Source organism: Solenopsis invicta, chromosome 11, assembly GCF_016802725.1.
Source record: "Solenopsis invicta isolate M01_SB chromosome 11, UNIL_Sinv_3.0, whole genome shotgun sequence".
In the NCBI taxonomy this organism is placed as follows: domain Eukaryota; kingdom Metazoa; phylum Arthropoda; class Insecta; order Hymenoptera; family Formicidae; genus Solenopsis; species Solenopsis invicta.
The window spans coordinates 1,055,728-1,198,870 of NC_052674.1; the positions used below are offsets into that span (position 1 = coordinate 1,055,728).

At 33.2% G+C, this 143,143-nt stretch overlaps 15 protein-coding genes and 1 non-coding gene across 38 annotated transcripts in view; 7 read left to right on the forward strand and 9 right to left on the reverse strand.

Annotated features, from left to right (window-relative positions):
• The first annotated feature begins 3,587 nt into the window (after positions 1-3,587).
• LOC105197784 lies at positions 3,588-13,648 on the forward strand. Of its 3 annotated transcripts, none has more exons than XM_011164342.3 (3): positions 3,588-4,382; positions 7,054-7,208; positions 7,665-8,866. In XM_011164342.3, exons 1-3 carry the CDS (start codon positions 4,257-4,259, stop codon positions 7,795-7,797), a joined length of 414 nt encoding a protein of 137 aa, XP_011162644.1. In that variant the 5' UTR covers positions 3,588-4,256; the 3' UTR covers positions 7,798-8,866. The 3 variants fall into 3 exon arrangements, with proteins under 3 accessions (XP_011162644.1, XP_025992071.1, XP_039311131.1); XM_026136286.2 differs by lacking the exon at positions 7,665-8,866 and adding an exon at positions 12,152-13,648 and having other exon boundaries at positions 3,589-4,382; positions 7,042-7,208; XM_039455197.1 differs by having other exon boundaries at positions 3,590-4,382; positions 7,042-7,208.
• A 942-nt stretch (positions 13,649-14,590) lies between these two features.
• On the reverse strand, positions 14,591-33,030 carry LOC105197766 (paired amphipathic helix protein Sin3b). Of its 6 annotated transcripts, none has more exons than XM_039455181.1 (18): positions 32,636-33,030; positions 29,963-30,243; positions 29,707-29,886; positions 29,422-29,574; positions 28,908-29,239; positions 28,566-28,800; positions 28,203-28,454; positions 27,272-27,685; positions 26,710-27,161; positions 26,112-26,586; positions 25,755-26,001; positions 25,301-25,660; positions 25,025-25,194; positions 24,749-24,943; positions 24,032-24,310; positions 15,767-15,924; positions 15,503-15,638; positions 14,591-15,286 (listed from the first exon to the last, which is right to left on the reverse strand). In XM_039455181.1, exons 2-18 carry the CDS (start codon positions 30,221-30,223, stop codon positions 15,032-15,034), a joined length of 4,554 nt encoding a protein of 1,517 aa, XP_039311115.1. In that variant the 5' UTR covers positions 30,224-30,243; positions 32,636-33,030; the 3' UTR covers positions 14,591-15,031. The 6 variants fall into 6 exon arrangements, with proteins under 6 accessions (XP_039311115.1, XP_039311118.1, XP_039311116.1 ...); XM_039455184.1 differs by lacking the exon at positions 32,636-33,030 and adding an exon at positions 31,694-32,315 and having other exon boundaries at positions 27,272-27,670; positions 29,707-29,883; XM_039455182.1 differs by lacking the exon at positions 32,636-33,030 and adding an exon at positions 31,694-32,315 and having other exon boundaries at positions 29,707-29,883.
• Positions 33,031-35,157: 2,127 nt separating this feature from the next.
• On the forward strand, positions 35,158-37,575 carry LOC105197746 (mitochondrial tRNA-specific 2-thiouridylase 1). 3 transcript variants are annotated; one of them, XM_039455194.1, is made up of 8 exons: positions 35,158-35,294; positions 35,396-35,685; positions 35,800-35,965; positions 36,046-36,230; positions 36,305-36,531; positions 36,626-36,793; positions 36,873-37,096; positions 37,457-37,575. In XM_039455194.1, the coding sequence occupies exons 2-7, from the start codon at positions 35,610-35,612 to the stop codon at positions 36,909-36,911; spliced, it is 861 nt and encodes a 286-aa protein (XP_039311128.1). In that variant the 5' UTR covers positions 35,158-35,294; positions 35,396-35,609; the 3' UTR covers positions 36,912-37,096; positions 37,457-37,575. The 3 variants fall into 3 exon arrangements, with proteins under 3 accessions (XP_039311128.1, XP_039311129.1, XP_039311130.1); XM_039455195.1 differs by lacking the exon at positions 35,158-35,294 and having other exon boundaries at positions 36,626-36,868; positions 37,003-37,096; positions 37,457-37,573; XM_039455196.1 differs by lacking the exons at positions 35,158-35,294; positions 37,457-37,575 and having other exon boundaries at positions 36,626-37,011.
• Positions 37,457-46,782, forward strand: LOC105197798 (neprilysin-4). Of its 6 annotated transcripts, none has more exons than XM_039455187.1 (19): positions 37,457-37,602; positions 38,287-38,551; positions 39,216-39,266; positions 39,924-40,035; positions 40,111-40,316; positions 40,808-40,965; positions 41,250-41,441; positions 42,008-42,134; positions 42,316-42,513; positions 42,809-43,075; positions 43,216-43,418; positions 43,543-43,722; positions 43,787-43,998; positions 44,227-44,449; positions 44,572-44,772; positions 44,878-45,040; positions 45,200-45,409; positions 45,548-45,654; positions 45,727-46,782. In XM_039455187.1, exons 2-19 carry the CDS (start codon positions 38,446-38,448, stop codon positions 46,000-46,002), a joined length of 3,192 nt encoding a protein of 1,063 aa, XP_039311121.1. In that variant the 5' UTR covers positions 37,457-37,602; positions 38,287-38,445; the 3' UTR covers positions 46,003-46,782. The 6 variants fall into 6 exon arrangements, with proteins under 6 accessions (XP_039311121.1, XP_039311122.1, XP_039311123.1 ...); XM_039455188.1 differs by having other exon boundaries at positions 44,596-44,772; XM_039455189.1 differs by lacking the exon at positions 41,250-41,441.
• Positions 46,783-46,866: 84 nt separating this feature from the next.
• LOC105197726 (segment polarity protein dishevelled homolog DVL-3) lies at positions 46,867-56,526 on the reverse strand. 3 transcript variants are annotated; one of them, XM_039455190.1, is made up of 11 exons: positions 56,012-56,525; positions 54,785-54,854; positions 54,307-54,559; positions 53,889-54,071; positions 53,548-53,758; positions 52,927-53,055; positions 52,623-52,837; positions 51,801-52,292; positions 51,460-51,708; positions 48,168-48,236; positions 46,867-47,758 (listed from the first exon to the last, which is right to left on the reverse strand). In XM_039455190.1, the coding sequence occupies exons 1-11, from the start codon at positions 56,170-56,172 to the stop codon at positions 47,718-47,720; spliced, it is 2,073 nt and encodes a 690-aa protein (XP_039311124.1). In that variant the 5' UTR covers positions 56,173-56,525; the 3' UTR covers positions 46,867-47,717. The 3 variants fall into 3 exon arrangements, with proteins under 3 accessions (XP_039311124.1, XP_039311125.1, XP_039311127.1); XM_039455191.1 differs by lacking the exon at positions 48,168-48,236 and having other exon boundaries at positions 56,012-56,526; XM_039455193.1 differs by lacking the exon at positions 46,867-47,758 and having other exon boundaries at positions 48,055-50,032; positions 56,012-56,526.
• An 853-nt stretch (positions 56,527-57,379) lies between these two features.
• On the reverse strand, positions 57,380-62,005 carry LOC105197711. Its single transcript, XR_005575910.1, has 5 exons — positions 61,740-62,005; positions 58,302-58,396; positions 57,822-57,982; positions 57,673-57,780; positions 57,380-57,581 (listed from the first exon to the last, which is right to left on the reverse strand). It is a non-coding gene; the product is annotated as a dolichyl-phosphate beta-glucosyltransferase ALG5E (transcript).
• A 4,971-nt stretch (positions 62,006-66,976) lies between these two features.
• Positions 66,977-69,666, forward strand: LOC105199676. Its single transcript, XM_039454973.1, has 3 exons — positions 66,977-67,170; positions 67,540-67,628; positions 68,285-69,666. The coding sequence occupies exons 2-3, from the start codon at positions 67,583-67,585 to the stop codon at positions 68,851-68,853; spliced, it is 615 nt and encodes a 204-aa protein (XP_039310907.1). The 5' UTR covers positions 66,977-67,170; positions 67,540-67,582; the 3' UTR covers positions 68,854-69,666.
• Positions 69,496-72,467, reverse strand: LOC120356769 (putative nuclease HARBI1). 4 transcript variants are annotated; one of them, XM_039454969.1, is made up of 4 exons: positions 72,130-72,467; positions 71,666-71,821; positions 71,436-71,592; positions 69,496-70,670 (listed from the first exon to the last, which is right to left on the reverse strand). In XM_039454969.1, the coding sequence occupies exons 1-4, from the start codon at positions 72,230-72,232 to the stop codon at positions 69,905-69,907; spliced, it is 1,182 nt and encodes a 393-aa protein (XP_039310903.1). In that variant the 5' UTR covers positions 72,233-72,467; the 3' UTR covers positions 69,496-69,904. The 4 variants fall into 4 exon arrangements, with proteins under 4 accessions (XP_039310903.1, XP_039310904.1, XP_039310905.1 ...); XM_039454970.1 differs by having other exon boundaries at positions 72,217-72,465; XM_039454971.1 differs by having other exon boundaries at positions 72,065-72,239.
• A 155-nt stretch (positions 72,468-72,622) lies between these two features.
• LOC113005515 lies at positions 72,623-76,949 on the reverse strand. 2 transcript variants are annotated; one of them, XM_039454974.1, is made up of 5 exons: positions 76,597-76,949; positions 76,307-76,515; positions 76,095-76,181; positions 75,728-75,999; positions 72,623-73,492 (listed from the first exon to the last, which is right to left on the reverse strand). In XM_039454974.1, exons 1-5 carry the CDS (start codon positions 76,749-76,751, stop codon positions 73,406-73,408), a joined length of 810 nt encoding a protein of 269 aa, XP_039310908.1. In that variant the 5' UTR covers positions 76,752-76,949; the 3' UTR covers positions 72,623-73,405. The 2 variants fall into 2 exon arrangements, with proteins under 2 accessions (XP_039310908.1, XP_039310909.1); XM_039454975.1 differs by having other exon boundaries at positions 75,700-75,999.
• An 18,277-nt stretch (positions 76,950-95,226) lies between these two features.
• Positions 95,227-99,114, reverse strand: LOC120359021. 2 transcript variants are annotated; one of them, XM_039455227.1, is made up of 2 exons: positions 99,066-99,114; positions 95,227-97,630 (listed from the first exon to the last, which is right to left on the reverse strand). In XM_039455227.1, the coding sequence occupies exon 2, from the start codon at positions 97,304-97,306 to the stop codon at positions 96,629-96,631; it is 678 nt and encodes a 225-aa protein (XP_039311161.1). In that variant the 5' UTR covers positions 97,307-97,630; positions 99,066-99,114; the 3' UTR covers positions 95,227-96,628. The 2 variants fall into 2 exon arrangements, with proteins under 2 accessions (XP_039311161.1, XP_039311162.1); XM_039455228.1 differs by having other exon boundaries at positions 97,393-97,630; positions 99,066-99,108.
• A 2,512-nt stretch (positions 99,115-101,626) lies between these two features.
• Positions 101,627-104,362, forward strand: LOC105196959 (uncharacterized protein CG1161). The gene is made up of 5 exons (XM_011163124.3): positions 101,627-102,087; positions 102,160-102,278; positions 102,919-103,033; positions 103,169-103,309; positions 103,942-104,362. The coding sequence occupies exons 1-5, from the start codon at positions 102,025-102,027 to the stop codon at positions 104,089-104,091; spliced, it is 588 nt and encodes a 195-aa protein (XP_011161426.1). The 5' UTR covers positions 101,627-102,024; the 3' UTR covers positions 104,092-104,362.
• On the reverse strand, positions 104,306-108,262 carry LOC105196958 (ADP,ATP carrier protein-like). The gene is made up of 4 exons (XM_011163123.3): positions 107,279-108,262; positions 105,637-105,895; positions 105,235-105,466; positions 104,306-105,020 (listed from the first exon to the last, which is right to left on the reverse strand). Exons 1-4 carry the CDS (start codon positions 107,430-107,432, stop codon positions 104,748-104,750), a joined length of 918 nt encoding a protein of 305 aa, XP_011161425.1. The 5' UTR covers positions 107,433-108,262; the 3' UTR covers positions 104,306-104,747.
• A 146-nt stretch (positions 108,263-108,408) lies between these two features.
• Positions 108,409-113,571, reverse strand: LOC105196961 (flotillin-1). 2 transcript variants are annotated; one of them, XM_011163125.3, is made up of 11 exons: positions 113,344-113,571; positions 112,791-112,866; positions 112,630-112,720; positions 111,566-111,709; positions 111,364-111,483; positions 111,031-111,039; positions 110,307-110,522; positions 110,052-110,239; positions 109,770-109,980; positions 109,534-109,698; positions 108,409-109,451 (listed from the first exon to the last, which is right to left on the reverse strand). In XM_011163125.3, exons 1-11 carry the CDS (start codon positions 113,393-113,395, stop codon positions 109,434-109,436), a joined length of 1,290 nt encoding a protein of 429 aa, XP_011161427.1. In that variant the 5' UTR covers positions 113,396-113,571; the 3' UTR covers positions 108,409-109,433. The 2 variants fall into 2 exon arrangements, with proteins under 2 accessions (XP_011161427.1, XP_011161428.1); XM_011163126.3 differs by lacking the exon at positions 111,031-111,039.
• Positions 113,572-113,995: 424 nt separating this feature from the next.
• LOC105196962 (telomere length and silencing protein 1 homolog) lies at positions 113,996-117,505 on the reverse strand. Its single transcript, XM_011163127.3, has 6 exons — positions 117,255-117,505; positions 117,067-117,175; positions 116,453-116,598; positions 116,091-116,309; positions 115,746-115,879; positions 113,996-114,834 (listed from the first exon to the last, which is right to left on the reverse strand). The coding sequence occupies exons 1-6, from the start codon at positions 117,377-117,379 to the stop codon at positions 114,671-114,673; spliced, it is 897 nt and encodes a 298-aa protein (XP_011161429.1). The 5' UTR covers positions 117,380-117,505; the 3' UTR covers positions 113,996-114,670.
• Positions 117,506-118,961: 1,456 nt separating this feature from the next.
• LOC105197001 (plasmolipin) overlaps positions 118,962-143,143 on the forward strand; it is a 31,225-nt gene continuing 7,043 nt past the window's right edge. Inside the window, exon 1 of the mRNA XM_026130773.2 lies at positions 118,962-119,374. Within this exon, the coding sequence (XP_025986558.1) occupies positions 119,201-119,374 (174 nt within the window). The 5' untranslated portion in view covers positions 118,962-119,200. The remainder of the gene's footprint in view (positions 119,375-143,143) is intronic.
• Positions 136,412-143,143, forward strand: part of LOC113003040 (dynein intermediate chain 3, axonemal-like) — a 9,625-nt gene continuing 2,893 nt past the window's right edge. Inside the window, 1 exon segment of the mRNA XM_039454780.1 lies at positions 136,412-143,143. This exon segment is cut by the window's right edge and continues 2,893 nt beyond it. Within this exon segment, the coding sequence (XP_039310714.1) occupies positions 142,177-143,143 (967 nt within the window). The 5' untranslated portion in view covers positions 136,412-142,176.

The following is a 143,143-nucleotide window of genomic DNA, read 5'->3' on the forward strand; positions in this document are numbered from 1 at the left end:
TATGTATATTTGTAAAAGTGGTGAAAAATAACATCACTTCTCACACAAACACAAACGATTCATCATGTGTAGTAAAGAATCAAAAAATAATAGATGTACAACACTAACGGGTAAAATTCAATTATAGTAATAGTATCTTTCAGTTAATTTTATAATTTATAGATTGTTAGCCTTAAATCCTTTCAATCAATTTTCCAAGTCATATCTGCAGCTTTAAAAATTCAGAAAATTCTTTTCTGTTATTGCAAAAACAAATGAAATGAAAAAAAGGACACACACACACACACACACACACACACCATAATATTTATATTGGGCGAATATTTTAATTCATGCGCAACTGTAACTTTGTGTTCTCTGTAAAAGCTGCATTTGCGCATAATGCGATTGATCAATCAATGAATTAAAAAAACTCTTATTATCGCGTGGTGTTGTGCCGTTTTATAAAACGCTTCGTAAGATTTCTTTATCTTTCGCGGCGAGTGTAACGCTCCATTATATAGATGTTTGCTTATCTCGAACATACATCAGCCGTAAAAGCGAATTCTATAAAAAAGAAAAAGAAGGAAGGGAAGGAGGAGGCTAGCTGGTTTGATAAACTGCGTAGTTTCTTTCCGGTAGTGAAGTGACGCAATTCGGATCTCAGGGCGGTCATAGGCCACGAACGCCTCGTTTCACACCCTCCTCGCTGATTCCTTCTTCGCTCCAACCGAACGCAGGAATGTCATGCGACAAAGAAACGATTCGTCGCTACTTCTCCTTCCTGCAAGAGGCGAGAGTTTCACTTGGGGTACATGTCGAGAAGCTTATGACGCGAAAGTTGTACCGTCGTACCGTTGTACCGGTTGTACATCGAGCAACAAACCTTCGCGGATACATCTTTCTACTAATTGTTAGTCTTCAGAGAGTATCAACAATTTTAGCGCTAAATTAGCCTGAACTAGTCGTAACCACAGCGGTTGCAAACTATATTTTGTGAATATATGCAATGAAATAGGCCAGGCATTGCTCGATGGCGAAAAGACGAGAAATATAGAGGAAAGCCTAATAATTAATCGTTTAGACACCCAATTGGCACGCATCTCATTGGCATCTTTCTTCTCTCTTTTTTTCCTCCTCTTTTTGAAGTATACTATTATTTCAAACCTATATTATTATTTGTATTATTATACGTACTATCGCATTCTTATATATTCGTTACGCAGATAACATACAATACATTATGGTCGCATGCACGCACGAAATTGAATCGTTTATCGCACGATTTACCGCTTTACATAATGAGAAAAAATTTTTTGAAAAATTTAAATGTAATACATAGTCTGATACGTAACTAAATAACGAGTTGGTTTAATTAATTCTTAATTGTCTAAAAAAGTTTCGATTGACACGAATAAATTATATTTTCTTTTTTTGTTAAACAACTAAATAATTGTTCAATTCAATGTTTGATTGATCGTATCGGCTTACATACTTGAGTTTTTCAACAAATTTTTTTTCAGTGCATATAGCCATGGTGGTAGACGCGTCGCGTCGCATCGCTTGTAAGGTGATGCCTGACGTAAATGATAAGTTGTCTTGCTATTGGTTAAGAGGTCGACAAGCCTCCGTCGAGCCTCTACATTCTCTGACTCACGTGTAAATACATGTGTGTATGAAGTTATCAATTTGACAGAGAGAGAGAGAGAGAGAGAGGGGGGGGGAGAAAGAGGAGAAAGATAGAAAGATAAAAACATGGACGAGCGCAAAGTTCTCGCGGGCCTTTCTCAAACGATAATAATCGTTGCAACGCTTCATCGATGCAACACGACCCAGGATCGCGTCAATGCCTCGATCCTAGATCCCAACTCGAACGGCACGTCCGAGAGCGTGACCTATGACGAACACGCATTCTACGTCGATTGGTTAAATTAAAAGAATAGGGAAAATTGTCAACGATGAAGAAATTTGTTTGTGCTTTACAAAGCTGAAGTTGCTTGAGTTTATTACTACTGAAAAATATCTTAATAGTAGCAGAATAAGACGAGACGATTGTTTCAATGTCAAAGTGGAAACGTTCAAGTTTTTCAAGACCCGTTGGAACCTTTTAATAAAACCAGATAAGCTTCTTTGGAAGCTTTTTGAGAAGAAAATCCTATTTGGTTTAAGAAACATTCACTTCAGGCAAATTTTCATTTGACACATAGGTGCATTGCGATGAAAAGTAAGATCAAATTGAAAAACAAGATATTTATTACGAGAGATCATGTACCACGCGCATCTTGCCTTGCGACAAATTTTTGTTAAAATATGCTTTGCTAAAAAGAATGTCAAGATATTTTTTAAGAAACAAATTATTTTATCTATATATCTTCATATCGAATCTTTTCTATCAGAAATTTCGCGCGCACGCGCACTAACATGAAACTTTAACTGTTTATATGTAAACGGAGCGGCCCGCTTATTTGAATTTCGTTTATCTAAGCAGTAACATGTGTATTTCATCACACACGTTAAAAATTTCGTTATGTCATTTATTTTAGATCCCCACGTTTTTCATTCACAAGTTTTACTCTTGTGTCGTTTACCAGTTTTCCAAGTGATATTACATCAGACATAATGAATAAAAACACGCATTTTAGAAACGCAATTCTGCCTCTCTAATTAATGACGTAGAGATGTTTTAATCTCTTTCTCTCTCTCTCTCTCTCTCTCTCTCTCTGTGTGTGTGTGTGTGTGTGTGTGTGTGTGTGTGTGTGTGTGTGTGTGTGTGTGTGTGTGTGCGTGCGTGCGTGCGTGCGTGCGTGCGTGCGTGCGTGCGTGCGTGCGTGCGTGCGCGCGCGTGTGTGTGTCGATCAATGTATCGCTGAAATATTTCATGTTTTCTTGTACGAAATGATATATGTTAATACAATGATGCATGTGTTTTCCAAGATAACGAATTAAGGATGAAAAAGAAATAACACGAAACGCGATAGAATCTATTGAAATACAATTTACTAATTTCTAGTTTGAAAAACGATCGATACGTTTTATAGGAGAAGCACTCTTCATTGTACATTTTCAGATAGTAATGCGTAGTGACTCTTTCTCTTTTTTTTCAAAAAGTATGCGGAACAAAGATAAAGCAGGAATAAAGGATCTCTCGTTTCGGATGAAGAAACGAATGCAAAGAGGTTAGCAAAAACGATCGACACGCGCACGCGCCAAAAGAAAACACACTATTTTTCCCCGCTATTGAAGCACACGTGCTCCACGCGCGTGCACCCACGAGATCTATCGATCTTGTTAATCATGAGGACGAAACGAATCGAAGCTAGTTAAATGAAAAATCGCGTAGTTGTCTTATTACACGCATTTGTTGTCGTCGTTATTATTATTATTATCATCATCACTATTGTTATTGTAACGTCTAAGAGTAGTTTCCCTCTCTTCTTTTCTCTCGTCATATTGGTGTCGTTCTCGCTTCTCGCGCGCGGCGGCTTCCCTCTCCGTACGTTTCTCTCGCTCTTTTTCTCTCTCTTCTTGTTTCTCTGCCTAAATCTTTCTCCCCCTCTTTCCACAAGCTTGGCAGCAGCTAGTCCAGCCTATATAAACCTCTGATGACTCAAAAGCGTCTTCATTCTATAGAAGAAGACAGTCTAGGTGTTAAGTCTTCCGAAGACATCCGGCGTATAACTCATTCACTGACGACAGAGAGAGAGCGTGCAGCGATCTCCTGGTATATTTTAAGTGAAAAAAGAGCATCTCCTCCAAGAGAAAAAGAGAGAAAGAGGGAGGGAGAGAGAGAGAGAGAGAGAGAGAGAGAGAAAGAGAGAGAGAGAGACGCATTTCGTTTCTATATTTTGACGTTTCTGACATTTTTGAATTCAACGAATAAAACAAACTTCGTCGCGTTTACGTTCCCGCGAATATTCCTGCAAACAGCCTGCTGTGGAGCTCTGCTGCGCGAGAACTTGTCAGCAGAGTCTCAGCGGAAGAAACCGAACATTCGCGTTTCGCGTCATTTGAATCCCGTACGCCGTCGCTTCACGCCGCTTCACGCTGCCTCACGCCGTTTACACTGTTTACAGTATAGTGTTTAAGCGTTATTTCGCCAACGTGCACGTGAAGAGGATTCGTCACATCGAGGACTCGTCGCATCGCGATAAGGGCAAACGCGTCCACGCAAAAGTACACCCCCACAGATCCTGTAGCATCCAATACACGTATTGCAAGCGGCAAGGCGCAACAAATTTGGTATCATCTCCGAGAATTTTGTGTGTGTCTACGTATAAATGGAAATGTCGAGTCCGAAAGTAAAAACGAGTTACCGCAACGTGCGAATATTCTTCATCGTCATCCTCGTCGTTACGCTGTGCTATCCGGCTGTTATCGATACGGCGGCGGTGGTTCGTTCCGAGGTAAGATTCGACTACGAGTTGACGTTCCAAAAATGATGGTGAATGATTAATGTAACATAAAAGAAAAATCTGATGAACTGCTGAATACAATTTGCTATGTACGAATTAAGATAGAAGTAAAGGAGTTGACATTGGCGACAAAGTGAGAAAGAGGAGGAGGAGGAGGAGGAGGAGGAGGAAAAGAAAAGAGATGATCCGTAATAGTCAACGGAAGTAATGTGTAGTCACCACGATTCGCGTGCGCGTTGCTATAGAATGAATAGATAGAGAGAGAAAGAGAGAGAAAGAGAGGGGGGGGAGCAACATGAGAACATTGTCTTTTTTTGAGAAATTATGTAGTTTTTTTTACCGGTTTTGTTTAAACACGTTTAATGTAAATATCCATATGACAGACGATAAAAGAACGATTACGTTCTTTTCACGTTTCACGTTTTCCTCGAGACACTTCATGTCATGTAATTGATGTTGGAATACATTTCATAAATATAAAAATTCATGCGTAATCTAGTTACACGAGATTGATTTCAATGCACTTATAAAATCGGTCGGATGGTGTTGGGAGAAATGGAATCAGTCTCACCATTATATATAGTTTGATTCTCTACATGAAGATGTGCAACTTTGCTCCGTTTAAATTTAACGATTAGAATGATTTTCAATCGCGAAAGCGATTAAATTTCTCCATACTGATATACTGTGTAATATGTATACGTATGGTACGTGTGAAGAGAGTAGAATGTCAATTTTTAGTAGGCTTATTTGTGCTTTTGAGCAACGCGTTCAAGAATATTTAGGTACATCATATGCATACTATATTGAATACTATCGGCACGCTGACGCATTCGCAGTCTGAGTAGTTTCATTCATGAATCGAATTTATCGAGTCGCCCCGTCTTCCTTCGCTCATTGCTCGTCGCTCGCTATTTGATAAAGAACAAATCATAAATTGAATCGAATCACATGAGCTATGATTCTACGGCAATTTTACACTATGCGCGTTTCTTATGGATCTCGTTGCAGCTGTGAGAGAGTATACCAGCTGCCACGAGATCACGCATGATTAATCTCTGAAAAGATACAAAGTTTACATCAATTTAATTGTAGGAGACTACATATAGGATTATAGATTATAGGAGAGAGTGCAGCCCGCTCTTATGACTTTAATCATAAACGTAAAAAAATTTCAATGTACATCCATTCAGAGTTCACTACTCGTCAAGTTACAATCGCATTGTTACACTTATAGCCACGCGATTGAATTATCGTGTCGACGATGCCGCGATGATAAGAGACTATAAGTTATAGGTACATAAGACGCGACGCGGCGCGGCGACGCTAGCCTTCTCCTTTCAAGTAAAATACCAAGTGCACGTCGATCGAACATTCGTTTCCAGATTGTATATACAATATAATAATATATCTGTAGAAAAATCTTTCCTACGTCGTATTTCCTAGGTCGGATCGAAATAACGAAGATAGCTTTTAGGAGAAGGCGACAGAGCGATATCACGCGAGACAATATCGCGCTTGACATGAGAGGCTATCGAGTCTGCGGATTTGTAAATTGCGCTATTGGATTGCTACTCTTCATTCAAGAAATAACGTTAACGTCATTAACGTATAACGTGCGTCATTGCATCTCTCTCTCTCTCTCTCTCTCTCTTATTTTCGTTGCTGATTTGCTTTACCAGACGGAAACACATACGATATTTCGCAATATCTAAACCCTCTTAACTTAAAATTGTCACAAAGTCATCATTGAGAGTTGACCCTAGCTCCCCATATATTTTTGGTTACTTTCCTCCTCACCTATGGGTTTATGGGAGCCTGTAATTTTGATATGCTATATCTCTGAACAGAAAGCATATTTTTTAGCTTATAATATATGAAATCGATATCTGAGAGTCTGACCCGAATCAAAAATATTTTATTCTCAAAAAATTACAATTAAAAAAAAATTGTGTTGCTCAAAATTGCAAAAAAATGAGTACTCGCATAAAGTTCGTCAGACCCATTTGTACGGAGCTAGGGTTACATTTTGTATATTTTATCGTAATTGCAATTGTTTTTTAAATTAATTAATTAGCTTGTTACGTAGAAATTTATGTAAGATCGCTGAATGTTTGCAATCATTAGTAAATGTGACTTTTGTGTGATTTTTTTTGACAAGTTTGTAATTTTGCAGGAAACAATAAGCATGCAATAATTTTTAAGACACGATCTGTGTACGATCGTGCACGATTCTTCCTCAAATAGAAGCTCCCCCCTTCCCCCTCCCCCTCTTTGATGGTATAAGTTATAAGTAGTTCTCGATGATATCCACAAGAACCGAATCGTCAAATAAATTATCGAATAATTTGTTAAGCTGCAGATAGAGAGTGCTTATGATACGTTTCTCGTCCAAATATAGGTATGATATATCAGAGATAACTAGGAGAGACGGTGATTAATCGCGAGATGCTAGCAACTTTTTAGTTTGTATGATTTATTCATATGAAAAGTAAGCGGTATATTTTGACCGACGGTATTAAAGTTAAATATTGGCATTTAATTGAAAATGAAGTGCCCCTTCCCCATACACATATGCGCGCGCGCGCGCTATCGCCGCTACACACATTTCTGTTTCTAACTACAACAAATTCGGTATGTTTAATTACAGAAACTGTTGCAGCGAATACTGTTGCGAGACTCTAACGCAAGGATTCCACGAGCCACGGAAAACAATGACGAAGACGATGCGTCAAAACGAATTTGTCATAACGCACCCTGCGGATGGTCGGTCTACAGTCCATATACGCGTAACGTCGATTATTTTATGAAAAACACGTAAGTTAATTGTAACTATTATTACTACTATTACCTTGTCATTTATTATAATAATGTCAAAGGCAATTCGATACGCGTGTCTGGGAGGCAAAAGGATCGACTTATAGCCAAGAATCGATAAGACGATAACTTGGGATAAATTAAAAAAAGAATTGCTTGTTAATTATAAATTGAATTTATGTCGTACGTAAAAGTAAGAATTTTAACAAATTTGAAAAATTGTCAATTGTTAAAAGAAAAGGAAAAAAAAGAAAAGAAAAATCGTTGAGATAGAAGACGGGGAAGAGTCACAAGGCACAAACGCGAGGTGTGTATGATGAAATAACGATGTAGAGAAGAGAAGTATAGCGTACGGGTCGCGCGCGAGTTGAGAGATTTTTGTCAACGACTACGTGACTTTCCTATTCGATTGCCCCCGTTCGTTCCTGATTAGATTTCTCCGCTTGATTTGCGCAGTTGCGTGTGCCTGAATGAAAGCTACAAGTGTGTGCGCGTTGGGGACGATCTGTCCGCGAGCGCGTACGTGTACCGCTGTCGCCAAAACACGACGGCGGATGACATCGAGGCTCCCAAAATGACAACGATCTGAGACGAGGTCGGCGGCAGATAGGAGGTCTCGTGTCTCGTCATCGGAATCTACTCGCCACGCCAACTCGGTTACCACACACACGCACACGTACGCACGCACACGCACGCACGCACGCACGCACGCACGCACGCACGCACGCACACACACACACACACACACACACACACACACACACACACACACACACACACACACACGAACGCCATCGTCGTTCGCCTTCGCGATCTGTCAGCTGGGCCAACTTTTGAACTCTTCGACCCTTGGATTCTTCGATTCGACATCTTCACCGTACGTCTCGACAGTGATTTTCTCCTTGATTACACCGAATCCTCGTTATTATCAAAGTTGAAATTATCACGAGTGTACAAATGGCGCACGCGCGCAACGAATTTGACTATCATCCCCCACCAGAAAGAGGAAATTTCTTCTCGGATCAATTTTATAGCCAGGAATAAACTTTTCACCCGTTATACGAGGTGAAAAGTTTTATATATATATATATATATATATATGTATGTTTTTCATACACAGACTTTCTTTTCTTCGAATAAACTCGCTCGCAAACGATGCTTGGATCACATTCGCGCATTAATAGTTTCCCACAATGAGAGAATGCAAAGCGGCGATTAACGATATAACTATCAATTAATCGTATCTCCATACTTTCATGTATCTCGAAAGTCACATATATGTACATATATTTGATCCTTGTATCTTTTCTACTTTTATTTGCGCTATCACGATGTACTTTAACTTTCAAACTCATTTATCGATTACATTCGTATTCGAGGATCGATTTGCGTATCAGCATGTACACTAAACGTTCAACTAACTATTTTGAAATTTACGTTTACTTTCGAAATACATCTTATAAAATTGTTTAATATTACTATATTTAACGCACGCTAAATTTGCAGCGCAATTAAGAACTTGTCTCAATCGTCGATCGACCGCATACCGTTATCTATAGAATTGTAGATAGGGGGAACCGGGGCATAATGGGCACACAGTAAGGTTTAAACATATTTAGAAAAAACCAATTACTTGGTTTTATACTAAAATATTGTTTGGAATGTCTATTATGAGAAAAACTTGTATTACAAGCAACAAAGGACGAAATTATTGTTTTATTGGAAGCGTGTATTAACTTTACTATTCTGTTTATGCGAGGCACCGCATTATGGGATACCGCACAAAACTTGTTTATTTTCCAAAAATTAATTCAAAATTTCTTTTAAGTGACTTGGAACACGCAATATAAATAAAAGTACATTATTGCACGTCTTTAATTAACTAATTAAGAATATTTTTTTATTAATTTTATACACATACACACACACACACACACACACACATACATCCCTTAAATACCGGTTCCGTAAAATACGTAAACACATTTTCGGGTCTGGGAGACTTTTTCAACTTTGAGAAGCTATAACTTTGGTTCCAATCGATATTTTTTAATCATCTTTTTTTTCAGATGAAAGTTTAGAATCTCAGAAATATGGCTGCATAATCGGCATTGTCGAAAAATAGTTTATTATGAAGTTATAAAAAAAAATCATTAAGCAAAAATGAGAAATTGTCCAAAAATCCACTTTTCCTTTGAAAAATCATATTTCTGCACCAAAAAACTTAAGGACTTTAAGATACGGCGTTTCAAAGCTAAAGAGTCATACTTTCAAAAAAACAAAATAAAAAAAAATAAAATTATGTCACTGCCATTTCTATTAAAAAATATACTTACGTAACAAGGCGAATATGAGGTATTTTTGATTAACTCAAGATGTCTAAAATTGAAAATTAATGTGTTTGATAATTTATTTCGGACCCTACGCAGAAGTCCTCTTTTTTCACGGCACTATAGTATTTTAACTTTAGACAGAGTAACATACGCGTATGGATCTGTTTGAACGTGTTTTGTCCAGTTTTTTTACACAAGATTACTCACAAAAAAGTTTCACTCACACACTATATGGGTCTCATTGACCCTAACAAAACTTTACTGCCGTGCCGTCTGAATTCTAGTTGACTAAAAAAGTTGATCAACCATATCAATCGAAAGAGGAGATTTCAAACTTTTTTTACGTTCTGGTCCGAACCTTCTATCTCATTCCGTCTTCACACAGCAAGCGTTCGAAACTTCATACGGGATCTCTCAGACCTACTTATATGTTTAAGGGATATACTATATGAAAATTAAAATATCTGTGTGTTATAATATTTAATTAAGACATATGATATAAGACGTTGCAAAACAACGTATATATTTTTAGTATAGAGAGAAAAAATAAAACATTTACGGACATCTTGTGCACTATTATGTCCCGTGGAGGCGTATAGATATTATATACGTCTCCAAGTATATAATTTACTTTAGTTAATATAAAACATAATAGGATAATCAATATATATAGTTGTATAAATATTTTACTTTTTAAAGTGACGAGGAAAGATCATTTAATAATATGTAATTGTACTTACGGTAATAACAAACAGAACTTTATTATCGCTTACGTACCTTAACATGCAAATGTAACTGTCGAAGAAATTGCAGTACTGTTCATTGTCAGTCACGATCGAGGAACACAGCGAACACATTAAACAATTTTTAGCAGTTTTCAGTTAAAAAATAATATGTAACAACCGATAACAGCATAGTGATAAGATTTACCTAACAGTAATTATTGCGTAACATTTTATTACGGTAGCATTTCTGTAAAAGGTTATCGACTATATATATATATATATATATATATATATATATATGTATGTATGTATGTATGTATGTATGTATATCCGTATTATATGTTTAACCCTTATAGGGAATAACTTCATTATTCCCTAGGTTTCCTTATGGTTCTCGTACTCGATTTGGAGGAAACCGTAAAATTAAATGCGTTTGTTTGATATGTTAAATATGCGTTAAATGGGCGTATAAAGCTGAGCGATACATTTATAGCAAACGAACAGCAGCAAGCATTGCACACGTATAAGCGTTCATATCGATCGTGCATGAATTTTCTTTCACGTATCGCCTCATAAAGGAATCAACCCAAACACGAATCGAATCGACGGACGTTCTGTCTCTGCAGTATTCTTTGAGATTCTTTCTACACTTGCTGAATATGAACAACGAACGTTCGCGTTCGCTGTTTGTTCGCTAATTGTAAGTGTGTACTCAGCTGTGTACTAAGATAATATATATACGAATGAATACGATGAATGGGGTCTTTGACAATACCCAAGAAAATATAATTTTTCTTACATATTTTCTTACCTTCCTTTGTACTTAACGAAGCATTCAAAAAATAATTCTCTCGATTCCTTTTCGTATAACAATAATAACAATAATAATAATTATATTAATATTATTAATATAATAACGATAATAATAATAATAATAATGACAATAATGATAATAATGGAGTATTTAAAGCGAGAGAAATTACGGTCCGCGCTTTTATCCGCTACTTGACAATCGTGCGAATGTCGATATAAATACGAATATGATTGCAAGTTATTTTATCCGTGACCTTTTGCTTTAATCGCACGGGCAAAGTTGTCGAGCTACAAAACCGCGAACAAAGCAGATTGTGCCGAATGCAAGCACATTTATCGTAATCCTTCAAGTAAGGAGTGAAAATGAACGCGAATCAAATCAAAATTGTACGTGTACGTTCGGCGAAAATTTTACATGTACTACGTCGACGTTTTCATCCATACGGCACACAGAAAGATTGTCACAGCAACATTGCCAGCAAAAAGATATAAATATTTCATCGCAAGAAAGTTGCGAAATGTTATTACATCATCGCAATCAATATTACAATATATTTTTATGTGTTTCATAACATTTCAGATGCTATTATATTACATTTTGACACGGATATGTAACTTCCAGGAGTATGTCTCCGAATTAATTTTTACACAGAAGAACTAAAACTGTTGCTATCAAAATACATCTCACTTTCGTTTTCAAACTCGATTTTGGAGATTCTTACCTTCAAGAAATCATTTCATTAGAATGTATGTGAAAAATCTCATAATGCTGCGCGCCTTTTATATTCTAACTTGTGGTTTTTTATTTAAGAAAAATAGAACTTTGCCGTATTTATCTGCATAGTAGCATATAACGCTCGTGGACAAGCAAAATATAAGATAACATTATTTTTCACAGTGTCGTTCAAATTGTATTGCTAATTTCGTAAAAAAATCTTTGCAATGTTTTTGCAATATTGCATTGCAATACGCAATGTTGTTGCAAATTTCTGTGCTGTATGGCAGTTGACTCATTTGGAAGTAAATTTTTTTAAAACTATCAATTTACATAATATCTCTCTCTATTTTACAGATACTTAATGACTGACGCTATGCAAAAACTCATTGTGTTTAGATCTTGATCTTGACGTTTAGATCTTGATCTCGACATGCAGCTGAGACCATATTTTTTAATACAAGTATCAACGTCCCAATAAACGTGTTTAAGAATTAAGAAATAGGATAAGTATTTCAGTTTGTTTCACTCACATCACGCGATATTTCATTTATGTGAAATACAGGAAATGTAAGTTATTTTTATAACAATTAAATATCAATAAATCAACGATTGATCATTATTGTACAATTATACATACTGTCTAATTTTATCACTTTTAATACAATAAAACAAAATTGCAAGATCTTTGTGACTTTTCGAGTTACGTACCTATTTTTACTCTCCTCGAGTATCATATCGTGTATTCTTGCAAAATATATGTATATAGGTTGGAATCAAAGTGCTTTGAAAAGTGTTATTATGAGCATAAAATAGAAACTTTTTTACAACTTCATACACACATACGCGCGCGCGCGCACGCACGCACGCACGCGCACACAGACACACACGCACGTATAAGCTATAGAAAAAATTGTAGAAAGAGAATAGCTTTTTAATATTTATAGTTTATTAATAATTTGTGTGCAAAATATATCAACATTAAATTATTATCTCGAGTAGTAAAATTGCTTGTACATTTATTTTTCATATACATGCTTAAAAAAAATTAGCAACTTTTTTTGTAAAATACGGTAATATATAAGTCAGAAGTAATCAAACATCGGGAAGACTTTTCATTTCATTCTCTACTTTCTTTCTCATTTGGTATTGACAAATTAATTTTAATCGGCTAAAGAAATGATATAGAAAGGAAAAAATAAACAGAGATGTTTATTTGGTTCAAGTTAAGCGATAATTTCGGAATACGCAATAGACGAATGCGCTACGGCATCCGTAATATTTTAATTTCTACTAATTTTAATAATTGAAGTAACTTAACTTATTAAACTTATTAGATCATCATATCGTAAATCATCTTCAAGTAAATAGTCAATTTAGATTGAATATTTCATCATCCATCTTTCCACACACACACACACACACGCGCGCGCGCGCGCGCATACACATTTTCTGCTTTTTTATTTTTTCCTTTCTCCTTATTTATCTTCCCTTCTCTTTCTCTTTTTTCTTCTCCATTTATTTCGTTCACGAGGAAATATTTCAATAAATATACAACCATAGTATCATATTACGAAAATTACGCGATTTGCATAATATACGACTTTCCATTATGTTATAATTAAATATTTATTTTATATTCTTTTTTGACTATCTTATCTTTTACGATTTCTATCGACGGCATAATATATATTTACTGTACAGATGCGCGTTCCGAGAGTTGACAAAAACATGATAAATGAACGGGACAGATGTCGCATCTTCTATTGTTTATCACGGCATTTGTATAAGGGACATGATCATTTAATTCCCAAATATAAACTATGAACTGTTCTAGAATTTTATTAAAAAAAAGAAAAACCATATGGCTATGAACGTGATTACGCGCATAAGTTGATTAACGTTCATCTTTCTACACTTTCTACAATAATGCACCATTTCATTGACTGTTATATCTCATAGGTATTTGTAGATCATATCCTAGAATGTGCTGTAAAATATGTGCTACTGAGAAATCGCATTTTATTACATTCATATTATACGCTACAGACATAACAACCAGGCATGTCATATAATCGTGCGTGGTATGAGTGCACGCGCGCGCGCATATGTCTGTCGGTCAATGACTTTCCAGTTAATTTTCACGCCGCATCAACTTCCAATACGTTCGGCTCTATCGCACTGTCCAGGAACATTACCGTTTTTATACCTTTGTTTATTAATTATTTTATGTTATAGAACTTGGAAGGTAAATAAAACATAAACTCGAAAGTTATTTGCACATGTTTATACATGTATGTATGTATATATATATATGTGTGTGTGTGTGTGTGTGTACATATGTGTGTGTTGTGTGCGTATGTGTGTGTGTATGCAGATGAATATATGTACATGCTTAAGAATGTGTATGTCTAATTACAAATAAATAAATAAATAAATATATATATATATATATATATATATATATATATATATATATATATATATATAGATGTAAACAAGGATTTCATTAAAGACAAAATTAAAAACATCAACTAAAATAATTTCTAATTCTCTTAAAAATTTGTTATTGACAGTTGACCTGATTCCTGATTAAGTCTCGAATGAAAAAAGCATCTGTATTTATATGTTAAAATATCGAAAGTAACCGAGATGTAAGGTATATTTAAATATACAGATGCAAAATGTAATAAAATTTCAGTCACGCGTAATACATTAGTATCGATATTGTAAAATAAACGTAACGTATCGCAAGTGAATATTACGATCTGGTGAGAATGTAGAACACGATGTAAGTAGTGGGAGACATTTGTAAAAATTGTTTAATATTATTATTAATACAAGAAATTCAGTGCGATAGTATCAAATTACATAACACGGTTCGTTATTATATATCGTTATATACCAATACAATTTGCGTACTTCTATACAGTCAAGAATAAAACTCTGCAAAAATATATAATACGATATAATGAGGCATGGATGGCCACTGATTATTTATTCTCTTCAATGTTTTTGGAATCAAATTGCAATCAGTTCAAATTTTCTTTGAATATCGAGCACTGTCTGTACAATATAATATTCATCATTGTGCACAAAAACGTAATTTATATTTCAAGTATTTCTGCGTTGAACCTAAACTGGCAAAGAAAAACTTTTGATACTGATACATGACTAATTGTAGCGAGCGTAGCGACATTGGGAAATTTTAAATGACAAGAAATTGGCCAAATTGGATTAGACACACGTTTCTGTCAACAAATCAGATTGCGAACGTTCTACTCGGAAACGATTGTATTGTCGATAGGGGGACCGTGTCTGATCATTGTCCGTTAACACTCGTATCCTGTGGGGAATCAAGTTCTCGTAGTTCTCTCCCATCAACCAATCTTGACACAACCGACGTTGCATATCTGTGCCATTCTTGGATATCCACGATGTATGCCAATGATGGAACTTGGAATCCTTACGCTTCGTTATAGCTGGATGACACTGTTAAATTGAAAAATTTCACATATATTTCTTCTTCATCTTTTCTTTCCTTCTTCTTTTTTTTTAATACTAAAATTAAGCTATATCAAAATACAGCAACTCACAGAAATAAATAAAGGAAGAGGCACTGAGAGGAGAGACTATGTAACTATGCGATATTTGATGAGGAGTTGTGAAAGTATTCAAATAAATAATTGTAAATTATAATTGACGTACCCGTCTAGCACGATTCATGGAGTTTTGTTTGTAAAGAAATCTGTCCTTATGAACGATGAAGAGCATAGTGTAACTGTTGGGATTAAATCTACATTGAGTTTCGTCGGAATTGATCATGTCTGGAGTATCACTTGACCTGTAATAAATTTATATTGTTATTTGATGTACAAATTTGATGTGTAACAGAGTCTCTGATTTTATTGTACTTAAACTTATGTGCCAAGATGTGTGTATGTTGTATATATATGTATTGAACATACTTACTCTGCGACTTTGTCCGAATGATTAGTATTGAACGAACATGTTTTCCCTCTCATTAATCTTGCAGCATGCTGTCGGTACGATCTAATATTACGATCGAGAAAAATAGGTTTGCGACCTGCTGAAGCTCTGCTTGAGGAACTCCAAGTATTTCCGTCAATCTACAACAATTGTAATATACCATTATTTGTAAGATAGTATTTTAAATGCTATACGATAACAATTGAATATACATAAAATAAAATTATAACTTTTTAAAGACATTATTTTCAAATTATTTATAAAAGAATTATTTATAAAGTGATAAGATAATGAAATTCCATGTGTATAATACGCGCAAGTTCGCGGATAAAATACGCTATTATAATCGATAAATGCGTGAAAGCAGTTTATTAGTAAGGTAGAAAATTTTTGTGTATGTGCATGCACTAAAATATATGTATATTGTCTCTCTCTTTCCATGTTTTGATACATTGTATTTACAGTCAGAATCATACATACATATAAAAATTAAGTAAATAAAAAAAATTGATGGCAAATATTTTGTAAAAAACACAAAATGGGAAATTAAATAAAAATAATCTTTAAAAGATTCAAACTAAAAGTAGATTTCGGAAAACGCAACAAATGCGAATAGAATTAGAAAATAAATTATACTATAATTTTTATGTATATTATCATTGCGGCTATATGCGTGAAAAATTAGTATCAGAAACTAAATTGCTTTTTTGATTTGATTATTACAAAGTTAATTGCACTGAAATATATTTATACGAAAAGACAATTATGTTTGCCGTGCTATAAAAGAAAGGAGGGAAAACAATTATACATGTAATAATTGGGAGCATTTTGATTATCGTTCCCGTATTTTTATACAGCGAGAATATACTGCACACCATCTTTATAAATAAATCAATTAAGAGACTCTAGTTTAATAAATATTAATTGTATCTAAAACATTTCGAAATTTTCATTATTAAATGAAATGTTATGGTCCGATAACTTGATCTTTAATTTATTTACCATTAGTAATGATAATTTAATTGATCATTAGTACTTAATCTTTATAAACTATATATATATATATATATATATATATATATATATATATATATATATAATATTACAGTATAGATTTATTTTGTCATATATTCAGAAAAAGAGAAGAGAGGAAGACTCAGTCAAAGGGCAAAAAAGAAAGGTGCATTCAAGGTACATGCGTGTAAATAAAATATAAAATTTATAAAAAAATATTGTTTTAAAATTAGTAATCCTGATCGATGGTTTTATTAAAGCTAAATTAAAAATGAAACAAGTTCCAACATGTTTCGTCTTTCGAAAAAAGAAAACGTAAGAAGACCAACATAATTTTCATAAAAAATGCATATCTTTCATTAATATCAATATTACTTAAATGGTATGAATATGATAGAAAAGAGATATATTACTTTCAACAATAATCGGTATTTATTATGTGACAAAATACGAACTTGAGAAAAAAAACAAATAGAAGAATAGGCTAAATAAACTTTTAGCTTAATTCATAATATTAATTTATAACGAGTTAAAAAAAAGTAATAATTAAAGAGAAAATCTTTGTATAAAGATTACTTTTGAATTTTTCAACTATTATGTGTTTATATGTTTTAGAGATAAAGTTTGTACTAGATAGATAAATTTGATATAAAGAAATAAATATTTTGAATATCAGTAATATATATATATATATATATATATATATATATATATATATAAAATTTTAGTGGTATAAAAAAATGATGTCAGACGATAATATTTAAAATCGTACGTGTATTTCAATATCTCTCTTCTATACAATGTTGCCTATTATTATTATTATTATTATTATTATTATTATTTGCATATTCCTTTTATATACAGAATACAATTACATACATACAAACATATATGACATTGCCCTCTCATCAAATATGTATGTAATATGAAAAAAAAAGATCTACTCCGTGATAAAATACATGTGGGTGTGTCCGTGCGCACGTGTTGTGTGAGTATATAAGGGAATGTACGTATATATGTATGTGTATACATATGCATGTGTATGTGTTAAAATGTAAACAAATGAAACGTTTCCGATCTTTTCGTTTATTCGTCCTTATCATAATAGGCCAATGTTTAATCGAAGAGTCAGATATATATAGATATCGATAATAAATATCGAACGCATCGTCCGCAAGGAGCAGTCAAGTGCGCGCGCGCGCGCTCGCGCACTAAGGTAATGTAGCGGGTACGGGCGAGTCAAAATTGCTGTTCATACGCCATTGGAGCAAGTGGTGTACATACATCGGCGCAGCAACAACAGCAGCAGCAGCAGCAGCAGCAGCAACAGCAGCAACAACAACAGCAGCAGCAGCAACAACAATAGTAGTCGTAGTAGTAGTAGTAGTAGTAGTAGTAGTAATAGTAGTAGTAGTAGCAGCAGCAGCAAGTTGCTGGAAACGATTGTCGCAAAGAATGGCGCCGCGAATTGCCTTTCTTTCTTATTCTCACATTAGATTCGGACACGATTACCATTTGGAACGGCAAGTAGTTTATTTGAATCACGGATGTTTTTCGCAATTAGTATCGATGATTAAATTTTGATTCTTTTTATAAATGTACGCACGGAATTTTACGAATGCTAATGAAACGGGCAATTATTTATCGATAAATGCTGTGAAGAAACACAATGAGAACGATAGCGAGAGAAAAAAAGCGACGAGATACGTATGAGAAATAAATATATATATGAAAAAACAAGAAGTGTAACTTGAAGATCGTCAGTCCAATTGTCCAGATTCATCACTCGCGTTTGCACATCGTCACTTTTTTCTTCATATGTAAGTACTTATGATATTGTTTATCGTTAAGAGTACCATCACTTAAAAAACAGCTATGAATTTTAGTCGTTCGTCTAGTTGAATCGATTGAAGCTCAGTCTTTGTAAAACGCAGGAGATAATTAGTATCTCATAGTAAAAATGTGAGCGCGAGGTGACGTATATAACTTCTTATTAATTACAGTGCGATAAAAATGAGTGAAAAGGGTATAAAACGATAAGTACGAGTACTCGTGTCAAAAGTAAAAGCTTTATCGAAAAAAGAAGGAATCGTTTACAAATTCTATTATACAAGTATCATGTATACGGATGTCAAACCTTTGGTTAATCTTTTCTCTTATTTCTCTCTCTCTCTGTGTGTGTGTGTGTGTGTGTGTGTGCGCGTGTGTGAAATTATGCGTGATATTTATCATGTTACACTCTCTCTGTGATAAAAGTCTTTTTCTTCCCAATATTATCAATAAAGACAACAAACAATCACGGTTGATACTAGAAGTCAAATTTAATTTGATAAATCAAATGCAATGTATGTCATTTTTATCCACTTAATTCGTTAATTCGTTAAATCGTTCTGTTATATATTTTATAAGTAAAAATGTTTTATATCAAAATATGATTGTTTTATATTTTATTTTTGTATGAAAAATTTTATATTAAATAAATAATTGATTAGTTTAGATGTACATAAATATATACACAACTTAAAATTTGCGATATTAAATTTTGATTAATCAACAATATCTGTAAACAGATGAATGTCACTTAAAGAGTGTAAGTAAGGCAATGTGTGTGCGTGTGTGTGTATAGTGCAACGCGTGCGCGAGAAAGGAAAGAAATGGAGCCGTATATGTATGTGTTTCTGTATACGTGTGTGTGTGCGCGCGCGCGCACACACACACACACAAAAGATCGAGTTTTCAATCTATTCTAAAAAACAAAGATGACTTAATAATCATGTTTATACATGTTGAATGTAATAAATGTAATAATCTTAATGACACTTATGTATGCATGTATAAAAATACGTACGTTTCATTGCACTTGTTGAATATCAAGATGTATATTTATAAAAAGAATATATGAAATCATGTGCTATCGAAACTGCGATGCTTCGTGGAAAATGTATGCTTGTTATATATACAAAAGTCTTTATTAGAAGAAAAAAAACAAAGTTAGAGATCACGGTGTTATATCACGACGTAACCCAATATCACACAAATTTTTGCAAGAAAAAAAAAATATGGAATAAAAATAATTAATAATAAAATGGGAATAAAATGAATCTAATTAATCTAAAATTGATATTAAAAAGCGCGAGCATCAAATTATTCCGAGTTTAGAACAAGTTTAGAACCAAAAATTTAAGAATGTGAAACCTTTGGTAAAATGACAAATACTGCAAGATGTTAATACTTCATACTGTCGCGTTTATCAAACATTATTACAGAATTGATGCAAAATTACAACTGACTTTCTATATACATCACATAATAATACAATGTGTAGTATTCCTGCTTTACTATCTATATATCATTTATATGTACACGTAGCAAAGTATATTACGTATATACATGTGTTTGATGAAGGACGCAACAGTTAAGCTAAAAACACACTCAGCTCCACGCCACGGAATACAGTCCTGTCATACCTCGTTGACTCGTTAGCTAACCAATGCATACTTGATTCATACAAAGGCATAGTGCATCGTACTACAGCTGATTCTGTAACACACTTCGGGGTCTTGAAACGTAGCATGACACGCTGTGCCATCGTATGGAGCAAATGCGCATAGACCCTTCTAGTATGTTAGCGATGTGACGTACCCTATAAGATCAATCCGAACACTTTTCGATTATTCGATTAACAGGTAGCTAAACAAGTATACAAGCCATACAAGTTTCGATGTTTCTTCGACATACTCATATTTTTGTCTAAAATATTACATAGGAATTTTTTTTATTACCGCATCGCTCGTTATTTATTATTCCCGTGCAATCATTTAATCGCCCATCTTCTAAAATTTCTTTAAGAACCAGTTAGAATCTCCACATTTGTTCTTGGAAAAAAATATCAATAAAATGATACAAAATTTGTAGCCACGTTAGCTGTTATGTTTAATAATGGCGTGGAAATAATGTGTCGCGATAAATCAATGAATGATGTGCGTGCGTGTGCGTGTGTATGTTCATGTCTCCTTTCCAAAGGCTTCACTACTGCATTTCTGAATACAATAGCAAGAGTTAGTCAAATTTAATCAACTATTTTACTATTGGCTAGTTCAAGTTGTGTACGTATCAAAATGTATATATACAATTTTTTGTGTTAAATTACGTATTTACATTCTTCAAAATTTAATTTTATCTTTTTACAGTGAAACTAATATATTTTTTATCTAGTATATTATATGAATAAAATAACAAGGAATTTTAAGAATTGACTAATGTCAAATGTTACGATATAAAGTAATATTTTATTTCTATGTACGAAAGATTATTTTCACTTATTAAATAGATAGATGCCTTTCTTTCAGATAACATGTACATATTTTATATCTAAACATTATAGTTATATACCTAAGAGAAAAAAAAGCTTCTTTGATTTTATGTGTATTTGTGTGTACACGTTGAAAAACATACATGCGCGCGCATATATAATTTTGATAAAAAAAAATATGTACAAGCTCCAAAATATTGTTAAGAAAAGCAATATGTGTATTAAATAATACTAATAGAAATTCATTTAATGATTGTTACTAATGTTTCCTAATATATATAGCGAGAGTTGCTTGATAAAAAGTTATGTGCACATTTCAAGTAAAACATGATAGAAAAAGTTATAAAAGTTATAGAGACGATTACGAAATATTATGCATATTTTGTAATATTATATACTTAAATACATTGGCCAAGATTCATAAAAATATTTGTATATTAATTATATTAATTATTGAAAAATAATGTTGCTTTCAATAAATCTTTTTTTCAATTTATTTTTTAAATTGTTACACACTTTTGTAATCGGTCTTTTACGATATGATATATTGTGTTAACAAAAATTAAATTCATACTTTTATTATTTAAATTAATTCAAAATCTATTTCTTCACATTAAAGAAATGTAAGTATAATTTGATATATTTTATTGAAAATTTTATAATTACCTATCGCAATAACTTGAAAGAATTATGCATTTGAAGTGTATCTTATATTTTTTGTCAAGTTAGAACATATTATGAAACATATTATTTAAAAAAAGATCAACATTTTACATTAAATGGTAATTATTTTTACTCAAGTTTTTATTAATACTTCACGTAGAAATGCATACTATTTCATTACAAAATATTACTAGCAATAAATAATTTAATATGAGTGTTTGTTTTAGCTTTGGTTTTAACTTTTCACAAAATATAAAAAATATATATTTGATAAATGTGCCCTTAAAGAAAAAAGAGAATATTTACTGATAAAGTGTGAATCAATAAACTGATTACTGATAGTTACGATTTAATTAATTAATGAAATATCATCAGTCACTGATATAACAATTGGTTTATTGAAACACTCATCAGTTCTTTTTTTCAAGGGTGATACGTGTGTGCGCACGCATATAATTTTAATACTAAATATACATTCAATTTTTTCATGAAATATTACAAATGTAACAAATTCGAAGAAGGTACACATTCAATCTAAAAAAAGGCATCTAAATTATTCATTTATTAATTTACATTCATTATGGCACTGTTAAGATGACTTTGTAAAATTTATGCCAATTCTTCCTTTACAATTTTCTGTTTTATACAACTTTCATCATTATTTTACAATTGGTCATCATGTTACCGTACAACTATTGATTTTTCACAATACCCGCCATTAAATAAATGCAGTTTAAATGAAATTTTCTATATTCATTCCAGCAAGTCAATTAGCATCACTATTGTATAACAGACATGAAGGATTTTGTGTTTTAATTAAAAGTGAAAGAAAAGTCCATTTTTTTAACATGATAAAGTAATAAATTAAAGAATTACTGTGATTTACACGGAACATTTCCCCCTCTTTATTTCAGAAAAATTCACAGCATATTTCTAAATATTATAAAATAATACAGAATGTACAAAATTATTTACTTTAAATATCAAAGATAAATATAGTACAATTTCAACGTTACAGGTTAAAATCAATTTTCATTTTTCCTGGATTGTACATAGGGAAAAAGATATAATATAAACTAAAAATAAAATTAAGCCAAAAAGAAACTGTAGCAAAAATTGAAAATAAGATTTGTTTATAAAATTTAAATATTTCACAACATTTAATTAAGAAAGAAACTATCATTTAACTTTGTTTCTTTCATTTCTTTAATAAATTTGTATCTGTAATGTCAATTTCCACCAATGTAAATTAACTATAATCTCAGTTTAATCTACTCTTTATTTTTTCCCAATTTTTAAAACTAAAGAAAGATAAAGAGTAAGTTAAACTAAGATCAAGGTTAATCTGCGTTAGTGGAAACACTTTTAGGCATAATATTTTTGTTTATAATATAAAATTAAATAAAAACATATCGTATATGAAAGACCAAATGATACATTAATACTATCGACGAAAAATATGTTAATAATATTAATATTATTTACAATACTTTACATGAATAATTTAAACTATTTGAATTAAAGACATTTACATTCGTAGAAAAGAGATGCGCTGTAATGACGCGCCAGAAAATTTCATGTAATTTGCAATACCATACAGATAATTACAAAGAAAGTTTTGCAAGTCTCTTATAAATTTCCAATTATTATAAAATGTAATAAGTATGTGAACATTTTTGTTTGTGTATGAAAAATATTACTTGCACCATTGGATAAATGCCCAGAAATTTGATGACCCATATTTGATGATGAGATATGAGACTCACACAGACATTATAGTGATGCGCATAAAGCGTAAATAATCTAGCAAAGTATATGCATCCAATTAACCTGCTTCATAGATTAACACGATTATCTCATAGAGAAAGTGGTATATATGTAGGTATACGCGTATGCGTGCGTGCGTGCGTGTGCGTGCGCGCGCGCGTGGGTGTGTGTGTTGTGTGTGTGTGTGTGTGCGCGGGCGCGCGTGCACGGACGCATTTTTATTTTAACGAAATTTTTCACAAAAATTATTTTCGCCCTCCCTTTCATAAAAGCATCTAATTTATTTATTCACAAGTAAATTCTACGTCTGATAGATGAAAGTTTTATGAAAATCTTTACTCTTTGGGATATTCATCGTTGCATGTCAAATAAAAACGATGAAGTACAAGTGTATAACGTTTTAATCACAGATGTCAAGATGTCAATTACGCGAATGAATGTTAAGTTGAATATGTTGGCAATGATTATGAAAAGGTTTTTGGATCCTATACCTTCTTGCTAATGTCAGTGTTCTTGCGTTTTCTGCCCCTTCCCCCCCTTGCTGCCTGGTCGCTACTCACAGGATGATTGGTCGACTGCTCATTCTCTGTTAAGGCAGGAGTGTCTTTTGGGCTAGTTTGACCAGCTGGTGCAGAAAATCTCTCAACGTACGTCGACCATTTTTCAGAAACCGTAACGCCTTCCCTTTCTCTCTCTCTACAGCCGTTATCCACCGTTTCATCGCCCTCTGTGTCTAACAACTCCATCGTCATTTTACAATCCTTTTTATACTGAAATAAAAAAAAGCAAAAGTTAAAATCTTACGACTAGATTTAATCTAAGTGTATATAGTGTAATGATTAATGAAGAAAGTTATTTTCGTTCATCAATTCTAAGGATTTAGTTTCTCTTATATGACATCATGATTTATGGTGTATTATATAATTATGATATACACGATGTCGTTAAAATGTTTGTCAAACTTAAAATTTTTTTTTCTATTATTTACTTCACGTCAAGTTCACGTAAAGAGAAAAGTTGATAAAGACTGGTTAAATATTTTAGAAACACTATATATTCTTTATAGATGATAGTAAAAGTGCACTTAAGTAAATAATGTAAAATTGCCAATAATAATAATTGTTATTACCTCGGTAATTAATAAAGTATTTAAAAAAATATATTTTAACAATAAATAAAATATTTTAATATTTTAAAAAGTTACTCACTATGTATATCTTGAAACAGTTTTCATCTGCCATTGCTTTTTCCGCCTTACGTTGATATGACAATTCAGCGCTTAATCTCATGTACGCTGTGGCACATAACCCACCGGCTCCGCTATTTTCTTTAGGTTGCCGTTGTTCCCTTTGAAATAGATCCATGCATTGTTGACAAACGGAATCTGAGACTAGGTGCTGCAACTGCCAAAATATAATTTCGTATATCCGTTCTTTTCTCTGTGCCATTAAAAGAGAGAAAGAAAAAAATGAAGATTTACTTACTTGCCTAACGGCATAATTCACGACCTTGTCGAGAGTAAAGGCAATGTAGGCATGTATACCAAACATTTCTCGCAACGTGTCTTCGTACGCTGTGCTTTCCATATTTCCATCGAGGACATTTTTAACCATATCCAAAAAGGCAGGATAATAATCTTCAATTTCAATTTCACCTGAGTCAAATATGATATGATGAGTATGATGTGATTAATACACGACACGATACGCAATGACCAATTGCCAATGTAATTATACCTATATGGCAAGTAAATTACTTACTTTTTGGTTTTAATCTTAAAGCGACCGCTGTGCTTTCCTTGCGTTGCTGTTTATACTTGGACTCTTCTTCGGCAAGAGCAACCGCTCGGTCATACATTTTCGTTAATCTCTCACAAAGTATGTGGTGTAATCTTAGGAAGAGATACCAATTATTACTACCCATAAAAAGCGTATACGCTTCCTCAGGATCACTCGAAAGAGCATGTATGGGTACTTTAACATCAGGTTCACTTTTGATGGTAACGGAAGTATTTGGTGATGCAGGAGCCTTACTTCTATTAGCTTGCAAACCACTTAACGAAGTAGTCGTCACGGATTGAGAATTATTACACGTTGCCACATTTACATCGTCTTTCTCATCTGTAGTGAAACAAAAGCCAGAGAATATATTTGAAGATACATTTGCCTTTACAACATTACAATTATGAAACAGAAAGAAATAAAATAAATGTACCATCTTCGTCTCTTTCGTCATCGCTGAGCTCTTGTCGGGGATGAAAGAAAAGATCAGGTATAAAATGTTTCAATAAAAGTTTTATCCGTTGTTTGTCTTCTTTATGAACAGCGGTTTGCCGTTTAACATGATGGATCAAGAGATTAGCAGCGTCATCCAAGACAGACTTGTCTTTGTAAGGTAGAACAAGGTGTGGACCATTGTTTCCCTGACCATCGCCATTACCATCGTCACCCTGTTCGTGCCTCTGTACAAACATATCAACACAACAGTTACAAAAAAGAAAGAAAGAAAGGAAAAAAAGAAAATCAGAGGAAAAGAGTGAAGCAAGGATTAAAATTAAAAGCCTGCACCAACCTCGTCATACAATGTTTCAATTTCATTGAATAGACTTTTAGACCTCAATGCTTTTACATCATTCTGCTTGAAATTAATTCCTTGATGATCTAAAGATTTCAAGTAGTATTTCTCGTTTTGTTCTCTCCATATTTTATTAAATCCCTTTTGCGCTTCCCGCCATTCCTCTTCCTTAGCCTTTAACCGGCGAAGTACCACAGGCACGGCTACTGCAGGATTTCTTTTGAGGCCCTCTATGATATCGGGAGCTTTATCGCCATATATCCTCTTTATCGCTCGTTGGTGAATCGTAGGGGAACAACCACCCATACACTCATCAAGCTTGTATTTCTGTATCTCCTCTTGAGTCATTCTGTTCATTTTCTTATGAACACCTTCAAGCACTCTAATCGTCGACGCATTAGTTTCTATAACGACGTCCAATTCAAAACGTTCATCTTCGCACCGATATATAGATTCTTCGTATTGCGTTTTCCTAGACAAACCAAACAATACACGTATCTCGTAAGTGATAATAATTTTCAATTATTTACTTTTTCTTTTTTTATAAAAGAAAGAGCATTCAAGATGCAGAAATTAAATAAAAATGATAAATTACCTTGAGGTTACAAATGTGCTATCTTCCGACCAAGTTGGAAACGAAACCCAAGTATCGTTAAGAACTTCCTTACACAATTGCGTTCTGCCACTACATTTTGGCTGAATGTATGATTTTGGCAATGCGCAATATGACGCCCCCAATCGTTTGCACGCTGTATAATCAATTTCTATCGCCAAGTCACCTTGCGGTCGTTCCTGATGGCTGCGTACAATGCTATTTGGGAAAGTCTCCACTCCTATGGCGTTTCCTGCATTTGTCACTGTAGTGCTGGACGAGTCGGATAAGTAACCAAGAAAATCTTTGAACCAACGTAGTAACTCGGGAAAACGGCCGAGAAACGGTGACACCAGCTGAATGAGCTCCGACTTGGACACTATTTCTTGATTGAAAAGTACTAGACATCGAAGGAAGTTTTCATAGACATCTTGTGATCTAAGTGCTTTTCGAACCTAAGAAAAGGAAATGCACACACTTTTATTTAAGAAAACTCAATTGCAATTAAGTAAAATGTAAAAATTATAATAATCAGAATGTAGAAATTATACCGCTTGACGCTCACCTTATCGAAGAAAGCATAGTCGTTCAGGGTACCGTATTTACCAGCTTCCGCAATGGAAATATCGCGCATCGCTACTTTATGTTTTTTCGATGGCGGCGGCCCATGTTGTAGATGATGAGAATTTCCCGCAGAAGTTGCCGAAGTTGAGAATGACGGACTCCTTTTTAACTGTCCTGTACTGTGCCCGCATTTCTGGCCACTACTGATATCTCTTATGTTTGGTCTATCTCGCTCCCGTTCTCGTTCCCTATGATCTCGATTGTCGCGTTCCAATCCAGCCGTACCGCTAGCTTCTCGCAGATCTCTTGATATAGCACCAGAATTGTTATAAGGTGTTTTAACTCCAATTGGTTTCTTGACAATCGCCGTATGATCGTTAACCGATGTCGTCTTATTAGTCTGAAACATGGCAGACTAATAGGAATCAAAACTGACTATTTCACCTGATGAAGAAACAGTTTTTTCAACTTTGACAGTAAAAAGTGTAAGCAAAAAGAAAAAAAGTTATGACGATACCGTTTTCTTTCGCTCGTGTATAAATACGAAAATTCAAGAGAACATGATAGCGGACGCGAGTTCAAAAATATGATATTATAATAAATTTATAATAGGGAAGAGATACGCTTTCTATAATCTAACATTATCTTCCCATTTGCGCTTTCTTCTTCTCGCATGTATACGTTCTGCTACTAAATAAAAAAAAATAAAAAAAAATAAAAACCAGAGAGAAAGAGAATGAGTGGGAGTGTGTGCGCGTGTACTCTATATATATTTATTACAAATATATTCGCGTGTGCGTATTTAAAATTTCGAATACAAAATTATATAACTTTGGGATTACGATTTTTTAGATTGTAATTCTGTGCAAAATGTAAAGCTCTATTTCATCGAAATCATCGTTTTGTCCTGTCATAAATTAGTGTCGACTCACCAACGAACTTTGCTGATTAGTAGCATCCGGCAAAAACTGTCCAAACTCGGCAAGCAAATCTTCTTGATTTTCAAATAATTTCGCAACTTGGCTATAAACTTCCGCTTCTGTCAAGTGTTTCGTTCCACCCGTCGCACCGGAACTTGTACCTCCCATATGACCAGATTCCTTTAAATTTCGCTGTTCTTTTTGATAGGTATGTAATATTTCCAAGAAACGTTTGTATTTATCTGGTTGGCCTTGAAACCGATTCTAAAAATAAGATAATTTTATACATATTTTTTTTCACACGTTACATCGTCTCAATTGTTTCACATTAATGTTTGTCTTGTATAATCCTTTTCTCGCTAATAATAATCTTACTTTTATTTTATTGACATAGTTTATCGCATGATTAAATTCAACCGGCTGGCTTTGTTGCGTTTGTCCACCAGTTGACACACCATCCGCTTGACTTAAAGCCTGACTGACAGCTTGCGCCTGTGCAGTGCTGACATGTGAATTATTATACACTGATACTGGCGGTGGTGAAGGCGCGTGAACAGTTAAGCTGTTAGTCGTAATACTGTTTGCCAAAGTATGATGTATATTGCCTGACCTAAAAACGATTGAGGCAGCTACAGATATTACATCTTTTTCTTTTCGTTTTCAACAATTTGTAACAATAGGTATTATATAAATTTTTATACAGCGAAATATGCTTACCCTTGCATTATTTGTAAAACGGGAGGTGCTTTTGCAGGTTGCATGGGCGGACTAGCTACAGGAGGTGAACCAACATTCACTGTACAATGATGCTGTGATAACGTGGCGGTATGCGTTGCCGTCGGACTGGGCATACTGACGGATACTTGGAAAGCATATCCTTGTTCGTTTGCTTGTACTTCTATCTTATAGCCTGGTGGGAGAAATGTATTGAAACCAACGATGAGTTCAGGATGTCCTTTGAAGAGGTGACTCACTCGGGTTATAACGCCCGGAGTATCTATACTTTGAGATTTGAATTCTTTCATAATATCTAAAAAGTCATTATACACCTACAAATGAAAAGATTTGTATTAATTCAATGAAAAAATACTAAGCATTTCTTCTTTATTCATCCATCGCGACATTTCAATTACAATTTCAATTAATAAAATTGACACACACACACACACACACACACACACACACACACACACACGTATAATTTTACATGTTTATTCTTTCTTGTTCTTACCTGTGGTTGATCGCTAAATTTATATTTTACTTGATCGAGATAAGATAATGCGTCTTCCACTTTTAATCTCTGAAATTGTTGAGATCCACTTCCTCCTCCCAGATTAGAGCCAGGTGGAGTGGAAGCCAACGGTGTTACATTACCAGAATGTACCTACAGCGACAGTTACTCTTATTTACAAATTTTACAAACTTACGACTGCTTAGAAGCACACAATAAGCGCATAGTATATTTAGTTAATATTTTCGCGCGCGCAAAATTAAGGAAAAAGTAGATAACTCAAACCTTATGCCTTATTGTCGATTGCTGTTGCGAATGGACTTGATTTTGTGATCCTGATGTAGGCTGTTGGGAAGCCATTGTGTGACTATTGCCACCACCTATCCCACTATGTAAACTACTACTAGTGCTTATATTGCTACTGCTACATGTGGAGCTGAGTCCTCCCGCAGAGCCACTCGCCTGCTATATATAAAACCTTTGTATTATGATATTCTATTATATCTTATATTTATTACTGTCGTGACACTTGGCAATTTACCTTAATAGGAGATGGTGCTGCGGTTGGTACAACAATCGCTCCAGTATATTGTTGTTGAGGTTGGGCAGTACCAAATTGTATACTTCCTGGCATTTCCTTTGAAGTAACAGATCGAACTGCTTGACCAGGTACAACAACACCTATTCCACTGCTGGGGTGATAATCCAAACTACCCCCTCCACTCCCCAAGCCACTTGCCGCATTCACCGAGTGCTTTGCCGACGGTGATGCTACGTCGTCCAGACCGCGAACACGTTTCATCGCAAATCACATTGGAGGTGCTGGAATAAAAATAATTCCATAAGAGGTCCTTATTCCTTCTTTCTTTCGTTCTCTTTCTCTCTTTCTTTATTTTACATGATTTAACTTGGAAATTACTAATCGAGAGCATTACATTTTCAGTCAAGATATGTTAGGCACTGCTTATTTGTAATAAGAATTTAACTCGCAAGCATTGTGAGTGCCTTACATAGTAAAGTGTTGATGTTTGATTTTTTCAACTTAGATCACATTTTATGAATACAAAAATGGCCAAGTGTAAAATAACATGTAAATTAACAGAAATGATTCAAGTAAAGTTAAAATATATATCACTAAAAATATATATCACTTAAGAAAACAACCAATATGAATCTTTCTCTTGATAATGATTGACTTTACATGTTCCAATGTTGTTTATACTTGTATATTCTCTTTCGATACATATAATATACATCATTAAACATTGCTTGCGTTTTGTACATATAATAGTCAATAGTCAATATCAATATCATTTATGATATATGTAGAAACTTGTTAATTTTAATAAGCACTTGAAATATTTAATGAATCTTTTAAGAAACATAAAGAGATATCTCTGAAATGTCTGGATACATTTTAATATAGGCAGTATCAATTTTAGTATCAATTTTACATTTACATTTATATAAATAAAAATATAAGCTAGAACATAACACATTAGTAATTTTCAAAGTATATAATCAAACATTGGCGCACACACACACACACACACACACACACACACACACACACACACACACACACACACACACACACACACACACACACACACACAGTATTTAGAATTTAATAATTTTATCAGAGACTTGTGGAAAGATGATTAAAACACGTGTGAAAGTCTATTCAAATTTTTTTAATAGTTTATACATTTCTAAGTAAATACATCTACATGCGAATGTTTAAAGAACATTTTATGAATTTCAAAAGGCACAAGAAAACGTAATGTGTAAAAATTACGTCGAATTAGGTTAGGTTATATGAAAGTTTTCGACATTCTTTAAGATCAAAAGAAACTCTGGGATTTTATTTTTATAGTTGCTTGAAACAAAGGCAAACATGCATGAAAATACATTTTTTATCGTAAGTGTAGAGGTCCTACGACATAAACGGTAATACTTTGCGATGAAACTGGAGCGAGTTTATCGTGTTTCGGAGCGACGCGCGAGCCTCGAGACACAAGTATGTTATAAAAATAAGTTATAAACTCGTGCTGAGAGAGAGAGAGAGAGAGAGAGAGAGAGAGAGACCTGCTCGAGCTGTTACAATAGTTCTCGAGGGGGTATCGCACGTATGTGGAAAAAATAACATGGAACGCGATGAAAATGAGGAACGCGCAGATAAATATCCCGGACGTTGCGGTCGCGGACAAACGGGCGAGTAGGCAGGCCTCTCTCTCTCTTTCTCTCGGACATCCTCTATTTCCATACGTACCAATTTCCATTTGAGAAAATACGTTCCGCGTCCCTATCTCCCACGTAGATTTCGTCGTACACAAATGAAGGGATACAAGCGGTGACGATGACGTCGAGATCGAGATACGTCCCTTGATTATCGCGGTAAGCCGTGCACTGGCGTCGCCGACTCTCTCGACTAGCTCTCCGAAACTTTCGATCGCGTCGAGGACCGCGGGTTGGATTCTTGCTGCGTATGTACGCGCGAAACTCGCACCGGTGCAGCTCAACTCGCTTCACTCTATCGTTTCCGTCGACTGCTTCGACTTGTGTCCAAAACGTCCAGGTTTTCGAACACTTTAGCCGGCCCCTTGTACGTTACGCAATATTCTACGTAAATACATAACGCATTCTCGGAGCAGACTCGGCGACAAGTAACGTACGTCCGCGCCGCGTGCGGTCACTTCCTCCGTGAAGCGCCACCGCCACGGCCGCCACCACTGCCGCCGTCGACGACGCCGCCGCCGCCGCCGCCGCCGCCGCCGCCACCGCCGCCGCCGCCGCCGCTGCCGCCGCTAAAGGAGGTGTACCTTTGGCTCGTACACCCTCGATATGTATCACCACCAGTAGTTTCCTCCCTCGCGGTTGAGTCTCTCGGACGACGTATAATCGACTCTTACACACTACAGATTTCTCACTCACTGCCTTTCCCTCCCTCCCACCCTCTCACTTTTTCGCTCACTCTCTCTCTCTCTCTCTCTCTCTCTCTTTCGTCGTTACCACCTCTCTCTGTTTCTCTTCCGTTCGCGTTCGCGCGCTCGCTCCGTTACATACACGTACGCATCGCGCTCACAGCACCGTGCGCGCGCGCTTCCTCTCCCTCCCATCCGCCTTCTCACCGACACACATATACGCGTACACGCGCGAGCGAGCGAGCGAGCGCGCGCTCTCGCTCTCTCTCTCTTCCCGCTCTCCTTCTTACTTTCTCACTCTGTTTCTCCTCATATACTTGGATCCTCCTTCCTCTCCGCGCAATTTCTGCGTGTTCCACACCTATCTTCCTCTCTTGCTCTCACACTCTTTCGCTTGGTTTGTTGTTTTTTCGCGACCAAAAAATCGACGAAGCCCTAACGGGCCGGTCGGTCCGGTTGCCCGTAGGAATTCACTGTATTCTCGCTTCCACGAATACGCGCGCGCGAGAGATCACTTCTCAGCAACGGCGAAATCTCGTAGTATGGGTAAACAAACGCGGGATAATGTACATGTTTCGCGTAAGCGAGAAGCACGCGCTTCACATCGAACTCGTCGGATTCACTGCACTTTTCTACAAGACGCGTACGTAAAACCGCCGAATCGCGCACACCCTTACTCCTTCAGTGGTACAAGGCAAACTATTGGATTTTGTGATGGCAAACAAGGAACCGACTGGTCGCATAGCGGGACGAAAGGTGATAGTGGAGGGGGGAAGAGGTACTGCGCAGGAGCGTATTGGCGCGACCAGCGGCAGCGGCGTCTCTGTTACCAACCACTCGGGTGCTGCTCCGCTGCTACCGGCTGGCGCCTCCCACGACGACGATGACGACGACAGCGACTGACGGCGACGACGACGACGACGACGGCAGCAGCAACAGCAGCAGCAGCAGCAACCGCCACCGTCGCAGCCGCCACCGCCATAGCCGCAGACGCAGCCATTACATCCGCGCTGCGTGTCTGTCCGCTCCGTTCCGCTTTGCTCCGGGCTGTCCATCTTTACCAGGCGTCTGTGCGCTCGATTCACGTTTGAGCCCACGGCGAATTTTTTATCGGGATTTATAGATATTGAAATTGAAGCACGTGTCCGAGTCGCGAGATATCCAACTCGTGCTCGTGGCCGCTTTCCAGGCATTTCTGCATCCGTGCGCGTAAATCGTTTAATTATCATTGCCAAATGTCCCAAATAATATCGCGCCGCGGAGCAGAATGAGTTAAGAGATGAGAGGCTCGGAATCAATCAATCTCTCTTTCTCTCTCTTTCTCTCTATCTCTTTCTCTCTCGCTTGCTCGTTTGTTCATTAAGGAGTCTCGCATTGAAAATTGAGGAATCGAAACAATCGCGTTTTAACGATGGTACCATGTTCTCATACATACACATGTGTACTATATATATATATATATATATATATATATATATATATATATATATATATATATATGTATATACATATATATAGTATGTAATATGTATGCACCACAGATTTTAATATTATAGTTGCCATTGCATCATTTAACGCATAATCTGTAGATGCATTTTGCATCTTTTTTGTGAATGATTTTCTGCAATCGTCACAAGCCACTTTTTGTCAATTTTTAGGCAAAAATTTGCACGACGAATTGCACAAACGTCGCATTTCGCGACAAAAATAAAAATTAGGCACATGACTCGAAATTGGGATATTTTCTCGTTGTCGCGTGCTCCAAGGGGGCGTGTTAAGAAGTTGAAGGGGTAGGTACCGAGGAGATATACACACGGCCCTGAGACGTTATCATCGTTGCGCCGTCGGGCATGCGCGGTAGACGCGCGCGCGCGCGCGCGGTGAGTAGTCGAGCCGAAGAGCGGAGCGTTTCCCTGCTATACCGCGCCGCGCCGCGCCGCGCGCCGCGACGCGACCGCGACCGCAATCTTGCACAGCACATCGTAGCCCAACGGTTCACCCCGCTCCGCTCATCGTCCAGCTTGCCCAGCTGTTCCAAGAGACGAGCAAACTCCCCATTGTAATCTGGGTCATGGAAACTGCGCAAAATGGCTCGCTGCCGCGCACAGAAATGCGCCGTTTGTCGAAAGAGCCTTGCTGACTTGGCAATTTTCAATACGTGCCGTTGCACGCGAGGCGTTGCGGTTTTTTCTCAGATTTCGTCGCGCCAAGCTGCGATGCGCTATACGAGATACACTACGCGTCGCAATCGTTTGACGTTTATCTTTCAATGAGCTTGACTGGTCCGCTGACCGGAGAGAGCCGCGCGTCGATTGGCCGACGGACTTTGCCCCGCGCTCCCGCGCGCGAGCCTCGAATCGGTCGAATCTCGAATGAGCCACATATGACACTCGCGGCGTGAGGCGCAAGGTGCGAGTCGCGAGTCATGAAAAAACGATCGGAACAACGACAGACGATTCATTCGGTCTGCTACGCGACTGATTTCTGATTTCTCTTAAAAGTGCCGTGTTGCGCGCGAGGTTGCGACATTTTATCGCGGTCTCGACACGAAACTTGGAGGCTGTACTTTCGTTAGATACGAGATGAGATTGTTTGTCTCTTTTCCTTCTCTCCCTCTCTTTACTCATTCATTTTCTCTCTCTCTCTCTCTCTCTCTCTCCCCCTCTCTCTCTCCCTCTCTCTCCCTCTCTCTCTCTCTCTCTCGTTTTTCTTGCGAATCCGGAATCTTGTTGCCACGTGATCATGTGCACGCGGGTCTGGTTCCGATCGCCGCCGGCGTCCAGTGACTCCGGTGAGTCCGGTGTCGTCCAGTCCGACACAGTCCGACATGGTCGGTTTTGAATTTGCTTTGATAAATATACGTTCCATACACGTTTTCATCTTTTCTTGTGATAAGCAAGTAACCATTCGAATTTGTTTAAATCATCGTCGTTCATTGTAATATATAGAGTAATTATAACAAAGTTTCAAAATTTACGTGATATCATTTTGTCCATATTAATTAATATGTAAGAGTGAGAGAGATATGAAATGTTTCATAATTATAATAGGTCAAAAGCAGACACGTCGAGAGATGTTGAGCGCTTTATTTGCATCATAGATTGCGCATAATCACTGTGTAACTATCTTTGATACGGCGCTACGCCACGGTAATTTGACATACGCATTTACGTCATCTGTTCGTCACCTGTAGGATCTTGTTGATGGTAGAGAAAAAGTTTACAGAAAATACTCTAACGTACTCCAATCGATTTTTCGTTGGAGATGATGAGAAATGTTGTTGTGGGGATATCTGGGGGTGTCGATAGCGCTGTGGCAGCTTTCTTACTTAAAATCAAAGGTAAGAATAAAAAAAAAATTTCAATTTTATCTTTTTCATTGATGTACACACATATATGTTCATATGTGTGTGTGTGTGTGTGTGTATGTGTATAATTATTTATCCATTTTTAAGGATTCAATGTCACTGGAGTATTCATGAAAAATTGGGACATTAGAGACGAAACAGGAAAATGTATGGTTGAGAAAGATTACGACGATGCTCGATGGATTTGTGACAAACTAAAAATCCCTTTGATACAGGTCAATTTTGTCAAGGAATATTGGAATGAGGTCTTTAGGTACTTTTATACTTTTGGATGCGTTTGCACAACTTGAGATAATGCCATTTTTATTTATTTGTCTTTCTTTTTTTTTTCAGTGATATAGTGGAAAAATATCAAAATGGATATACTCCAAATCCAGATATTTTGTGCAACAAGAACATCAAGTTTGATAAATTTTTTCATCTTGCACGTAATAGATTTCAAGCAGATGCAATTGCTACAGGTCATTACGCTAAGACTAGCTTTGGAGCTTACCTAGAGAATTATGAAGCAAACAAAAGCAAGTATCTATTAAGTAAAATTAATTTAGAAATAAAATTATTTTTTAACGATAGTGCGACTATTATTTTATAGATGTGCGTTTGCTACAGGCACAAGATAGCAATAAAGATCAAACGTTCTTCTTGAGTCAAGTACCGCAAGAAACGTTGAGACATTGCATGTTTCCTCTTGGAACACACTTGAAAAATCATGTGAAGATGATGGCCACAGAAGCAGGATTGTGCCAAATAGCACGAAAGAAGGAAAGCATGGGTATTTGCTTTGTGGGGAAACGTGAGTTTCAGCATTTTATTTCCGAGGTAAGAGATACGTTTCTTCGATTTAATGCCTATTGCTTTTAATCTGTAAAGATAAAATTGAATGACAATAACAATAATATTATAATGGTTGCAGTACATAGCGGATAAACCTGGTGATTATATAGATCTGGATAGTGGACTACTGATAGGTAAACACGATGGCATTCATAAACGGACAATAGGACAAAGATGTAACATTTCTGGCTGTCTTAAGCCTTATTACGTGTTTAGCAAGGATCAAGAGTCAAATACTGTTATAGTGGTACACGATGGAAAACGAAAATTTTATTGAAAATAAATTGAGATTTGCTGAGATGATAATCTTTTTATAACGTAGGTAGGTGGTACAACTCATCCAGCATTATACAGTGATTTTCTGATAACGCGAGAGATTCACTGGATCAATGAGGAACCGCGCGAATTGAGGCGAAACAATGGTGTGCTAAATTGTAACTTTCGTTTTCAACATAGAAATCCGCTGATTGCATGCAAAGTGTACAAGATGTCCAATGGTCGCTTGTTTATCCGTCTTGATGCACCTTTACGAGCGATTACAAAGGGCCAGGTAATTTATAGGGAATGAAAATGCGCTCTTAAGCACTTAAGATGAAAAATAACTTTATTATAGTGTTTTAAAAACTCTCTTGACACCGTCAGTTATTAGATTCTGAAATAAAAAAATGTGGCGTTCTATATAGGTATATATATATATAAAGAGATATGATCTTGACCTGATCTTGGTGACGCCACGTAAAGTCAAACTGATAGGATCAGTAGATAGATTTTTTTAAACTCTATAACTTTTGTCTGAAACATTTCTTTCGGAAATGCTTAGTTTTCAAAATATTAAAAAATTTTCACATTTTTGGGAGATTTTGTACCTATATGTATTATATGTATATACACAAGCACATATGTATTTTAGTATGCTGTTTTATATTCTGGAGAGGAATGTCTGGGCAGTTCAGCAATATCATATACAGGACCATCTTATTTTGCACTTAATCGGCAAAACTGTATAGACGACGCTTGCCATAATGCGACAACATCTCTTTGAGTTTAAATGTATCAGTATGTATGAATAGAAATATTTTCTAGCTTTAATTATTAAAATTAATGTTTCAATAAAACCATTAAAAAATTTACAATTATTTTTGTACATTGATTTAATTATTAATTTTCTCCACATCACAATGTTTTACAAATTAAAAGACATATTTAATGTGCGTAGCTTTCCCCAATTTGAATATATATATATATATAATAATAATAATAATAATAATAATAATAATAATAATAATAATAATAATAATTATTATTATTATTATTATTATTATTATTATTCACAGGCGCGTGCGACACGCACAACTTACGTAAGCGTGCTGCGCAGCCAGTACAGCTGTACGGATAATTTGAAGCTTCAAACTTTCAATGTAATCGAGATGCGCTCAAATATTCATTTAGACGCTAATTCAAGTCGTACCGTTTTTCGATTGTTTTAAATCATATTTATTGCAGCATCGCACAATTCTTCATATTTTATTGATTTTGCTCATATTTGTTTTATTATATATATGTGTATAAACAATCGTTAAAATTCTTTTAAGTTTAAGCGAATTATTTTCACATAGTTTTAAGAAAAATGTCAATTAGAAATGAAAGATTGGAAAAGAAATACAATATAATTCGTAACATCGAGTGTAATTAAAACATAAAGAATCTCTTATTACATCTCATTGGCACAAATCATTTCAGATTCGATTTCGAGATGATAGAAATTATTATGAATGTGCGCGGTGTTGTTTAACAACATTAATTGGGTGAATGCCATACATCATCAAGATATTGAGAACACAAGACACGTGTCTGTAGTTCTGTCGCGCAGTGTGTCCGACGGACAGGACTTTAATAACGATGAAGGCCATCCCACGGAAGATGAGCATAAACGATTACAATAGATTTCGTTGGAACATCTTACCTAGCTACGATGATTACCCCATTGTACAAGAGAATAATGAAAGTGAGTACAGGCGACAATTCCAATTCCAATCTAAATTGTAAGGAACAATTTTCAATAGAACTTTTTAATAGAACGCAAATATCGTACATTCCGAATTTATAGCATCGTCATCGTGTTTCGTACGTATATTTCTGTATTATTCCGTATTTGTACATATTGTACGGAATGTATAAAAATTGGTTGGAAAATGTCGCAAGTTATACAAGTACGGAGAATATGATTGGTACGATGGACAACGAGATGGACTCAATAACGATAGAGTCACGCATAGAATATGAAATACGGCGTATCGTGTTATTGAACGATAACTGCAAGTTATTAGGGTCGATTGACGAGTAACTGGACGTAAGGAGCGCGTAAAATATCTCTCGACGTGTGCGTGTCGTGTACAAAGCCGTGTGTCTCTCCGACTTGGTTGTTACTCTCGCTCGATTGGCGTTGCGACCTTACGTATGTAAATTATTACCGCGCAAATGCCGCTTGACAGATTCGCTCTCGTAGTACGTAACACACTCGCGCGCACTCGACGAGTTGACACTCGTGCTTCGATCGGGGACGGGCAGGTAATAATCTGTCCATTCGCGACTTTGGACTTTTGTGCATTTAACGTCTCTTGGATTAAGTTTCGCGCGTTTGCCTACGTTAAGAGTATATTGTACTTTAGGATTGTCATCAGGATTACTACTCAGGATAAGCAATTTTAACATTCGCGAGAGTAAGTTGAACAATCAAATACAAACTATGTCGCAAAGAGATTTAGCAGACCGATCTCTTTGCGTTTTCTCCAGAGAGAATTTTCTCTGAAGGTTGAATTTGCACGATATCGACCACGATATGATAAATGGCCAGTATTGAGTGTACGTATCGCTAATGAGCTACTAATTGCATGAAAATGTGTGAGAGACTACTAGTAAATTGCCTATGTATACTAAACATATATGCATTATGTAACAAGCAATCCGAGTTTGCTATAAAATTATAAGAATAGAGAAAAGATGTGTGCGGCGATAGTTTCTTGCTTCTTTTTCATTTTTTTTTCAACACATCATAGTTTACTTTCTCTCGCTGAAATTAATCCTAATCGCATTGATTGCAATTGAGCTTCAACAGCTTTTTCGATTTCTTTTCAACAAATTTCAAGTTTTTCTATTTCTCCTCGTGAAACTGAATTTGTTTTAAATTAAATATAATAATATTAAAAGAAATAACGAATATATACGAGTGTATACACAGCAGATTAGAATTTCTATCGTATTTGCGTGAAATATGTTACACGAGTCTTCTTCTCTCTTTCCGTCTCTTTCTCTTCAGCACGTGATATTATATTAAATTAATCTTTTCCAATGTAGGGGGCATGTATAATTGTTTTCAGAGAAAATGCAAAGTGGCAGTAACTTGAACCGGTTCAGCGACGATGACTTGTTCAGTGATGGACCGTGTCCGTCGTGCAGATTGGCTATCAACAAGGAAACCGGTAGACTCAAGTGTGTGACAAGTTGTTTATTTTTTACACGTATCTTGCATTTTTAACAAGTGAGTGAATCTTTTGCAAAACTCAGATGGTGTACCGGCGGAAATGAAGCGCGGCGTTTTCGAGTCAAACTGATGCTCCTTATACCCGCTGCGTTGCTGCCAATTACTATAGTATTTATCGCTTTGTCGCGATTTCAAGGCACAACCACTAAAGCCTCGGACTCACGCGCTGTTTCCATTTACAAGATGCAGGAACAGAACAAAGAAAAGATCGAGGATGAGATCTTTTGGCGTAAGTTTCACACGTGACACCATTAATGCAGACACCATTGGTGCACATTGTGGCTGAAAAAAATAAATAACGTTATCAATTGAGAATTTCTAATAAATTACGATAGGCAAATACGGCTCTCTATTATACACGATAGACGTAACAATTTCTAATTAACGCTTTCGTTTCAATGATAAGATTAAACTCATTTCGATATACTTGTACAGAATAAATGGCATTCCATTTCCATTTATCTTTTCATATAACGCATCGCAATCATAGATGCGTTACAAAGTCAAAAGACTCAATTATAGTTTCTCGTTGTTGTTTCGCGATAAATGACAGACGTGAACAAACTCATCGGTAAAAATATACATTTTAACACAAGCTAAAATATAGATATTGATTTTCTTCATGTCTCACAAAGACAAAAAAGTTGTGTCAAATTATACCGTAAGTATTTTTCAAGAATTGATTAACGGCTTTCAAGAACTGATTAATTACGTTATTAGCTACCAGTCGCAACGACGTAGAACGTACAGCAGAAGAGACCGACGAAGAAGAGGACCGACTTTTGCTTCCCGATATGAAAACGAGTTACGTGCCTATAGACATGCATCCTCCATTTCGATCGCAATCGCCCCACCGCCGCAAAAGAGACATCGACGGGGTACTTAATCTACAAACAAATTCAAGGCGATCCCACAAATTTGGTTCTCTGATTAAAGAATAACCCTTTTTCCTCCTCTCTCTCTCTCTCTCTCTCCCCTCCCCCCTGCTTATTCCTACTATTTTCTTTTTCTTTTTCTTTTTTATTTTCGCGTCTTCTTTCGTTCTTTCATATCGCTCTCTTCTCTTTCCGTTCTACTCCCATGTCCTCGAGTCTGCAATCGTTATCCCACGCACGCCACAAGTGGCAAGAAAATATCCCGAAGACAACACGATCCTTTTCAGGAGAATCACACGAGGGATGGTTTCGAATTGGACGATCAAGCAACGTTCTCGTCTCAACGTGCACACGCTCGTTTAACTAACGGCAAGTTGGTAGATTCCCTTTCGAGGGAAGAATCAAATAGGCAAAATGGTACGGCGGAAAGATCCTTGTCGGCTTTAGATAGCACGAGGCCGTACGTCGATAGAATCGAGGTATCTTAACATCCTTATGTGTATGCGTATTTTTCTCATCATTTCGCAATATTCTTGTCATTACCGCGGTGTGATTATCGGTAGTTGCCAGAGACAAATGGTTCAAAGCGTTCAATCGTATTTTAATAATTGTTAAGTTGTAGTATAGTTCGCGTTTCCAACATTTTTTGCTTTATATATTCCGGAATAAGAATCCGAATGAGAAATAAAATAGAGAAAAGAATTTCTCGGTAACATATTGTCAAATTTCAAGCAATTTTTAACACACACACACACACACACACACACACACACACATCTGAAGATTCATTCATCAAATCAATGTTCCTGTTTGATGGAAAGGAAGGAGGAAGGCAACAGTATCTAACGTACGCATACAGTAGAGATAAATCGAATGAAATGTCCTCTTCCTTTTTGTGCCATTTTATAATTTAGAGAAGCTGCAATGGCCGTGATGATCAAAGTGTACGTGTACGCGTACGTGTACGTGCGCGTGCGTGTATAAATGAATTAATTTGATCGAGGAATTTGAAGGAGTCCCTCGATCGTCATGACATTTTGTATAGGTGAAGAATGGCGACACGATCGTAAATAAGAACGCGCGGGACATGGAGGAAAATGATTTCTCAGGCTTAGGCGATTACTATCAGGAGGAAGAGATTGTCGATACTTATGAGAGTAATGGGACCAAGTGTAACTATCATTCATATATAATATTCCGAGCCCCCCGATTTTTAATCAATAATTTGATTCGATATTCTGATTCTTATCGTCCGATAACGAATTGTCAATCGTAATAAATTTTTTAACAATATTTTACATTCAGAAAGAGGAAGAAGTAATGTCGTTTAATAACAGATACTCGCGGATGTAGGTGTCGAGAAACGATCAAAGGAGGAACGGGAGGAAGGGGAGGAAAGGAAGGAAGACTCGTTCTCTATTTTCATCAATGAAACGTGGTTGTCAGTGGCCGATAGAGACGTTACGGCAATCGTCAGGGACGATGAAATGCCTGATCTTCGTACATTCTGGAAAGGCAAAGGAAGCGCTAGGAGTATCAGAGAGGCCCGAGGTATATACATTATATATATATACATAACGCATACATTACACACACACACACACACACACACACACACACACACATCTAAGAGCGATCTCTTTGAGCTGCGCGATAGATTCTTTTATCTTTCGTCAAATTTCTCTCGTTGACGATTTATAAATTTAAATAGAACAAATAAGGAAGGTATACCCCAATATACCAATATACCAAAATATACTTTGGAAAATATCAAAGTAAAAATATTAAATTGTTTAGCGAGAAAATATTATAAATTTAAAAGAGAATTTAATTATTTAACGTATAGCTCGAATAATGCTGAAATACATGGATAAGAGCGTGGATCCGTGTCAAGATTTCTATCAATATGCTTGCGGTAATTGGGCGAAACGCAATCCTATTCCGAAAGACAAAGCCGGCTACGATACTTTCGAGATGCTGAGGGAATCGCTGGATTCTGTACTGAGAGAATTGTTAGAGGATCCGATACCGCGCCGTGACGCTGCGGGTGAGATAGACGGAGACGATGCTACGATAAAGGCGAAACATCTGTTTCAGAGCTGTATGAATTACGGTAAGTATAGACGCGCGCGCGCGCGCGCCTCTAGAGAATCTACTCAATGGTAGATTCTCTAGATAGTAGCTATTATAGGCTAAAATTAATCGTTTAATTCGCGCGAGCCGCTTTTTAACGCGTGGCATGGATGTGTCTAGAGATCTTGGAGCAACGTATGGAACAACCGCTCATCCAGCTTCTGGATCAACTTGGTGGTTGGCCGATTCTAAGGCCAGACTGGAATCCCAACAAATTCGACTGGCTTCTCTTGACCGCGCAACTTCGATTGTACAATAATGACGTATTAATCTCGGAATGGGTGGGTCCAGATATTAAAAACAGCAACAAGTATGTGATACAGGTAACACATGGTAACACATCGTCGTATATCTGCTTGCCTCGCGCCTCGCGCCTTTCCTTCATTCGCCATTAACAAAAAAACAAAACAAAAAATTATGTATGTTCAAATCTGATCTCGTTCGTAGTTTGATCAAACGTCGCTCGGGCTACCCACGAGAGATTATTTCCTTCAACCGTCTAACGCGATTTACCTAGAGGCCTACAAGGATTACTTGACGAGAATCGCAATCTTACTCGGTGCATCCTCAAACGATGCGACCGCTGATGCCGAAGAGCTGATTGAATTTGAAAGGCAGCTCGCGTCGGTACGTATTTTTTCTCAACTTATCACGATACGATTATTCATCTCTCGCGAATCTCGTCTCGTAGATTACATCGTCACCGGACGAAAGGCGAAATTTTTCCGAGCTCTATCAACGAATGAGTATAGGTGAACTGAGAGCACTAGTGCCGCAAATCGATTGGCGCCGTTATTTGTCGATCGTCTTGGCTCGACCGATACATTTTTCCGAGCCAGTTGTCGTCTTCGCATTGCAATACATCCGAGATTTGGTCGTTTTACTTTCAAAGACACCACCTAGGTGCATTATACGTTTTATATGTTGCAATTTTACTCTTTTCTTTCTATATTTTGCATTTTTAATGCAGATGTATACAATATACTATATATATATATATATATATATTTATACGATATATATATATATATATATATATATATATATATATCGTATAAATAGAGAGATATATATATATATTATACTGCACATAAAGCAATTCATTATACGAGTGATCCGTTACTTTCGCAGAACAGTGGCGAATTATCTTTTATGGAGATTCGTGCGGCACAGAGTCAACAACTTGGACGATCGTTTTCAGGAGGTAAAACAAAAGTTTTACTACATTCTGTTCGGTAGAGAGCAAGCGCCGTCAAGATGGAAAAACTGCGTAACTCAAGTTAATTCTAACATGGACATGGCCGTCGGTTCGATGTTTGTCAAAAAGTATTTCGATGAAAACAGTAAGAACGACGTGAGTAAACGTATATGATTCTGCTCGAGAGAATGATTTATTTTATGTTTTATTAATTTGAAAAAGAAAAATAGAATTAGGAATGTTTTTTTTTTTCTTTAAATTCATCACTACTTTGCCAGAGGATGAATTTTGTTTTTCGACAGACATTATCGATGACTCGAGAGATACAGCGATCCTTTAGAGAACTGCTAGATAAAACCAGTTGGATCGACGACGAAACGAAGCGCTTGGCGTCTGAAAAAGTAAACGCCATGTCGCTGAGAATTGGCTATCCAGATTTTATTCTACAGTCACGTCTATTAAACGAGCGTTACAAAGATGTAACGTACCTTTATATTAAAATATTCGTTAAGACGGATCCACTCTACGTAACGGAATATCAGAACAATGGAGAGAGATGCCCATTTTATTGCTTATTATTTTAGGTTGTGATTCGACCAGACAAGTATTTCGAGAACACTTTGAACATCTTGCAACATTTAACCAAAATCGAACAAGCTCGCCTTGGCAATGCCGTCAATAAAACTTTGTGGAACACCGCTCCAGCGGTCGTTAATGCTTACTACAGTCGCAACAAAAATCAGATAAGTCAGTTCGAATGTCAGAATTTCATTGTAAGAGAAACAGCGACTCATATCCGTTTATCTCGTCTCTCTTCATCTTTTTTTTCTTCTTCTTTCTTCCACTATTTTGCGGTTTAAACGCTTTGTTACCACTCTAAACCCCCCTTCATTTTATCTTTTCCAGTGTTTCCAGCGGGTATATTACAGCCCCCTTTTTATCATAGATTTTTCCCACGAAGTTTAAATTATGGCGGGATTGGTGTCGTGATCGGACACGAGATTACTCATGGATTTGACGATAAAGGCAGATTGTTCGACAAAGATGGGAATCTTCATAGGTGGTGGAAAGACGAAGCGATCAATGGTTTTCATCGGCGAGCGCAATGTCTCATTGGTATGAAAAGATAAAATTTTCTCTTTGATCAATCGGTAGACGCGACAGACGCGCGATCCACTAATCCCAGCAGGTTTACGAGCTTTCGCTCCTTATATCAATCGCTCTTATAATCCTCGGCTCTTCTATTCCTCGCAGATCAATACGCACGTTACACCGTCACGGAAGTTGGAATGCAGATTGACGGCGTTAATACGCAAGGGGAAAATATTGCTGATAATGGCGGTATTAAGCAGGCATTTCGAGTAAATTCACTTTCACTGATGATTAATGAGCTTACAATTTTTCTTTTTCTTCATACGTTTTCTTATTTGCAGGCGTACGAAAGATGGCTACATTCGAACGACAGGAAAGACGAGACTTTACCCGGAATAAGTGCGACGGGCAAACAATTATTCTTCCTGAATTTTGCTCAAGTGTGGTGCGGTTCGATGCGTCCCGAAGCGACGAGAAATAAACTGAAAACAGCTCTACATTCGCCCGGTAGATTTCGAGTGATCGGCACACTTTCCAATTCGAAAGACTTTGCTCAAGTGTTTAATTGTCCTCCTGGTTCCCCCATGAATCCCGTGAGCAAATGCTCGGTGTGGTAAAATACGAACGTGCACGTGTATACAATATATACAGTTTGTATGCATATCGTGTGATTTATCCCGACTACAGTAACTTATTTGTTATTGAACGTAGTTTGATCTGAAGCTGAAGAATACTTTTTAAGTTAAGACAGATTCTCAGCATTACCTAGAAACATAAAATAACAAGAAAAAATACATGGATTTTTTTGTGTTTACTGGATAGGCTTTGCGTATCACTTGGTTATAGAGACATCTAGCATCGAGAAGGGGAGAGGGATGGAACAAAATGTGAACTTGCGGACCTGTGCATAATTTTTTATAGAACGTCTAGAGGTTCTTAAAAGAAACGTCAGTAAATATTGGATCATAAAAAAATGTAGATTATTTTTATCTATAATCTTGATACTTTAAGCTAATTTTAATACAAATTTATCAAATTTTGAAACTGTGCTTTATCTAAAGTTAATAAATGAGAGCTTACTACACACGTGTGTGTGTGTCAAACTCGCGGTTAGAAGATTAAAATCAAGATCGATTAATGTTCGAACATTTGAAACAATCTTTGAAATTCTCTGCTTCAATTATAGATGAGTATACAATGATTCCTTGTGCAAGATTCGCATATCACTTTACCAGGGATATTGTTGCTTTTCCGATATTTTTATTTCTTTTTATAACAACAATTTGATAATGACATTACAATTTTTAATGATAACATTAATGTTGAGGAACAGTCAGCGTTATCATTACAGTTATGAAAATTGTAACGTCACTACCAAAACGTTATTATAAAAAAAATTTAAGTAATGGAAAGTAATAACGACCTCTTCCATTCCTGCATTTTACACAAATACAAAATATTTTCATCAATCACAAAAACAATTTCATTTGTACAATTTTATTTACACATTTATTGATAATGGTTTAATATTGATCTGGTATTGAAATTTAAGAGAAAAGAAAAGCACATCAATTCCGAAATGTTATCTCGGTTATAATACTATAAGATATGATGTATGAATAAGTTATATAAGTTAAATAGACCTTTTTTTGGGGCCTGAATAAACAAAGTGTTTTTCTAAAGGATTTTTGGTCGCTGAAAAATTAATCAAAATTGGCTATCACTGGCTATCACGTTACAATTTTGAGAAAAATCGCGAAAATATTTTTTTAGATGTTACAATATTCACAGTGTCTACTTATCCCTGTTTTAATAATAGCATACACTTTTTTTTAATTAATATATATACGATCTTTTCGTAAGTTTTTTTTCGTTATTTTTTAATTATATTCTTTTTTCTTCTTTCACTCTATCTTCTCGATTTTCTCATATAGAAAATTGTAAGCAATTTAAAAAGTCGGAGAATTATATACTATGTGGGTATAACATTATCAAACAAATTTAATTACCACGATGGCCATTTATGGCCATAATTTTATTATATATAGCCGTTTATATATATATATATATATATATATATATATATAATAATTATAATTACGAGAGTTTTAATATTCTTTACTTTCTATGATATTTTATCAAAATTGGCCTATTAAATATATATATATATATATATATATATATATATATATATATGTATGTGTGTATATATATATAAATATACGTTTCGCGTGTGCTACTTCCATTCGACTAACGAAAAGTCAATGGAAATATACCTTGACCACTCCGATTGGTCGCGTTATCATCGGTACGTATACTTTAACAACGATCTTCACTTGTGCAAAAACTGGTACTCCAAAATGTCTTCCTCATCTGCAAAGGAAAAATCACTTTATATTGTTATGGGAAAAAAAAATCACAAAAACGCAACACACTTGTGTGGTTGTCTATAAAATTTGTCACGCACGCGCGCGTGTATATGCATACACATGGCAGTTGCAAACTGTATTTATCAAGTGCAAAAGGCATTCCAAATTGAAACTGTATTTAATCATTATACAATGAAAAAGTGATCTGCTATTTATAACCAGCTTATCACATTATTATTCCTAATTAAATACATATAAGCGTATGGAAGGTATAAAAATGTAATTGGATATATACATCAATCGATTTCACTGATATAAATTTTGAACGTAAAAAATACAATACAGTTAGTACTAGAGAAAAGTATAATGAATATGATGCATCGAGTGTTGTCATAAAATTAAGATAGACTCACAGATATCGTCTCTGCTGTTGTTGTCCAAATCACTAGTTTGTGTATGACTCTCCTCGTGCATACGCCGCCCTGCGTCATTCGTCAGCGCAGCACAAGGCACAAAAATGACTCGATTATATATCTGAGGTGTGGTGCACTATACCATCGATATAATATTCAAAAATCCAAGTTTTCTACTCTTTAGAACAGCAAGACGATATAAACAGAAAAAGTGGAAAACTTTATCAAATCGGAAGATTTTAACACAAGATAAATGAACATTTTAGCAATAATTAAACAGAACTGTCGCTATGTTGCAATTGATATGTTGTTAATTGCTATAACTGGCATAGACGTTTTCCAAAAACATAATAAAATGTAATTATAAAAACACGATTTGTAAAATCTATTGCACTACCTGGCTGCAACATAAGTTGGATGTGGGATTATATATATTATATAATATATATGTATGTATATTATATAACATGCCGATATATCACCTGCATTTGTTTATGTAAATATTGGCGTACATTAAAACTTGGTAAATTCATATCAATATAAATCAAAGTCGAACATCTCGTATGCAATTTTTCACGAAACGCTTACAACAAAATGAACAAAAATTCGTTTATTAAAAAGTAGAGATATACCAATCAATTTTGTCGAGTGATGTTATACTTATTCTCTATTTATAAAATTACTTTTAGTCAATACAATCGCTTACGCAAATTATATGATATTAAAAGTATATATTTTCTATTTCAGTTGGAAAAATTGCATGACGTTTACATTGCAAATATAGCTTCACGACGAGCAACAAAATACGAAAGACTTGACGTAACGAAAGCAAAAAAAAAAAAAAAAAAAACCAATCTTTTCACCGATATAATCATTTATTTCTACATCATAAACATTTTTATAGACTTTGAATATATTCGAATATATGCGTATTGATATAAATATACGTGAAGCTATATTTATTAGTTGTTACTTGATACTATATCGTCGCACAATGAAACGTTGAACGCACAGCGACTATTATTCGCGTTCGTTCTCTCATTCTATACGAGTAATCGTACAGTGTGCGCGCAACGCGATTAAAATTAAAGACGTAATATCTCGCTATTATTAGCGATATACTAGAAAAGAAAAAGAAGAATAGCTTATTCTATGGGTTCAAAGTTCAGTTTTGTGCACGACGATAGTAACGTAAACTTTGTAATTCTTGTTATCGTAGCATCGAATTGAATATAGAAAAAAAATTTCTTTCCGTAACAAAATGCGGTAAATAAAGTCGATATAATGTAATGGCAAGGCATAAATAGAAAAAAAAAACGCACTAAATTGATATTATACGATATAACACACTTAAAAAACTTAAATAAAACATGTATGAAAACTATGTACTACTAATTATAAAATATGTGCGTGAGACAATGACGATAAACATAATCTAAGAAGATTATAAGCTTGCACAAGCGTCAATATAAATTATAAATCTCGTAGTTTTCTATACTTGTAACACTGATAAGATGGCACATTTAATATGAGCGTAATTTGTATATATGTACATTTCACTGAATTCCAATACAATGTATCGCAATGTATCGTAACATAATTGTAAAAAGAACTTTTTCGATATAGGTAATATTATAGCTTTACATAATATAAAAGTCATGCGCATAAAAATATTTCTAACGAGTCGATAATTACGAACGAGGTGAAACAATGATTTCCACGCAAACATTTTTTTTTAAACAAACGTTATACTATACAAGGATACTGAGATACTCGTAAATAATAATGGAAATGACTGAATTATTAGATAGAAACAATATCCTCTCGATTCTAAAGAAATAGCTGTCCCATTGTCGTAGACAATCCTAAAACGCAATCAATTAAATGATATTAATAGATATACATATCTTTCTATTATACAAGTATAACATACAAATTACATGCATGTGCAGAGAAGAATTTTTACAAATCCTAACAATTTATTTTCAGGTATTTTGAGGTAAATTGTGTTATTTACATGTTCATTTTTGTGCTTTATGCCTTGTGCGATTGTGCTGCTATGAAGTAACGATTATTATATATAGTTACACTTGCAATGAAGCGTGCACGTATTGTTTACAATAACAAAATATCATATGGTAAAAGACTTATTACACCAATTACATATCTTTGCAAAACTATAGAATACAGAAAATGGATTATCAAAAATGTTTTAAAATACAAGACATACGTCATGCAGAAAGACAACGGTAAACATTCTGTCATTATTTGAGACGCTTTACTTTGACATTACACGTATTCTCATTCCGGTTTCTCTCGAGTACAAGTTTATTCATATTAATATATCAATCAACGTCATTACATTATCATATCATATGCATACATACATGGGTGTGGGTGTGTGTGTACACACGTATGTATATATCAAAAATTTTTCTTAATATTTCCAATGTATTATGTATAAAAAATTGTTCGTATTTTAAATTATAAGTATTAGAAATGTTTATTTACTAATAACGTCAAAGAGAGAAAAAAGGAAACGAAAAATGCCAATTTTACACACACAAGACATCACGCAAGGGAACAAATAAGTAACAGATCCATATGTAAATTCTGCAATTGTAGAATAAAAAGCATTTGTCTTGTGCATTTACTCAAATCGAATTTGTAGCATAACTGTTTTAAATCCCATATTAGTGTGAAAATACCGCTCTATTATATGCAAAATACACACTATCTCACAACTTAATAAAATTTTGTAAAATACCGTTATGCAAGATGCAAACGGAATAAAATGCAAGTGACAATGTATAAAAGATTTGTACAAATAAATAGAAAAATGTTTTGGCTTTATCCAAATCTATATGTGCCAAGTAAAATTAGTGAATAAATACTTTGAACATTAGAGGAGAAAAGCGATAGCAACCATGCATTAATTTTCGGAGTGCATGATAATTACTAGGTTTATCTCAGAATACGGAAATAGAGATAGAAGTATTGAAAAAATCCGAGTTAATCTAAGAAAAACAAAAACAAAAAAAAAAAAAGAAAAAAGGAGAAGATTCAGACGTTATCAGCGTATCACTTTTATCAGCGTTAATCTTTACTTTGCAAGCACAGAATGACACGTGCTCAAGTAAAACTATTCAAAATATTCATCCACAATGTGTTGAGCTTTATATTCTGCATTACATGTATATCTAGTTCTTTTTCTCTATTTACAACATCTACATAACATCGACAAAAAATTCACAAGGATTTCCCATCGCAATGCGAAATGACTGTCTACTACCAGATAAGTCTTGCTGATTCTGCTGATTCCCCGATCCTGTCCCCGTTTGAACAGATTGTTCAGAACCACTGGAACGACTACGGCTTCCGTTAGATCTCTTTCCGTTCGATCCGTTGCCGTTGCCGGAAGTTTTATTTGGCATCGATGGCACCGCAGGATTATGCAGCTCCGATTCGGATGCCGAAGAACATGATTTCAGATCGTGAATAGGTTCTTTGCAAATACGTTCGCTACCCGCACTGCTACCACCTGTTAATGTCAATATATATGTGTAAAATAAATATATTTACGTGCACGAGAAAAGAATCGCTTCGATTCGAAATAACGATCGTCAACTTTACCCGAACCGCTGTGCACACTTTCTTCTCGATGATAGCCGTACACGGTGGGCTCATTTGTAAAATTAAACGGCATGGGACTGTAACCCGTTGCCGAGTGTGGTGCGTATGTTCCCGAATAAGGCATATCCCAAGCGCTTGGTGGCGGCAACGGGCTAACTGTATCGTTATCCAGTTTCATATTACTCATGGCTGAACACAGATCACCAAATATATAATAACATTGTTCGGAAAATGTTATTTTGTTCACTGTATGTCGAATGTAGCCAGCTTTCAGCATGAGTGACGCATATTTCCTGGCATCACGTCGATCGAGAAATCCTTCCACGTGCGTGTTCAACCAGTCGACGACATCCGCGCCAATAAATGCATTTGGAATAGTAATTTTGAGCCACATTCGATCGCGTATCTCTAAGCCAGAGTCAGTTCGAGCCATCGCTCGTACTATCGTCGGCATGTCTGTCTGAATAGTCAAGTGAAGCTCTTCCAAGGGTCCTAAAGCGCCAAATATTTCAAACAATTTTAATATAAAAAAAAGTCTAACGTCATCACACTATCAGTTTATATACCTCGCTTATTCGGATTCATATTTTCAAAGTTGAAAGTGACAAAAGATGAAAGTATTTTCAAAGGATCTAGACATTACAGATATAGCACATGTATTAATTTTATCTCATTTGATTTGAAATGGACTTTATTCCGCGATTAAAATTTTATTGGACTCGACAATCAGTCGCAAAGACATTCAATGTAAGGGAAAATTTACTTTTAATTAATTCGATATATCGATACGTATTAAATTTCTCACGTTGCAATGTAACTTACGTTCAGTATCTGGCAGTGTGCTCGCAAGACTGCTCGAAGTCGAAGTTAATGTTGTGGCACTTGGTGGACGAGGCGGAAAACCTTCGCCTCGTATAGCGGCCGTGTGCGCTACCCATGCACCAGGATCTATGGGACGTACCGGCTCTGTACGAGGTATCGTAAAATAACCTTTTGGATTTGGGTCCCAACATTTCGCAACGACAAGTTTTATTGGTCTGGAAAAAGGCAACGAGACATCGCACAACAATCTAATCTTATCCTAATGTCGTATTTCTCGTAGACTCATATCAATGAATAGTCTTACCCTGGTTTTTGCACTACCTCGCGCAACACTCTCACCGCTTCGTCATTTGACATATTTTCGAAATTAATGTCATTGACTTGAAGAATCATGTCACCAGGTTCTATTCGACCATCTAAAGCAACCGCTCCCCTATTTCAGGTAAGTCGTGGTATATTAAACAGTAGAGCATCATAACTGGTAGATTGCGTTCCGTTATACACTGTTAGTACTGAAAATCTATAGTTAACGTTACGTAATACTATAGATTGCCAGTGAATCTCGGAACGCAAGACGCACGCAAAGTGTCATATTACACACGATTTGACGCACAAAAAACTTTGGACCGTACAAATTTTAACTAGAAATAAACGAAACTATAGAAAAATACAGAATCAGCTCTGTCCCCACGTAGTTTAGTACAGAGAACATTGATATTTTCAATCATTATTGCAAAAATTCGTTTACACTTTACATTCAAATTTTGTCGCAACAGTTTAATAAAGATTTACATTTCTACGTTCTTCAAAGTTGCCAATAAGAAGAAACAAAAAAATTCTCAGTCTCGAAAAATTGATAAAGAAAAGTGTGCTTGCTAATGCAAGTAAAAGAATATTTATACATACACAAACACACAATACTGACCCTTTCATTATTGAACCGACATATATTCCACCATCCCCACCTTTGTTGCTTTGACCGACAATACTAATGCCAAGAAAATTAACAGTATCCATATTTAGCGAAACAGTTATAATATTTAAAGACATTGTACTGTCGGTAATACTACTAAATGATGACGTTCGAGACATAGGTGGTAGTCTGTGTCGTCGTCTTCTTTGCGGTCGACGTCGATCTGTAACAGAATTCACGTATTGGACACATATCCGATTAAAAGGAGACATTCGTTCGTGGTTTATAAAAAATTCTGCTTAAAAAAAAACTTTCGTTCTTAAAAGAATATCTTCGCGTAATTATTTTCTTACCGAGAGTGCCCCTGTCGACCGTGCTACTCATATTGGTGTGTCGACCCGTTGTCGATGTAATGCGACTACTCGCATCGTCATCAGATTCTAAAAACGTTGTCGTTTCCAAATCTGAACTCAAAATGGAAGCAGTTTCATATCCATGTCCAGAACGATGCTTCGAATGACCATTTATCCGGAGTCCTATAAAATGCATTTCAAAAATTAAGAGATTACTATTTCTCGATATACCATTATACATCTTTTTTTCATATACATATTCTAATTATTTGAAAAAATATTTTTCACACAAATATATTTTACAAGAATGGAAAAAATGTAAAGTTACAAATTAACATTCAATAAAAATATTATATATATACATACATACATACATACATACACACACACACACACACACACACACACACCAGCTTACCATTATATTTATTGTATTTTTCATACTTTTCCGAATGATGCCTCGAGCTTTTATGTAAATGATGACCTTGTCGACTACTTATAATACTTTCCGTTTCCGTCAACGTATCATCGTGAGAAAGTGGAGCGTTTCCTCTATTACCATGTCCAGGGGTCGCATGATCTACGCGGTCATGTTTCGCTTCGCTATGTGCCATAGAGTCTGTACATTGAGACGCACCGTCCGAGACGTTGCTACCTTCGGCGGATACCAACTGTCATAGATACGAGTCATTTCATTAAATGATATTTCTTTTTCCCTTCAGCAAACTTACAGAGATTATTCCGTCGTAATATACATTCAAATACACGCACATTTATTATATGTTACAATTACATTAGACTCATATAAAAGTGGAAACATGGCATTTTCGTAATAAACAACAATAATTTAAAGAGTATCTTATCTATTGAAGAAAGTATTTTATTTTAAATCTTACCCAAGAGACAACTCGACCATTGAAGCATGGCAGATGAGCATCGTCATCTACTATTTCCTCTTTTACCACGCTAATAGAGAAGAAAAGGTGTACGCTTAGTACAAGTATAAATATTAAAACTAAAACTTGTATCAGACTATAAATTAGAAATCAAAGATTATTTCAAGGACATTAGAGATTAAAATTTAATAAAATGAGAAAACAAATTAAAATTACCTAATTAATTAAATTTTAATATTCAATTTATAATCTCCAATGCATATAGTCAGATATATTATAGATTAAATGACTGTCTCTCAATCACAATTAAAGATTAACAAACGTATAATAAAATTTTTTTAAAAATAAATTTGTTTTCACACATACATTTCTTACTATTTAAAAGCATATTTTTAGTATTAGTTACACACACACACACATACACACACACACACACACACACACACACACACACACACACACACACACACACACACACACACACGAGAGAAGAATTATTAGAAGAAAATTTCACAAAATAATAGAAACGATAGTACACTTTTGATAGTTCAAGAGGTTGGTCCATTGTTTCACAGCAAGAAAGATACAAATCTAATAGAATTTTTTCCCACAGTTGCCAATTTAAAGCATATAAAAATGCAAAAAATATACTTACAAAAAAATATGAATATATTTATGTATGCGTAGAGTAAAGCCCTGCGCATAATAGAAGCATATTAAATACAAGGAATAAGAATTAAAAAATTTTAGAATCAGTTTCCTTCACGAGCATTACAAATATTTAGATTTTACAACGTAATGCACAATGGATACAAATAAAGTGCGACACATAAATGTGTTGTACAAGACAGAACATATTTTATTATTTATCTACAGTATTTTTTGGAGAAAATTGATTTTAAAATTTCAATTTCTTTTCCTGATATCTAATATTTTCACACTGTGCGCAGAGTGTCTTGGACTTTTTATATCTATTGATTAATATATGTATGTACACATATGCATACACATACATATACAAAAACGTGATGACAAGTAACGTAAATTGTAATAATAATTTACAGAGATAGAATTGCAATTTACATCGATGAAATAAAATGTAACACAACATACCGCGATACATCGGTTATGATATAGAGAAAACGAAGGTTGACAGTAGTGCTTCGTAAAAAAAAACGAAAGAAATGATTCGATAGCAAAACGCGTATACGTCGCGTTGACATTTACCCAAAGTCATCATCCATTGACTTGAAGAAATACTTGTAATTCGGCCGATTTAAAACGTTCTTGAAATCGGCCAGGGTCACTCTTTCCGGTGATATATTGAGCTTCACCAAATACGGCGTCTCCTCGTCGTCCATGTGATAAATAATCTTTGTCTCTTCCATCTCGTCGGAGTACGCTCGAAACGAAATTTAACCGCGATGTAAAAACGATACGCGACCACACAAATTCTATTGACTTGGATATTTTCTCAAACCAATATGGCGCATGGGAGATCGAGCCAAAGCCCTAGTGTACAAAAAGATCGCATATTCACTAGCTGGTGATACGCTCGCGGATCTCGTCGATAAGGACGTAGTCACGCGGCGTCACTCCGCGCGCGAAAGGTCACTGGCATTATCCGTTGAACCTTCGTAAAAGATATATCCGTAATAATCCAAGTGACAAATTAAACGTCAACATCGCCGTCAGCGTTGCGCGTTCACGTTCACTCCTACGAGCATATACTCTACGACTTATATAGATAGTAGCATAGGCATTGGGCACTGGGCAGCATGGCATGGTGTGTATGTACATACATACGAAGGCAAGGGTATGCTTTTCAACGCTCTTGCGCATATTTCCGAAAGCGCCAATCAGGAATTTAAACCTGTTCTTTTCAGCTCTGAACTGATTGCACTGGTTCAGAGTTTATCTTTCTTCTTTTAACGTGAAGAGAAAAAGATAAATTGTGAACTAGTGCAGTCAGTTTAGCTAAAGAGAACAGGCCTTTTGTCAAAGCTACGTCACACTAAGCGGCAATCTTACACAGCGATTCTGTAGTGGTTTTACATATGAAAGCATTTTCAGCAAACATTTTGACTATTTATGAGAAAAAAGTTATATTTTGTAAATATATAAAATAAAAATATAAGGTATTTATGCAGAACACTTCCACCACCTCTGATTTTGATGAAATTATAGGCTCATTCGACGCGAAGTCAAATGAAAATAGCGTCTCACGAGGTCTACATGCAATTTTAAATAATGCACCTATCGAAGCTTCTACACAATCCGCGATGCCTTTATCATGTATACTATGTTGCGTAATTAAATTGTGAGGTATAAAGCATCGCAAATTATCTTATTTATTCGACAATCTACTTTTATTTTTATCAAATTTACTTTTCATAATAACAATTAGTTTTTCCTCAGTCTCTTTAACTAGCTAAGTTATCTCGGTGGGATTGACAACTCGCAAGGTAGGAATATCAGTTTAATTCCGCAGAGCGGAATAAACGACAGATTCGATCGATGCTTGCTCAAGTTTCCTGGGAACGTAATGACAAGGAGGATGTAAATAGGAGTAACTCTATTAGAACTATCGGAGAATTATTAAATATAAAACGTTAAATATTTAATTAAACGTGAACAATTAAGTACAATCTAACATAATATCAGAATCTTTATTCTTTTTTAATTTACATCCTAGAACAATTATCAGACTTTCATCCAACTTTTTTACATCATTAAACTTGGTAGCACCATCTGCATCTGCAAATAATAAGGCGCTGCCTCTTGCATTCAGCATACCCTTGAAAAAATAAAGAAATATTTCTAAATTATATTACAATCTAAAATTGACTTGATAACAAAAGCTTCTCAGTTCCATTAAAATTACTAACCAGTCTTACAGCATTTCTCTTCCCTTTATTTTTCTTAAGGTTTAGTACTATTAGGCCTGGTTGTTCCACCTTTTGGTAAGTATCAGGTAATTTAACTGTTAGGTAAACCTATGCATTTACCTAACAGTTAAATTACCTGATACTTATCAAAAGGTGGAACAACCAGGCCTTAGAGAGTGTTGTATTTTGACGAGTAACGATGAGCCAAATCTTTTATTTGTACTGCCATCACTGACTATTAGTTCATAAGTTAATCCAGACTTGCTGCATTCTTCCAAATACTCCAGACATTCATTGAGCATTGGTGGCACTGTTAAATAAAAATATGTAAATAATATAGAAATAATGTTTAGAGATAATGTGTGTGTGTGTGTGTGTGTGTGTGTGTGTGTGTGTGTGTGTGCGTGCGTGCGTGCGTTCGAGAGAGAGAGAGAGAGAGAGAGAGAGAGAGAGAGAGAGAGAGAGAGAGAGGGAGGGAGAGAGAGGGAGGGAGAGAGAGAGAGAGAGGGAGAGAGAGAGAGGGGGAGGGAGAGAGAGAGAGAGAGAGAGAGAGAGAGAGAGAGAGAGAGAGAGAGAGAGAGAGAGAGAGAGAGAGAGAGAGAGAGAGAGAGGGGGGGGGTATCACGTACGTCTTTGCCCTTCATTGTAAGCAGGTACAATAACACTGAGGTGTAAGCTCTAAGAATCGTGTAACGAAGGGAATGCCTTCTTACTTTTTATTTGACTGTTAAAAAAGAACTTGTTACTTTCATCCCTTAAGATTTTGAGATATTGTTCGCTTATCATATATATTACAAAAAACTAAAACAAATACATACATTTTGGTAAAAAATACTAAATACAATAAGATAGTAAGATAGATAAAAATAATTATGACTGTATTTTATGATCGTATGAAATAAAATTGCATAATAAAATTATTCTCTAATTTGTTCTATATAAATAATAATAACATTTTTTAATAATGTAAGTGTAAGATAATCTTACCAAAATTACAGTGAGAATCAGCCAGCGATACACAATAGTATAGCAGATATTCTTCTTCTTCTTTTTAAATTGGCACCCGTCCCCAGTGAATTTAGGGCAGGGACGATTTGGCCATTGCAGAAAGTTGTATGGGGAACAAAAGGCTTAAATAGGAATACAGGATATGATTGCACAAAAAGTAAGGAGGATTGCGTCAGCAATCCTAACCGCGCTTTTTCACTTTATTACAAACACGCTTACTGGTACACGGTCAACCAGCGACCTCCATATAGCAGATATTCTAGTGATAACATTTTAATAAAAACCGCGGAGAATACTTAATAGTTAGGAAACGAAATGTGAAAAATATTTCACGTATCTATTAGCCTTTTATTCCGGTAGCATGCGTCACCTGAAAACTTATGTCAGAGAGGTTTCTCTCTTACAATGGTTGCGTTCAGCAAACTCAAAATATTGGGATATTCTTTTAGATCATCCAATCAGACTTTCAGATTTAGAAGAACCAATAACAGCGAGCGCTCACTCAACTGTTAAGCCGCTGAATACGTCCATTGGGTGCGTTAATGATCTAGTTTACATTAGAGTCATTGAACTATACTCTAACTGAAATGGGCACTAGCCGTCAGGAGGTCAATCATGTAATTTCATGTGGAACTTTTCACGTTTCACTTTTCACTTTTCATTTTTTCATTTTTCACTCATAGAGAGTTCACGTGAATCTTTTTACGCACAGCAATTATGGCTGCGGTTCACTTGACGCTACAAATGCTTCTTCGAAGCGTTTGATTAACCAATCGGAACAATGAATTTTACAAATTGACCAATCGAAAAATATTTAGAAGCATTTGTAGCGTCAAGTGGACCGTAGCCTATATATGGATAAAGCGCGGAAGTTTAGGTTGCGTTCCAAAATTCAGCCTTTAGAGGCTCGAATCTGTCATCGCTATTAAACGGTCGTGAAAAAGGTTTCTACCTGTTTTTATAGTACAACTTTTACTGTAAAAATTTAATTATATAAAAAAAGAAATTGTAGAAAAATATATTCATAACTAAATAGCAATATTTCTTAGTTATATTGCATAAATTTAATTTACAAATATAATATATATTACATTTATTTTTGATGATCCATATATTGTAACAACTATTTTATTATGTAGTAATCTAATTCTCAAAATTACATTGTAATTTAATTCAAACATTGTTTTTCAAAATTAATTTTAATTTAGTTTTTTATGTATGCAAATTTTAAAGTAAATTAATTTTATTAGTCATTACATTTAACTTTGTTTAATTAAAAAATATTAAATAATTTAGAATACGGACCTTGATCAAAACTGAATTCTCCGCTCACACATGTATTTTCCAAATTTATAAGTTATAAACATTTACATGATTGATTAATATTCTATTTCACAAGACGCACCTTTCTTATATCATTGTGTATCAAAACGCGTTAAAGTATATTTTTATCTAAATTTGCATTTGATGAAGCCTCATTCTATATAATTATCAAAATATCAATTTGTCAAATATAAATATCAAATTATATCACAAAAGCATTATTTTTATTTATGTATGTACATTACCTTATCCTATCAACGCAATGCAATACCAAAAAGGTTAACCTCTTCAATAATACCTCTTCAAACGCTTCAAACTGTTACCACACTTTTATTTTTATTTCAAAATACATACAATTTATTAATTCCCTAAATTTTCACCTTTTTGCCATCACGACTGATGGCGAAAAAGTTCATATTTCCGCTCATGAGTGAGTTAAGCCCGTGGGTGTTTACGATAACTAATCGGATCTCGGATTGGATTGAACAATGATACTCAACGTAGGTACAGTCGTGAGCTAAAAGGTTGCAACACATTTTCGGCTGTGTTCCGTTTTTACTGGCAGTACTGAAAATTTATAGTTCATGTCACCTATACTATACATTTTCAGTACTGGCAGTTAATATCGGAACACAGCCTTCGTCGATGGTTAGATGGTTTGATGTTTAATTGGTTGGATCCACAGGTAAGAACCAATAATGTTCGCCGTTCGATGAGCAAGTCTACATTCCAAAAACAATCAAAGAAATGTGTTGCAACCTTTTAGCTCACGACTATACAGAAAATTTCCCTAGGCTAATCGGATTGACGATCGCTGTCTCAAATGTAATCCGATTGATGACGAAAACGTGAAGACATAGAAACATGCTTGAAAAGTAAGTCTATTTTTAAAAAATAATAACACAAAAAATCAGAAATAAAGTTAAAAAGAATGATTTGAATTTAGATTTATTGTCTAATATTTTTTGTCTAAAACTGAATTTTGTTTAAATTTCTGTTTGTAAAAATTAATTAATCAATTCTAAAGTTTGTGGTTATATCGGAAACAAATCAAAATTAATAAAACAATTATTAATTGTTAGGTACAAATTAAAGCATATAATATTTCAAGCATACGAGGTGTGTTAAAAAAATACCGGGAATTTTTGTTTTTTGAAAAAAATATTTATTTATTCGTCTACATTAATGTTGTCGCCTTCAAAATAGTCACCATTAGATATTATACACTTATGCCAGCGCTTCTTCCAATCCCCGAAACACTTCTCAAACTCGATCTTTGGGATAGCCTTTAGCTCTTTCAGCGATGCGCTTTTAATGTCATCTATGCTTGTAAGGGCCACTTTCACCAACGCCGATTAACTTAATCACTGATTAGTCTATCGGAATGGACCAATCGCATTTGTCGTTTTTACTTAACGACAAATACGATTGGTCAATTCCGATAGACTAATCAGCGATTAAGTTAATCGGCGTTGGTGAAAGTGGCTCTAAAACGACGGCCCTTTAAGGTTCTCTTTATTTTTGGAAATAGGAAAAAGTCACACGGAGCCATGTCTGGCGAATATGGAGGCTGGGGCATCATTACAGTATTGTTTTTGGTCAAAAATTCACGAACAAGCAATGAAGTGTAAGCAGGTGCATTATCGTGGTGCAAAAGCCATGAATTGTTTTTCCATAAATTCGAACGTTTTTTTTGGATCGCTTCACGTAAACGGCGTTGAACTTGTAGGTAGTACTCCTTATTGATCGTTTGACCTCGTAGCAAGAATTCATGATGCACTATGCCATTAAAATCGAAGAACACAGTGAGCATAACCTTCACGTTCAACCGCACTTGTCGAGCCTTTTTCGGTCTTGGCGAGCCAGAATGTCTCCACTGGGACGATTGAGCCTTAGTTTCGACGTCATATCCGTAAACCCATGTTTCGTCACCTGTTATAACACGTTTCAGTAATTGTGCATCGTCGTTGACTTCGTTTAATGACCCCTGAGCAACTTCCATTCGCTGCTGTTTTTGTTCAAAATTCAACAACTTTGGAACAAATTTTGCTGCCACGCGTTTCATACCCAAAACATTCGAAAAAATGTCATGGCATGAGCCAATTGATATGCCAACATCATCAGAGACTTCTCTGATTGTGATTCGGCGATTGTTCATAACCATTTCTTTCACTTTTTCGACGTTTTCATCGGTTCTTGATGTGCTGCGGCGTCCTTGGCGTTCGTCATCTTCAACGTCTTCACGGCCATCTTGGAAACGATTATACCACTCTTGTTTTACTCATAACAGACTCACCATAGGCCTTTGTTAACATTTCACACACTTTGTTACACTTTATGTTATTTTTTACGCAAAATTTGATACAAATTCTTTGATCCATTTTTTTTCAGAAACGAAAATCGCCGAGCTCATAAAAACATGTGTAACCTTAGCGGCTGCCACAGACAAAGTAAACAATGAATACAGCTCAACATTTCAGCATACTTCAGGGGCATGTATACCAACATAAACAAAAAAAAATTTAACTGTCGGACTCTCCAAACCCGTGAAATTTAAAAATTCTCGTTACTTTTTGAACACACCTCGTATCATATATAATTTCTGTTTATTATAAATTTAGTAAAAATAACTTTGAAATCACTTAACTATACTACACATTAATCAATATTATTTTATATGTTAAAAATCAATAATGTCTCTGAAAATGTTTTTTTTATTTTTTTCCAGATCGTAGATAAACTTCAACTCCAAGAATAAATAAAAATTACTGGAAAATGTATTTACATGAAAAGGACATTATTGAACAACATCAATTTGTGCTAACTTAAAATTTGTAAAATCTGCTATTTTTTGTTAGTTGTTCATTAGAGAGTAATAATATAAGAACATAATATATACATAAATAAAATTTAAATAATTGTATGCATACATGACTTTTATTGTAAAATGTACATATTTTTCATTTATAGCAAAAATAAAAATTTTTTTGTGATAAATCACACAAACAATACAAGCACGAAGATCTAGCTATGACCGTTGAAGGCAAAGATTATGTTAAAATTTACATAAAATTTTTATTTTTGTTATGAATGACTGATATGTAGTTTGGGTTACAATAAAAGTCATATACAATTATTTGAATTTTATTTATGTATATTCCGTTTTTATATTATTACTTTTTAATAAACAGCTAACAAAGAAAAGCAAATTTTACAAATTTTAAGTTAGCATAAATTGATATTGTTCGATAATGCCCTCTTCATATAAATCCATTTTCCAGTAATTTTTATTTATTCATGGAATTGAAGTTTATTTACAATCTGCAAAAGAATAAAAAGAACATTTTCAGAAACATTATTGATTTTTAACATATAAATTAATATTGATTAATGTGTAGTTGAATTAATATTGATTAATGTGGTTGAATGATTTCAAAGTTATTTTTACTAAGTTTACCCTTACAAAAAAGACGCACGGGCTAGAAATTGTAATCTCTGTGATTATTGTAATATTTTCCTGTGATCTATTCATAGTACGAAAAAACCACACAAGTTTATTGTAATACTAACACGTTCTTGTAATATTTGTGTGTGGTTATTGTAGTATTTTTCTGTAGTCATTGTAATATAAGATTACAATTTCTAGTCCGTGCTTCTTTCGTAAGAGTAAACAAAAATTCCATATGATATGCTTAAAATATTATATGATACGCTTTAATTTATATCTAACAATTAATATTGTTTAATTAATTTTGATTCGTTTCCGATATAACCACAAACTTAAGAATAGATTAATTAATTTTTACGAACAGAAATTTAAACAAAATCTGATGTTTAGACAAAAAATATTGCAATAAATCTAAATTTAAATCATTCCATTTAACTTTATCTTGGATCTTTCGTGTTATTATTTAAAAAAGTTAAGAGATTTACTTTTCAAGCGTGCTTCTGTGTCTCCACGCTTTCGTCATCAATCGGATTAGATTTGAGACAGCAATTGTCAATCCGATTAGTCTAGGAAAGTTTTCTATACTTAGGTTGAGTACCATTTTTCAATTCAATCCGAGATCCGGGGTGTTTACAATGGGTGTTTACGATAACTAATCGGATCTCGGATTGGATTAAACAATGGTACTCAACGTAGGTATAGAAAATTTCCCTAGGCTAATCGGATTGACGATTGCTGTCTCAAATGTAATCCGATTGATGACGAAAGCGTGAAGACCGAGAAGCATGCTTGAAAAATAAGTCTCTTTATTTTTTAAAATAATAACACAAAAAATCAAAGATAAAGTTAAAAAGAATGATTTGAATTTAGATTTATTGTAATTTTTTTTGTCTAAACACTGGATTTCGTTTAAATTTCTGCTTGTAAAAATTAATAAATCTATTCTAAAGTTTGTGGTTATATCGGAAACAAATCAAAATTAATAAAACAATTATTAATTGTTAGGTACATATTAAAGCATATAATATTTCAAGCATATCATATAGAATTCCTGTTTATTATAAACTTAGTAAACATAACTTTGAAATTATTCAACTACATTACACATTAATCAATATTAATTTATATGTTAAAAATCAATAATGTCTCTGAAAATGTTTTTTTTATTCTTTTCCAGATCGTAAATGAACTTCAACTCCAAGAATAAATAAAAATTATTGGAAAATGGATTGACATGAAAAGGACATTATTGAACAATATTAATTTGTGCTAACTTAAAATTTGTAAAATCTGCTATTCCTTGTTAGTTGTTCATTAGAGAGTAATAATATAAGAACGGAATATACATAAATAAAATTCAAATAATTGTATGCATATATGATGCGTATATTCCATTTTTATATTATTACTCTCTAATAAACAACTAATAAAGAAAAGTAGATTTTACAAATTTCAAGTTAGCACAAATTGATATTGTTCAATAATGCCCTCTTCATATAAATCCATTTTCCAGTAATTTTTATTTATTCATGGAATTGAAGTTTATTTACGATCTGGAAAAGAATAAAAAGAACATTTTTGGAAACATTATTAATTTTTAACATATAAATTAATATTGATTAATGTGTAATGTAGTTGAATGATTTCAAAGTTATTTTTACTAAGTTTATAATAAACAGAAATTTTATATGATATGCTTAAAATATTATATGTTTTAATTTGTATCTAACAATTAATAATTGTTTTATTAATTTTGATTTGTTTCCGATATAACCACAAATTTTAGAATAGATTAATTAATTTTTACAAACAGAAATTTAAACGAAATCCAGTGTTTAGACAAAAAAAATTACAATAAATCTAAATTCAAATCATTTTTTTTAACTTTATCTTTGATTTTTTGTGTTATTATTTAAAAAAATAAAGAGACTTACTTTTCAAGCATGCTTCTGCGTCTCCACGCTTTCGTCATCAATCGGATCACATTTGAGACAGAGATCGTTAATCCGATTAGCCTAAGGAAATTTTCTATACTTACGTTGAGTACCATTGTTCAATCCAATCCGAGATCCGATTAGTTATCGTAAACACCCGATAACTAATCGGATCTCGGATTGGATTGAACAATGGTACTCAACGTAAGTATAGAAAATTTCCCTAGGCTAATCGGATTGACGATTGCTGTCTCAAATGTAATCCGATTGATGACGAAAGCGTGGAGACCGAGAAGCATGCTTGAAAAGTAAGTCTCTTTATTTTTTTAAATAATAACACAAAAAATCAAAGATTAAGTTAAAAAGAATGATTTGAATTTAGATTTATTGTAATTTTTTTTGTCTAAACACTGGATTTCGTTTAAATTTCTGTTTGTAAAAATTAATTAATCTATTCTAAAGTTTGTGGTTATATCGGAAACAAATCAAAATTAATAAAACAATTATTAATTATTAGGTACATATTAAAGCATATAATATTTCAAGCATATCATATAGAATTCCTGTTTATTATAAACTTAGTAAACATAACTTTGAAATTATTCAACTACATTATACATTAATCAATATTAATTTATATGTTAAAAATCAATAATGTTTCTAAAAATGTTTTTTTTATTCTTTTCCAGATCGTAAATAAACTTCAATTCTATGAATAAATAAAAATTACTGGAAAATGGATTTATATGAAGAGGGCATTATTGAACAATATATCAATTTGTGCTAACTTAAAATTTGTAAAATCTACTTTTCTTTATTAGTTGTTTATTAGAGAGTAATAATATAAAAATGTAATATACGCATCATATATGCATACAATTATTTTAATTTTATTTATGTATATTCCGTTCTTATATTATTACTCTCTAATGAACAACTAACAAAGAATAGCAGATTTTACAAATTTTAAGTTAGCACAAATTGATAATGTTCAATAATGCCCTTTTCATTAATCCATTTTCCAGTAATTTTTATTTATTCTTGGAGTTGAAGTTTATTTACGATCTGGAAAAGAATAAAAAAAACATTTTCAGATACATTATTGATTTTTAACATATAAATTAATATTGATTAATGTATAATGTAGTTGAATAATTTCAAAGTTATTTTTACTGAGTTTATAATAAACAGGAATTCTATATGATATGCTTGAAATATTATATGCTTTAATATGTACCTAATAATTAATAATTGTTTTATTAATTTTGATTTGTTTCCGATATAACCACAAACTTTAGAATAGATTAATTAATTTTTACAAACAGAAATTTAAACGAAATCCAGTGTTTAGACAAAAAAATTACAATAAATCTAAATTCAAATCATTCTTTTTAACTTTATCTTTGATTTTTTGTCATTATTTAAAAAAATAAAGAGACTTTTCAAGCATGTTTCTCGATCTTCACGCTTTCGTCATCAATCGGATTACATTTGAGACAGCAATCGTCAATCCGATTAGCCTAGGGAACTTTTCTATACCTACGATGAGTACCATTGTTCAATCCAATCCGAGATCCGATTAGTTATCGTAAACACCCCCGATCAGTTATCGGGTGTTTACGAAAACTAATCGGATCTCGGATTGGATTGAACAATGGTACTCAACCTAGGTATAGAAAATTTCCCTAGACTAATCGGATTGACGATTGCTGTCTCAAATGTAATCCGATTGAGGACGAAAGTGTGGAGACTGTAGAGACCAGACGCAGGAGCACGTGTTGATAAGTAAATCTCTTTATTTTTTTAAATAATAACACAGAAAATCGAAAAGAAAGTTAATAGAACGATTTGAATTTATATTCATTGTAATATTTTTTATCTAAACATCGGATTTTGTTTAAATTTCTGTTCGTAAAAGTTAATTAATTTATTCTAAAGTTTGAGGTTATATCAAAAACGTCTCAAAATTAATAAAACGATTATTAATTTTGTTAGATACAAATTAAAGCATATCATATAATACTTATAGAATTCATGTTTAAACTTAGTAAAAATAACTTTGAAATCATTCAACTACGTTGCACTTTAAAGAATATTAATTTATACATAAAAATCAATAATGTCTCTGAAAATGTTCTTTTTGTTCTTTTACAGGTCGTAAATAAGCTTCAATTCAAGTAGAAATAAAAACTGGAAAATGGATTTGTATGAAGAAGGAATTAATACTGAACAACATCAATTTGGTATGATTCTATGTAACAACATATACATTATTCCATATTATATATATATATATATATATATATATTTCACTTAAAGAAATAAAATTATCTGAAAAAAATGTTTGAAAGTTACTTTTGAATTAAAAATATATTTTTACTACAAGAATTTTCTTCTAAAAATATTTGTTATATAAAGATAAATCTTTCATAAAGTAATGTTTTATTCTAAAATACTTTTTTCAATTTTTTAATGTAATACAAATTTTGCAGAAATAATCTTTTCTGAATATAAGATGTTCTGAAATTTGCGAATTAACATACTATAGCAAGAAAGTTTTAGAAAATCGAAGCAAAATAGATTTTTATTGATTTTTATTTTAAAAAATAATTTTTGAGATATAAAGGTTTAAAAACAAGCAATTACAAATTACGTTTGACAGTCGTCTGTCGTGCGGCCTGTCAACGCAAAAGGCAGTAACTCACAAACATGAGATTGTTTACATATAAACACAGTTTGTGTATATATTAACAATTACTTTAAATAAAAACAATGTACAAACAACTATTTTAATTTTTTGAGAATCGTTTTGCTAAAATATTTTGATTTGAGAATTTCGAAAAATCCAGCATATGACATAGTATAATTATTATATTATTTTAATAATTTGCTGTTACAGTAAACTATAAATATCAATGGAACGTGCAAACAACAAAACTGTTAATAGAAGAAGTTAGAAGTAACTTTGGGTTACTAAATAATAAAAATTATATGCAGAAAAATATCTGGAAAAAAATTGCAAATAATTTTAAGGAAAAAGGGCATAATATAACAGAGGAACAATGTTCTGTTAAATGGAAAAATTTAAAACAAAAATATAAAAGTGTTCGAGATCTCAATAATCAAACTGGTAGAGCTAAAGAATCTTGGGAATATTATGATTTAATTGATGATTTTATCAATAACAAACCCGAAATAACACTTACATCACTTGTTTCGAGTACACACGGATTTAGAATACACCAATCAACTCTTACAGAAGAATCTGCAGAAAATAACTCCTCAGTACTATCTACATCTTCTGATACTAGACGTAATATCAGGAAACGCCGAAGAAATGATGAACCTAGTTGGGTCAAAGCACTTTGCGAACAAAGAAGGGTCCATCATGAAGAAAACATACAAATACAAACAAAATTTTTAAAATTATTTGAAAAATATGTTGAAAAAGAAAATAGACATAAGTAAAATTAGTTATACTTAAGTATTAAAAATAATATTTTGTGATAGTTATCAATCTGTGATTCACTTCAGTATTTTTTAGTTTTATCTGATAATAATTTGATTTTATTATAGCACACGGAATTCAAAAAGAATTCAGATTTATGTCATCAATTCTGAATTTATTTTGAGATGTAAAAAGAATTCTTTCTCTGATTTTTCCGAAAAAGAATTTTTTTACATCTCCAAATAAACTTAGAATTGATGACATAAACATGAATTTTTGGAAAATTCTTTTTGAATTCTCTGTGCCAGATGTGTCATATAAATATTTTTTTTTAGTTTTTGTTGATAATAATATTGATTTTATTGCAGCACACAGATTTCAAAAGTATTCAGATTGATGTCATTAATTCTGTATTTATGTTGAGAAGTAAAAAAAATTCTTTTTTTTTTTCAAGAAACGAATTCTTTTTGCATCTTAAAATGAATTCAGAATTGATGACATAAACCTGAATTAAAAAAATTTTTTTTTTAATTCTTTGTGCTGCCTGAGTTGTCCTATGAGTAGTTTCTTTTTTCGTTTTTACTGATCATCAAATTGTTATATATAATATAAAAGGTGATTCAGTGGTAATACTTAGGAAAAGTAAAAAATATAAAATTAAATGTTTTTGAAAAACTTTATTATTGTAAAGTAGTATAATTTGTTGCATATTACGATTCATGTCATGTTAAAATCCAAAGATTATGTTAATTTACATATAATTTTTATTTTTGATTTGTTACGGATTACAGATATGTATCTTTGATTACAATAAAAATCATGTATGCATACAATTATTTGAATTTTATTTATATATATTCTGTTTTTATATTACTGTCTTATAAAAAAATAACAAAGAATAGCAGATTTTACAAATTTTAAGTTAGATTTAGTTTCTGTTAAAAAATAATTAGAAGAATAATCATTAATTTTTTATATTTAAGTACAATTGGGCAGAAGTTCTTGAATCATTAAATAATATTATTTAGTTTTTATGTAAAAAAACTTGTGTATTCTATTAAATGCCTGTAATTAAAATAATAACTCTGCAATAATGTCTCTTTTGTCATCAGCTGGCATAATTGCATAATTATTATTTACATTTTCTACTTCAACATTATCAAAAGGTTCATCTTCATTATCAATGCAAATATTATGCAAAATACAACATGCAAGTATAACTAATGGTATCATGTCTGTGTTATACATATATACATATTTTAATTTTCTAAATCGTTCTTTTAGTATTCCAAATGTTCTTTCAATTATAACACGAGTTTTTGATAACTTTGTGTTATAATTATGCTGTATAGCATTTAAATGACCATTATCCCGGTATGGGGTGAACATATTATACGATAATGGGTACGCAGAATCAGCTAAAAGGTGACTACGTTGAGGAAAATATCTTTCTCTATCATGATCTATCAAATTTTTAATGTCACTTAGCCGCCAAACACGAGCATCATGAACACTGCCACAAATTCCCGTGAACACATCAATAAATTTCATTTTATGATCGCAAATACCTTGTAATAATATCGAATAAAATCCTTTTCTATTTATATAACTGTTTGGATATTCAGTAGGAGCACTAATGGGAATGTGGCAACCATCAATTACGCCTACAACACCTGGGAAATCACTAATGGCAGCAAATTGTTGTTGTGTATTTAATAATTCATGAACTTCTGGCCACTTAATATAATTTTGAACACGTTGCTCTAATGTGTAAGCTACATTAAAAACACATCTCCATATAGTGTCTTTAGACACTCCAAATCGATCTGCAACGGATCTGAAAATAAAAACATTATGTTAAAAATATTTTTAACACAACAACAAAAACAGGAAAAATATGTTTAAAAAATAAATATGTAATTTACAAACTTTTTAGTAAGTATATCATATCTCCTTAAAAAAAGTATTACAATTCAAAACGCTTATCATTCCTTGTACAAATCAGAGACAATTTTCCGAAATAAGATATTTATTCAATAATATAACTTATACTTATCGGTAGACTTATGTTTATTTTCAATATATTGTTCAAAACTTTAATCTTGATAAAACTTATTCTTTATTTTTTTTATTTTAAAAATATATTATATAGATAAAAAGTAATAAACTAACAAATCTATATTAATAGAAATAGATATTAATTAATTGAAATTAATCTAAAATAAACAGTACACATTTCAAATATCTCTTTTCTGCATTTCTGTACAACGTAATTGTTAATACTTATTGTTTATTGTTTCATTATTCTAAGTTTAAAGATCTCAAAGATAAATATATTCTGTATTTATAAGGTAATATTTATTATATAATTTTTTGTCAATTATTTTGAATACACTATAAAATATTGAATATAATATAAAAATAATTTTATGGTTAAATTTTTACATATAATACTGCAGCAAAATCGTTTACCTTTTTCGTCGTAAAAATGAAAAAAATTATTGATAGTATTATATCTTTGTTCGTAATAAAAGGAAAAATCACATTTTTTACCGAATAATTTATACGTTTAAATACATATAATAATATTTTAATTACTAACCTATAAACTTCTTGATTGCCAAAAATCCATAAGGTAATAGCAAGTTGCTTTGCTGGTGCTAATTTAGGAGAATCATCATTTTCTAATAAATTGAATCCAAAAGTTTGTATTAAGTGTTCAGAAGTATTCCTTTCAACACGAAAATGTGACTTGAAATCTATAATAAAATAAATCTACATGTTATTATGAATATAAGATATAAAAAATTAATGCAAGTTGTTTAATAGTACCTGATAACGAATAAAAAGGTAGTACATTTTCAAAGAAATTGGGTATCCTAAAATGATATTCTGCTCTTAGACGTGCAATTTCTCCATCCCAGACATTTTCATCATTTTCTTCATTGTTAAACAAAACATTCCATAAAAGAAATATATCCATTCTTCCTATTGCAAAGATAAAGAGATTTTTTATTTCATAATGTTACATAAATAATTACTGATTTATTTTTCTATTTTCTGCAAAGTTAAAGAAATTTTTATTTCATAATGTTATGTTAATAATTACAGAGTTATGAAAAAAAAATGAGAAAATAAATAAGAAAATATCATTGAATATTTCTACAAAATAAAAAGTAAAGTCAAAAAATACAAAATTTACAATTATAAATTCAAATTATTCTTATTAACTTTAGATTAACTTTAATCTTCGATTTTTTGTTACTATTTAAAAAAATAAAGACTTTAACACGTGCTTGTGCGTCTCCATACTTTCGTCCTCAATCGGATTACATTTGAGACAGCAATCGTCAATCCGATTAGTCTAGGGAAATTTTCTGTACCTAGGTTGAGTACCATTGTTCAATCCAATCCGAGATCCGATTAGTTTTCGTAAACACCCATCGTAAACACCCCGTATCAGACTACGCATTGAAGATTGAGGGTGCCGTCACAGTATAACCAGTAGCGGCACTTCATGTCGGTCCTTTTGATGTTGGTGTCCAATATCACGTGACATGAAGCCATGTTCTTGGTAGTAGCAACGCGCAAATCTTTAAATTGTGGAAAAGAAACGCAATAATAAAACAAAATATTTTATTACGCAAATAATCGTATTGTAATAAATAAATTTTTAAATGCAACATTAAAATAGTTTAAATAATTGTACAAAAATAAATAAAAAACATTTAAGTAGCAATATTAAGTACGTTAATATATTTATAGTAATTTAATAAAATAAACAATACATATTTATTATTTTTATTTTATTTAATAATAAACAATTGAAATTAATGTACAATTAGATTTATTACAAATTATGCATAAGACGTCGATTTACAGCATAAATTCTTGATCAATGATTCATATTTTCTTATAAAATAAAAATACACAATTCTTTTATATTTTACACTCTATATGGATATAAATTAATCATTCTAAAAATATATAATTTATAAAAATGTACAATTTCTAAAAGATATACAATTTTTACTTTATGCTAAATACAATTTATAATGTAGTAATGTAAAAGGCTAAAAAAACGAACGTAATTAGAGTTATTTGTGAATTATTTTGAGACTTAATTTAATTTTACTTCAACTTAATTGTTTAATATTGTTATGTATTTGAATATTTATTATTGACGGCTGAGGAAGATTAAATACGCCAAAACGTTACATCTTTATATTTAATACGGAATAAATTAATTATATTAATTATATTAAGATCTAATTATGCGCTCGTTTTTTAGCCTTTTACAATTACTATTTAAGAATATATGAGCTGATAGTTAATAATTTTTATAATTTACAATTTATTATAAAATACAATAATTTATTTCTATGTTATTATTGTTATTTTATGTAAAATATTTAGTTCACATGGAAAATTAATATATTTCTGTTTTGTTAATATCAACAATTCAAAGAGTAGCACTCAATTGCTCACGTTGCTAATAGGCTTATTTAATATAAAATTTGTTGATTGGCTGTTTCAAAAGAAAACTTCTATGCACCCATCGCTGTAAGTTAATTACAACGTCATTGTCAATTGGAACGCTCTCAAATAAGAATAATTTTGTTGATAATTATGCGCTGAATATTTTGGCAGGATAGTTACCTAAAAAACAAAACAATATTAATTGCAAGACAAAAGGTTTCTAATAATAAACGACATCAATTATAAGACAAAATATTTTTATTAATATTTTAAACAAATTATTTACATTCTATGTAATGAAACAATACATAAACTATGCTTTTCTTCATTTTAAACGTATAAAATAATATTGATCAATAAATGTAATCCAATACTTATAATTTTTACAATATAATCTTTTATAATAAATAATAAAACGAAAAAATCAAACTAAAAAGTCAAACTGAAAAATAAAAACTTAGAATAACATTCAAAACAAAAAATTAAGTGTGATTCAAAATTATAATCTTTTTGTTTTTCTGTTGTGTTTTAAAATTTCTGTTTGGAAATATTAAAGTAAAATAGAGACGAACTCTGGCATACAATTTTAAAAAATATTTTTTTGGAAAATCTTTACATGGGTGAGGACAAATTACTGTTTCTAATAAAGTAATCATAGTAACAAGAACGGATTCATTTAAAATAAGCGTATTTAAATGATTAAAAAAAATATTATCTATAAATTTTTTATGTAAGTTACAAATATTTGGTTTGGAACACATAATCCGCCATACATATTTTTTTCAGTAGATTTTGTTGCTCTAAATAATGTATAATATCTGTTATTATTAAAATTATCAATGTCTTTAGCAAAATTTTCACATGTATCACATTAATGTTGTTTTAAACTTTTTGACATAAGATAACCGCAAATATAATAAAATGCATTTTCCTCAACTATGTCCTTTTGTCGATAATCATGGTCATCAATTTCAACAGGTACTACTTTTTGCAATGATGTATTTTGCATAAACATTTCATCTCTAAACTTGTTTATTCTAGTCATCATATCTGTTTCCGAATCTTCAACAACTAAAGTACAATTTCCTGTTTGAATTGAACAATGATTAGAAGCAAATGATTTTTTAAAAGAATAATAAAATTGCACTGGAGTTGGATTAAATGCATTGCCTGATAAATTTCTAATATTTCCAAATGTATGTTCGACCATATCTTGATTAATACGCCTCATTAATAAAAATTAAAAGCCTGAATTAATTTTTTTTAAATATTCCAACATTTGATTTAAGCTATTTATGTTTTGATTCCAGCATTTAAATACATTAACTTTGTTTGTAATATCTTTGCCATTTTTTGTGAAAACTGTAAGACTGCTGAAAAATGTTTGTAATGATTTTAAAAATTCCAATTGTTCTTCTGAAGCTGTAAATGCGTTTCTGCTTGGTTTCTTTCCTTTAACGGATGATGAATTAAAAATATCAAATGCAGCATCTAATTTTTCAACAAATTCTGATGTATCTTTAGCAGATATCGACAAACGTTCAAATGAGATCATAGTATTAATAGCAGAAGCTACAGAAAAACTTGAGCTGCATATTTTACTTTCATTCGTTGAAAATTATTGGGATGAATGTGTGTGTCCTGATTTAATTTAGGTAATAATTTATTAAAATTCTTTTTATCAACTTCATATAAATTTTCAATGTGTTGCCACGAAAAAATTTTATCTCCTGATTTAATTATATTATTCAATAAATTATTTCTAGCTGCTTTTATAAGATGTGGTGGATCAAAAAAGTAAAATATTTTTTGCCCATTAACAGTATAGTAAGGTCTCTCATGAGTTACACCTAATTTTTTAGTTGTTTTTTTATAATCCGTTTCCATATCTGTTACTTCTGCAACAACTCTTAAATTTATATTTTGAAGCCGTTAAACACATTCAATAGTAATCATTTGCAACTCATCAGCATCTATAGCAGAATTAAGAAAAAAATTACCAAGTGATTGCGTAAATTTATTTGTTAAACCTCTGACCATGATTATCGCTGCATTACATGCAGTTGAAAATGTTTTACTATAACCTGTATCGTGAAATCCAATTACTATATCTCTATTAATCATATAAAATAAACTTGCTTTTAATGACATTGTATCAATGCAAATACAACAATACTTATCTAACAAATGCAAATTTTCAGATTTAATCTTAAGTCTTTCAAATATAATATTATTTAAACCTGGAGGAATTATAAGTCCTTCTATAATGCGTTCAAGTGTTCTTTTTGATGGTAAAATAAAAGTATTACTTAATGCTCTATAAGCTTTGGGACCTTTAAAATATAAATTTAAACAGAACATTTAAAATTCTTTAGTATATCTATTACCATTTTTTTTGTTATTGAAATTATCTCCCTGAACTTTCATAAAATCAGCTATCGGTTTTGGATAAAATTTGTAAAGGAGTTTCTGAAAATCGCTATAAGTAATATCATCTAAATTTTTTTCCTTATTATATTTAAGTTTGGCACGTTTTAATCTTTTTTCCGCAGTATCACATTTTCTTCTGAGAGTTTCTTTCCTTGGTGTTCGATTGGATAATTTTGGTTCGGTTTCAGTAGCTTTATCTTCTTTACATTGTAGAACACTATTTGATGAATTAAAATCTATTGCATTTGAAATAGCATCTAAAATTACAAATATAATAAAAATTAAAAATCTTCCAAATAAAGTAAACAAAATCTAATGTAACTAAAAGTTTCTCTAATAAATAATATTCTACCTGTCAAATTGGCTCTTGAATAACTGATTTTAACTTCGGGCACATTTACTTGTATATCTTCTGTACAATTTTCTATTGAAGTTTCAACTAAAAGAAAATTTAGTATAAACAATTTAATATTTATATAACATATTTAATAATAATAATATATTAAAAATAATTAGAAACAAATATGTAATGTAATAATTTATTTTATAATTAAGAAGAATTACCGTTGATTTCACTTTCAGTAGCATTGACAGCTTCGTTGGAAATATTAGGAACCGCACTTATTGGAACTGCATATGGCTGAAGTCGATTCTTTAAATTATTTAAAAACATGTGGGGGGCAAAATGTTTTGAGCAAACTCTATAATTATTGTAGAGTTTTTTTTCTGGAATATTCTTTTTTATCCCACACGCTTGTGGCCACACTTTTGCTCTAAAATACATATTATTGTAATTTTAAAAATAATTTAACATATGTACATACATCGTATAGAAATTGTCAAAAAGTTTATACCTTTCTGAATTAGATGGAAAACGAAAGAAACTTAAATGACGATCCGCTCCCGAGTTGTTATTGCAATCACTCATTGCGCACATAAAACCGCCAACAATTACACGCTCCATAACATAAATCTTGTTTAATAATATAATAATGTAATAATATAACATAACATAACCATACTTCACTCACAGAACATGTGCTTATTATACAGTTGACGCCATATTGTGGGTAGTAATGTAGCGCATGCGCTGTAGCAATTCTCCGACGCTATTTTTATGAAGTGACGCTACTGGTTCTACTTATACTGTGCCTTGGGTGTACAGTTCGTGCCAGGTATGGCTATGTTCCGATATTAACTGCCAGTACTGAAAATGTATAGTATATGTGACGTGAACTATAAATTTTCAGTACTGCCAGTAAAAACGGAACACAGCCTCTGCCTGGGGTCCGATTTTAGGGTCCACATTTTGTTCATAGATGTTTTTACGTTCATGACTATTATAAGCGGATGCTGCGTCAATGATCATAAATGTATCGTAGTGTTAGTAAATTATGTTTTGACAGCCGGCCGATGTAACCTCAGTTTTGATCGGTGAAATCTCCGAAATATTCCAAAGCTTAATTGAAAAGAAACGGATCGAAGCCTTTGATATATTAGATAAGTTGTAGTTTTAAAAATAAAAAGTGTTATTATTTGACAATAAGAAAATATACTTTGTGAGCTGTTTTTCTAACAATTACAGGTAATAATAAGACTTGGTGCAAGACATTACCGTATTCTTTAATAAATGTAAGGATAGTCAACAACGGAGTGTTTGTGACAATAATTATCAAAGGCTTTGATCCGCTTCGTTTTAATTAAGCTTTGGAATATTTTTGAGATTTCACCGATCAAAACTGAGGTTACATCGGCCGGCTGTCAAACACATAATTTACTAACACTACGATACATTCATGATCGCTAACGCAGCATCTGCTTATAATAGCCATAAACGTAAAAACAATTAAGAATAAAACGTGGACCCTAGAATCGGACCCCAGGCATACCTGGCACAAACTGTACATACATACATACATCAAACTACATCATACGATATAGCCAACCTAAAAATGAGAAATCATTTTTAACCAATGGTACAACCAACGTAAATTTGGCTGTATATGGCGGCGGTTTAGCCTAACCAGGGCTGTGTTCCGTTTTTACTGGCAGTGCAGTAAATGTGACGTCATGAGTACACTGTCACAACTGTTCCAATATTACTGCATTACTGCCAGCACTGCTATAGCATCGTATTTCGGAACAGCATTGCAGTAGCCATATTGCACTGTAGCTACCTCACCTTGGAAGCTGCAGTAGTCACAGTGGCAATATGGCTACCATTCATGACGTCATTGATGTTACTAGATTCTGTCGCAGTGCGCTGCTTACCAATAACGGAACGGATTTTTCACCACTGCCAGTACTGGCAGTTATATCGGAACACAGCCCAGAGAGGAACGTGAGAGCGGCCACGGCGGCCTTTTTCCTATAACGCTTCGAAACTCCCTGTGGCAGCACACACCGGACAAGCGCGTCGCGCCAAGCCACTAGTCCAATCACAAGACCGAACAGGCTTGCACATGCGCACCGACAAGAGCGCTGCGAAAAGGAAGAACCCGGCCAACGAGAACTCTCTTTCTACCCTTGGTCTTCTTCGTGCATGGATCGTGCCCTCACGTTAATATCGTATCCGTAGTATTAATATCTAAATTGTTTAACATTACTGACAATCGCCAAAGATCAACCGAATAAACATTTACGGCGAGTATACAAGACTGAATAGTAATTGTATGTTAAAGGTATAGAATAAAAAAGGCTATCGTTTTTAACCACATATATCTTCCCGTACTTCCGCCATTGCGATCGCGCCACGTGTAACGGAAATATATGGTATGTACAACGCCATGTCCCGTACACTAGTGACGCACATCCATTCTGGCCAGAATGGGAACTACGTGTCACAACCATTTTGCAACCCGCCGTTAAAAACAGTGTGGACGTTAGCACGGACAACAACCCACATCCATCTTTCGAGAAATGGATGTAGGTTGTTGTCCGTGCTAACATCCATTTTGCTGCAAATAAAATCTGACGCGTATGGCGTGTGTTGCATCCAGAACAGGGGACGAGAATGTGCACAAATGATTAATTACGTCTACTTTCGCGTAATTTTTTATTTATTATAGTCTGAATTGTTTACATTAACATTGATATTAATAAATATCAATACGTTTATGCCCATATTTTTACTTAAAAAAATGTTTAATAGTAACAGAGAGAATTTGGTTCTTTAATAAAGAAACATTCATTTTACGCAGTACTTAAAAAATAATTGTAATTAACATCGCACCATATGATGAAGAAAAAATAAATGTCTTTCCACGAATAAATATATCATCTTTCTATTTTTACATAATTCTTTATTATTTAAATTTCTTCAAATTATGCTTTTGAAAAAATTAGCTATTTTAATTTTTTAAAATCTTGACGCAACTCTCTCTCTCTCTCTCTTTCTCTCTTTCTCTTTTAACGTGATTGTCCTTTAATTGTTTAGGCCTTCAGTTAGAGAGAGAAAGCATCACGGTGATAGACATGGAGCGAGCGGCGATGTTACCTCTATGGATACCTTCCTCTTCGCTCCCCTCTCTCCCCGTCGCGTTTTCCGTGCTAAGTTTAGGCCGTAAAATTTAGAAAGAGGATTTCGGACGATTTCTGCGCAGGGACGTAGAGAGACTAGAAAGCGCCCACTCTTTTTTTATCTTGTTACAATGGCATATGCATGCATACGCATGATTTACAAATGACAATACGCGCGATTAATATGGCACAATAAATAAATAAATAATAATAATAATAATAATGTAATAAAAATTAATGAAATATATGGATACTTGAGTATTATTTTTATTCTCTAACTTACAAACGTGAAGATAATTGATCTGATTTTAATACAACCTTTTAACAGTTTTTACGAAATATCACGTAACGATTAATCAAAACTTTACAAAAAAAAATTAACAAAGAATTATATAATAATACGATATAAGGTATTAAAGTGTTAATCAGTAAAGTAACTGTAATATCCTTCGGTATATAATATTCACTTTATTGCTAGTACTTCGATACAGGCTGTAACTCGTGTTACACGTGCGTCCGGCTCGCAGCCATGCTAGTCTCTAGTCTCTCGTCTCGCCTAATGCGCCTCTACGCGTGCGCCTTACGCTTACCGCTCAGTAGCGTATCTATACACTACATTCCTTTTCCTCCTTAAAATGCTAGACGCTTACAATATGAGTCTCTTACATTTAATTACCAACTAACGAATGTGCTCTATAATCGCCATATCGCTCCGGCGGTTTTCTTTCGCGCTGAGATCTTCTTACTACAACTTTTTCATTTTTGTCCCTTTCTGTTCTACTCTGATCATCTCCTACTCTTTCCTTTTCCTTACTAACTACTTCTTCCTCCTCGTTTTCTGATTCTTCGCTTTCTAAATCTATTACTTTTCTTACTTGCGTTAAATTTCTTTTGTACTTCCTTCCTTCTTCTGATTCTAGTGTTACTGAATTTCTTTTTCGGTCAATTACTTTATATTACTCCGGGCTGAAATTTGGACTTAGTTTATTCTCTTTCGGGGCTCTGATTAATACGCGATCCCCTTGACCTAATTCACACTCCTTAGCTCTATTTGCTTTATCGTAATATTGTTTTCCTTTTTCTTTTAACCATTTATCGCGCTCTCTAATTTCTTTCTCTACGAATTTACTACTATTATCTATTTCCGGTATCTTTGTTCTTAATTTTCTATTAAACAATAATTCCGCGGGGGTTACTCCTGTAACTGAATGTGGAGTTGACCGGTACATCATTAGAAATGTTAACAGTTCATTACGCCAATTTTTCTTTTGCGCATATGCTATTTTTAGTCTTTTTAAGATACTCCTATTCTGTCTCTCTACCTCTCCGTTTGCCTGTGGCCAGTACGGTGCTACATGCGCCACTTTTACTCCGTAGGAATTTAATCAATCTTTTAACCCTTCATCCGTAAACTGACGACCGTTATCGCATACAATTGTCCTTGGTAAACCGTGTCTCGCAAACAATTCGAATAATTCTTCTTGTATTTCTTTCGCCGATATCCTTTTAAGAATTGCTACTTCTACAAATCGACTATAATAATCGGTAGTTACTAACAAATATTCCCCTGTTGGGAGTGGTCCCATTAAATCTATCGCGATTATTTCCCATGCTTTTTCTGGTAACTGATTTCGTTTGACAGGTGGTGGTTCTATCGGACGTTGAACTAATTGACAACCTTTACAGGATTTAACAAATTTTTCTGCATCTTTATCTATACCTTCCCACCAAACCTTACTTCGTAACCGCTGTTTCATTGCGACAATTCCTGGGTGTCCTTCGTGTGCTAACATTAATGTTTTCTTTTGCAACGCTTCGGGTATAATTATACGCGTATTTCTTAGTAATACATTATTATAAATACATAATTGTTCCTTTATTATTTTATACCGCGAATTTTTTAATGCGTCCCAAACATCTGTTTGTAACGCTAATTTTACTTCTTTTATTTTCTTATCCTCTTTTGACGCTATTGCAATTTCTTTTAATGTCATTGCTTTTGGTACTGATTCCGTTGTTACCCATCGAATATAATGCACGTCCTCTTCGAATTCTTTTTTTCGGTTCTCTTTACCACAGAGTCTCGACAGTACATCTGCTATATTCGATTTTCCTTTTTCGTATATGACTTTATATTTAAATGGTAGTAAACGTAAAACCCATCGTTCTATTCTTGCATTCGGTTTTGCGCGCGGTGCAAATATACATTCTAATGCTTTGTGATCTGTCACTAATTCAAATTCTATTCCGTACAATCAGTTATAAAATCTTTCACATGCGAATACTAACGCTAATGCTTCCTTTTCTGTTTGTGAATATCGCCTTTCGCAATCTGACAAGCTTCTGCTCGCGTAGCTAATTATCCGCCATTGATTTTTGTCGTCCCGTTGGGTTAATACGCATCCCAATCCTACTGGGCTTGCATCCGCTATTACCCTTGTTTTTGCATTTATATTAAAAATTCCTAACGTTTGCGCGCTTGCTAAACTCCTTTTTAAAATTTTAAACGCTCTATCTTGTTCTTTTTCCCATAGAAAATTATTCCTTTTCTTGTCAATCTTCTTAATGGTTCACTAATTGTTGCTAAATTGGGAATGAATGCTGCACAAAAATTAACTAGTCCCAGAAAACTACGTATTTCCTCCGCCGTTTTAGGTATTTGGAACTTTTCTACTGCTTCTACTTTTGATTCTAACGGTTGATATCCGTTTCCTGAAATTTTAAATCCCATAAATGTTATTTCTTTTTTTCTAAACGTACATTTACTTTTATTCAAAGTTATTCCTTTCTCTTTCAGCGTTTCTAAAACTTTTTCTAATCTTTCGTCATGTTCTTCCCGTGTCTTTCCACAAACAATTATATCGTCCATAAAATTTATAGTCCCTTTACAATCCTTCAAAATTGACCTAATAATTCTTTGAAAAATTTCTGGAGCGCAGCTTATTCCAAACATTAATCTTTTATACCGATACAGCCCTGAATCTGTTACAAAAGTAGTAATTTTTCTTGATTCCTCTTCTAATTCAATTTGATGATACGCCTTTTTAACATCCAATGTAGTGAACCAATTATTTCCTCCAACTACATTTAAAATATCCTCTAATACTGGTAATGGATACCTTTCTCGAATAATCGATTCGTTTGCTCGTCGCATGTCCACGCATAATCTTATCTCACCGCTTCTCTTTACTATAGGAACTACTGGAGAGACCCACTCGGTAGGGCCCTCGACTTTTTCTATTATGTCCTGAGCTATCAAAGTTTTTATTTGTTTTTCCACTTCCTCGCGCAATTTAAATGGAATTCTTCTCACGGGTTGTGCAATAGGCGTGTATGTCTTATCTATTGGTAATGTTAGTTGGAAATCTTTTAATTTACCCATGCCTCTAAAAATCGGGTCCTGCTCTGTTTCAAAATCATTAATATCACTTATTTCCGGTCCTATCCGCAAAATTCCTAACTTTGTTGCCGTTTCATAACCTAATAACGCTCTTCCTCTACCTTTTAATACTAAGAACGTCGCTCGAGCTTTCTGATTTTCTATCTCAATATCGCAATGAAATTCTCCTAGCAAATCTAACGCTTTTTTCTGACCGTACGCATATATTTCTTTTCCGTTCGTTTTTTCGGATTTACATTTAATATTTCGCGATTTACACCATTTCCACGTTTCCTCGTCTATTATATTACACGATGCCCCTGAATCTACTAATAAGTTTAAAGTAACTCCCCCTATCGCGGCGTTAACACATTTACCGTCTACTGCGTAGATCTCTTTTCTTCTCAGGCTGAACGCATGCTCATTCTCATCTTCTTCTGTCTTCTCGTCGAGCCGTCGAACCCCTTTTCTCTGTCCGCTTTTCCTGTAGCTGTTGCCCGTTGTTTCCGTCCTTGTCTTGCAAACCCTCGCGAAATGTCCTAACTTCCCGCACTTACTGCAGGTCCTCTCTCTCGCTGGGCAACTCTCATCTGTGTATTTATGTCCTTTGTATCCGCACCGATAGCATTCGACGTTATCTGTTGTCTTCGTCGCGCCAGTCTTCACATGTTTTTTTTTGTCTGTTATGCGAGCCACCGCTTCTCCTTCCATGCCTTTCGTTTGTAGAGAGACTGCTTCCATTGTCTTTGCAATCTCTAATACTTCGTCCAATTTAATTTCACATTTTTCTAATAAACGTCTGCGTAATTTCGTTGAATGGCACTTCTCTATTATCTGACCACAGATTTCTGTATCTGCGTCTTCAAAATTGCAATTTTTTGCTTGTTGCCGTAATCTTGAAACAAACTGTACCATTGTTTCCTCTGTGCCTTGAGACAGATTTCGGAAAATGTGTCTTTCATAAGTCGGGTTCATTTTCGGTTTGAAATACGCTTCTAATACCTGCACGGCCTTGGTGTATGCTGTTTCCCCTTCCTCGACTTCTTCCGCATCTGGTATTGCGTAGAAAATGTCCTGCAGATCAAATCCTCCATAGTGTAGCAACATAGCTTTTTTTCACTCGTCGTCTTCTATTTTTTTGCTTACTAAAAATAGCTTGAACGCTCTTAACCAACGTGTCCACCTTTGGTACACGTTTCCCGTCTCCGCATTCGGATCGAACGTCGGCAGATTTGTTGCTTCCACATTTATTTCTTAAGCCTAAATCCTTTTAGACCCAATCCTCGTCGCCAAAGTAATATCCTTCGGTATATAATATTCACTTTATTGCTAGTACTTCGATACAGGCTGTAACTCGTGTTACACGTGCGTCCGGCTCGCAGCCATGCTAGTCTCTAGTCTCTCGTCTCGCCTAATGCTCCTCTACGCGTGCGCCTTACGCTTACCGCTCAGTAGCGTATCTATACACTACAGTAACGAATTTTAATCAAATTCTTTTCGATATTATTCGATGGCAATTGTGGAAATGATGGAAATGGGATGGCAATGGGATGGAAATATTGGAATGAATGCAATGATGTTAATGGAATGGCAATAATGGAAATGATGACAATGACAATATATATAGCCTGACGGCAATGACGGCAATGGAAATGATGGCAATGTTCTCGATGTTAATGATGGTAATGGAATGGAAATATGGAAATGGAATCACATAATGGAATGAATGCAATGATGGAAAAGAAATTAAAAAGATGGCAATGATGGTGAATTAACGATAATGGAACTAACTTTTATGATAAAAGTTAGAACTCTTCTGGCGGCTATCAGAACACAGAAATATTGGAGAAATTCGAAAAAAAAGTTTTACTCAAAAATTTCGTAATTTGACTGATATAAGTCTTTCGTTTCTCACTTTAGCGATTTGATACATCATGATAAAAGTTAGAACTCTTCTGGGGGCTATCAGAACACAGAAATATTGGAAAAATATGCAAAAAAAATTTTACTAAAAAATTTCTCACTTTAACTGATATAACGCTTTTGTTTTTCACTTTAGTGACTCGATCGATCATGATAAAAGTTAGAACTCTTCTGAGGGTAAAAAAATTTTTTATTAAAACAACTATAAGACATAGAAAATGAAAATTGAGGTAAATAATGTTGGAAAGATGTTGCAACTCACAAAAAAATATGAAAAAAGTCACTTAAAAATTTCACAAAAAGTTTTACTCAAAAATTTCAGAAATTTGATATAAGTCTTTCCTTTTTCAATTCAGAAATTCGAAACATCATGATAAAAGGCATATATCTTCTGTGCGCTATCAGAACACAGAGATATTGAAGAAATTCGGAAAAAAGCCCAATTTTACTCAAAATTTCGAACTTTGACTGATATAACACTTTCGTCTTTCACTTTAGCGGTTGGATCCAGTATGATAAAAGTTAGAACTCTTATCGGGGATATCAGAACAGAGAGATATTGGAGAAATTCGCACAAAAAATTTTACTCAAAAATTTCGAAATTTGACTGATATAAGTCTTTCCTTTTGCAGTTCAGAAAATCGGTACATCATGATAAAGGTATATATCTTCTGCTATCAGAACACAGAGATATTGAAGAAATTCGGAAAAAAAACCAATTTTACTCAAAAATTTCGAACTTTGACTGACATAACTCTTTCGTCTTTCACTTTAGCGATTCGATCCGCTTTGATAAAAGTTAGAACTCTTCTCGGGGCTATCAGAACAGAGAGATATTGGAGAAATTCGCAAAGAAACTAATGATTACTCAAAAATTTCGAAATTTGACTGATATAAGTCTTTCCTTTTTCAGTTCAGAAAATCGAAACATCATGATAAAAAGTATATATCTTCTGTGGGCTATCAGAACACAGAGATATTGAAAAAATTCGGAAAAAACCAATTTTACTCAAAAATTTCGAACTTTGACTGATATAACTCTTGCGTCTTTCACTTTAGCGATTGGATCCAGTATGATAAAAGTTGAACTCTTGTCAGGGATATCAGAACAGAGAGATATTGGAGAAAATCGCAAAAAAATTTTACTCAAAAATTTCGAAATTTGACTGATATAAGTCTTTCCTTTTTCTCTTCAGAAATTCGAAACATCATGATAAAAGGTATATATCTTCTGTGGGCTATCAGAACACAGAGATATTAAACGCAAATTCGGAAAAAAACAATTTTACTCAAAATTTCGAACTTTGACTGATATAACACTTTCGTCTTTCACTTTAGCGATTCCCGATCTCCATTATGATAAAAGTTAGAACTCCTCTCAGGGCTATCAGAACACAGATATTGGAGATATTCTCACAAAAAATTTTCCTCAAAATTTTCGAACTTTGACTGATATAAGTCTTTCCTTTTTCAGTTCAGGGTTCGATACATCATGATAAAAGTATATATCTTCTTAGGGTATCCAGAACACAGAGGAGTATTGAGCAAATTCGGAAAAAACCAGTTTTACTCAAAAATTTCGAACTTTGACTGATATAACTCTTTCGTATTTCACTTTAGCGATTGGATCCACTCTGATAAAAGTTAGAACTCTTCTCGGGCATATCAGAACACAGAGATATTGGAGACATTCGCACAAAAATTTTACTCAAATATTTCGAAATTTGACTGATATATGTCTTTCCTTTTTCAGTTCAGAAATTCCATACATCTTGATAAAAGGTATATATCTTCTGTCGGCTATCAGAACACAGAGATATTGAAGAAATTCGGAAAAAAACCAATTTTACTCAAAAATTTCGAACTTTGACTGATATAACTCTTTCGTCTTTCACTTTAGCGATTGGATCCGCTATGATAAATGTTAGAACTCTTCTCCAGGGCTATCAGAACAGAGAGATGTGGAGAAATTCGCAAAAAAATTTTACTCAAAAATTCCGAAATTTGACTGATATAAGTCTTTCCTTTTTCAGTTCAGAAAATTCGAAACATCATGATAATAGTATATATCTTCTGTGGGCTATCAGAACACAGAGATATTGAAAAATTCGGAAAAAGACCAATTTACTCAAAAAATTTCGAACTTTGACTGATATAACTCTTTCGTCTTTCACTTTAGCGATTGGATCCAGTATGATAAAAGTTAGAACTCTTGTGGGGGGATATCAGAACAGAGATATTGGAGAAATTCGCAAAAAATTTTACTCAAAAATTTCCTTCCGAAATTTGACTGATATAAGTCTTTCCTTTTTCAATTCAGAAATTCGAAACATCATGATAAAAGGTATATATCTTCTGTGGGCTATCAGAACACAGGGATATTGAACAAATTCACAGAAAAAAACAATTTTACTCAAAAATTTCGAACTTTGACTGATATAACACTTTCGTCTTTCACTTTAGCGATTCGATCCATTATGATAAAAGTTAGAACTCAAGTTAGAACTCTTCTCGGGGCTATCAGAACACAGAGATATTGGAGATATTCTCACAAAAAATTTTCCTCAAAGTTTTCGAACTTTGACTGATATAAATCTTTCCTTTTTCAGTTCAGGGATTCGATACATCATGATAAAAGATATATCTCTTCTTAGGGTTATCAGAACACAGGGATATTGAACAAATTCGGGAAAAAGCCAGTTTTACTCAAAAATTTCGAACTTTGACTGATATCTCTCTTTCGTCTTTCACTTTAGCGATTGGATCCACTATGATAAAGTTAGAACTCTTCTCGGGGCTATCAGAACACAGATATTGGAGAAATTCGCAAAAAAATTTTACTCAAAAATTTCGAAATTTGACTGATATAAGTCTTTCCTTTTTCAGTTCAAGAATTCGAAACATCATGATAAAAGTATATATCTTCTGTGGGCTATCAGAACACAGAGATATTGAAGAAATTCGGAAAAAAACCAATTTTACTCCAAAATTTCGAACTTTGACTGATAACTCTTTCGTCTTTCACTTTAGTGATTGGATCCAGTATGATAAAGTTAAGAATAACTTATCGGGATATCAGAACAGAGAGATATTGGAGAAATTCGCAAAAAATTTTACTCAAAATTTCAGAAATTTGACTGATATAAGTCTTTCCTTTTTCAATTCAGAAAATCGAAACATCATGATAAAAGGTATATATCTTCTGTGGGCTATCAGAACACAGAGATATGAAGACAAAATTCAGAAAAAAACAATTTTACTCAAAATTTCGAACTTTGGCTGATATAACACTTTCGTCTTTCACTTTAGCGATTCGATCCATTATGATAAAGTTAGAACTCGTCTCGGGGCTATCAGAACACAGAGATATTGGAGAAAATCCCAAAAAAAATTTTACTCAAAAATTCGAAATTTGACTGATATAAGTCTTTCCTTTTTCAGTTCGAAATTCGAAACATCAGTGATAAAGGTATATATCTTCTGTGGGCTATAAGAGCACACAGATATTGAAGAAAAATTCGGAAAAACCAATTTTACTCAAAAATTTCGAACTATGACTGATATAACCCTTTCGTCTTTCACTTTAGCGATTGGATCAGTATGATAAAAGTTAGAACTCTTATCCAATCAGAACAGAGAGATATTGGAGAAATTCGCAAGATTTACCTCAAATTTAAATTGTTTGTTTCAGTCACCACACATTCAGAGTACAAAACTATCACGGTAAAGTATATATCTTTGACTAACAAAGTTGAGATATAATAATTCAGAAAAAAACAATTTTACTCAAAGTTCGAATTTTGACTGATATAACACTTTCGTCTTTCACTTTAGCGATTCGATCCATTATGATAAAAGTTAGAACTCTTCTCAGGGCTATCAGAACAGAGAGATATTGGAGAAATTCGCACAAAAATTTTACTCAAAAATTTCTCGAAATTTGACTGATATAAGTCTTTCCTTTTCAGTTCAGAAATTCGTAACATCATGATAAAAGGTATATATCTTCTGTGGGCTATAAGAACACAGAGATATTGAAGAAATTCGGAAAAAAACCAATTTTACTCAAAAATTTCGAACTTTGACTGATATAGCCCTTTCGTCTTTCACTTTAGCGATTGGATCCAGTATGATGAAAGTTAGAACTCTTATCGGGGATATCAGAACAGAGAGATATTGGAGAAATTCACAAAAAAAATTTTACTCAAAAATTTCGAAATTTGACTGATATAAGTCTTTCCTTTTTCAGTTCAGAAATTCGTAACATCATGATAAAAGGTATATATCTTCTGTGGGCTATCAGAACACAGAGATTGTGTTCTGATAGCCCTAGAAGAGTTCTAACTTTTATCATGATGAATCGAATCTCTAAAGTGAAAATCGAAAGACTTATATCCATCAAAGTTCGAAATATTTGAGTAAAATTTTTTTGCGAATTTCTCCAATATTTCTGTGTTCTGATAGCCCCTAGAAGAGTTCTAACTTTTATCATGATGAATCGAATCGCTAAAGTGAAAATCGAAAGACTTATATCCATCAAAGTTCGAAATTTTTGAGTAAAATTTTTTTGCGAATTTCTCCAATATTTCTGTGTTCTGATAGCCCCTAGAAGAGTTCTAACTTTTATCATGATGAATCGAATCGCTAAAGTGAAAATCGAAAGACTTATATCCATCAAAGTTCGAAATTTTTGAGTAAAATTTTTTTTGCGAATTTCTCCAATATTTCTGTGTTCTGATAGCCCCTAGAAGAGTTCTAACTTTTATCATGATGAATCGAATCGCTAAAGTGAAAATCGAAAGACTTATATCCATCAAAGTTTCGAAATATTTGAGTAAAATCTTTTTGCGAATTTCTCCAATATTTCTGTGTTCTGATAGCTCCTAGAAGTGTTCTAACTTTTATCATGATGAATCGATTCGCTAAAGTGAAAATGGAAAGACTTATATCAATCAAAGTTCGAAATTTTTTAGTAAAACTTTTTTTGCGAATTTCTCCAATATTTCTGTGTTCTGATAGCCCCTAGAAGAGTTCTAACTTTTATCATGATGAATCGAATCGCTAAAGTGAAAATCGAAAGACTTATATCCATCAAAGTTCGAAATTTTTGAGTAAAATTTTTTTTGCGAATTTCTCCAATATTTCTGTGTTCTGATAGCCCTCAGAAGAGTTCTAACTTTTATCATGATGAATCGAATCTCTAAAGTGAAAATCGAAAGACTTATATCCATCAAAGTTCGAAATTTTTGAGTAAAATTTTTTTTGCGAATTTCTCCAATATTTCTGTGTTCTGATAGCCCCTAGAAGAGTTCTAACTTTTATCATGATGAATCGAATCGCTAAAGTGAAAATCGAAAGACTTATATCCAGTCAAAGTTCGAAATTTTTGAGTAAAATTTTTTTTGCGAATTTCTCCAATATTTCTGTGTTCTGATAGCCCCTAGAAGAGTTCTAACTTTTATCATGATGAATCGAATCGCTAAAGTGAAAATCGAAAGACTTATATCCAGTCAAAGTTCGAAATTTTTGAGTAAAATTTTTTTTGCGAATTTCTCCAATATTTCTGTGTTCTGATAGCCCCTAGAAGAGTTCTAACTTTTATCATGATGAATCGAATCGCTAAAGTGAAAATCGAAAGACTTATATCCATCAAAGTTCGAAATTTTTGAGTAAAACTTTTTTTGCGAATTTCTCCAATATTTCTGTGCTCTGATAGCCCCTAGAAGAGTTCTAACTTTTATCATGATGAATCGAATCGCTAAAGTGAAAATCGAAAGACTTATATCCATCAAAGTTCGAAATTTTTGAGTAAAATTTTTTTTGCGAATTTCTCCAATATTTCTGTGTTCTGATAGCCCCTAGAAGAGTTCTAACTTTTATCATGATGAATCGAATCGCTAAAGTGAAAATCGAAAGACTTATATCCATCAAAGTTCGAAATATTTGAGTAAAATTTTTTTTGCGAATTTCTCCAATATTTCTGTGTTCTGATAGCCCCTAGAAGAGTTCTAACTTTTATCATGATGAATCGAATCGCTAAAGTGAAAATCGAAAGAGCTTATATCCATCAAAGTTCGAAATTTTTGAGTAAAATTTTTTTGCGAATTTCTCCAATATTTCTGTGTTCTGATAGCCCCTAGAAGAGTTCTAACTTTTATCATGATGAATCGAATCGCTAAAGTGAAAATCGAAAGACTTATATCCATCAAAGTTCGAAATTTTTGAGTAAAATTTTTTTTGCGAATTTCTCCAATATTTCTGTGTTCTGATAGCCCCTAGAAGAGTTCTAACTTTTATCATGATGAATCGAATCTCTAAAGTGAAAATCGAAAGACTTATATCCATCAAAGTTCGAAATTTTTGAGTAAAATTTTTTTGCGAATTTCTCCAATATTTCTGTGTTCTGATAGCCCCTAGAAGAGTTCTAACTTTTATCATGATGAATCGAATCGCTAAAGTGAAAATCGAAAGACTTATATCCGTCAAAGTTCGAAATTTTTGAGTAAAATTTTTTTTGCGAATTTCTCCAATATTTCTGTGTTCTGATAGCCCCTAGAAGAGTTCTAACTTTTATCATGATGAATCGAATCGCTAAAGTGAAAATCGAAAGACTTATATCCGTCAAAGTTCGAAATTTTTGAGTAAAATTTTTTTTGCGAATTTCTCCAATATTTCTGTGTTCTGATAGCCCCTAGAAGAGTTCTAACTTTTATCATGATGAATCGAATCGCTAAAGTGAAAATCGAAAGACTTATATCCATCAAAGTTTGAAATATTTGAGTAAAATATTTTTTGCGAATTTCTCCAATATTTCTGTGTTCTGATAGTCCCTAGAAGAGTTCTAACTTTTATCATGATGAATCGAATCGCTATAGTGAAAATCGAAAGACTTATATCCATCAAAGTTCGAAATTTTTGAGTAAAATTTTTTTGCGAATTTCTCCAATATTTCTGTGTTCTGATAGCCACTAGAAGAGTTCTAACTTTTATCATGATGAATCGAATCGCTAAAGTGAAAATCGAAAGACTTATATCCATCAAAGTTCGAAATTTTTGAGTAAAATTTTTTTTGCTAATTTCTCCAATATTTCTGTGTTCTGATAGCCCCTAGAAGAGTTCTAACTTTTATCATGATGAATCGAATAGCTAAAGTGAAAATCGAAAGACTTATATCCATCAAAGATTCGAAATTCTTGAGTAAAATTTTTTTTGCGAATTTCTCCAATATTTCTGTGTTCTGATAGCCCTAGAAGAGTTCTAACTTTTATCATGATGAATCGAATCGCTAAAGTGAAAATCGAAAGACTTATATCCATCAAAGTTCGAAATATTTTGAGTAAAATTTTTTTGCGAATTTCTCCAATATTTCTGTGTTCTGATAGCTCCTAGAAGAGTTCTAACTTTTATCATGATGAATCGAATCGCTAAAGTGAAAATCGAAAGACTTATATCCATCAAAGTTCGAAATATTTGAGTAAAATTTTTTTTGCGTAATTTCTCCAATATTTCTGTGTTCTGATAGCCCCTAGAAGAGTTCTAACTTTTATCATGATGAATCGAATCGCTAAAGTGAAAATCGAAAGACTTATATCCGTCAAAGTTCGAAATTTTTGAGTAAAATTTTTTTTGCGAATTTCTCCAATATTTCTGTGTTCTGATAGCCCCTAGAAGAGTTCTAACTTTTATCATGATGAATCGAATCTCTAAAGTGAAAATCGAAAGACTTATATCCATCAAAGTTCGAAATTTTGAGTAAAATTTTTTTTGCGAATTTCTCCAATATTTCTGTGTTCTGATAGCCACTAGAAGAGTTCTAACTTTTATCATGATGAATCGAATCGCTAAAGTGAAAATCGAAAGACTTATATCCTTCAAAGTTCGAAATATTTGAGTAAAATTTTTTTGCGAGTTTCTCCAATATTTCTGTGTTCTGATAGCCCTCTAGAAGAGTTCTAACTTTTATCATGATGAATCGAATCTGCTAAAGTGAAAATCGAAAGACTTATATCCATCAAAATTCGAAATTTTTGAGTAAAATTTTTTTGCGAATTTCTCCAATATTTCTGTGTTCTGATAGCCCTAGAAGAGTTCTAACTTTTATCATGATGAATCGAATCGCTAAAGTGAAAATCGAAAGACTTATATCCATCAAAGTTCGAAATTTTTGAGTAAAATTTTTTTTGCGAATTTCTCCAATATTTCTGTGTTCTGATAGCCCTCAGAAGAGTTCTAACTTTTATCATGTTGAATCGAATCGCTAAAGTGAAAATCGAAAGACTTATATCCATCAAAGTTCGAAATATTTTAGTAAAATTTTTTTTGCGAATTTCTCCAATATTTCTGTGTTCTGATAACTCCTAGAAGAGTTCTAACTTTTATCATGATGAATCGAATCGCTAAAGTGAAAATCGAAAGACTTATATCCATCAAAGTTCGAAATTTTTGAGTAAAATTTTTTTGCGAATTTCTCCAATATTTCTGTGTTCTGATAGCCCCTAGAAGAGTTCTAACTTTTATCATGATGAATCGAATCGCTAAAGTGAAAATCGAAAGACTTATATCCATCAAAGTTCGAAATTTTTGAGTAAAATTTTTTTGCGAATTTCTCCAATATTTCTGTGTTCTGATAGGCCCTAGAAGAGTTCTAACTTTTATCATGATGAATCGAATCGCTAAAGTGAAAATCGAAAGACTTATATCCGTCAAAGTTCGAAATTTTTGAGTAAAATTTTTTTTGCGAATTTCTCCAATATTTCTGTGTTCTGATAGCCCCTAGAAGAGTTCTAACTTTTATCATGATGAATCGAATCGCTAAAGTGAAAATCGAAAGACTTATATCCATCAAAGTTCGAAATATTTGAGTAAAATCTTTTTGCGAATTTCTCCAATATTTCTGTGTTCTGATAGCCCCTAGAAGAGTCCTAACTTTTATCATGATGAATCGAATCTCTAAAGTGAAAATCGAAAGACTTATATCCGTCAAAGTTCGAAATTTTTGAGTAAAATTCTTTTTGCGAACTTCTCCAATATTTCTGTGTTCTGAGAGCCCTCAGAAGAGTTCTACCTTTTATGATGATCGATTGAATCGCTAAAGTGAAAAACGAAATACTTATATCAGTCAAATTTCGAAATTTTTTAGTAAAATTTTTTTTGCGAATTTCTCCAATATTTCTGTGTTCTGATAGCCCCTAGAAGAGTTCTAACTTTTATCATGATCGATCGAATCGCTAAAGTGAAAAACGAAATACTTATATCAGTCAAATTTCGAAATTTTTTAGTAAAATTTTTTTTGCGAATTTCTCCAATATTTCTGTGTTCTGATAGCCCCTAGAAGAGTTCTAACTTTTATCATGATGGATCGAATCGCTGAAGTGAAAAACGAAAGAGTTATATGTGTCAAAGTTCGAAATTTTTGAGTACAAATTTTTTTGCGCATTTCTCCTGTATTTCTGTTTTCTGATAGCCCCCCGAAGGGTTCTAACTTTTATCATAATGTATCGAACCGCTAAAGTGAAAAACGGAAGACTTATATCAAAGTTCGTAATTTTTGAGTAAAATTTTTTTTGCGAATTTCTCCAATATCTCCGTGTTCTGATAGCCCCTAGAAGAGTTCTAACTTTTATCATGATGGATCGAATTGCTGAAGTGAAAAACCAAAGAGTTATATCAGTCAAAGTTCGAAATTTTTGAGTACAAATTTTTTTGCGCATTTCTCCTGTATCTCTGTTTTCCGATAGCCCCCCGAAGAGTTCTAACCTTTATCATGCTGGATCGAATCGCTAAAGTGAAAAAAGGAAGACTTATATCAGTCAAAGTTCAAAATTTTTGAGTAAAATTTTTTTTCGGATTTCTCAATATTTTTGTGTTCTGATAGCTCCCCGAAGAGTTTTAACTTTCATCACAATGGATCGAATCGCTAAAGTCAAAAACGAAAGTGTTATATCAAAATTCGAAATTTTTAAGTAAAACTTTTTTCGCTAATTTCGCCAATATTTCGCTAGTTCTCACAGCCCCGTAAGAGTTCTAACTCTTATCATAATGGATAGAAACGCTAAAGTGAAAAACGGAAGTGTTATATCAAAGTTCGAAATTTTTGAGTAAAACTTTTTGTGAAATTTTTAAGTGACTTTTTTCATATTTTTTTGTGTTGCAACATCTTTCCAACATTATTTACCTCAATTTTCATTTTCTATGTCTTATAGTTGTTTTAATAAAAAATTTTTTTATTTACTGCAAAAGAAGGTTCAGTCTTAACTTAATTTATAGGAGGTTGGTTTTAAATTAAGCACATTGTTTAATATATATATATATATATATATATATATATATATATATATATATTTATTGGTTATACATTCTTAAAAATACAGTAATAACAAAAGTATCATTATTAATTATGAACTTTTATTGATCACATATCGTTCAAAATATACATCAATTCTTGTAATTGTTAGGTGGTTACATATTTGTTCGTAATGTAAGATATATTATTTTCGTGAATAACAACTTTGAGGCCGCAGCGACCCGTACAAATTTGAAATACCGCCACCCGTAAATTGATTTTTTTTAGAAATGTAATGCTGATGACGTTTTACATACGAATTATAATAGTCGCGAACTATTTTATCATTTCGTGATAAATCGTTCAAAAAAATATCACGAAACTTATGCCAAACCCAGTACGCATAAGATGCGCATACATGACACAAAATTGTCCACACACGTCAGAAGTGTTGCTTTGAAATTGTTGAGGGTTGTAGAGTATGATTTTGCAGTTTCTTCTAAGTCGTTTGAGATGTTGGGTGATGATGGGTGGCAACCCATAGCTGTCGAAATAGTGTCCGATGCCGTCCCTTCCGACGTACATAGCGACCCAGTGTGTCCCGGGTTTTGTATGGTCATCGGTATTAGCAATAATAGCCGCAGGTTTACTCCATGATTTAATAAGAGTCTAGCTTTTGATCGATATTTTGATGGTACGCTATCCAGAATAAATAAATCGTCTAAACAATCTTTTTGTTCCGGTGTTTTTACCTCTTCATCCTCCGAATATCTTGATTGCTTTGTTTTGTAAACAGTGTCAATCAAAGTCTTAATAGATTTAGTAGGTATATTGCGTTTTGCTTCTTCTACAAAATACAGGTAACGTTGTAACGTTTGCAAGTAAGCCTTGCATTTTTCTCTTTCGTCCGCAAATTTGCTTGTATTGAGAATTTCAAGCATTTCTTCATCTAGTCTGCTTATCGTCGTACCAGGAGTTTGAATTGTTCTATCGTTCGATGTCCGTGTTAATTGCGCAATTTTTTCTTCGGATATCAAGACCATTTTTTTTGCGTGTTCCATTATTTTTTAGTTTCCACCTATAAGGCGAGATAACACGGTGCCTAATATAGGTGCTAATAATAAAGGTAAGAAACCACCTCGCTGTACGATTAGCCGTTTCTTATTCTTCCAAGAAGCGTGTTTATCAACTAATTGTCGCAATATGCTCGCATGACGCTTCAAACGACGCTTATATGAGTGTTTAAGAGCCACATTACCGCGTAATATGTTTAAAGCACACTCACATATACACCTAATAAGTTTTGGGTCGGCCTTTTTCAAGATAGCAACACGCTGTTTATTACTGAGGTGACATAAGGCCCGTAGTATTGCGGTGTGTTTTTGACCAAATAAGATATGCACGGGCGATGCCATTATAAATTTTACTAAATAGCCGATCTTTTATTGTTACTTTTACAACAATCTTTAATTAGCGGCGTTGGGCCATCAATATGCAGTTGTTGAGTCACTTGATTATAATGTTTTAAACATCGGCGATAACTACACACTTCTGGATCTTTCTTTATATACTCAGGAAGCTTATCCCACAGATAATCTATGTGATTACCGAATTCCCGTAGTAAAATAATTTTTGGTATAAATTGTAATTGTTCAACTGTTAACTCATCGTCATTGTCTACCAAGATGAAAAACATTTTGACTACTGATAAAATTTGAATTCATGATCGTATTTAAGCACATTAAAAAACACATCTATATATCAGATAAATTTTGTAAAAGTATTAGATACGTATTATTGATATTTCCTGTGCGGTACTCCTATCTTTTAGTTTTTTACGTGGTATATAAACATGTTGGTACTTAACATCAGGAAATATATGGGTGCAAAAACGACAACTCTCCGATGTGGATTGCTTTAAATCAAGTAATAAATAACCGTGTGCTGGTGTAGTTGCATCGTTATATACCTCCCATAAGAACCGTGTATTTTTAGGGTAAACTTGACGCGCTAAATGCTGTATTTGGGCCCGATCTCTTGGGTTTTTATACACAACTATATAATTAGCATTTAATGAAATATCGCGCATACCACGTCCTTGGTGAAATAAATTTTGTGTAATAAAAATGACACTAAGGTTTTTATGATGACTCCCTTTCGTGAATAAATCTATAACACTGTTATCGGATGCTTCGCGCATGAGATCATCAATAACAATAAGCTTTGGCCGTGGATCATCAGCGTAGTCATCATTTCGCGGTAGACTTTCACGAAATTCGACATTATCACCATATTCGGTGTAACCTGATTGCCATTCTGAATAGTAAAATAATACTCGATCAAACTTGGTATCACTCATAAAATTCATATTTCGAAAAAATCTTTTCACAAAAAAGGTTTTACCACAGCCTGTGGGACCGCAGATCATAGAGGTCCAAGGGTGTTTCCACCGTGTATCCATTTTTACAAATAACGCTTGGTGGCTGATGTTTTTACTTAAAAACTTTTATATTGTAATACAGGTAAATATTAGAAAAATCGATAAACTTCTGATAATACATAGATATTTTATTCAAAAGCTCAAAAATACAATTATATAACAAATAATTATAAATTACAATGACCGTATGGTAACGACCCATAAGGCCCATATCGTCTTCGTTTATCAAATCTCTGCTTACATGTTTTACTCTCTGTACTCGTTATTACGTTATGAAGCTCCGTACGTCTGATAGAGTCAAAATGAAGTGTTATCGACGTATCTCCTTTATCTGTAACGAGTGATCTGACAGAATAATAGTTGATTAATTTATTGTTTGCAAAATTAAGAGTTATACCTTTAGCTTTGCAAATTTCTACGATACTACAATCGGGTTTACGTATTAGGAGTACAAATTGAAAACCGCCGTTTTTTGTCAAAATTTGAGGATTGATTGTTGAAAAATGGTTACATACTTATTCTTGAAAGTATTGTCCATCGCTGGCCACTACTTTCTCCCACCTTTCGGGCAGCATACGAATCCCGCGTCGAAAAAACTGCTCGTCTTTTGCGGCGATCCACGAATCGACCCAGTTTTTGGCCTCTTCGTAATAATGGAAGTGCTGCTCAGCCAGGCCATGCGCCATTGATCGGAACAAGTGGTAATCTGAAGGGGCGATGTCAGGAGAATACGGCGGATGAGGTAAGACGTCCCATTTCAATGTTTCCAGATAGGTTTTAACGACCTGAGCAATATGTGGTCGAGTGTTGTCGTGCAGCAACATTACTTTTTCGTGTCTTTGCTCGTATTGTGGCCGTTTTTCCTGCAATGCTCGGCTCAAACGCATTAGTTGTGTTCGGTAGCGAGCTCCTGTGATGGTTTCACCCGGTTGCAACAGCTCATAATAAATCACGCCGAGCTGGTCCCACCAAATACACAGCATGAGCTTCGAGCCATGGATGTTTGGCTTGGCCGTCGATGTTGATGCATGGCCGCGGTAGCCCCACGATTTTTTTCGCTTTGGATTATCATAATGAATCCACTTTTCATCGCCGGTTACAATACGATGCAGAAAACCCTTCCGTTTTTGCCGTTGGAGCAGCTGTTCGCACGCGAAAAAACGCCGTTCGACGTCTCTCGGCTTTAATTCGTATGGCACCCAGTGTCCATGTTTTTGGATCATTCCCATGGTTTTCAAACAATGTGAAATAGCTTGTTGAGTCACGCCCAATGAATCTGCAAGCTCCTGTTGCGTTTGAGATGAATCTTCATTCAATGTTTCCAATTGTGCGTCTTCAAACTTTTTCACCTGCCCGGGACGCTCCTTGTCTTCTACGCCGAAATCACCACTTTTGAAGCATTGGAACCATTCTCGACACGTTCTTTCACTAATGGAAGCCTCACCATAAGTTTTTACAATCATTCGACGCGCCTCAGCCGCAGATTTTTTTCGAATTGAAGGCAAAAAGCAAAACTTCCCGCAAATGACGCTTATTGGGCACAAATTTCGACATTTTCGATCACAAAAAAATATATAACCGATAAAAATTCACAACTGCAATGATAAGGAATTGTTGCCAGATGCCCAACCTTACATTTAAAATTTTTGATCTAACGTTTGGCGCCAGCATTTACCGCTGGCGCCATCTACTGGAAAACGGCGGTTTTCAATTTGTACTCCTAATACAAGAAATGCGTAAAATTTCGGGCCAGCCGAAACAAAAGATTTAATGTAACTACCTTCTTTCCATAATTGCATTCTTTCCATCAATGCCAACCAATGGGATGGCCTATTTTTCATCTTTTCCATCATTGTCATTATTGCCATCGTTGCCATCATTGTCATCCCATTTTCATCATTGCCATTATTATTACGCCATTGCCGCCACTGCCGACATTGCCACCATTTTTATTATTGCCATCATTGCCATTTTTTTGATAACATTTCCATCATTGCATTCATTTCATTATGCGATTCTATTTCCATATTGCTATTCCATTGCCATCATTAACATCGAGAACATTGTCATAATTGCCATCATTTCCACCATTGTCGTCATTGCCGTCAGGCTATATATATTGTCATTGTCATCATTTCCATTATTGCCATTCCATTAACATCGTTGCATTCATTCCAATATTTCCATCCCATTGCCATCCCATTTCCATCATTTCCACAATTGCCATCGATTAATATCGAGAAGAATTTGATTAAAATCCGTTACTTTACTGATTAACACTTTAATACCTTATATCGTATATTATTATATAATTCTTTATTAATTTTTTTTCTAAAGTTTTGATTAATCTTTACGTGATATTTCGTAAAAACTGTTGAAAGGTTGTATTAAAATCAGATCTATAATCTTCACGTTTGTAAGTTAGAGAATAAAAATCATACTCAAGTATCCATATATTTCATTGATTTTTATTACATTATTATTATTATTATTATTACTATTATTATTATTATTATTATTTATTGTGCCATATTAATCGCGCGTATTGTCATTTGTAAATCATGCGTATGCATGTATATGCCATTGTAACATAATAAGAAAAGAGTGGGCGCTTTCTAGTCTCTCTACGTCCCTGCGCAGAAATCGTCCAAAATCCTCTTTCTGAATTTTACGGCCTAAACGTAGCAGGGAAAACGTGTTGTGTCGAGAGGGGAGTGAAGAGGAGGGTATCCATAGAGATAACATCGCCGCTTGCTCCATGTCTATCACCGCGATGCTTTCTCTCTCTAACTGAAGGCCTAAACAATTAAAGGACAATCACGTTAAAAGAGAAAGAGAGAAAGAGTGAGAGAGAGAGAGTTGCGTCAAGATTTAAAAAAATTAAAAAAGCTAATTTTTTCAAAAGCATAATTTGAAGACATTTAAATAATAAAGAATTATGTAAAAATAAAAAGATGGTATATTTATTCGTGGAAAGACATTTATTTCTTCTTCATCATATGATGCGATGTTAATTACAATTATTTTTTAAGTACTGCGTAAAATGAATGTTTCTTTATTAAAGAACCAAATTCTCTCTGTTACTATTAAACATCTTTTTTAAGTAAAAATATGATTGTGCAAAATATGGGCATAAATGTATTGATATGTATTAATATCAATGTTAATGTAAATAATTCAGACTATAATAAATAAAAAATTACGCGGAAGTAGACGTAATTAATCATTTGTGCACATTCTCGACCCCTGTTCTGGATGCAACATACGCGATACGCGTCAGATTTTATTTGCAGCAAAATGGATGTTAGCACGGACAACAACCTACATCCATTTCTCGAGAGATGGATGTGGGTTGTTGTCCGTGCTAACATCCACACTGTTTTTAACGGCGGGTTGCAAAATGGATGTGACACGTAGTTCCTATTCTGACCAGAATAGATGTGCGTCACTAGTGTACGGGAGTTTCGAAGCGTTATAGGAAAAAGGCCGCCGTGGCCGCTCTCAGGTTCCTCTCTGGTAGCGGCTTCATTCCGCTGATTCCGCCGTTTTCTTTTTCCGTTTTCAGCCGAATAACTTTTGCGTGAATTACTTGTTCTTTGGCAATAACAGGTCTAATTTTGGTAATTCGTTAAATAATTGAGATAAACTAAAATAATCAATATATTTTTCTTCAGCTTGAGCCTGCATTTTCTTCGCAAGATTTGTACTTGCTCCTTGCAATAATCTTCTTTCTGCGTCGGAAACTCGGGATATGAGGCGGCGGAGAAGATGCAAAACACAATTAAACGCGACACAACTTTGCGCAATACATCGCATCCGACTGACGACGAATGTTGGCACAAATGCTCGACAATTTACTTCATTTCTGACACTCCACGAAACTTTCGAAACACTCGCTCGCGTCAAAAAATCGTACAGAACGACAAGGATGCGAGTTGAAATGCGTCGCGACGCGCCGCCGACCAGGCGGATCCTGATAACGCACAGGACCGATAGCACACCACCACTCACAGCGGCCGATGCCTAGAGTTTTTCCGTTGGTTGGGTTAGATAAGTCAAGATGATTGGTTGATGGGTTATTGCACCGTGCGCTATCGGATCCACTAATAGCTTATTGTAGAAAGCTCATTAGTCCATTTCTTTATACAAGTGCTATAGAAACTAGATCTTAATACGCTTATAAAAGCGCAATCCTTTTATCTGAGCGGGAGCGTGCGGGAGGGCAACGTTTGAACACTAGAAATAAGATATTGCCCACTCACATCGGCCGGTGCTTAGATATTTCCTACTGTACTACCAATCAGAAAATGTTATATTAAACTAGCCAATCGACGATATATCCATATGTTTACTAGTCGTATCCGTGGTGGGAGTAAGGATCATATCCGCAATCCGCCCATCCAATCCAAAGAGTGCGTACAGTGGTTACCAAAAAAACAAGATCTTGTGAAGTGGAGTGAGAAGTAAACTGGAGTAAACGTTAGCTTTTCTTCGTTCGAATAAAATTTCATCTTTGGCATTTTATAGTATTGCGTTTCATCACATGAGTCGGAAATCTAAAGGCCGATAAAGAAGTACTTTACTGTGGGCCTAGTGTTCACGCAAAAGAGCAAGATGATCGCTGTTATGCTTCTTCCCGATTTCGTGTATCGTTGATTGCCTTCTCATGTATAATCGTGCATATTTATACTAAAGGTCTACACGTCTCCTCTTTCTTTTTTACTAATGAGAAGAGCACAATGTTGAAGTACATTTTTCCCGTTGCGATCATTGTTATTGTCTGTCTGTTACACCGATCAGAGGTTAGAACGCATTTTCACAATGGACTATTTAATTGAATATTACGGATATCTATAATCAGCGAATGATTCCAGGCACAGTATGACGATAAGAGATGCAAGTGTATCTGTCCAAGTCTCTCTTCCGTTACAAACACGACGCAGTCGTCCATGGAGCGTCTCACGTATATTATAAATGTTCCACCGATGCAATGGTAATTCTTCATGCAACTGAAAAGTTCAATTTTTTTTATGGAATTTAGACCCCATTGAATAACATTGAATAAAATTATAGGGCATCATAAGAGGCTTAAGTTTAATGGGCACAATTTTGTAAAATAAATTCCCTAAAAGCTAAAGCTGTCTAAAGTTCTCTATTATGATTACATATTGTAGTGACAAATCATGCCAATTATGACATAATCGTATATAACACTATTCTTGTAAAAGCTCGTATATAACACTATCCAGTTATCAAGAATTATACTTGTTATTGTGTGTACATAATTTTGACAGAATGTAATGGTGAAAAAGTCATTGCAGAATATTACTGATCTTGCAAGAATGCATATTGTATGGTTAGATATTGTATGCATGTAATAACAATCATATAATATCTGAAATATGCATAATATCTTGACAAAGATATCCATGATTGGCAATTAAAAGCTTTTGTTTTGTATTTTGTGAATATCCTGTATTGATTAATATATGATTTGATATGAGTATTGATTAATATATGATTTGTGACTCCCAAACTAGGCATAGTTCTTTATAAAAAGATTTTGAAAAGAAGTAACCTCGTTTTATTGTGTAACTATTACCAGCATATTATAATACATGTGTAATTTGCAGCAAATGTGAAAGTGTTGTCTTGCCAAAAGTTGGTGAACAAATAAAGGGCAAGGAGGAAGTATTTTGTTCGCGATGTGACTGCAAATATGAAAACAGAAATACAACTATTATTAAGGTGCTCACTTTTTTTTTACTGATAAATTCCATGTAACTGTCATGTAGACAATAATGAACAAATTTCATTAATTTATATGTAATTATTAATTTGAATTTAATTATGTGCAATATAATATGCAAATTTATGTTGCAGATTGTGGTGATAATAGTTATATGGGTTATCTCATTGTTAGTCATTTATATGTTATTCTTAATTTGTCTGGATCCATTGCTTAATAAGCGGATACATAAAGCATCAGCAAATATTGGTTATCATGAACATAACAATGAGGAGGTAAATGTTGTTTCTCTGTACTCTTACATGCAAGCATATGAAAAAAATTTAAATATCCGTCTATTTACAACTGTCTCAACTTATTAATTTTTGAATTTACAACTTGCATGCCTAAAAATTGATTAACAGTAGATTACCACAAAGTCGTTCAAATTAAATATTAATTTTACAATACTAAATATATTAAAAAGTATTATTTTTTAATGAAGTTGGAGTTAATCTTTGTTTAAGCTAATGAATTAATTTTATAATATCCATAATAAAACTAATTCACAGAATAATTTTTGTAATTTATAATAGTTTTTAAAATTTTGACTATGAAAGCAACAGTAACACAGAATTCATATTTTCTATATTTTTGACAAAATTTTTTTGGTTAATCTTATAGCAAATATTAAGAATTATAATCATTAAAAAATTCTGTTTCATTATTTTCCAAATAGAGGTTATTTTTAGTAATGAAGTATTTTGCACAAATAATATTTTATTTATATAAAATATAAATATTATTTGATCTACAATTCAATTTACGATTGAAGTTTCGAAATGTGATCTTGTAAAATAGAGGGAACCTGTAATGCTTAACAACTATACATGTCAATCATGCATGTTCTTTTCTTCTTATTACAAAGGATGACACATCTATTGCACCTGGAACATCTCATCCAATGGGGGAAAGAGGTAATGTTTTGAATCGCGTTGGACATCAGCAAGACAAATGGAAGCGACAGGTTCGGGAACAGAGGCGGAATATTTACGATCGTCATACCATGCTGAATTAAGTTACGTAGTTTTGTTTATTAAATATGTAATATATTCAAACACACAGAATACTTCTAGTTATGACGATGATTTCGTTCCTTTCGGAGCAGACCTTCCGCGAATAGTTTGTAAATATAAAATATTGTAGTAATAAAGTAATATCAAACGTCAGCGATTATTTCTTAAAAGTCTATCCATAGTTTGTGTTACGATTGATATTAAACGAAAGTGATATATTCAGATTTTATAATTTATTTTGATCATAAAGTACAATAAATTATTAAATATGTATTAATCGTGTAATTAAATGACATTATGACAAGCAGATGTTTTTTTTTTTATCAGAAGTGTTCATGAATAAATATCTTAAGTGTGATATTTATTACTTTATATGTGTAAAAAAAGTTAATATGTAAATTACATCCACCATAAAGCTAATTCGCGGAGAAATTTCAATAATTTTAGTGCTATGATAGTTTTCAATTTTAGCTATGAAAGCAATAATACAGAAATCATGTTTTCTATATTTTTAATATAATTCTTTTTGATAATATTTCTTATTGCATTTGAATTAAATGCTTAGATATTAATTATAAGTATAAAACTCAAACATTTTTCTAAATTGTATATATTCTATAAGATGAGCCCTTGTGTGCACTACAATAAAGCTAAAGTTCTAAGGTTTTGGATCTTTTGAAATTGCTTTCTCAATTGAATCTTTGATTGTATCGTACAACGTTAAGACAATAGCACCACCGGTGCCACGAAGAATGTTAGAGAATGCACCTTTAAAGAAAGCTGCAGGACCTTCGTTTCTTGTTATTTTTATCCAACAATCTAGTGTATTTCTGTACATCATATCAGCCTTACTTCGTCCTGATTGCATCATCATTCGTCTCCTAACTGTATCGAAGGGGTAGGACATAATACCCGCCATTGTAGTTACTATCTACAAAGAATGATACTTGCATAATAAAAAGTAGAATTAAGAATGGAGAGAAAGAGAAAGGAACAAAGTTAAGTTACAGTTATTGAAAAAAACTCTAATTTTAACTTCGTTATTATTCGTTAACGATTTCACAACATGATAAAAGTTATTGTATTCATCTCTCTATTGTTATGTATTTTTTACACATTTACGATAAAAAGAAGTAGATCTATACCTCGGCGATTATAAAATTCATATACAACGGTGTGCTCTTAGGATCGGCCAGCATACCCCTCGTAGTATCATAAAATCCAAAATATGCCGCGCGATATATAATGATCCCTTGCACGCTGACATTGAAGCCGCGATACAATCCGAGAACTCCATCTGATTTAAAGATTTTCAGTATACAGTCAGTTATACCCTTAAATTCTCGTTTTTCGCCTTTTCCGACGTCGACAGCTAATCTAAAAAATTGAGTCTATTAAGACTAAATTAAAACTATTGTCTTATGCAAATAATACACTGTCCTACAATTAAAAATTCCAATTATGCCGCAATATTGTTAGTTTTTATTTTTATTTATAAATAATGTGGAATTGAGCTTTGGAATACCATATGTACATAAGATAGATACCTGGTACGAGCAAAATCAAGTGGATAAACGAATAAAAGCGATGTCGCACCAGCAGCACCCCCGGCTGCTAGATTTCCAACGAACTGTCGCCAGAAAGCATCTGATGGAACGTTTTCCAAAAAAATGGCCTTGAATTTGTCTTTAAACGCAAAATTGAGCGCTTGAGTTGGGAAGTATCGAATAACATTGGCGAGATTACCCCTATAGAAACTGATGAATCCCGTTTCCTGAGGTATACGCACTAGCGCGTCTATCATACCTGATGAAATTTCAAAGGAATGAGAAACTATACGTAAGAAAAATTATACAAAAATATCAAATTAACATATTCTATCTAGCAATCATTATTTTATACATAAACAAGAAATTATATTCTTGCTTATATATAATTTAACAAGGTGATTTATATTCAAACTTTATAAAAGAATTTCCTAAGAATTTCCAGTTGTTCTAGGAAATTTATTCAAAATTCCAGGTAAGATTATAGAATTTTTTAATGCAGCTTTGAAATTAATTTATTTTATTATACGCGCTTTTAATTTTCCTTGCTCATACAATTACAAAGAAAAGCCACTCAAGTTTTGAATATTAAATTTGAGAAAGTGTAAAGAATATAAACTAAATTACATAATGATTCGTCGACGGTACATAGATCTAATTCATTAAAAGTACAGAATTCGAAAGAAGATTAAACATGCAATGTCAATTTAGAAACAAACGTCTTCTACTTTCGCTGATTTTGTTATAAAAACTCAAATCACACGAACATGTATATGTGAACGTACATGTCCCATACATATTGTTAATCGATTGCTAAGATTTTGCATTTAACAAAAAAAAAAAAAAATGATCATAGAAATAAATTTGTCTCAGAAAAAAATAGAATGTAAATATAAAATTTTTAAATTTCTCTCATACCAATAAAATTCTATGAAAATCTTTTCAAAGATATAAAAAAAGACTCCTCTAAAATTTCCAAGTTTTTCCAATTTCTTCTGGGAGTAAACATCCTATTTTATCTTCTTCAAAAAATGTATTAATCTTAAATTTTAGCAAAAGATTATATTTTAAAATAATAATAGCAGAATATAAGCTGATATAAAAACATCTTTAATTAAAAGTGACCCCTGTTTGGTTATAGCTTGATTTTACTGCCGATATTTCTTGTGTAATTTTACATACATTTTCATATTTATCAAAGTATATGACGAATAAATTTTTAGTCTTGAAACACAGTTGTAAGTTTAATGAGAACAGTAATATTATAAAAATTGATAATTAATTTGATAATAATGATGCTAACAATCATCTTTATTTGGCATATTATGGTAATTATATTTTTATTTTAATATTATAATAATCATCTAAAGAGCACAATATGATCGTTTTGATAATTATAGTATTAAAAATACTTATTCTTGGTTTGAAAACTATTGAATAATAAAGAATGTATTTTTTTCTAATGAAATTATACAAAATGTAAGAAATTTATGTCTAATGCTACATAATTTTATTTCAATATTTAATATTTGGAAAATAAAAATATTCTCGAAACAAGAATATTCTTTTGTTGTGTAACGGACAGAGCGAATAAATAGTTTCTTGCGCGATACATCACAACTAAATAATCGCTCTAACGTACCCTTGTATTGTTGTTCAGGTCTTATCTGTTTCGAGGTATGCTGCACCTGCAGCAACAATTTTACTCTTTCGAGAGGAGCAACTGCTGTTTTCGCAATCGCCGCGGACAGACCGCCTGCCAGAAAATCTATTACAAAAGATTTATGGAAGTCCATCTCTTGGGAGTTGCCAAAATCGACAGGTTCTGAGAAATAAATGGTTCGTCATGCGGATCGAATTAAAGCCACGCGTCATTCACATACTTTCAATCCTCGTATAGATTTGTTATCAAAATATTGTATATCTTTGCATTATCTGTCAAGGGAATGAAACGTAACATCAGGTCTAGTATACTCTGCGAGTCATTTGTTTTTTATCAATCTACAATGCACCGCTTAAAACAATTGGAGGATCAGCTTTTTAAAAGTTCCTTAAAATCAAATTGTACCATATAGGCTCATATTCATAGTCGAATCTTACTTTAAAACCGTCTCAAGTAATGTCTTAAGATGCTAATACGATTCTGTGATTGGTTAACGACATTTTAAGGCAATATACTTAAAACAATTTTAAATATAAGTATCAATTATGAATACCAGCCATATATTTTTAGATTACATTTATACAGAAAAAATACTGCCAAGAAAAATGAATACTCAATTTACCTTTTTTCTTCTAGTAAACAACTCTGATTTATAGTAAGATCAAAGAATTTTTGTATAATTGTCTTAAAATATCACAATTTTGAAAAACTTTATCATATAAAAAGAAATTTTATATTTTTTCAAAAAACAACATTGTATTGAAGAAATCAAAATATAATAAGCAAAATTTTATAATACAAATTATTATAAATTGGATCATAATACAAAAAAAATTAAGTTTTAAGAATGTTAATATATGACTTAATATTGATAAACTGAATATTAAAAATAAATACGAAATACAATTTTTACTGTTTGATGAAATTTTGATCTTTGATGATCCATATATTATTATTTACGTAAATAATACGTAAAATATAATTTACATCATATAGATGTAATGTAGATTATTTATATTTTATGTGCCTAAACCTGGCCTAACTCTACACGTAAAAATCATTATACACGCGATATTGTAGAATGGATGAGAGAAAGTAAGACACACGAATTAGATTCATAACATTTACTTCTGTCATTGCATTACACAAAATCGATTATTTGTTTAAAGCTTTACGTCATGAAAACGTAGTCAGCTTTTATTCAAAAGTTACAACTATGATTCATATAAATGATTAGATCACAGTGATCTCTCTATGACTTATATGTATAAATGTGGGATGGGAAAATATATTACTGTTTCCTTTATCTTGTACATCTTATACAGAAAATAGAACGCTCACGCCAAATTGTTATATAAATTTATCTCAGGGACTAGAAGAAAGATCTCTTTATACTGAATAATATTAAGTAATGTTGAGAAGATTAAATGTTGAGTACATTAAATACTTTCATCTCTAAACAGATGTTGGAACTATATTTGTAAGATATATGTGATTGAATATTTGAATAAACAACATTCGGCACATATTGGCATAGAATTATAGACAAATAGGAGGAACGTTATGATGAACGCTCCTCAAGAGATTCGATAGAAAACGCACACACTTTTTTTTTAATTTAAAAAGACGTTGTTGAGTTAGGAAAATATACTAAGCAGTTAGTACTTTTAATTAAAAAATGGTATATATATATATATATATATATATATATATATATATATATATATAGATATATAGATATAAAAATAATATCAATATGATAAACGATAGTAATGTTGTACTACACTTTCACTGTCTGGGTTAGTAAAAATTAATGGAATGACAATTAACGAAATTCCTTGTGCGAGATACATTCTTAAAACTTAATAATAAAAATCAGATTTGCACTAACTAATTTTCGAAATCGAAATGCGTCAATTCGTATACATATGTATTTTGGACAGATACTACAAAATGGCAGTGAAAGTGTTGAATTTTTATAATATAGGAATTCCGATGTTCAATTACACTTGGCCCGTGTTACTGGGTGAGATTTAAAGCAAATGTATATAACAAAAGAATCGACTGAATATTTTTTTATAAATGTACATTGAAGAACATTTGACCAAGAAAATTATTTAATTGTCCTTCATATTTACGCAGCATGTACAGACTGAAAAAGAAAATTGATATATGTGATAACTTTATCTTACGATTTCCATAATATAAATAAATAGACAAGTTTCTTTACGTACCTTTGCAATGTCTACGCCCGTCAAATTTTTAACAAGATCTGGAACACGTTGTACAATATTGAAAACTTCCTCAGTTAATTTCTCTGCACCGATAGTGCCATTACCGCTCGAAACCATGGTTATCTTCTTTGCTTGAGATAGAGGAGCGGCTACTTCGGCAGCAACCTGTAAAGTGAGTTGAAGTTAGAATAGGTATGATTATTAAAGCACCTTTAAACGTTGGAAAATTAATGTACCTTTGGAAGAGTATCAAGCATCATGTCTATCATGGCTGCGCTTTTGTATTCGCTCCATGCTGCAGCTTTCTTAGCCATCTGTTCTGCTTCTGCTTTAGCTTTCGCTTCAATAGCAAAGGCTTCCGCTTCACCGCGGATCTTAATAGCTTCAGCCTCAGCTTCAGCCTCCATAACAAGACGCAATTTATTTGCTTCCGCCATTTTTTCTAATCTAAAAATCAGATCTTAGTCGATGTACAAAAACTTTGTAATATTATCGAATTTATTTGATTGATCAAATACCTGTATTTTTCTGCATCAGCAGGACGCCTTACAGTGGCATCTAATTCTTTTTCGCGTCTCATCATTTCTTGCTCCTGCACAGCAATCTCTTGACTGCGTTCAACAACCTTTACTTGCATTTGCTCTTCCATAATCCTCTGTTTAGTTTTTGCCGCTTGCAATTCAAATGCCATTTCTGCTTCAGCTTTCTGTAAATGACATCTTTATAAAATAAACTGTCCATGGAAAATATTTAAGAAACATTAATCTTCTCACTTTGGTTTGAACTTCGACATCATAAGCAGCTTTTTTCAATTCAAAATCACGTTGCGCTTTAGCGATCTCTGTATCGTTTAAGAAGCGCGCAGCCATTCTTTGTTCCTCAGCAATAGCTTCTCTAATTTGAGCGTCTCTACGAGCTTCTGCTTCACCTATTCTAGCGTCTCTCTTCACTTCTGCTGTACGTGCCATACCAAGAGCTTGTAGATAACCCTACAAATAATGTATTCTTGTGAAATTATTGTACAATGTTATAAAATTTACGATAGTACAGTGACTAACAATGATTTCAGCATTTGAATAAGCAATGTATCTGAGCGACATAGAAAGGCAACATATATAAGTATCATCGTTGCTCCAATTCAATATTGAGATATTTTTAAATAGAAAAATTTGACGATGCTTTAATAATTTGTAATTGAAATAGTATTTTGTAAATAATAAACAATATTAACACGTTTATAAAAATCATATTTCCATTTTTTTTACACATGTTTTTATATTAAGAAAATAACATTTTCAATATCATCATATTCTGCTATTTGAGGATACTTCAGCATTGAATCAGTAGCAAGTGTGCACAATTGTTTATTACAAAAGCAATGAACATTTTTGTTTTTTTTTTTATAATCTGAAGAATTTACAGTAATGATGTTAGAAGACATAGCGGTGTGCGCTGTGACATCAGATACAATAGTGATAAAATAAAATTTGAACGTACCTTTGCCCCCTGCAAGTAGCAAAACAAAAAGGTGTTCAATATGTACAATATACAAGCTCTAACTATATTAATTACTTAAAAAATTCATACTCACGTATCAATTATTAATAAACATTATTGAATCGTTTAAAGGGGGTCTTTTGAATTTCTCTGTATATGCACTTATATGAACACTGTACATTTTAGTGATTCAATTACGATTCATACATATTATTAGTATCTTTTTTAATAAAAGATTTCAGATGCTTACGCACTTGATTTATATACTTTTACGTGTTTTTGTATACCAGCAATCTGTTTTTGTGTTGTTTATTAAAAATGTGGCACACTTACTTCTTCGTCCCGGATGTCTTTCAACGTGTACGATACGACAGTAATGCCCATATTGACTAAATCGCTACTCGCAACCTCAAAGACCTCTTTGCTAAACTTTTTACGATCCTTGTAAATTTCCTGTGGCAAAGAATAAGCTCATGTCTCTAATAATAATAATTTTTCATAGATAATAATTTAGAATGTGTGCTCTTTGGTTTACCTCTACAGTCATACTGCCCATTATAGCTCGTTGATGTCCTTCTAAAGTAACAAGAGCTATATTATGTATCTCATCTTCAGATTTTCCAAGAAATTGCTCGCACGCTGTAGATAACATCTCTTCATTTTGCCCTTGAATTTTTACCTGAAGTAAATACATTATTTTCTATTATTTATATTAAATTAAAATGTTGTAATTTTTTAAAGTTAACTTACTTTAAATTATAAAACAATTACAATATGGATCATCAAATAAATTTTATTTATAAATTAAGTTTATATAAAATAACAAAGAAATATTGTTTTTTAAATGAGTATTTTTTTCTCTTACATAAATTTTTAAATAAATAAAATTTTTGACTTAAAGAAAAAGTTAATAAGTTAAAGTTTGTTTTCAAAAAATCTCTTTGCAATATGGTGTAGGCTCACTAGAGCTGTTTATGTTACAAAATATTAAAAATTTTATAATAAATACATGCGGTGTCCCAAATTTTCTCTTTTAAAATGAAGAGAAGTGATTTTTATAAAAAAATTTCAACAATTTTGGTAAATAAATTGGGTATGCTCTATTAAATGGTTTTATTTTCAACTCCTGGTTTCGATCGAAAATTCAGACCAGAATGTTGATTTTTTAACATGCAACTTTTTTATTGCAAAAGAAACTAAACATTTTTCAAGTTTTTCCTATAAATGCTTCCATTAACTTTAAAATGATCTTAATAATAAACATAATGCAAAAATAAACTTAAATAAAAAGTTAAAGAATATATTTTTAAAAAAAGAAATGTTTAAAACAAAAGTTTCTTACTTTTTTAGATTCAAATCTGTAATAAAAAGTATTTTGTTCTCATCAATTTAAAACAGGTGGTCTGGAACACCTTGTATATTATATCAAATTTTCAGAACCATTCTCATTGACTTACAATTTTATATATTATTATATTACAATTCATGTTCTAATTTTGATCATGTGTATGAATTCTAATACATATAATTATAATAAATAGATGTAACATTTTAAAGACATAATATCACAAATATAAAAACACTCTTTCTTAAATTTACCTGTGCTATGCCTGTTACAGAAATTGGAACTCCTTGACAGGTGTACACTGTTGGACTCTCAACTTGTAAGGTCATCGTATTCAAGGAAATCCTATAAAATACATGCAAATTGAAGAATTTGTTATACTGTCCACGTATTAAAGATCTTACGTGATACTCACTTTTGTACTTGTTGTACGAGGGGCCAAACAAATACCCGCCCTCCAGGCACTAAGAGAGGTTTGCTGTAGCAACATCCTGGAAAAAAAACAATTAATGCAAAATAGAAAACTATAAAATTATGTGATCCTTCATTAAATTAATATAAATAAACAATCGTACTCTATGTGTATACAATTCGGCCGATTAGTTTATTTACATGTAGCAGACATAATTTTTGTTATTTTTATCTGAATTTCTTGCACAGTTCATTTTATTTCTTTCCAATGGAGGGAAAAAGAAGGATAGATGAACCGTGCAAATTTAGTTAAAAAGAACAGGTTTAGTATCTAATGCGATCAAAGCATAATATAGGTGCGGTTGTTCCCAATCGATCCCGCGCTTTCCCCCAATCATCTTGTCTCGCGGATCAATTATCTACGAGGCACGAGCGCTTCTTCCATGTTTTTTTCTCTTTTCTACGAACGTAATTAAATCGAGGAAAAATATGTAAAGAACGCGGAAAAAGGAAACATCGGAGCGACGAGATTCAGGGATGATTGCTCGCTCGATTACCTGAAACGACGAGAGCTTCGTTCGGGCCGCAAGTGACGAATCCACAACTCATAATTACGCGTCAATGACGGTCGCTGTGCGTAAAGACTGTAAGCTTCACGCAATGGATTGACTGACGTCGACGTGCCCCTCACACTCTACATCTACACACATGCAACGCGCAGCGCAAATCCTCCCTTCCCTCCCACTACCGGTATTTTTCTCCTCATTCACCCCTCTCACCCTCTTCTCCACGATGTTGGTCCAGAACGCAACGCGCATGAGCGAAGAAGACGGGAGACCTCGGCGACCTCGACTGATTCGGCTTTGAAATTAATACTTTTTAAAGATCAAGTTTGAGATATACGTATAATACATTCCAAAATATTATAAAAAATGTAAAAATGTCAGAATTAACTATGTTAGAAAGTTAGTTTTTCAAAATTAATATCTTTAATTTTACCTTAACATAACTTTCGAATTTTTTGTTCATGTAACTTAATGTAACTAAATTTTGATAAATCATTAACTTTAATTTAATTACAAAAATATATTAATTTATCCAACTCTTAAAATTTTCATTTAGTTGCTTTCATGTTACATTATTGTTTGATTGTGTAAAATTTGAACATCTTATTGGTTTAGTATTTACTGTTTTGTTTGTATCTCTTGATTTGCATATAAAATTGCGTGCTGTAGTATTTATTTGTAAATTTGATAAAGTAGTATTACAAATTAAATAACATTGTAGATATGTATACTAATAATTGAAACTTCAATAAATATATTCGTATATAAATTCTCTTTTGAAGCTATACTTAGTCGTTTAAAAGTTATTTATCTAAAATTGCATTCAAATAGGGTTATTTTCGCTGCTTAAACCATTATAAACTACATTTTACATTGTTTTCTTTGTTAGTTTTGGAGCCAAAATTCGAGTATTCATAACCAACATTTTTATCGTTGATTAGGAAAAGAGAGAATAAACTTTTAAGAAATCTGCAGTTTTTAAATCTTGATAACCTTTTAGGTAGTATTATAATAGAACTCTAAAATAATCTTAAAGATGTATTACAACTATTTTTAAAATAATGAAAAAATTATGAGAAAATTACCGAGTGTTCTCGGTATTGCATTTCAATGCTTACTGGAACACATATCTTTTATGAACACCTTTTGATGGACATGAATAATGTATGCAAATGAAAGTAAAATTGTTGTAACATTGTCCTTAATTTTTTTAATTACAATTTTAAAAAATTAATTTAAAGCAACATCTGATGTAAGAATCGACGTTTATATGTATCCAAAAAAATATAACACGATAAATTAATCATATAAGTCTAATTTAAAATCGTCTAAATTGCTTTTTAAATCTCTCATAGTGGTAGTCGTCCGTCGCTTTTTCTCCATTATCTTTTCGTTTTCCACGAATGTCTTCTTTGGTAGTGTATTTTTTCTTGTTGCCTGATTCTTGTTGTGACTTTTGGAAATCTGAATCTTCTATGTTAACTGAAATTATAATAAATATTTCGCTTACAGTTTTATATTTAACACAAATAATTAAAATGTAGAGAAATAAATAACATGATTACAGTACTTAATAATTTAATTTAAGAATATCATGTATTATTTCATGTACATATATAGAGTCACTATAACAGTCGCTGAACAATTATGAGTAAATGATTGTTTAAAAAAAATATTAAAATAATAAAACTTCAAAATAATAAATTGTAAATTAATTGATATTTTTTAGATGTAATTTTGATATAAATTTTATTAAAGCACCATTTTTTACTTGAAAATATAATTATATTAAGGATATTTTGGCCATATAATATAAATTAAAAATAATTAAAACTTAAAAACTGAAGGCTTCTTAGGCTAAGGTTTATTGTTTTTTTTTCCTAATAAACGGTAAAAAATTTTGGTCGCGAATGTTCAAATTTTTGACCTTGAAACTAGTTGCAAAAAACAACAAAAAATTTGATTTATAATGATTTTTGCAGCAAAAATGATCCTATTTTGCTGCAGTGATTCTTAATATCTTTTGAATTATTCAGTGCTTGATCAAAATTATATAATCAAGTATTTTTTCTATATCTAAACTATACACATTTTTCAAATTTTAAATTAATTCCTTTCATTTTTCTATTTTAACCACTTGAATTGACGTGGTCACACGTTTTCCATAAAGTCACGAATGAATTTGTTGCAAATCCTCATAACTTTTGATTGCTTTAGTGAGTCAACAAAATATTTTTTTATAAATCTTATCATATGTGAAACAATTTGTAAAATTCTTATTAAATTTTTAATATTTCCAAAATAAGTACTAAATATCCTTAAGCTGTTTCTATTTGTTCATTGACTGGTACAATGACTCTACCTATGAAAAACAGTAAGGAGAAAATTCATACATCTGTTGTGTTGCACGAAATTTACAGCCATATTTGTTGGAACAAACTGCGAAGGTCCGTCTTTTTTTCTGTGTCTGTCCCAAAGAAGTTTCAGTTTTGCTTCTTCCGTAGCTTCAATGTTACGAATTTTAGCTCTGAAAATTAATTGTTTTTAAAAGAAATATTGATTGTAAAATACATTTTAAGAACTATATTATTACAAATAAATGTGTGTAAAGTTAAATTTAAGATTAAATCATTATATATTGCTTCAACTTCAACAAATCATCTTCACACTTGTATGTATTGTATATTTGTAAATATTTTAAAATTTTTATTGTATAATAGGTATATAAGCGTACTCACTCTATGCCAAGGTCAACTTCCGGAATACCAGAAAGCATTTGATTTGAAAGCATTTCTTCGCTACGATTCGCTGAGCTCTGTCTCAAATGTTCTGGTACCGCACGCAACGCTGCTTCCTCAGGTGAGCAATATGATCCCTTCTCATTATTCGCGCTATTTGCCGCATCGTTATTATTTTTACTTTTGCGCTTTGACAATTCTTCCTCTATATATTTAACCCTGGTAAGAGTAATTATATGAGATTGAAATATGAGACACAAAAACTAGCAATTATTAATAATCCCAATAAATTATATCGTCTCATTGCTGATTTAATATCAACAATAAATGTAACAGAAAAAAGCAAACTTTATTGTACATACATTTCTTCATCTTCATCACGTTTATTAGTCTCTGCATTAAACTGTGTTCCAATGCCAGTTTCATATGCATCATTTGGCTTATGTTTTGTATTCTTCAGTGCAGTCATATTTACCATTCCTCCAGTTTTCATGTTAAAGGGATCCGACTAAATTAACATAGATCAACTCATATTATATCTCTCCTATCCAGATAACAAAGCATAACTCAGCAAAACAATGTAAATTTGTGATTGCTTATAATGCTGACAACTTGCTATCATTTATTCAATGATTTCAAAGATTCAAGCAATACACAAGCAACAATGTACAAATGTATTGCCAGCAATTTAATGGCAAGTTACAATGATATGACAACATAATAGTAATAGCACAAATTTAAATAATAACAATTTCAACATTGCTAGCAAGTTGCTGACAAATTTCTATCTAAAGATGTCATATCATTATAGTATCAACTTGCCAACAAATACAGACTCAGTTGCAGCAATTTTGGTAGCAATACATATTATGATACAAATAATATGCCAATAACAATATCGACATGTTACTATCTGGGAATCTATCATGTTTTAATTTTATTAAACATATATGTATAATATGTAAATGCATTCTACCGTTATGACATCAGATGCAACGCTTTCTCCGAGAGCCAACCCAACGATATCGACACCAGCCGGTCTCTCGCGGAGCTTCTGAATGATCTTCATCTCTTCGACTTTCTCCCTGAAATAAGTCTCCTCTTAATTACGCTAAATTCTTCACACTGCACATTTAATTAAGACAGAATATGTACAATCATCACCTAAGAGACATTTTTTCCCCTTCGCTGTCGTTATCATCTGAGAGAATTTCGCGTTTCCTTAAAGGTTTCGTCTTCTTTTTCTTTTTAAACTGGATATTAGGTGCTTCATCATCACCACTCCCCATTCTTTATTAATTAATTAATTAAACTTGCTATTTTGTTCCGTCTCAGCCAACAAAGAGAAGACCAAAGCAGGGGACCAAAGAAGACTGAGCGATCATCGCTCAGCGATGTTTTACCTGAGCAGTAGAAACCTCTCGTGCACTACCGCCAGTATATCGATTTTTGAAATTGGAACTACGTAGCACATCCATTTTACGACACTGTCGATAAAAATGGTTCAAGTCTGTGCTAAAATCATATGGTAAGGGTACTCCCACTATAGTATTAATTTATAAGTATACTTAATACTTTAGAATTAAACACAATTTTTATTTTAACAAAACTATTAATTTTTAAATTTAATAATACAAAAAGTTATAATTTTCGCATAATTTGTGAGTGGATTAAACCTAAGAACGCTATATACGTAAAAAGTTTTTTATTAAGAAAAGAGAAATTAACAAAAAAGAATGTCGGCAGTGTCAGCACTCAGGTGACAAGCATAATGATGGAACACGATGTCATGGAAGTGGAATAGGAAAGATTGTGAGATACACACAACGTGGCGATGTGCGCTTCTACTATTGCAAGCAGGAATGAGAGGTAGGGTGAATCAGTGACGGATTAACATCTGCTGAGGACTTGCACTACTATACATATGCATGCAATCTCTTTTTCTTTTTTTTTCTCAAATTCATAATCTATTTGCTTAAAAATATTTGATAAAAAAATATACGACATTTAAATCATAAAATTTATACATAATTACTGGTTCATTTTTATAAAAAGAAAATTAAGAATTATAATTAATAGCTTGCCTCTTTTGCTGGATATTACGTGATATTATATATCGCAGACAGCATAAAATATTTATAAATATTTATTACTATTTATTTTTTTTAATATTAAATTAAATATTTCGTATTTTATATATCTAAAAGAAAAATATCACAAATATCAAAAAATCTTTATTCAAAATGTTATTAAAATCAACTACATACAATATTACAACTACATACTTTATACAATATTTATAATAAATAAATAAATATAAAAATACATATTTTACACATATTTTATAAATATTTTTATGCGATATTTGTGATCAATTTTTATGATCTGTTTAATCTAAGATCACAGAAATGTTTACAAAATCTTTTATAAATATATTGTGTGCTATTGTGATGTGTATTATATAGATAATTGGTTTTTATTAAAATATATGTTGCAGTTCTGTATCTGGAGAAGAAAAGAGAAGAAAGGAGAGAAAGAATTTATTCTTTAATTTTCATTATATATGATTCAGTAATTAAATTTAAACTTGAAGAGTAAGATTTAAAGATTCGTTAAAAAATTGTCTTATTTTTAAATCTTTCGCGCAAAGCTCGAGATAATGTTAAGATTTCCATTTGTTTTGCTTTTTTTTCAATTTTTAATCATTTGTATAACGATATTTATAGAAATCGAGATTCGAGTACGAGATTCGATAAATTCGATACAAATTTTTACTATATCGATCATCGATTGATCCGGCACTGTGAACAGCGGCCGTAGCGTGGCAGCAACAGTGGGAGAATAGCGGCTCCGCTGGGCTCCGCTGTTAATACCGTAGACCGTAGGTAGTGCGCAGTGGTAAAGGCCTCTGTGCACGCGGGCCGTAGTGAACACACACAACAGGTGTCCCGTGATCGGCTCTCCCGCGGTACCGGTTCGGTTCTCCATTTTGCTTCCCCCGGGTGTTTACTCCCCGTCGCCTTTCACTCCGGGACGAGTGAGCAGAGAGGTACGACTGAGCGTGGACGCGTAGCGCGTGTGGTGAACCCGAGCGTGTGGATCGGCGTAACATGATGTCGGAGACCGTGGTGACGATGGACGGTTCCAGCAACAACGCCAGCAACAATCCGCGGCAGGTACCGACGGTGAAGACGGAGCCAGGCCAGCCGGGCCTGTTCGCCGGCGTTCGGCTGAACGTGCCTTACTTCAAGACCATACCCGGTATCCTCAAGCTGGTGCAGCTGGTAAGTGGCGATCACTCCCTTGCAAGTTATTCTTCCATTCGCTCGCGTTTGTAACGCGAGACACGGGAGTCGTCGAACTCGCAGAGTCGCGCTCCCAGGGCACGACGATCAACTGGCACGCGTCTATAGTTTCGACACTAATTTTACACTCTGGTAATAAATTCGAGTCTAATAAAATCGCCAATGGGCGAGAACATCGAATGACATCGGGCGGCGGGTGCTGAATCGTTTGTTTTCTTTCACGAGATAGAGTAACGCAGGTCGTACGATACATGTAAATATTGTAAAATGTCGCGAGAGAACGGCGAGTCTCGAGGTTATAACAGGTCGGGTTGACACTTGTTTGATGATAGTTGCCATTGGGAAATTTCAAGATACTGTTTTAAAAGTCATTCAATGCTATCTTACTTCGCGTTGAATTATTTAACACAACTAATTAAAGAGTCTTAACGGTTGTAGCTAGATCTCAACTGCTGATAATTCTTGCATGGTTCTATATACCTTTTCAAATTCATCACTCTACAGTTTTAATCCTATAAGCGCTACAATATTATTTAATATTAAATAATATTTCTGAAATATTAATTAAAATATTAATAAAAAGTGCTTATTTATCCACTTCTGATAATATTGTTATATTATGTTTATGAATATTATAGGAAAAGAATATTTACTTCAATATTTTAAATTATCGGGAATATTATAACTTTTCAATGTAATAATTATTATATAAAGTTTATAAATATTTTATGCGTAATAATTTACATTAATTTTTGACCGAAATAATATTTGCAGAACATAATATTCCACGGATAGCCGTGTATAACATTAATACAATATTTCATAATATTAAAATAATATTAAAAATATTGAATAATATTCCCGGAATATTACTTTAATATTATTTTAATTTTTATTAATATTCTAGGAATATTGTAGAGCTTATAGGGAAATCGAATGAGAATAGTAATATTACAATATATATTAAATCGAGAATCGATTTAATAATAATAATAATGCTAACGATTATTTAATGTGGCAATGTGATGTCGGTAAAAAAATTCTTTTCTCGTTAAGAAAAGACTGTAATTTGTTGCGAAAAATAACTCAGCCAGGGATCGAACTTGGAACCACCCAACTTTCCGGGGCGGGTGTGTGTCTTAATAATCACTTCGACTTCATCGAGGCTAATGAAGCCGAAGTGACTAAGACACCCGCCCCGAAAAATCGGAAGATCCCTACCTCTTTAAAAAACTGTAAAGAGTGTAAAGTATTTGTTACTTTTCGCAACTAATTTTTTTACAGTTTTTTAAAGAGAAAGGGGTTTTCTCATTTGCATCATTGCCTAGGTACTTATTAGCAATTATTATTAAATTGATTCTCAGTTTAATATTGTGACATTACCATTTCTTGTTCAACTTAGAACCGTGTTTGAAGATAAAAAAATTTATCGTAATTTGGTGCACTTAAAAATGTATATAAAAGACACAAAAGATATCAGTACTTTGATCTAGTTATGATCGTTGAGGCTTTTTAATTAATTGTATTTTTATTAGGGTTGAGTAATACCTAGTTAAAAAATTAAAAATTAAATAATACAGTTAAAGAGTTAATATCTTTTAATTTAACTTACAATTAGTTAATTTTAAATGTGATAATTTTTAATTTTAACTAGTAATTTTTTAAACATATAAACTTTAATTTATTAACTTTTTTCTTAAGTTAAAAATTTATGCAAGAGGAAAAAAATACATTTTCTTATAAAAATACATTTTTTTAAAGAAACAATGTCTTTTTTTTGTTATTTCATATAAACTTAATTTACAGATAAAATATTAGATCCATATTTTAATTGTTTTGAGTAATCAAACTTTTTAAAAACTTGCGAATTTCTAATTTAATATGTGTAATGCTTTTTAAAATTAACTTTTAATTTAACTCAATTTAATTTAATCTTACATAACCAATTAAACTAATTAATTTTTTTATTTATTTGTAACTATTAACGTAAATTAATTTTATAAGCAGGTCATTAACTTTAATTAATTAAAAAAAATCTATTAACTTACCCAACCCTAGTTTTCACATATTTTAGTATTATTTAAATTAAAAAAGAAACTCGTATTCTCGATGTTGAATAGCTGAAGTTGACTTTTGTTCGATTAAACATACGCTCGTTTATATCGGTGAAATGCAGTCGTGATTGATGAATCTTTGCAGTATGAAATTGTGTTGGAATTTTTGTGACCTTACAAAGAGAGATATCACACTCCAACAATTCTACAGAATAATTCACCAGTCAATGTTAATCCGAAGATGATACATTATCACGTCGTATTCTAATCATCTTTCGATTCTTAGTTTCTTGGGTACGAATCCTCTATTTCCAGCTTAGATTTAGCTCGATATACTTGATGCTTATCACGTAATATCTAAAAATAGAAACTTTAGAGTCACTCGGCGTATATTTTCATAACACCATGTAGCAATTTCTGGTAAAGTAGCAGCTACATTACAAGCCGTTCACAGATTCTGACGACTTGACAATTAAATGGATGCATTACACATTTTCTCCTACGTACGCGAGCTATATAAACGTACATTGTGACATAATCAAATATGTATACGCTTTTATCTACCATGATGATCGCGCGAACACCTGTAAATATTGTGCCGTCTTAAAGTTGCCAATTGGCAGCGTGGCGTATTTCATTATTAAATGAGCTCGGGAGAGATTCAAGATTAGAATGCTCCAAGTTCCCCCTTTTCGCGCACTATTGTTTCACTTTAGAGAATCGTCAAGAATCAAAAGAGATCACCACACAAAAATTTCACTTGCGTGTTCCTTTTTTTTTGAGATTATTAATTCACTGACAGCAGAACGATTGTCAGACGTCTCGCGGCTGTCTAAACTCGAGCGCATGGAACGAGGAAAAGTATTTCAGAAATAATTCCCGATCGTTCGTATGCAGAGACGAACTACTCCGTCTCAGAGGTGTTGCATGGAGACGGAATAACGTTTACGTAACGCTACACGTCTAAATCACGATTTCGCGCTTTAGCGGTAACAATACAAAATTCTACGTAACTAATTATTGCACTGCGATACAAAAATTCACGTTGAAAAGCGATGTTCTCCTACAATTTTTTTGATTTTTAAATATTAACCCTTTTAATATTGAATATCACGCTTCTATCTTGTACAAATGTACTTTTCGTATTTCTCCAGTTTTTTCTCTGCGTGCAATTTAATTCCACTTCGCTAAAAAGAAATTTATATGTGTAACAGAAGAATGAGATAAAATTATACAACATAAAGTCATTGTTATTTGTTTAATATTGAGGGGAAATTTGCAGCTTATATACTCGCTTGTATGCTTGCAGATGTTTAAATTAAGCTATACTTTTTAATTAAGTTGCACACGAGAATTATTGAGAGCTGTAATCTGATTTTAGTTTAACGTTGTGATTGACGCCTGGTACCAAGAGGTTAACGATATTGACGCTTTCATTCGTTTCCAGGACTTAAATAGTGTCGGTTGCATTAAAACTGCTTCATTCCAATAGTAGAAATATGCCAAGGATTATTTGCACGCTACCTATTTACCGTACAAATTCCAAGTATGTGGGGAACGCCGTGACTTTGATAAGTACTTTACGCTCCAGGTCTCATTGTCAGTGACAACTGAATTAGAAACAACTTCCTCGGTTCATTCGGTTAAAATCTATGCTTTCTAGGAGGAAATTTAACTTTCTCGGCGGCCTCGATCCGAACTCTTGTCTCCGATCGCAACGAGCACGGAAAATACTTTACGCCGGATGAAATTCTCGGTTTAGAGAAATTAAAAAGAATACTCAGAAAATTGTTCTCTTCCTTGTCTCGGAAGTAAACCCATTATTTATATTTAGTTTTTTTAGAAATTTTGTTATATTAAGAAAAATGAATTTATTTCACAATTATAGAGGCAACGTGAAATATATACTCGTTTTATTAAATTGATTAATAACGCAATATAAAAATAACTTCATAATTATTAAAAATGCTCACCTTTCAACTTCACAAATTTCTTTAAACGATTAAGATTTAAACTCTCATAGTACGCACAGTTTCTATGCTGCTGCCTTCACCAGATCAACTTTGAAACCCTCAATATTTCAGTGGGTTTTAGAACAAATTTTTTTGTTTAAATTTGGAAAGAAAGAGCTTGTAAAATTTTTGAAACATCAAGACTTTAAAGGTCAATTTTTAGTGAAGGCAGTGTCAATATTTATTTTTGTGTGCTGTCATAATTTGAAGCCCGAGTGTCTTGAAGAAATGTGTAAAGTTAAAAGATGAACGTTTGTAGTAGTTGTGATCAGTTTTATATTGAAATTAGTAAATTCAATAAAATGATTGTTTATTTCATACTTTTTATTTTGATTTTAAAATCTGTTGTTCTTAGGAACATGATTTATGTGACAAGACTCTATATATTATAGTTTTTAAGAAAGCATATATTTACATCTAGATGAAATTCAATTTTTATAGAAAAATGGAGAAAGATAGAAAAGTCGTGTTTGTGTCACTGTAAGGTTTTTTTTTCCTGTTCTTCCTTTTCCTCATACTTTTTTTATTTAATATTTAAATATTTAAATTTTAATGAAAAATTATATAAAATAATATTGCTATTTAAATCATGATTCTAAAACGCATAATTGCTACAAACTAATTGACGTAAGATTCTTTTACAAAGTGCTTAGGTTTTTATCGTAGCCAAAAAACGAGCGAGATTTTTACTGAAAAACCGTAATGTTGATCAGCTGTCATTTTGTACAAACGTAATATTTCAGAAAACATCAAAGACTAGATTTATGTTCTAATTTCACAAAGCTTGCGTCATTTTGTTTTCTGTTGAGTCCTATGAAGGTATGTAGCAGTGGTCACTGTTACTAAAATTATTTTTAAAAATGTGACTTAGAAAGATTTTAATATAAATATTTTTCACAACAAAACTCAAATAGAAACAAGTGCGATCTTTATAAAAGAATAAACACGATTTCTCTATTTTTTTTGTTTTTTCACAAAAAATGATAAAATTAGGTCACGTTTTTTTTTAAACCAGTTTTTAACTATTTTTCAAAAATTAGTTTTTATTCTGTCGCTTTATTCGAACAGCCGCATATAACGTTTTGGTACAGATTATTTGAATAATCATCTCTTCGAGAAGAAGTATACTTATTTTTCTATCTTTTCATCAATTTACAATTATTCGCTTATATTGCGTTGATTTTTTACATAATCTTTGAGTATATATATATATCTCTTACAACACCGACACACGAATTCTTACTAAATCCAGAAAACAATTTTTGACTAAAAATCTTGGCTGAGACGCACACAATTGGCTTCATAAAATTTACATCCTCCGCGTATCTTTCTTATTAAAATACATTTTCTGGTTCTCTTTCATGACATTTACGAGACGCTGTCGTATAACTTTCAACTTCTGCTCATTTTAAACTTTTGAAAAACAGCTGCAAATTAAATGCTATTTTCGCACAAATCTGTATAGGAATTGATTACGTTTATCAAAATTGTAATAAAAAAATTCGAGAAACGTTACTTTCAAAATTAATATATCACGTAATACAAAATTACTTTGTTCAAATACACAAGATTTATACATCACACATGTACCTACAATTAATACGCAAGAAATATCGTATTTTAATGCATGTCGAGAAGGTATTATTTATAGACGGTTAAACTGTTTTCTCTACGTTTATATTGCACTTATATTGATACCGGAATGGTAAAGCGGAGGTGAAAATAAAAATTCCCTTGATGCGTTTTTGCGGTGATCCTTCAATCAATCTGGAAACACGCATTGCATGCACATGCATCGTCATGGCGTCGACCGGGCGTTTTGCACCGTGACGTTGAACCTGCAGTGGCATAACCGCGTAACGGTAATCTTCTTACGGAGCGGTTAACAAAGTACCCTACCCTCGCCAGACGGAAAAGATGGCTTCTGGTCTCAATATTACTTTAGTTAGTTTACTTGAGTTCTGATAAGATAATCGACTCATAAAAATAAATTAGTTCTTTAAATATTTTCATTATAAATTATCAACCATTACGTATGAAAAAAAAACAAACAGTACATATAATCTTCATATTTAATTATTTGTGAACCGGGAAAGAAAAGTAACTTGTTTCTCATAAAAATTATTTAAGTAATTTTGTTTATTGTTTATATTGAATTAACAAACCAGCGCACCCCTATACAGTACAGAGGCTGTGCAGCAATGTGTAGAGACATTTCAAAGACTTTTTGCAATATTACTTAAGCAATTTTATGACAATGTTTCGAAAATATTAAGAATAATTATGTCTTATATTGATTATGAGAGAAAAAATGATTACAATTATCGTAATTTAACTATATATATGAATTATAATTCATAGTCATTTTCAGTACCAACTATTGTTGTTTCAATCATGTAAATAATTATAGTTTGTGGTTATTATTACTACGTTAATAATAAGTGAATGTTAAAAAAATAGTTATATTTATCATTGTGCATTTACAACATAGAAATGTTTATTTTATTTTTGATGTCCGTATGTTGATATTTCACGATATTAATATTTGAAATTATCATAATTTATAATAAAATTTTTTATAGTTAATAAATTTATAAATATAAAGTTATTAGCAGTAATAATTATAAAAGTAGAGCTTCTAACGTATATGAAGCTCCTAATAATTATTTTACCATGCAATTATCGTCATAAGTACTAAACACGTTTTTTCAATGTATTCTTCACTCGCGACCAGTACGTGTCATCATTACCAAATGGACATGACAGAATTCTACTTTTCATAATTAAAAAAACCGCACAAGATAGAATAAAAGGCGCAGCATAATGACGCATTTTTCATTCATATTTTAATGAAATATTTCCTTGAAGAGGCGAGTCCCCACAATGAAGTGTGAAGACAAAAATAAATGGGATATATGTTGACAGTAAAATATTTGATTCTTTTGTATAAAAGTTTAGTTATATTCTTGGACGTTATATGTGTCAAAATGTATTAATACAATAGCATCCGAAATATTATCAGAAACACCAAAATATACATTGTAATATTTGCTTTGCACTGTGTCTAAAGAGGACATTTTACAATTGCAGCAACATTTCGCAACGTTTTTGCATTGATACAATCTTGCGATGTAATATTTCTGCAATGTTGCTTCAATCCTTTTGTGCTTACGGGCGATATGAACGCCGTTGTTATGTGACCGAAAAGTACGATTTATATCACACGTATCGCAGATAACTTCGCTAAGAAACGTTTTGTTTTTATGCAAATACGATGTTTTATTGCCGGTATACTTCTCTCGGTCTTATCTCTGATACCGTTAGGCAAGATCGGAGTCGGCAAGCTTTGGTTTGATTCTTTTTAGATACATTTTTCGACTACGCTTGTACGTTATATTTCACCCGGCATTATGTACAAGGCCGTGTATTATTTACGGTCGATAGACACGCGAAGGAAGGAATGCATATTGATCTGACGCGAAACAGTTCTGATAATAGTATACGTGGCACTTACAGCCATATACGTTGCGGCCGCAACAATGATAGAAATATTAATGACGCATGTGTCGCAAAAAATTTTCTAAAGTCTCGCCGTTGCAAATGGAATTGCGTAACAGCATTGTGACCAGACTCCGGTTTTTAACTACGTCGATATCAGGTGTCATTTACATTTGAAGTTTGTCCCTGTACGGAGACCTTCATTGTATTAATTAAAATCATTTTGTAATTAATAAATGTTGCATTTTGATATCCGGCAGCGTGGGATCTCATGTAGACTTTTCGTTTGCCGCTTAGGCTAGACTGAACGTAAGTCGAAGTCTCTTAACATCCTGTTCTACGCGGTAGCAAATTATCAACGAGAATAACCGGATTATATAACTAAATGGGAATACGGAATGTCGTAGGCTTATCATTTTTTTTTGCATTTTCCTACAAACTTTTTCAACGCCGATTCCGCTTTTTATACAGTTCACGTTAGTTTTTCTTTGCTTCTATTTTGATAAAGTCCACCATGATTATACCGTTATTTTGCGCTGCAGTATATCATTAATCGCTTTAATTATTACTTACACCGGACCTACGAGAGATTATCGGAGAACCGGATAATTAATTGTGTATCGCGTGGGCGTAATAGAAAAAAATTAGCACGTTGGTCCGTCGATTAATTCTTTAATGTAATTCAGCAGTAATTGACGCAATTGTTTTATTGAATTATCGTATTGTCGATACTACCGGATCAAATGGCGCGTCGCAACCGACGCGCGAAGCGACGCGGACGCGACGTGACGGCGCGCAGCGCGAAAATCACGCACCTATGAAGGGATTGTGAAACATTAAGTACAGCTATTTCGTGTCATTTAGCAAATGCATTGTACTCCAGAACAATTGCAAATTGCGTGCGGGGATTAAGAATGAATATCAATGATATGGAAATTACAGCTGTGCTGACGATAGCTCCGGATATAGCGTACGAGTCGGGTTTACGAGCGGCCTGTCGCCCAGATATCGCGAGATGAAGTAATCTCGCGGGCAATTTCACGATATATTCGCAGGAGAACCGTTTGATTTTCGTATCTCCCGATCTCCCGTCGCACGAATCTAAGAAAATACGCGGGACGATTCTCATCGCAGCGTGTATTCGTCCGATCGAATTACTGACCGATAAAAACTGCATGTTTGTTGATTTGCCGAAACATTTTGTGTTCTTACGATATATCGTAGTTTTACGTTATGTGTTATTAAAAAAAAATTTATCAGTTTGCTGCTTACGCAAGGAAAATTCAACAATTCCGATTAAAAATGGAAGAATTTAAATGTACAGTCACGCGAATGTGTCTCTATCGCTGCATATTATCCGATCGGATCACTTACTGATCGATAAAAACTGGACGTCCTTCTTCTTGACCTTGCGGGAGATTTGATATTTTTATTGCAGCTTACATCGTGTTATTTCTAAAAAAAATTCATTAGTTTTTATATTTACGCGTAGAGAAAACTTGATGGATACGACGGGAAGTTAAAGAAGTAGTTACTTTTATTATTAAGAAATTACTAGAAAAAGATTCCAGAATATTTTATTCTATAGTTAAATTTGTAAATAACTTTTAATTTTTATTTTAATCGACATATAATTTACGTAATTATGTATAAAAATATCTAGAGATTTGAATAATTGAAAAAGAGAAAACCATATGGTCTCTATAATCAAATTTCTCCTGACATAAATTATGAATTAATGAACGGTAATAGAACATGTATACACGGAAGGAACAATTTTGTTGAAGTATCTAAAGCTTTAAATACAGATTTGAAAATAATTTTAAACCTTCAAAATAATTATATAGGATACTCAATCTGGAAATGCTTGTTAAAATGTCGAAATTTTTACAGCATTGCTTATCGTGCAGCTTAAACGTCCACTGTAATTATTTTAATGATTCAACAGAATTATTTTCAGATGTGTATCTAACTAAATTTTTAGATATTTTAACGAAATCGTTCTTTCCGTGTACACTGACAATGAGAAGAAAATGATATTTGTGAGTATAATTGCATGATAAAATAATTATGGTTAAAAGTGTCATTTTTATAATTATTACTGCTGTAATAATAATAATAATAATAATAATAATAATAATAATAACTTTATGTTTATACTTTTATCAACTATGAAAACAAATGTACCGTAAGTTATGATAATTTCAAATATTAATGTCGTAAAGGATTATTTAGATAAAATATTCTTTTTTAATTAAATTAAGTTGAAATTAGTAGTAAACTTTCTCTTGAATTTTTTTTCGAAACATCTCTTTTTTTTAAGTATTGTAAAAAAATCCGTTGCACCTAGAAAATAATGATGATTCCTCAGTTATTTTCTAGTAACACGTACGATTGATGAAGAGAAATGAAGCGATACGAGAGTTCTTCCGAAAATCACGCAGAGAAATGAAGCGATTACGGAAGAGTCAGGCGCGGTGTGTCGCGCGATCGAGGCCACGATAGGGCCTGGCATTCCTATGACATTCTTATAATCCCGAATTTGTGTCCCGAGGAGAGTGCGACGACGACGACGACACCGGAGGAACCGGTTTTCGCCACCGCGCAGATTGGGCGTGCGTGCGTGCGTGCGTGCGTGCGTGCGTGCATGAATGCGTGCGATCAGAACGAAAACTCCGGTGGATTCGGCGCCGCTACCACACGCCTCACCTAGGCTAGAGATCACGCGCGATGACCATACATGTTCATCCTGGACGACCAGCACCATACGGAGTGTCCCACATACTCGGGCTGCCAGTGCGTACGTCGCGATGGCGGCGCGTCGCGCCGAGGCCGAGGCCGCGGCAACGGTATCGGGACGTCTCATTAAAGATTCAGCGTGTCCTTTAGCTCGACCGTTTCGCCGCGAGTTTGACGACAAACCCGTCCGTCGCTACCGGACGCCCGCGTGTCACGCCGCGCGGCCACGTCGCTACGCTCGAGGTGGAGTTGCCACGCCGCGCCGGTGTAAGCCCGCGCAACATCCCGGAAGAGCCTCACGAAAATACGCTCGCGATAATGAACGCGCCCGGAAGATGATTAATAGGTTGATCAACGACAAATTTTATCTCAGTATGACCGTTCGTTTCCCGCAAAAACCTCATTCGCGGAGACGTACACACGTTACTTAACCGCACGTGTCGCAATGAAAGAGCAATGAAGAGATCGTTACTACTTATTGGGCTTGTCTCCAACTGCCGGTTCTAATGAGTTGGTCTGATCTTTCTTCGGCACCACACGCGCATTTTATAGCTAATAACTGTTCGAATACCGTGCGTACGTCGCACAGAAATAGGGATCGAAGTGAGATATGACTCGAGTATGTACGTCTCTACGTCAGGCCGCATCGGTTTCTCCTAATTATCCCATCTCGAAACATTTAAAGAGGATGTACTATACTTTGATAATGATTCGTTTGCCGGTTAAACACGCTGAGAGAGGGGCGCAACGTCTGCGCAACAAACTCTCGCCATTTTTCTTTTTGCAATAAAATTTATATCGAGGAAGTTAATACGCAACTTTGTAGAAAGTTATCTATATGCTTATTGCGCGTTGCACAGTCCATTCATAAAAGCTCGCCTATTATGGAAAGTGAGATCGTGGATTGTACAATATCGTAGGAGGAAGTGTAGCCGTGCGCTCGAGTGCAATGTAAATAACGTTTATCCTTGACATTGGTACTCCATTAATATTTAGATTACCAGAAACAATTGTGTAACTCACGCTTTAGCTAAATTAGTTCCTGACTAGTTTTTCATTGAATCTAATTGCAACAAATTAAATTTTCGGGAGAGAAAATAGTTTATAAAAATCCAAATTTTGCGTAAAAAGAATTTATGGATATTATACGCAGATTTTGCATTATTTTGTGCATTTCTTTTTTTATTTTAATTTCTTTTTTTTTCGTTTAGATTGATATTTGATTTGAATATCTTTTGTCCGTAATATTTTTGCTATTTCCAATATCATAATGTACGATATATAAACAATTTTGTTGGATGATTGCTTTGCCGATCATCGGTGGATTAATATATTCATTAAGCTCAGTTGGCTCATGGCCAAATAGCTTATGTAGTTGTTACAAGCAGTCACTCACACACGCAAATTGGGTCACCGAATCCTTGGACTATAACAATTACTACCTGGGACCGTCATGGAATTGCGTGCGGAGTAAAGGAGAATTGATACAGTAATCTTCTCAGCGTAATACAAATGACGCGTAATAGATGTGGATGATAATCCATACACGTCACATTTATTTGCGTATTTATCTGTGTGCGTAAGTGGAAGTACAGTGTGCAAGATGAACATGAACCTTTTTTTTGCGACGAACGTCAGCGAGTGCAATTAATGGATCGTATGTTGGGTAATTCCAACATTCCTGTTTAATAATCCATTTAAAATTTTTCTACGAGATTATTTTTTACATACACGGATACTTGAAACAAAATCGCGAAATAAATCGAGAATACTTTGCAAAAATGCTTTAAACAAAAGTTGTATGATTTGAAAGGTGACAGATAGTGGTAAAATCAATTTTTGAAAAAAATAAATTTTTTTATATAAAGATCATGGCTATTTTTAAAAATGGAATGATTTTTATATGTAAAATTTTTTTTAAAAGCAATTATTTGTTTTCTTTACATCAACTGATTCTTATTTATATCAACTAAGTTTTATTATTTTTTACATAAATGTATTTTAATGCATTTATGTATTAGGATACTTATAAAAACAATTAATAATTTATGAGATACTCCATATTTTAGGTAGAAAAAGTTTAAAATAAAGTATAAAAGTATCAGAATAAAGTATAAAATATCTCGTAAATTAATGATTTTTCTATCTTAATATGTATCTTTACCTTCATACATATAAGAATAATTAGAGAAATTATATTATGTAAAAGATTATAATTTTATTTAAAAGTATGCTCTGACCTTTATATAATAAAAAATTATTTTTATCTATCAGATTGTTTTCAAGTTTTTTTAACATACTCTAGTATTTTGTTTCAAGTGTCTCACTCTGTATAAAATGTTTAAAAGATTTTTTTTTGATAAAAATATTCTACTATATTACGTCTAAAATATTAAACGTAACTTCAATAATTTCACAGCATGAGGAAATTCATTGCACGAGTTTAAAAATAAACTCAAAATTCCACGTTGAACGCAATATAATATTTATTTGACATAAGTGCCTTGGCAAATGTGAAACGAAGAGAATATGCAGGTGTCGCAAGTTATACCATTAATAATTTCTTATTTAATCCTCCACGTGTTTCTCAACCGATTTCTTAACTAGCCACGTTCTGTCTTCACATTTTCAATGGCTCTTCCTTTCCATTATGGCCTACAGAGAATTACGTTACGTGATGTATATAGAGTTGCATTTCCAGAAAGAAACTCGTTTTACGTCCGGTCTTATCATTTCCGGCCTCACCTTTTCTTGCTCGCGTACGACACGTAACAGAGTAATGGTCGAAGAATTCATGTTAAAATAATAAAATTTTTGCAAAAATCATCGCGCTCTTTTATATAAAATAAAAAAACAGTGATGATACATTTGTTGCAGTGAAATGCAACCTAACATTTCTCTGGCTTCGTTATCTTCGTAAACGGTCATTGTTTTAAGAACTTCTTCTTATCGTACGGCGGCAATAGAGATTACACGAGTCTCTTGAGAAAGTGTGATTTTAGATAAATGGATTATCGTGAACCGTTATCATGTTAATCACTGTTCCGAGAAATCTGCATAGATAAATTTTGATGAAACAATTTTTTAAGTGATTCAGAGATTAAAAGTAAATTAAACGTAGAAAGTATTGATGCGATAAATCGTAACTCGAGCGTAATGGCTTGGTAAACTATAAACACACCTCTTTTCCTGTTATATAGTACGTTATACCGGGAAACAGTTTCGGGTTCATCCGGTTATTGCTGAAATGGCCAGATCGATTTTATCGAAACAGAATGAGATCGCAATTAAATTTCAAATTTTTTTTGAATCTATTGACTTATATCACACTTTTTATCTACGTTATTAAATACACGAAAATTATATCTCAATGTGTACAATTGACGCACATCTGCATCAATTGATAATTGCTACGCAGAAAAATTTTTTTTTTAATAAAGAAAGAACATTTTCTTGAAACTATATATTTTGATGCAAACATTTGTTTGTTTTATTTAAGTAAAAATATTTAAGTAAATATTTTTATTACGTACTATTTTAAACATATAATTTTGTATTTCTACAATTTTTACATTTAAATATAATTTTGCAAATAATTTTGCTAATAATGTTATTGGATTTAATTAAATTGTTGTCTCAGGAAAAAGATATGATTATCTCGAATATAAAAATAATCTAATAGTAAATATTTTTTAGAAGCAAAAGAAAAAATTGTTTGATTAAATTATTTCTAATAAATATTTTAACTTAACTGCAAGTAAATAAGCTATTAAGACTCATCGAACAAATAATTTTTTTATTTTAAGATATTTTTCTTTGAATTTAATAATTACATTGATGCATTTAATATTCCAAAATTGCAGAAATTTGCGACGATATATGAGAAGAAACTTTTCATACGGTTTGCAGCGAGTGCTGCAAAGAGTAGTAGAGCCTCACGATAGCCAGCTGAAGCTGCAATTGCCTATCCCCCTTCCTTTTTTTCCTCGCCGATTAAAACACTTTCGCACGATGTAGTACGTACATAATATGTCGACCCACTTGAAGGGTTAATTTCGGTCAGGGTAACGCTCGTACGTTACTCTCGTGCGGGATAATCGGCTCTCATTAGCGGTGGGAAGCCGTCGTGTGAAAAGTGCTGTTGCGCGAGTTCCAACGTGCGGATGATGTTTGGACTAACGAAGATGCTAATGATGTTACGAAATTTGTAAACGATTCCCTGACCGTCCGTTATCTCGACGAAACAATCTGCTTCACGGCTATTTGTATAGATCGAGGCAAGGAATAACAGTCACGATTCGTGCCTTATAAAGCCCGTTACTTTCACGCTCGCGCAATATATAATAAAATGTTATTTTACAGCACTAACGTTAATGACTGTAACAATATGCTCTCGTAACTCTCGCAAATTATAAGCGTTGCTATTTAGCTGTGATATTTCGTTATTTATATTCGAAAGTTTGCGTGCCACTTTTTGGATTTGACAATCAAATGAGTATCAAAATTAAAGTCATTACTAGCTAGGATATAAATTTATAGTTGATACTGAGCTTTAATTAGAGTGCAGTTTGTGTGATACAACTGTCGATAAAATATTTTTTATCAGTAAAACAAGATGATTTGTAGCTAAAAGTTCTATTCTTTTATCTTTTTGAACAAATTTACACAAAATCTATTATATGTAATAAACATTTTAAGACCTCGTAGACGATGGAATCATTTTTGGTCAAAAAACGAATTGAAGAAAAAAAAAATAGTTGGATCCAAAGATCGGTTGATTTGACATGGAATGTCTTATATATGTAGATATATGTACGTCTATTATATTAAGTAATAAATTAAATTAAAATTGAAATTAATTTATAATAGGATTACATCAATTAAATAGCGAATTACTTCAATTATATTATCAATTAAATAGCAAATTTTGTTAATCATTATTGGATCTCATAAAAAAATAAAAACGTATAAAAGGCAAAAAAATCCAATAAAATCCAAAAAATCCACTGGGTTAGTCTTAAAAAAAAAACAGGTTTTTTAAAACTCTAATTAAGGATTATAATTGTGTAATAAAATAAATATCGCACCTCAAATGATAATTATACATGTTTGAAAACGTAGTACACAGTCTCATTTTGAATATGAGCAATTTCCGAGAGGAAGCTGCTCATTTCACTAGAAGGTCATTCTTCTTGATCGTACAGGAGGACGTGTGCACGATTTTCTGCTTCTCTATCCGTGATAGAGGGCAGAGGCCGATCGCTCGGGGATATCGCGAATTCCGATCGCCCACGTCCAACGAAAGCCCCCTTGCCGCGGATTATGCAATCACGTTGTCGCATTGTTATGAGATGTGGGGAAAGGGGGTACAACCCTCGTGCCATTATGTCCCATTCGGCGCGAGTAAAGTAGGCAGGCATTATACGCCGGCGTGCGTATCGGCATAAGTTATGCACCGCGCGGCAATTGCGCGCGCGGCGCGGCTTGTGCACAAGGACGGGCCGCGCCTCGCACACCGCGCTGCTCGAGACGGAAAGGAGAAAGACGAAAGCCGCGTGTATTCGGAAAACGACGTGAGAGGGAGACCGACGGTGGCCAGACCTCGTGTTTCGCACATACGTAATTGGACACGCACGCACCTGACAGCGTGCGGCAGCATTCTTCGCTCCGACCGACGTTTTATTTGCAATCGTCAGGAATGCCCGCCGCAGGCGCGTGTTTTAGGAATTCTTAGCGGATTTCCAGCGCTGCTATTCTCTCTGCGATTTTCAATGGTCTCTGCACGGCGAGATACATTTTGCGAACTTTGTCGTAAATTTTGGGAGCGAACGATGATTGACAGACATAACAACCAGGAATTCGACTTGTGTTTTATCCGCTTGGTGTTATTACTTGGTTTAACTTTGAGTTATGAGAATGTATGAGATTTTCGAGAGAATTTCACTGATAAAACTGTTCGTTGGCCATCCGCCAACGGTAAAGTGTAAATGGAACGTCCGGAAAACAGTCGTTTTGATTGTGAATGTGTTTTTTACAGCTCGCAACTTCCGGCATCTATTTCTAGAGGCGAAAGGTTGTAGTTTCGTTTACGAAATCGACAATATCGCGCCACTTTATCGACCTGTAGCAATAACACCGTGACTATATTTTCTCAGATTTTCTTTGCAGATTTTTCAAAGCAAAATTTTATGATGATTCATAGAATTAATCGACGTATGAATCAGCTTTCACGATTAAACACGATTAAACATAGGAATATATTACAATAGGTGCAATATACACGAGTATATTGATTTATAAGTGCTTACGTTGAATGAGCACTAGTGATAAATCTTGTAGAGGCTCTCACGATCTCAAGAAATTGCCTTATCTGCACATTCATTGAAACACTTTGAATATTGATAACAGAACAAATAATAATGATATCAGGAACTAAAAATACGTTTTTGCTTCTTATCTATTTTCCCATAACTATTTATGCATATACATGTTTAAATTTATTTTTAACTCAATTGTCAAGTTGAAAAGTATGTTTTTTATACAATGGAATAGACATGACTTTTTTTATTCATTACTTTTTTGTTATTTATATTTATTTATCTGCCGGAAATCCTAATAGCAGTAATAATATAAAAAATGTAAAAGTAAAAAGATATTTTTACTATAAATACATTAACTAAATTTAATTTGATTGTATTTCTTTTCTATTACAAAAGTTAATTTTTTCATTATTTATTTTTTAATGTTTTTTACAATAATTTTAAAATTATTCGAGTTTTAAGAAGATTTGTTTTGTTTATTTTTTATGTTTTATTATGCACTTTATTTTTGCACATGACATTTAACGTTTGAATGTCTTTTCTGCAATTTGTTTTGCATCAGATTTGTTTGCTATGAATTGCTGCAAATACACACGCTCGTGTTAGCAATTGTTGACTATTATTCCATTCTGCAATTTTAATGAGCAGACAGCCGCAAAAGATGACGAATCAAATACATGTACGGCAATCGTTGCTATTGAATACGATTCTCGCTCATTATCATTGCAACAGCTTCTAGTAATAAATTTTATTTTTATATTTAACATGATATTCATTACGATATTTATAAGACATGTAATTTTATATTTTTAATTTATATAACAATTTTTAATTCAATTAATGCTGTACCTAAAGGTAATAAATGTTGACATTTGGTAAGGGGGGTGAAGAATATTTCTGTATGTAAATATGTAGTAAATTTAATTGTTTGAAAAAATATGGTTTTTTTTTCGTTTCTTTCTTGAAATTTAATTTTTGTCGGAACTTCTCTATCAGTATATACGTAAGCTGTTTTAATCGTGTAAAGGCCTAGTAACACTATATTTCTATTTTCAATACACGACTTTAACATGTGGAGGTCAGCGCATATATCTTTTTACATCAATAAACTCGTGCTTATGCGTGCATCCTTATTTTAAATTTTCTCACACGATCGCAAATAATCCATCCTATCGCTTATAATATTAATCTTCTACAAGTACACACGTTTTATCGGTATCTTCCTAATACACTCGTGAATGTATCCAAATTTACTTTCCTTATCTTAAAGTAAGAAATCTAAAAAAAAACCGTGAAATATCACGAGAAAGTCACATCTGTCATTGTAGTTGAAGTTATTTTAATAAGCATTACCGAATATTTTATTTTTAATGAACTTTGATGCGAATAACGAACTTTGTGCGTCGTTTGATATTCTATTTTTTAGCAATAACTAAAAAAGGAAGCGACGATTTGTCAAAATCCTTGAAGGAGACATTTTGATTAAAAATGTTTTTTATAAAAAAAATTATAAAAATTGTTATTTATAGAAAAAAAGTCATACCTTAGAGCTGATACTTCCTTGCGAGACTTTCATGCTTGATATTCAACGATTTATTGGTCTTTCGTAACAAGATCTCGAGTTTTCTATCACCTATCCTTTTTAAAGATGAACCAGATAGATACTTATGGTGAACTCGGTCTACACTTATTGTTAGTGCACATTAAATGCTGCTATATATAAAATATCTAAATACAGTGACATATTACAACATACTCAACTTTAACAATAAAATAATACATGGATATTGTGTTAAATAGTTTAACAGTATAATTATTGGCTATTTATAAGTTTAAAAGATTTATCTGCTTTTACATTTAACTTTGTTAACTTTATGTACTTATAGCTTTTAATATACATTAATTCAGTGTGATAAAGTGACCGAATTCGCTGTTAGTTGTGGACGCCGTAAACTCGCGTGTGCATACAAGGAGTTAAATTTTATTTAATAATGTCACTTTTTACTCTTTATTTTACGAAAAATTTTATCAGAAAATTATTATAACACGTATAATATATTTCTTCTCCTCTTTCTATCTAATTTATTTTAAATTAATGTTATACTACATTATAAAAATGATTTATTTTATACGAAGTTATCTACAAAGTAAAGGAAAGGATAAAACGGAGGGGACAAGATATAAATTATGAATTTTTCTTATAGATGAAGGCTTCGAAGTAAATTGCATAATCCCGCGAGGCACGCAATATCTTTCTTCCTCGCTCGGTCATGTGCTATTTGAATTAATTAGTCAATGATGACGATAACGGATGGACGTGTCCGTCGTAGGCTGCAACCGGTGGCCGTTTAGTAACTGCATACGACCGGCGAATGTAGGTCACTGAGATTTCTCGTCGACGCACACCGGCAGGCGTTATCTCTACGCTAGCTTCGCATATTGGTGTAATTTTGCTTGTTTCGCATAAGCGAGCAGATCCTCGTGAAAACATATGCGTCTTTCTTGACATCGTACAGACGTGCCATTGTGGACACGTAGAATGAATGTAATTTCCTTTCCTCTCCGGGTTCGTCGGCTCTTCCTCGCGATTGTTACGATGATAACCACGAGCAGTTTATCCTGATAAATTAAACCATACATACAAAATTTTATCATATAATTTTGCATAAAAATTATAATTTGCAATTTTATAGATACATAGATACGAAAATGGATGTAGGAGTATTGATCTTTTATAAAATATTGATAATTGTGTTTGCACAATTAATTTCGAAATAGTTTTTTTGATCAAATTATAACAATACGCCGAATCTTGGTGGCATATTTGCAAAATTAAATTCGAAAAAAAATTGTTTAATAATTGAACAAATATTTTATCTGTATTATGTATAAAAAATTTAGAAATATAATTGCTCCATATACATTTTACGAAAATACATAATTATTCCTAAACTATAATGTAGAAACCTTGCAATGTTTTATACAATAACCTACTATGAGCGGGAAGTGTATCAACACGTTTAAATTGAGAAAATAGCTAACCGGTTGAAAGCGGATTTTAGTACTCAATAATAATTTCCTAGGTAAATTTATATACATTTACAAGTTCCCCCAAACTGCGCGCCGCATGTTTGTCGGACTTTAAACTTTTACGAAATATTTTATGTAATATTATACGTTTAGCATGGCAACATTTAAAATGAAGAATCATAAACGACTTTTGAAATAATTGTGAAATATGTTTACGTTGGATTTACGAAGTAGAATTAGACCGTCTATCCTTTTGCATCGCGTTTATTATAACGAAAATGATGCGAGTTACATCCGTCACGCAGGACTTTCTTCAAAGTAACGAGAACAAAGGAAGTGATTGCTGTGAAAGAAAAATGCACTTCGCGATGTCATCAATATCTTTTATCTAAAGTGTAAACGCATTGACACTATATACATATAATAGATCGATTTATCCACCGATACTCCTACAGTTTATACTTCAAACTTAGATTTATTCCACATTTTTGACACATATTATTTATATATTACAAAGAAAATTTATATCAACAAAGTTGCTGCGCGGTGTATTATCTTAGCGCGAAAATTTTGAAAAATTTTCGTAAATTTATGACATTATTATGTACACATATATATTTGCACAATGTGTCCCTATCGGGAATTGTGTTACGCTTAAAATGCATAAATAATTTAAATACTGAGAAGAATACACTTATCGCGGCATGAAATTTCATAGTTTGGATGCGTGCAGTAGCTGCCGGACGAGAGATAATATTTGAAAGCAATACCTGTGCATTACCGTAGATCGCGTTTCAGATGATCATCGCGTAACTACGCAGATATGGTCACTGCGGATATATGTATCTTCACGCGTGAATCATGCCTCTAGCTCCATGTGCCTTATTAGAGAAACTCTGCCTGACCTCTTCCCCCGCACTTGTGCCCATATAGCGCGACACGAATGTGTATATAACGTCCGATATAATGTGATCACACATCGATGATGAGGAAAATATCCTCCTATACGCGCTGCTATTTTTAGAAATGAATTGAATATCCGTAGTCTCCGTTTTTCTTGAATATACTTCATGTTTGACATTTGCGTTGCGTAATAATAACAACTGATATCTAGAGGATCGTGGCGCGCATAAAAACGTTCGTGTTAATTTTTATTACAATTGCGGCAGTCTCGTGTGATAATATGCAGAAACGAAGTCAAAGTAAGAAAATCTCAAATACTTCTCGTGTGCTTGTTACAATTAACGTTGCTCTATACAATAATTTTAAAGAAATGTTTGTTCGTCGCTTTCGACATTAATTACGCCCAGCTGAAAATTATGAGTCGTTTGTATTCGTATGCTTACCGTCGTGTGTTATATGCGTACCGCATCATTACGTCATGCATCACATATTTAACGTAATGATTATAACAAGGCATGCGAAGTGTAGCTTAATTGCGTCTATTTAGGCTGTAGTGCGGAATTAATGAATTGCGAGTTAAACCGCGCGATAACTTGTGTTTTATAGTTCTTTATGTCTATTTTAATTTATTTTTATTGCGTTTATTGTGGAATTTGACAATATATATTCCTTTACGTTTTACTTGAGATTATTCTGCAGTTTATCGATAACATTTTATCATATCCTTATTATCTAAAAGATTATTATCTTGAAAAGTTCAATAAACTCAGACGCTTTACTGCTTTTAATTACAAATACTGAAAATAATAACAGTATATATGTCTTTTCGAAATATGTGTTAATAAATTTAATAAACTTAAATAGCGTTGTTAAATTTTTCTTTTAAATAAATAACGCAAGCTTGTTCTTTAATCAATTTTAAATAGATTTTTAAATTAAAATCTTGATAGAAATTTAATTTGAATTGTTATTGAAGGTTTAAAAGTTAAGAAAAATATTTGTGAAGATAATAAGTTGAATATTAGAATGCAAATAACATATAAGAGATAAAAAGTTCTATCTTTTGGTTGAAGCGGATCTTGATTAATAATATTTCTATATCAATTATTATTATATATTCAGAAAAAAATTGGTTGAAAAACTAAAATACTTAGTCCAATATGTTCAACTAAATATTGAGTTGATTTAATTGATTCAACAATTTACTAGCAGAAGAAAAGATATAATTTATTCATGTCAATCATTAAAATATTTTGATGAAAAATTAATCAAATTAACTCAATATTTAATTAAATGTGTCAGACTAAATATTTTAGTTTTTCAATAAATTTTTTTTTAGTGCATACATTTTTCAATTATGCAAAACACAATCGTAAACGAAGCTAGAAATATTATCTCAAATTAAAATCATCATTAATTTTATTAATGACTTTATAACCACCTTTAAAAAACTGTAAAGAGTTTATTGCGAAAAATATTACCCAATAAAAAAGTATTGGAGAAGATATTGGAGAAGAGATATGACATGTGATCAAATTTTTATTAAACAACTTATTAAATCGACATATATCAAATAAATCGATAGTCATAATTTCTGTAATATTTACATTGCTCTATCTTGACTCTTGCTTTTCTCTTTTGACCGGGTAGAGTTCAACATGTAACGAGACTCGCAAGTTAAAATTGTTGTCTTGTGCGATGTACGCACGGGTGACTAGAAAACACATTAAAGCGAGAAACGCGTATTACACGTTCTTTGCTTTAGTGTGTTTTCTAGTCACCCGTGTATATTTAGTGACAAGGCAGCCGCTTAAGTCAGTCGCTCGCAAAAGGTCAACATTGATCACACCGTCTATAAGCGTGCCGCATTATTGCCGCTAAGAACTTAAAAGTAAAGTGCTGTACGGCTAAGGCGCTTACGACTTGGCGGTATAATAAATGGAAGTAGCGACTGCCGTTCGTAACGGGCCATATTAATAAAAGATTGCATACTTTTTGAGGCGTAAAGCCGTCTCGAATATGATTGCGGTAAACAAAGAAGAGCAATACCAATATTGTAACATAAAATAATGCTAACGTTGCAAAAATATGATACGTGATAGCGTGGAAAAAATAATAGAGAAATCTATATGCAATTCTAAGAAATTTCACGTAAGTCTCGCGAAATCGCGTCGAATCTACCGCTACAGTTGCAAAGAGAATTTCTTGGAAACCGTATTCGAGGAATGGTGTCGTTTGATCGATGCTTGGAACCGTTCACAGTTGAATTTGCTTTCCGAGTGGCCGTCACGCGTTACGGAGCCACGAGAATAATGTCGAGGAAAGGGGTTAAGTACCGATCGAATTGGACGCTGCACGACGAAAATATCGAAAATGTGGAGCATGTGTGCCTCGATCCCGAGATTCAGCGAGAACTGGGTTGCTCGGTCGGCGAGCATGTGTTTCTGGAATATCCTTGGGCCTACGTGTCGCGAGAGACTGTTTTAAGGTTCGCCAACGTCGCGGGCTCGTCGTTAGAGCCGTATCGTGATAGGATCGAGGCTTACAGCGGCGATACTTTCCTTGTGGGCTATTCGTCCACCGAGTTAACCGGTCGCGATTTCATGATCTGTTTAACACAGGACGCGAGGTCAACTGTAGCGAGGAGGAACGCCGACATCAGCAAGAAAATCCGGAGCGAAGTTATTCAGAGGATCAGGAAAACTGGCAGGTTCTGGAAATCCCTCGGAAGCGAGGAGGTACTAGACGAGGGCTTGGTTACAAGCTCAAGAGAGTTCTTCGAGGTGGAAGTGTATCTTCCGATCAAATCTTTAGGTCTGAACCGGAGGCTCTGTGATAGATCTTCGGAAGGGTCTTGGGACAGCTATGTAGAGTTAATTCCACATGAGAGATTTGAAAATATCGAGAGAAAATGCGTCTCTAAAATGATTCAAACACACTTTGAGCCGCGGGAAGTCGAAGTTCAAACCTATCCTGGTTATCCTAAGAACGTCTGGACCCAATACGTTTACGAGGATACCCTGGGATTGCAAGTTGATGATGTCGAATCGGAGGAGAAAGAGACAGAGGAAAAGAAATCTGCCGAGGAGAAATCCGAGAAAGAGTCAGAAGAGAAGAGGACTATCGAGGGTTCGAAAGAGGTGTCCGAGATCGACGCGGATCAGAAGCCGGTGGAGAAGGGCCCATTGGAGC

Bases quoted from the DNA above. Each gene is read 5' to 3' on its own strand.
- LOC105197784 (XM_039455197.1), top strand. From the start codon at position 4,257: ATGGAAATGTCGAGTCCGAAAGTAAAAACGAGTTACCGCAACGTGCGA. The intron at 4,383-7,041 runs GTAAGATTCGAC...GTTTAATTACAG, and splicing joins CGGCGGTGGTTCGTTCCGAG to AAACTGTTGCAGCGAATACT. The intron at 7,209-7,664 runs GTAAGTTAATTG...TGATTTGCGCAG, and splicing joins GATTATTTTATGAAAAACAC to TTGCGTGTGCCTGAATGAAA.
- LOC105197766 (XM_039455181.1), bottom strand. From the start codon at position 30,223: ATGAAACGTGTTCGCGGTCTGGACGACGTAGCATCACCGTCGGCAAAG. The intron at 25,661-25,754 runs GTACATTTATTT...GTTTCACTACAG, and splicing joins TGACGAAAGAGACGAAGATG to ATGAGAAAGACGATGTAAAT. The intron at 15,287-15,502 runs GTACGTCAATTA...TCAATTTAACAG, and splicing joins CCATGAATCGTGCTAGACGG to TGTCATCCAGCTATAACGAA.
- LOC105197746 (XM_039455194.1), top strand. From the start codon at position 35,610: ATGATGAGAAATGTTGTTGTGGGGATATCTGGGGGTGTCGATAGCGCT. The intron at 35,686-35,799 runs GTAAGAATAAAA...TCCATTTTTAAG, and splicing joins TTTCTTACTTAAAATCAAAG to GATTCAATGTCACTGGAGTA. The intron at 35,966-36,045 runs GTACTTTTATAC...TTTTTTTTTCAG, and splicing joins TATTGGAATGAGGTCTTTAG to TGATATAGTGGAAAAATATC.
- LOC105197798 (XM_039455187.1), top strand. From the start codon at position 38,446: ATGAAGGCCATCCCACGGAAGATGAGCATAAACGATTACAATAGATTT. The intron at 43,419-43,542 runs GTAACACATGGT...TCTCGTTCGTAG, and splicing joins GCAACAAGTATGTGATACAG to TTTGATCAAACGTCGCTCGG. The intron at 43,999-44,226 runs GTGCATTATACG...TTACTTTCGCAG, and splicing joins CTTTCAAAGACACCACCTAG to AACAGTGGCGAATTATCTTT.
- LOC105197726 (XM_039455190.1), bottom strand. From the start codon at position 56,172: ATGGAAGAGACAAAGATTATTTATCACATGGACGACGAGGAGACGCCG. The intron at 54,560-54,784 runs GTAAGATTTAAA...TATCTATGACAG, and splicing joins ATGGTCGAGTTGTCTCTTGG to TTGGTATCCGCCGAAGGTAG. The intron at 53,759-53,888 runs GTAAGAAAATAA...ATTCTGTTACAG, and splicing joins GGTCGACAGGGGCACTCTCG to ATCGACGTCGACCGCAAAGA.
- LOC105199676 (XM_039454973.1), top strand. From the start codon at position 67,583: ATGGATTTGTATGAAGAAGGAATTAATACTGAACAACATCAATTTG. The intron at 67,629-68,284 runs GTATGATTCTAT...TTGCTGTTACAG, and splicing joins TACTGAACAACATCAATTTG to TAAACTATAAATATCAATGG.
- LOC120356769 (XM_039454969.1), bottom strand. From the start codon at position 72,232: ATGGTACTCAACCTAGGTACAGAAAATTTCCCTAGACTAATCGGATTG. The intron at 71,593-71,665 runs GTACTATTAAAC...ATTTTATTATAG, and splicing joins ACCTTTTTATTCGTTATCAG to ATTTCAAGTCACATTTTCGT. The intron at 70,671-71,435 runs GTTAGTAATTAA...TTTTATTTTCAG, and splicing joins GGCAATCAAGAAGTTTATAG to ATCCGTTGCAGATCGATTTG.
- LOC113005515 (XM_039454974.1), bottom strand. From the start codon at position 76,751: ATGTTATATTATTACATTATTATATTATTAAACAAGATTTATGTTATG. The intron at 76,516-76,596 runs GTATAAACTTTT...TATGTATTTTAG, and splicing joins TTTCCATCTAATTCAGAAAG to AGCAAAAGTGTGGCCACAAG. The intron at 73,493-75,727 runs GGAGATAATTTC...TTTGTTTTTTAG, and splicing joins CTGATTTTATGAAAGTTCAG to GTAACTATCCTGCCAAAATA.
- LOC120359021 (XM_039455227.1), bottom strand. From the start codon at position 97,306: ATGGATACACGGTGGAAACACCCTTGGACCTCTATGATCTGCGGTCCC.
- LOC105196959 (XM_011163124.3), top strand. From the start codon at position 102,025: ATGTTGAAGTACATTTTTCCCGTTGCGATCATTGTTATTGTCTGTCTG. The intron at 102,088-102,159 runs GTTAGAACGCAT...GAATGATTCCAG, and splicing joins GTCTGTTACACCGATCAGAG to GCACAGTATGACGATAAGAG. The intron at 102,279-102,918 runs GTAATTCTTCAT...TGTAATTTGCAG, and splicing joins AATGTTCCACCGATGCAATG to CAAATGTGAAAGTGTTGTCT.
- LOC105196958 (XM_011163123.3), bottom strand. From the start codon at position 107,432: ATGGACTTCCATAAATCTTTTGTAATAGATTTTCTGGCAGGCGGTCTG. The intron at 105,896-107,278 runs GTACGTTAGAGC...AAATTTCATCAG, and splicing joins ACCTGAACAACAATACAAGG to GTATGATAGACGCGCTAGTG. The intron at 105,021-105,234 runs GTATAGATCTAC...CATTCTTTGTAG, and splicing joins TGAATTTTATAATCGCCGAG to ATAGTAACTACAATGGCGGG.
- LOC105196961 (XM_011163125.3), bottom strand. From the start codon at position 113,395: ATGAGTTGTGGATTCGTCACTTGCGGCCCGAACGAAGCTCTCGTCGTT. The intron at 112,867-113,343 runs GTAATCGAGCGA...TTTTTTTTCCAG, and splicing joins CGAAGCTCTCGTCGTTTCAG to GATGTTGCTACAGCAAACCT. The intron at 109,699-109,769 runs GTACATTAATTT...CTCACTTTACAG, and splicing joins TGCTTGATACTCTTCCAAAG to GTTGCTGCCGAAGTAGCCGC.
- LOC105196962 (XM_011163127.3), bottom strand. From the start codon at position 117,379: ATGGGGAGTGGTGATGATGAAGCACCTAATATCCAGTTTAAAAAGAAA. The intron at 116,599-117,066 runs GTAGAATGCATT...ATGTTAATTTAG, and splicing joins TTGCATCTGATGTCATAACG to TCGGATCCCTTTAACATGAA. The intron at 114,835-115,745 runs GTATGAATTTTC...TTATAATTTCAG, and splicing joins TTTCGTGCAACACAACAGAT to TTAACATAGAAGATTCAGAT.